The 135,000-nt window shown below is 41.3% G+C and overlaps 6 protein-coding genes, 3 long non-coding RNA genes and 1 pseudogene across 15 annotated transcripts; 2 read left to right on the forward strand and 8 right to left on the reverse strand.

Annotated features, from left to right (window-relative positions):
* The first annotated feature begins 9,831 nt into the window (after nt 1–9,831).
* LOC117463498 (uncharacterized) lies at nt 9,832–11,406 on the forward strand. The gene is made up of 3 exons (XR_011644972.1): nt 9,832–9,874; nt 10,259–10,427; nt 10,616–11,406. It is a non-coding gene; the product is annotated as an uncharacterized lncRNA (long non-coding RNA).
* Nucleotides 11,407–13,631: 2,225 nt separating this feature from the next.
* LOC117463496 (complement C1q tumor necrosis factor-related protein 6-like) lies at nt 13,632–15,190 on the reverse strand. Its single transcript, XM_034105756.2, has 3 exons — nt 14,812–15,190; nt 14,542–14,673; nt 13,632–14,380 (listed from the first exon to the last, which is right to left on the reverse strand). Exons 1-3 carry the CDS (start codon nt 15,134–15,136, stop codon nt 14,100–14,102), a joined length of 738 nt encoding a protein of 245 aa, XP_033961647.1. The 5' UTR covers nt 15,137–15,190; the 3' UTR covers nt 13,632–14,099.
* Nucleotides 15,191–23,134: 7,944 nt separating this feature from the next.
* On the reverse strand, nt 23,135–26,093 carry LOC117463500 (uncharacterized). Of its 3 annotated transcripts, none has more exons than XR_004553934.1 (4): nt 26,004–26,093; nt 25,525–25,599; nt 24,054–24,225; nt 23,135–23,868 (listed from the first exon to the last, which is right to left on the reverse strand). It is a non-coding gene; the product is annotated as an uncharacterized lncRNA (long non-coding RNA). The 3 variants fall into 3 exon arrangements; XR_004553933.1 differs by having other exon boundaries at nt 25,525–25,602; nt 26,004–26,091; XR_004553932.2 differs by lacking the exon at nt 26,004–26,093 and having other exon boundaries at nt 25,525–25,755.
* An 11,508-nt stretch (nt 26,094–37,601) lies between these two features.
* LOC117463497 (complement C1q tumor necrosis factor-related protein 3-like) lies at nt 37,602–53,180 on the forward strand (annotated as a pseudogene).
* LOC117463501 (uncharacterized) lies at nt 50,167–51,910 on the reverse strand. The gene is made up of 3 exons (XR_004553935.1): nt 51,821–51,910; nt 51,174–51,345; nt 50,167–50,988 (listed from the first exon to the last, which is right to left on the reverse strand). It is a non-coding gene; the product is annotated as an uncharacterized lncRNA (long non-coding RNA).
* Nucleotides 53,181–61,332: 8,152 nt separating the features above from the next.
* Nucleotides 61,333–75,093, reverse strand: LOC117463495 (E3 ubiquitin-protein ligase TRIM21-like). Of its 3 annotated transcripts, none has more exons than XR_011644973.1 (11): nt 75,031–75,093; nt 73,997–74,191; nt 73,460–73,741; nt 73,145–73,279; nt 67,957–68,052; nt 67,776–67,879; nt 67,564–67,672; nt 67,276–67,420; nt 67,038–67,064; nt 64,906–66,449; nt 61,333–61,974 (listed from the first exon to the last, which is right to left on the reverse strand). XR_011644973.1 is itself a non-coding variant. In XM_034105755.2 (10 exons), the coding sequence occupies exons 2-10, from the start codon at nt 74,189–74,191 to the stop codon at nt 65,902–65,904; spliced, it is 1,641 nt and encodes a 546-aa protein (XP_033961646.1). In that variant the 5' UTR covers nt 75,031–75,093; the 3' UTR covers nt 61,333–65,901. The 3 variants fall into 3 exon arrangements, 1 of the variants encoding a protein (XP_033961646.1); XR_011644974.1 differs by having other exon boundaries at nt 61,333–61,658; nt 61,733–66,449; XM_034105755.2 differs by having other exon boundaries at nt 61,333–66,449.
* A 10,345-nt stretch (nt 75,094–85,438) lies between these two features.
* On the reverse strand, nt 85,439–99,098 carry LOC117463494 (uncharacterized). 2 transcript variants are annotated; one of them, XM_034105751.1, is made up of 24 exons: nt 99,014–99,098; nt 97,300–97,516; nt 96,060–96,148; nt 95,455–95,638; nt 95,237–95,328; nt 95,074–95,155; nt 94,902–94,987; nt 94,730–94,796; nt 94,532–94,617; nt 94,342–94,426; nt 94,171–94,250; nt 94,005–94,065; nt 93,807–93,892; nt 93,628–93,694; nt 93,037–93,122; nt 92,855–92,942; nt 92,669–92,757; nt 92,442–92,567; nt 89,384–89,479; nt 89,204–89,307; nt 88,992–89,100; nt 88,702–88,846; nt 88,484–88,510; nt 85,439–87,119 (listed from the first exon to the last, which is right to left on the reverse strand). In XM_034105751.1, the coding sequence occupies exons 2-24, from the start codon at nt 97,514–97,516 to the stop codon at nt 86,572–86,574; spliced, it is 2,700 nt and encodes an 899-aa protein (XP_033961642.1). In that variant the 5' UTR covers nt 99,014–99,098; the 3' UTR covers nt 85,439–86,571. The 2 variants fall into 2 exon arrangements, with proteins under 2 accessions (XP_033961642.1, XP_033961641.1); XM_034105750.1 differs by having other exon boundaries at nt 94,517–94,617.
* A 2,955-nt stretch (nt 99,099–102,053) lies between these two features.
* On the reverse strand, nt 102,054–106,187 carry LOC117463948 (E3 ubiquitin-protein ligase TRIM21-like). Of its 2 annotated transcripts, XM_034106473.2 has the most exons (7): nt 106,067–106,187; nt 104,428–104,999; nt 104,205–104,300; nt 103,815–104,048; nt 103,530–103,674; nt 103,421–103,447; nt 102,054–103,326 (listed from the first exon to the last, which is right to left on the reverse strand). In XM_034106473.2, exons 2-7 carry the CDS (start codon nt 104,995–104,997, stop codon nt 102,746–102,748), a joined length of 1,653 nt encoding a protein of 550 aa, XP_033962364.1. In that variant the 5' UTR covers nt 104,998–104,999; nt 106,067–106,187; the 3' UTR covers nt 102,054–102,745. The 2 variants fall into 2 exon arrangements, with proteins under 2 accessions (XP_033962364.1, XP_033962363.1); XM_034106472.2 differs by lacking the exon at nt 106,067–106,187 and having other exon boundaries at nt 104,428–106,053.
* Nucleotides 106,188–106,572: 385 nt separating this feature from the next.
* Nucleotides 106,573–109,797, reverse strand: LOC117463904 (E3 ubiquitin-protein ligase TRIM47-like). The gene is made up of 4 exons (XM_034106405.1): nt 109,688–109,797; nt 108,271–108,906; nt 107,718–107,945; nt 106,573–107,604 (listed from the first exon to the last, which is right to left on the reverse strand). The coding sequence occupies exons 2-4, from the start codon at nt 108,826–108,828 to the stop codon at nt 107,578–107,580; spliced, it is 813 nt and encodes a 270-aa protein (XP_033962296.1). The 5' UTR covers nt 108,829–108,906; nt 109,688–109,797; the 3' UTR covers nt 106,573–107,577.
* Nucleotides 109,798–111,485: 1,688 nt separating this feature from the next.
* On the reverse strand, nt 111,486–130,304 carry LOC117464026 (uncharacterized). Its single transcript, XM_071206637.1, has 15 exons — nt 130,221–130,304; nt 126,954–127,438; nt 126,433–126,624; nt 126,180–126,275; nt 123,723–123,956; nt 121,699–121,846; nt 120,836–120,862; nt 119,235–119,758; nt 117,468–117,618; nt 115,485–116,353; nt 114,236–114,331; nt 113,898–114,128; nt 113,287–113,434; nt 113,140–113,166; nt 111,486–113,048 (listed from the first exon to the last, which is right to left on the reverse strand). Exons 1-15 carry the CDS (start codon nt 130,225–130,227, stop codon nt 112,495–112,497), a joined length of 3,789 nt encoding a protein of 1,262 aa, XP_071062738.1. The 5' UTR covers nt 130,228–130,304; the 3' UTR covers nt 111,486–112,494.
* Between the last annotated feature and the right edge of the window lie 4,696 nt (nt 130,305–135,000).

Below are 135,000 nucleotides of genomic sequence, written 5' to 3' on the forward strand. Positions count from 1 at the left end.
TGCTGATAACCATAAACACACTGGAAAGGAGTAAGTCTAGTAGCTGCGGTGGGCAGTGTGTTGTGAGCATACTCGACCCACACCAGGTGCTTGCTCCACGATGCCTGGTTCTGGGAAACGAGACACCGCAAACAGGTCTCCAGCTCCTGGTTGATCCGCTCTGATTGGCCATTGGACTGCGGGTGGTAACCCGAAGACAAGCTGACGGTGGCACCCAGGAGATGGCAGAACTCCTTCCAAAAACCTGAGATGAACTGGGGGCCTCGGTCCGATACGATATCCCTGGGAAAACCATGAATGCGGAAAACTTCACGTAACATGACCTCTGCCATTTCTTTGGCAGAGGGGAGCTTGGGTAATGCAATGAAATGTGCCATCTTACTGAATCTGTCCACCACCGTCAGGACGGTGGTGTTTCCCTCGGAAACGGGTAATCCAGTGACGAAGTCCATGGAGAGGTGTGACCATGGACGATGTGGAACAGGAAGAGGCTGCAGCAGACCCATCTGAGCTTGTTTGGAGGTCTTGTTTCTGGCACAAACGGTGCAGGCTGCCACATACTCTGCCACCTGTTTCTCCATAGCCGGCCACCAGAAACGTTGCTTTATCATAAAGATTGTGCGTTTAACCCCCGGATGACAGGTGAGCAAAGACGTGTGAGCCCAGTGAATTACCTGTGAGCGAACAGAAACAGGTACAAACAACCTATTTTGCGTGCAACCACTAGGAGCCGGGCTCTCACCATGTGCTTGCTTCACCACAGATTCTATTGGCCATGAAACTGCCCCAACCACACAATGAAGTGGAAGGATGCTTTCAGGTTTTTTGGCAGCAGGTTCAGGCTCGTACATGCGTGACAAAGCATCTGGTTTCACATTTTGAGAGCCTGGTCTGTATGACAAGGTGAAGTTAAAGCGACTAAAAAACAATGACCATCTAGCCTGGCGTGGGTTTAGTCTTTTGGATTTTCTAATGAATTCCAGGTTCTTGTGATCAGTCCATACTATAAATGGTTGTTCCGCCCCCTCTAACCAATGACGCCAGTCTTCTAAGGCTATCTTTACTGCCAAAAGTTCCTTGTTCCCCACATCGTAATTCCTCTCTGCGTCTGTCAACTTCCGTGACAAGAAAGCACAAGGATGGAGCTTGTTGTCCTGAGCAGACCTTTGGGAGAGCACCGCTCCGACGCCTTCGTTCGAGGCATCCACCTCCACAATGAATTGTCTCTGCGGGTCAGGCACTGTGAGGATTGGAGCGGTTGTGAACAACGTCTTAAGTCTTTGAAAGGCTTTCTCCGCCTCAGTGTTCCACTTAAAAACAACATGAGAAGAGGTTAGTGCATGTTATGGCGCCGCAATGGTGCTAAAGTTTCTTATGAACCTTCTGTAGAAATTGGCAAAGCCTAAGAATTGTTGGATCTGTTTCCTATTTGTGGGAGTTGGCCAATCTTCCACAGCACTAACCTTTACTGGATCCATCTGAACATGGTTAGCGGTGACGATATAACCCAGGAAGGAGACCGTCTTGACATGAAACTCACATTTCTCAGCTTTGCAGTACAGTTGATTCTCCAACAGTTTCTGGAGTACTTGGCGGACATGTTGAATGTGAGTTTCCTCATCCGGTGAGAAAATTAAGATGTCGTCAAGGTAGACGAAGACAAACTTGTTGAGAAAGTTCCTCAACACATCATTGATCATACCCTGAAAAACACCTGGAGCATTGCATAAACCAAAAGGCATAACAAGATATTCGTAGTGGCCACTCGGAGTGTTGAACCCTGTTTTCCACTCATCCCCCTCCCGAATTCTGACGAGATGATAGGCGTTTCTGAGGTCCAGTTTGGTGAATACTTGGGCATCCTGCAACAGTTCAAACGCTGTAGACATTAGTGGAAGGGGGTATTTATTCTTGACAGTTATTCCATTGAGTGGACTATAGTCTATGCATGGACGGAGGGAACCATCTTTCTTGCCCACAAAGAAAAAGCCTGCAGCCGCAGGTGATGACGACGGTCTAATGAGTCCAGACTTAAGGGAAGAGTCAATATACGTCTTCATGGCCCCTCTTTCTGGTGCAGAGATGGAGTAAAGCCGACCTCTAGGGATCGGAGCTCCAGGCAAAAGGTCAATAGGGCAGTCATAAGGTCGATGAGGTGGTAGCGAAGTAGCCTTAGTCTTGTCAAAAACCTCTTTTAAGTCCAGATAACATGCAGGCACTCTGGACAGGTCAGTATACTCTGACTTGATGTCAGTGGTAACTCTATTGGGGATGTCTGTCTGATTAACAGACTGTCTGGAGTTCCCAGGGGAGGCTAAGCAGGTTACTTTACAATCAGAGCCCCAGTTCATAATGTTTCCCGACCGCCAGTCAATATTCGGATTGTGCCTGAGGAGCCATGGAAGTCCCAAAACTATAGGGTGAAGTGCAGAGTCAAATAAGTGGAATCTTAATGTTTCTGTGTGAATGTCATCTATGGTTACTTGAACGGGTTCAGTTATATGGGTTACTCTGAATAACAGCTTGCCATCTAAGGCACTGGCATCTACAGGAGAAGTCAAAGGAACAGTAGTAATACCCAGTCTTTTAACAAGACCCCAGTCCATCAGACTTTCGTCTGCCCCTGAATCCACTAGTACCCCCTGAGTCATGGTGTGGTCACGTAACTGTAATTTTACCTTGGTCAATGAACGTGGAGGAAAGTCAGCTGCAGAAAATCGGCTCACCAGCGCCCTCCGTCGCGCCGATGAGCCTGTCCTTTTAACGGGCAGGAAGATGCAGCATGGCCATGTTGTCCACAGTAGAAGCAGCATCCTTCACGGAAACGGCGCTGTCGCTCCTCTGCCGTGATCCTGGCTCCGCCCAGCTGCATTGGTTCCTCGGATGATGTTGTCAGAGGTGTATTGTTTATCCATGGGCGTTGTGGGGCAGATGGGCGCACGCTGGTCCTTAACCTTTCACTGTTCCTTTCATTAAGTCTAATATCAATGCGGGTAGACATTGCAATGATAGAGTTAAGATCTGTTGGTAGCTCCAGGGGTGCTAATTGATCCTTAATAGAATCCTTTAATCCATTCATAAAGGCATCAATAAGGGCTGGGGTGTTCCACCCGCTATCTGCTGCTAAAGTGCGAAATTGTATCGCATAATCTGCCACTCTTCTGGGTCCCTGTTTAATCTGCATTAACACTCGGCTGGCCTCTCTGGCTGGTGAAGAGTGATCAAAAACATGCCTTAGAGTCTCTGAGAACATGTTCACTGACTGGCTCACTGGAGAATTAGAGGACCATTCGGCCGTAGCCCAGGCAGCAGCTCGCCCGGTTAAATGGGACAGCATAAAGGCTACTCTAGCTTGGTCTGAGATAAAGGCTGAGGGGTTATGGGTGAAATGCAGTTCACACTGTACCAGAAAGGGGCGACAGTCCCCAGAGTCCCCGGAAAACTTTTCTGGAGATGCAAGGCGAAGCGACGTTCCAGAAGAGGGAATGTGGTCTGCAGCAGCACCAGCGGATGCAACGGATGGGCTTGGCATAGTAGGAGACCGTGTAGATGATCCAGCCTCGAGCTGGGCAAGAGCTCTGTGCACTTGAACCGCCAGGTGATTAACTTGATTCGTTACAGCCTCCTGGAATTCTGCTTGGCGACAAGTGAGGTTACCAACTCCTCTGTTAATGGAGACCAGCTGTGCAGCATGGTGAGCAAGCTCTGCTCTCGTTCTTCGACATCCACTTTAATTTTTTCTGAGTCGGCTGAGTCCATGTTGGCCAGTTCGTTCTGTTAAAACGGGGTACAAAAATACTGGACTCAAATGCGACGGCTCAGATTTTAATGAAAAAATAAAACAAAGTTTTAACAAAAAATCACTCAAGCGAGGACAAAACAAAACTTCTCGATTTTAAACAAAACTCTTCTCTCTGGTTTTAACGCTGGGTCTCTGGACATGGAAGCACACTGAAACAAGACGAACTGGCACAAGACAAAGGGAGACAAGGACTATTTATACATGAGGGAATAGGGACCAGGTGGGAACAATCAGGGGCGGGGCAGACACTGACGAGGACGGAAAATCACCCAAAGTGAGGAATTAAAAGGACCTGAAAGGAAAGACAAGAGGTAAGTACAAAATAAAACAGGAAATGGGAAAACGAGACATGACATGAAATAGACAGACAAGACATGAAGTAACAAGAAAACGTGACTCTACATAGAAACCTTACTAGACTTGGAATTACATACCTGACTAAACATGAAGTGACAGACATAAAACAAACACGACTAACACAATTGACGAGACACCACAAGTTCTTTCAGGAAGACTGGGTATGTACACATTCACTCCGCAGCTGCATATAATCAGCTCATCACGGCGTTGTCTATAACCCATTACATTCACCTCATTCTCCAGCAGCCAATCACTGAGCTGCAGCCACACTTTAAAATGGTTCTCCTCTCTCCTGCAGTCAGCTGTGATTTCAGGTGTTCATTCGCCGCCCGCCTCCTCCCCATCCACCTCCTCCCATCCACCTCCTTTCATCACATCCAGTGCCAGGAGAGTTAATCCAAAGACCTCATCACACCTCCTCTTCATCCCATCTCCTCATCAAATCCAGATCGTCAGCATCATGACCAGTGTCTAGACCCCGGGGGGTTCCCTATATGCTCACGGCTGCATTTCCCCCTTTAGATATACCATTTCAGGATCGGGGTCTAATCGCCAAAGACTTAACATTTATCATATGACATGTGTCAATAAATGTTCTTTAAACAAAATGAAGTGTCTCCTGATTGACCTGCAGTTTGATGCAGGACTGTTTCATTTAGGTACCACACTACTGATTCACTCATAAGTGTTGTCTTTATCAATGCCATTACTTTGCAGTGAAACAATGATCTTGTTCAAACAGGTACATATGGAATATAACCTCTGCGACAGACCTACTCATTCCTTCATGTCGAGGCTCAACTTCCGAAGAAGCAATTCTGTCAACTCGATATATGTGAAGGGAACTTATGTACAGTGTCCCACTCGTGTATTGAAAAGCCAGTTGATAAGATATAAGGAAATTCTAATGGGACTTTATTTTTTATTATCATTATATGGGGGTCAAAGATTGAAAATGTCTCAGTTTTACAATGATCTTAAAACAACAGGTTTATCTGTATTGCAACTTTTCAACAACATGGCAATCCAAAGGGCTTTGTGTTAGGCTTTAAAGACAATATTAGAAAAAAGAAACAAAAGGCGACTCAAAAGAAAAATATATCACCAATATCATATAACATTATTATCCTAATAATCAAAATGGATACTAAATGTGACAGAACAGGGCCAATATGCTTCGATAAGTGGCTTTATTATTCTACTGTAAAGCAGTTGATAAGAGACTGAGGAAAATAATAATGGAAAATCATTTTTATTATCAATAGTGTTGGGGTCAAAGATTAAAACGTCTCAGTTTTACAATGTTCTTACAAGACAGATTTATTTGAATTGTACCTTTTCAACAAAAACAGGGCAATTCAAAAGACTGAAAGGGTATAGACATTTAAGAAAGTATTGCAAACAAGTAGCACAAGGCGGCTGAGAAGAAAGAATACATAAACAAAATCATATAACATTAAACTCCATCCATCCATCCATCCATCTTTTCTCGCTTCTCTTCGTGGTCGGGTCGCGGGGGTAGCAGTTCCAGCAGAGAGCCCCAAACCTTCCTTTTCCCTGGCCATATAACCAGCTCTGACTGGGGGATCCCAAGGTGCTCCCAGGTCAGCGAAGAGATATAATCCCTTCACCTGGTCCTAGGTCTACCCCTTGGTCTCTTCCCAGCTGGACGCCTGGAACACCTCCCTAGGAAGGCGCCCAGGTGGCATCCTAACTAGGTGCCCGAACCACCTCAACTGGCTCCTTTCGACGCGAAGGAGGAGCGGCTCAACTCCGAGTCCCTCCGGATGACCGAACTTCTCACCTTATCCCTAAGGGAGGACACAGCCACCCGGCGGAGAAAACCCATCTCGGCCGCTTGTATCCGCGATCTCGTCATTAAACTCCCATTAATCAAAATGTGTCAATATGATTCTAATCAAAGATGTCTAAGCTGTCTCGACTGTGAAAGCTCAAAGGACTTCGATTTAGTTCTGACTACACAAAGAAAAAACCTGTCACCCCAAGCATAATGTGAGTGTTACTGCTCATGTAGGCCTTAGTTAACAGTTTTTAACCACAACAGACAGAAACCATATTCCAGCAAAGGAAGAAGAGAACCCTTAGTGACCCCCCTTAGTGTTAGGAGCAGTGGGCTGCCTTATGTACGGCGCCCGGGGAGCAGTGTAGGGACGGTGCCTTGCTCAAGGACACCTCTGTAGCACTTGATCTTTCAGGGACTTGAATCGGTGAACCTTTCTTATCCCAAAACACGGACTTCTCCATCACCGCCCCAAGATAAAGTTGATGCAAGGACACAGGGTTCATCTTCTTGTGAAAGCTGACGATTACTGCCTCAGAGAAACTTGTTCGAGAACATTGTTGAGTAAGAGTGTTGTTTTGGAGCTGTTCACTGTCCCTTTAGACCAAATATGGTATTCTTAGTCAGTTGTCTGGACCCCCTCAACCCCAATGCTGACTTCTGAGAGGGGAAGTTGATGGTTTTATCAATAATAAAGATCAACCATGTCAGGATGATAGGCAGATTGTGGTCCAATGAAAGGCTGCAAAACAGCAACATGACCAAAAACAAGCCAAGATTCTGCAATGTGGGGTTGCCAACGATGAGTGTTGTTTGTCCGTCTAGACCAAATATTGTCTTCTTAGTCAAGTCGTCTGGACCCCCCTCAACCCCAATGCTGATTCTGACAGGGAAGTTGATGGTATTATTAATAAGGAAAATCACTCTTGTGAGCATAGCAGGCAGATTGTGGGCCAATTACAGACTGACCATAAACAAGTCAAGATGTATCTTTAAGATCTCTCCTACGAGCTCAACGGTTAATCTGTAACATCAACTGCTCTCCAGACAACTTCTGCAAAAGCTGACGGTTTATGATAGCGAAACACGTTACGAACCCCACTTTACAGCTGTCATTCTGCAAGATGGGGTTGCAAAAACAAAAATGCAGATATAACTTAGCACATGTATAAAAAGTAGTAATTCCTGCTGGGTATTTTTTTGCTAACAGATCCAACAAAAAATATATATATTATTTTACAAGACCGTCTTTGGGTTGTTCCCCATTATTGTGACCGACTGGGAGCAATTACCTCCCCAAATCATGGAGTTTTGAATATCCTGGGGTCATGATGAGGGTAGTTGGAGGGCGAAATCGACAGGTGAATTGGTTTGGCTTCTGTCGTGGTGGGAGCGTTGCACTCAACAGCTTTGGGGAATAGAACGCTAGCTGAGCCAGAAGGCAAAGATTTTTAACTTTCCCATTGATCAACGTTCCAATCCCAACCCGGACCCCAACCCTAACCCTTCCAACCATTAACAACGGTCATGGTCTTTTGGTCGTGACGGGCTCACCTCAAAGGGGCTTAGACCTCAGGAAGGAGCTCAGAGAAGAAGCCCTTTTTTTTTCTTTTTAATGTTTTCAAATATTATTTCTTAGAATATCTTAGGCCCTCACAGAGGGCCTAGAGGGCAATGACGGCTCGCCACTGCAAAAGGAAGGTCTTAAGCGCACTCTTAAAAACGGATAGGGTGTCTGCCGCCCGAACACAAACTGGAAGCTGATTCCACAAATTGTGGAGCTTGATAAGAAAAGGCTCTGGCTCCCATTGTACTTTTAGAGACTCTAGGAACAACCAACAACCCTGCATTCTTGGAACGCAATGCCCTAGTAGGACAGTAGGGTATAATGAGTTCTTTAAGGTAAGATGGCGCCTGCCCATTAAGGGCTTTGTAGGCGAGAGAAGAAGAATTTTAAATTCTATCCTGTGTTCTATAGGGAGCCAGTGTAAGGCAGCCAGAACAGGAGTAATGTGGTCCCTTTTCCTAACTCTGGTTAGTACACGAGCCGCAGCATTTTGAATCAGCTGAAGCGACTTGGACTGACTTCTTGGTACTCCCTGAAAATAAAGAGTTACAATAATCCAGCCTTGAAGTAACAAATGCATGGACTAGTTTCTCTGCATCGTTTTGAGGCAAGATATGCCTGATTTTTTGCAATGTTACACAGATGGAAGTAGGCGGTCCTTGAAATTGATTCTATGTGGGCGTTAAAGGATAAATCCTGATCAAATATAACACCAAGATTCCTTACAGTCTCACTGGAGGTCAAATTAATGCCATCCATAGTTAGTATATCTTTAGATAATTGTTTTCGTAGATTCTTCGGGCCAAGTACAATAACTTCAGTTTTGGTCGTGTTTTAACATCAAAAAGTGTAAGGTCATCCACGTTTTTAAGTCCTTGAGGCAGTCTTGAATTGTATTTAGATGATTCATTTCATCAGGCTTGATTGATAAATATAGTTGAGTATCATCCGCATAACAATGAAAGTTTACAGAATGATTCCTTATAATATTGCCTAACGGAAGCATATATAATGTGAACAAAATAGGTCCGAGCACTGAGCCCTGTGGCACTCCATGGCTAACTTTGGTTTGCGTGGAAGATTCATCGTTAACACGTACAAACTGAGAGCGTTCAGATAGATAGGACCTAAACCAGCCTAAAGCAGTTCCCTGTATGCCAACTAAGTGCTCTAGTCTTTGCAATAAGATATCCTGGTCGATAGTATCAAATGCAGCACTTATTCCTCCTTCACTGGATTCCTCAAAACCACCTGCAGAGAGAAGTCATTTCAAATACTTGCGGCCTGTCCTATGTGGAATCTTTTTATGTATTAACCTGGGTCCTGCTGGTTTTAATCACACTTCATTTATGACAATCATTCCTTATTATTGTGTTTATTTATTTATCTATCTCTTTATTTATTTACTTATTTATTCACTATCAATTTGATTTGTTGTGTGAATTCTTTACAAAACACTTTTTACCTTAAGCACTTTTCTATTAATTGTATCATTGACCTGCATGCTTTTTTAAGATATTGTCTTATGAATGTTTTTACAGGCCTTTTGAAGGATTCCCTTAGGACGGGTCCTCGTCAGCCACATCCTTTAGGGGTCCCCGGAAGGTTAGGGGATCTCTAGGTCCCGCTGCTCTGCCTCTTCTGTGATCTGGTCCCCTCATGCTTTTTTAATTGATTTTTCTTATTTTTAACAGGGCTTTTAGAAACATTGTATATATTTCCCTTGGAGTTTTTTCGAAGGTTTTTTAACCACGATATTATCCCCGAGAGCCAGTGCCCCACGCAGCTCTGGTGGAGCCCTGCCCTTTCCCCTAACCTAACCCTAACCCTTCCAACCATTAACAACGGTCATGGTCTTTTGGTTGTGACGGGCTCACCTCAAAGGGGCTTAGACCTCAGGAAGGAGCTCAGAGAAGAAGCTCTGGCACGTCCTATCCAAGCTCAGACTACAAAAATGTAATATCTCAATGAGCTTGGGAACGCCTCGGTATTCCTCTGTACATCTTGCTGGGGAAAGGGCCTGTTTTTCTTACCATTTTAACTACGTGACAAGGCGAGGGATAAGAGGAACCCAGTATCTGTGTGTCTTTAGAACAAAGTTACTCAGCTTGTTTGAGAAGATGAAGATCAAGGTTACTTCCTCTTTAGAAACTACTAAAGCAGCTCCATCCAGCTGAGGATTCAATCGTCCAGCTGACTGATCGAAGTGGAACAGATCTCTGCTCGCTCGCCTACAAACACGTAAGTAATACAAACATATTCGAGCATAGGACTCACCATTTGTGTTGTCTTTTACTGTAACTGTAATACTTCTTGTATTTTTAGTAAACAACGAGACAATAAGGTGAAAATAAACGTTTTTTACTTATTGTTCACCTTTCTCCATCAATGTTAGTTCAGTTAATGATACGATGAGTTGTTATAAACATTTCTCCATGTTAGTACATCTGCTGCTGTTGGGTCTTTATCTTTAAATGCAAAACAAGGAAGTACAGCTTCAAAGGCCATGACTGGGTCCTTTTAAAATCTTCAACACTTCTTATAATGAACCTATTCCTTATATTTAATTTGGATGGTTATTTGACATAATATATCATTTATTATAAAGTGGATTTCAACTTACACCTGGTATTTGATTTCAGTTTTGAGGAAGACTAAACTAATTGAGTTTTGTTTCTTAAACAAACAATAACCTTGTTACTTAAATATTCTCCTTCTCCCGCTCTAGAAAGCATGACCACCACTCCCCTGATCCTTCTCACGATTGCTTTTGTCTTTGTTAATGCGAACAATCCACCTTGCCGGACGAGAAGTAATAACAATGCGTACAACAGCTTTTCTAGAAAACACATCGTTCGGGACCGATTTGACAGAAAGAACTACAATGACTGGGAAAGGTGAGTTAGGTCTTGTGACATATGTGAGTTCAAGTCAGTGTGTTAATTTAATATGGTTTTTAATAAGATCAAGATTCATATTGATATCATGTAAAGTGAGTGAATTGTTTTATAACACAACTGTTTTGAACATGACTTATGTTGTACTTTGTCAACGGCATGTACTTTGCAATGATCTCGTTGTGCAGATACATCAGGAACAATGGACTCATCAACAGACCTCTGCAGTCCTTCTTCAGCAGCAGAGATGAGGAAAGAGTCACGGACATCTGTAATGGTGCAGGACAACCGTTACAAATAAGTAGATACCAAGCTAACTTATGCATCAGTCACAGAAAACTACTGGTATTTCATGTCAAATTGAATCAAAATAACAGGGTTACAAATGTACGTATTGCCAAACAATATGTGGTTTTGGCTTGTGATATCGTGGTAAACCAATGCCTTCCCGTTCATTATCAGAAGTACACCAGACAATTGCCAAACCGGTCAGCTGCACCCTGTCAACCTCGGTAGAGTAGAAACGTTTTTTGCTTACATGAAAACATGTTATTTTGGATATCTGTTACATATTAGAGCCTGGTTATTATAACAAGTTGTTACATTAAGGAGATGACTTGTGATAACAGTATCATATTAAACATATTACTGATATTTACATTGAGTTATTCTCAAGTCAGAAACGTTACACTTGTGGTTTGTTGAAACTAAATTGTCACATTATGTCAAAGTGAATTGGTTTCTCTCTTTATTGAACTGTTGGTTATACTTTTCTGTGATGCTTTAAATTCATAGTATTGTTATTGTGTAAAAAACTCTTAAACTCGTGTTTTTTGTTAAATTTTACTACAACATCTTTGTGAAAATGTAATCAAATCCTGAAGTGTTGCTTTGTATATGTGTTGAATTAATTAATTGGACCTGCATTAATCAATATTTGTATGTGCTTTTGTGCTATTAAAAGATATCTCCCACCCTTGCAAGTCTTTAGAGTTTCTATTGTATTTGTTTGGTCATTTCTATGGTAGAGATAAAACAATTTTCATTTCTAAAACTCCAACTGTGGATGATAACAGGTAATGATTTCCTTCTCTGATGCTGTTAAGCTGCAGAGTACCTGTTTCTAAAGCTTTGTAAATACGGTTGCTATTGGAATATTCAAATGAGCTATGGGTGATACACTACAAGTGAGCAATATTTGCAAAGTGTCAGTGTGAAACTTAACTACAGCTTATTTCTCTAATACAAAATAAGTACTGCTTGGGTTTCCATCTGTGGCACCTGTGGCATCTCTGGTCAACACTTGAGGGCAGACTTTCTTCATTTACTGTCTATCATTACTACAGAAGCCTATGTCAAAAAGGTATTTACAATTAGGAACATTATTAACATACTGTAAGCTGCACTTATAAATGGATATACATTTACAATACACAGACGCTACTTCTTTCTTTGGGCCTTATGTTTAACGTTGTACAAAGATTGTTTTAGGATCAAGGTTTAATGGATATTGTCCATCTATGCAAATGCAGCAGCAAGGCTTTTAACTGGCACACGGAAATATGAGCACATTTCCCCCATTTTGGCTTCGCTCCATTGGCTGCCAATACATTTTAGGATTCATTTCAAAATCCTTTTATTTACTTTTAAATCCCTAAATGGCATGACCCCACCATATGTTCCTGAGCTGCTACACTCCTACACGCCCAGCCGCCCTCTCAGGTCCGCTGATCAACTGCTCCTGAATGTGAACCAGGTCTAAGCTCTTTTAGATTGTTGCTTTTATTGCTTTTAAATTGTCTATTGTTTTTACTTGTACTTGTTTTATGGTGTGTGAGTTGTGCTGTGCGACTTTTTGTATGTTTGTGCTTGTTTATTTGACTGTACAGCACTTTGGTCTGGAGGTTTTAAAGTGCTTTATAAATAAAGCTGTATTGTATTGTATCTATCTTTTGTTACAAGCAACACTGGTCCCCTAAATAATGATTATATGCGAATGATATGCTTATATGGCTGGCCACTGCTTCATTAATGTATAGGTTATTTAAAATCTGCATATTAAGCTTCAGTAAAAACACCAGGAGAGACCATGAGAGAAGAAAGATACACATATATATTTATCTATGTATCCTTAACAATGTGTTAATGTATTTTCCTCCAAAAGTAAATGTAGCAGGTTTCATTTCACCACATATCTATATTTCATGTAACATAAACCTTTAGTTTTCACTGTTTTCACTTCTCGTCTGTTAAATCATTTTATCATCATGAGTCTCTTAAATGTTTCTGTCTACTGATGATCAAGTTAAGTATTTCATTCCCTTATTCAACATGTCTTGAGGTATAAAGAGAGATGACATACACTGTAGGGTTAGGGATCATTTATTATTATTAAGGGTTATAGGGCTATTTTCTAGATATTTTCAGAGGTTTGTTAAAAAATACATGAATAAAACATGATTGATGTTGTCATGGCGTAATTTCCACTGGGGACAGGGGGGACATGTCCCCCCCACTTTTCAAATGTGATGTGAGACAGAGAGAGAGACAGAGAGAGACAGAGAGAGTTACGGGGGTTGTTGTTAGCATCTGGTGCTAGCTCGGAGCTAACGGAGATTAGAAGCCCCCCCCCCAGAGGATGTGAGGTCATCACAAATAAAACAGGCTCACATGGAGAGGATACTAGATAAGCTTGCACACTCATTACACTACACATTTTTCTTGGATTAGTTAACACCACAGTCCCTAATATATTTGTAGAAAGGCAGGAAATGGAATTAAATCGAGAACAATGTTTCATTGCGGAGGACCCCCTGTTTTGTGTCCCCCCCACTTCTCAAACCAAAGTTACACCCTTGGATGTTGTTGTTCTTTATGTGCCAAGATCCTTTAAGGGACAGAGTCCAGTGAATCTCTATCTGATACAACTCGAGCCACCTTTGCCAGTTTGAGATGAAGCAGGAGAGTTTTGAATACGGTAATGCAAATGGGTTCGCTAGTATCAAAGTAGCACTTCTTGACATTTGAATAAATGGGAGCTTCTCCACGTCTTTGTTTCTCGCTCCATGTGTCTTCCACTGATGCATTATCAGGGAGGTTAGACATCTACATTGAGAGGTTGCTGCAATGCGATGGAGCTTTGAATTGAAGCACAACACTCAATATATTAAGATATTCAGGAAACAGAAAACAAGAAACTCACTGTCAACTTTGCAGCATAATGAATTTAATAAAGCAGTGATTGAAGAAGACATTTTTAGACTTGATTTTATGATTTAATGAGCAACAGCTTTGTGTTTCATTACATTTGCAGATAGCTTACAGACCTTCCGGCGCAGACTGAAAACTCATCTCTTTCGACTCCACTTCGAGCGATAGAACTATTAACAAAGCACTTATATACTAATAAAGGGCTGGTTTATCTAAAGCCAGTTGAGTAGCACTTGAAATGTTTTTGCTCTATGAAGCCTGATGTACTTTATGATTCTGTTTTCTTCAAGTCTTTACTTTGTTGGTCGAACGCACTTATTGTACGTCGCTTTGGATAAAAGCGTCAGCTCAATGTAATGTAATGTAATTTGAACATGTCATGGTGATAGATATTCAGTTTATAGAGAGCTCATATCTTTGTCAGCCACCCTCAAGCAGGAATGAAAACAGAGATACAGATTTTCACATTTCAGTGACCAGAAAACCACTGAAGGTTGTAGGATAGTCGCTTCCCCAAACGTGTGTGTTGACACCCAGGCGCACGTACACCTGGTCTCCTTGAACAAGCTGCAGGAACACTGCGTTTCCTCCATTATCAGCACCGTCAGAGGTACACCTGTGGTCATAGGTCACGACCACTAACTCATTGTTCTTGTAGAGTCGTAATAGAGCTGCATGTTTCCCTCCAGCATGAAAGAAGATGGTAAAGTAATAAACACCTGCAACCGGGGCAACGAAGACACCTGTGGAAACAACAGGGTGTTGGTCAGATTTATTTTGATTAAAAAGTATTATCACAAACCATCGGTATTCTTAAGTATCATACAGGATGGAAGTACTGTAGTTTCTTGATTCTTGTTAGAGCGTAGGTGTTATTTAACTGAATGCAGGTGACTGAGTTTACCTGTGGATGGACTGTAGGCACCACCAATGTTTGTAATCACAGTCCTGTAGATTAAAGTTGTGTCAGTGTTGAAGGGTCCAATGGCTGTATGTCCGCCTCCTGTTGCTGCACTGAATACGACCGTCTTCTTTTCTGTACAAAAGTGTAACCAAAAACAGTGTAACCATTTTATTATTATTTTAATTATTATTTTGTGAAGTATTTACTTATTTTTTAATCACCCGACATTATTTTACACTGATACCTTTTAATCGTAAAGTTTTACTTTACCTTTATTCAGTTCCAGAATCTGGGTTTCACTCTCCGTCAGTCTCGTTTCGGTGTCCTTCAGTCTCGTTTCGGTGTCCTTCAGTCTCGTTTCGGTGTCCTTCAGCTGGGTTTCGATGTACATAAGCCTTGTTTCACTATCTTCCATCCTGGTCTCCATAACTCTTAATTTCTCCCTTACTGCACCAAACTCTCTCAGGAGGTCGCACATGTCAGGAGAGCATCCCTCTATTTGAAGATGACTTGCAAATATAGTAGTATTGCCATCATCCTGGGCTGAAATCAAGCCGCAAAACAGCGACACAATCAGTAAAATGGTCCAACTCATCTTCAAGTTGATACAAAGTCGCTCAGTCCCGAACTTGAATGATGTGATCCCTCTGGCTGCTTTTATATGGTTTATAAACCTGTTAATGTTTAAAATCAGCTTTGAAACAACGTTTTTTTCAATAAGAAAACATTAACAGCATGTTCTAGCAATCAGTTAATTACTGACATCCAAGAGAAAGATTAACAGAATTATGTTTCAAATATTTACTGTTTTCAAAGTAACCCTGCAAGGACTCATGTGTTTCAAAGGCAGACGCAGAGCACCAAGAAATAAAGTGAATCCCTTTGAATGCTTGACTAGTGATAGCTGAAATCATTTACAATAGAAGCAACTGCCTATGTTGATTTTTAAAGTGAAGCACTAAATAATACATTATTATATATTTTTTACCGAATATATGTATATGTGTAGATTCTCTATCCCAACAAGGTCGTTTATTACGTTTCAGTCAAAGTAAGATGTTAATGTATGAAAATACAATAATTTATTAATTGTATTACAGTTTTTCTCGATTTCTAACACACTAAAATTATACATAAAGAACAATTATTTTAACTGACACTCAAAGAGCAAAACAGCGGCTCAAATCTCCAAAACTCTAAACCCGTTTTCAGCTTTTCACACAATTTTCAAATAAACATGGCATTTTTTGCAAATCACTGCACACGTTTCTCCACACATGACACAGGAATCTGACATGAAGTCACGTGTTAGCAGGTTTAAAACACTGATATTCAAAATGCCTCACACATGGACCAATGATCAAGACACACGTTCCACCTGACCAAACACCTGATGGCATAATTGCTGGCTCATCAATCAGGATGTTAGCACTATAAAAAGACCACAGGTGAGTACTTTCTTACAGCAACAATGGAAGCCAACGTGGAAACATGAGGAAGAGGAAGAGCTGGGCTGAGAGTGAGAGGAGGAGGAAGAGTACTCTCTCATGAAATGAAATGTTAACAAGCATGGTTTGACGATGAGAGGCGGACAGAGGCTTCAGCCTAATCTAAGCCGATTTACTGTTGCCTCTGTAATCCAGACACTTAGACTTGGATTTAAACTCCACCCAGTACAATAATGCATGTTTTCTGCCATCTTTGATGAGAGATAAAATTATGTGTTGTACTCATGGGTGGAGTTTGACAAAGGATTACACAAAAAGTAGCCTACACAGTAAAAGTACTTGATTGTACTTGTGGTAGTAGTCCAAGTAGTACAGAGTCCAACAGTGTCACTTTTATTGAGAACTTGTGGTAACAAATATTTGTATCGATCATCAAATATAGCAAGGGAAAAAAGAGCTGATGATTTGAAAAAAAATCTCCTAACAATGTTGTCCATTTTAGACACAGGCTTATTATATTTAAAAACATTCATTTTCTGTGCTCAATGTGTGTCTTGGCCGTTTTCGTCGCTAAATTCACCTTGTTTCCCCTTGTTTATAATATTATCAACGTTCCAAGCAAACGAGTGCTTTTTGTTTTGAAATCACTTCCGCAAGTTTCGTGGCTCCCCTCCCCCCTCGCTACAATGACCATTATTAGACCATTTAGTAAGGTAAAAAGCAAAAACGCCTCGCAGACGCCCTTCCGTTTACTTTTTTAATAAAGAAAAACAAATGGTCCGTAGATACACCAAGCCCCCAGGAAGTGCGCCGGACTCAGATGAAAATATTCGTGCTGGCCAAACGGCGGTACTACACTTTCGTTTGGTTGCCAGGCCCGGAAACACTTTTTCCCTTTGAGTTACATTGGGAAAGAGTGGTCTGTAAATCGTTGGATAATTTTTTTTAAACTAAATAAACTACCCAGTATGAACACTTGTATAGCCCTTATTAAAAACATTCGTTCCTCAAGTTGTAAAAATGTGCTAATAACGTTATTCTGAGAGTTATTTCCCTCTGCATTATGAACGCACATCTAACCCACGGGACCGCGCCGCCCGGCACGTTCATGTTATGTGTCCCGACCAATCAGAGCACACTGTGCTCACAGGGTGGGTGTGGGCTGGAGCTATTGGAGCTACAACGAGCCGTTAAAGGCAGAGAGTGAAATTCAGTGAATACACGTAGTTTACAGAGATGCTGTTTGAAAAACCAATGTGAGTTGCGTTTATCTTTACCCATGGATGCACAATAAGAACGGAGCCATATCGTCTTACTGCCACCCCACGGAATGGGCCAACAAGTGCACGTTACTGACGCAATATGGTTGAGACCATTCGGGCTTATGCTAGAGGGGTGAAAGGAATAGTCTAAGTAGTGGGGGAGTTTTATACACAAAAGGTGTGGACATTCTCTGGCGTTATAATATCAGCGCGGCCGCGGTCAGATCAAAATGCCTAGAGAGATAAGGGCTCTTGCAATTTGAATAGACCTACAGCCAATCAGAGCAACGAAACGTTGGGTCTGCTGCGTCATGCATTACTGATATGTCGATACGTCACGTTCACAGTGAAAAGTCCCCAAACTCGCGCCGAGTAAATTGCAGACAGACAGCAGAACTTCTAGGATTAATTGTATATTTCGGATGGATAATAATAAATAATAATAATAATTTCAATTTATATAGCGCCTTTCACGAAACCCAAGGACGCTTTACAATGGGAAGTAACAAAACAAAAGGTAATAATAATCATACAGAGCAATAGCAGGAAATAAGTGACTGTATATTAGTTGAGGCCAAAGGCCTGAGTGAACAGATGGTGTTTGAGGTGTTTTTTGAAGGTGTCCAGAGTGTCTGCATTCCTGATTGCAGAGGGCAGAGAATTCCAGAGGGTGGGGGCTGCGACACTGAAGGCTCTGTTGCCAAATGTTTTCAGCTTGGAGCGCTGGATGGAGAGCAGCCCTTTGTCAGAGGACCGCAGGTGACGAGAGGGGGTGTAGGGCTGAAGGAGGTCAGAGATGTATGGAGGGGCTAGGGAGTGGAGAGATTTGTAGGTTAGCAGGAGGAGTTTGTACTGGATGCGTGACTTGACCGGGAGCCAGTGAAGGTAGATGAGGGTAGGGGTGATGTGTTGCCAGGGCTTAGTGTGGGTGAGGAGCCTGGCTGCAGAGTTCTGGACGTACTGGAGCCTGTCCAGGGCTTTGCTGGTGACCCCGAACAGAACTCCATTGCAGTAGTCCAGACGAGAGGAGATGAAGGTATGAATTAATGTTTCTGCAACGGGGTCGGGGAGAGAGGGCCGGAGTCTGGAGATGTTTCGTAGGTGAAAGAAAGCAGTTTTGACAGTAGACCTGATGTGGGAGTTGAAGGTGAGGCTAGAGTCCAGAGTGACGCCCAGGCTGCGAACCTCAGGGGAAGGGTGGATGGAGCCGCCATCGATGGTGAGGAGCAGATCTCCAACCTTCCGGAGCAGTGTTTTTGGGGCCACAACCATGAGCTCTGTTTTGTTATTGTTGAGTTTAAGTAGATTTTTTGACATCCAGGCTTGGATGTCGCTGAGGCAGTTGACAAGTGACAGTGGGGGTAGCTGGGATGATGGATTGGTACTGATGTAGAGTTGGGTGTCGTCGGCATAGGAGTGAAAGTTGAGACCATGTCGGCGGATGATTTCACCGAGGGGGAGCATGTAGATGTTGAATAGAAGGGGGCCGAGCACTGAACCTTGCGGCACACCTTGGTTCACAGGGGCTGGGGGAGAGCTGGATTTTCCGATGGTCACAAACTGTTGCCTGTTGGAGAGGTAGGAATGGAACCAGGAGAGGGCTGTACCAGAGAGGCCAAGGTAGACGGATAGGCGGTTGAGTAGGATAGTGTGGGAGACTGTGTCGAATGCGGCGGAGATGTCCAGGAGGATGAGGATGCTGACGAGGCCTGAATCGGCGGCTATGAGGAGGTCATTGGTTATTTTAATAAGGGCCGTCTCTGTGCTGTGGTTGGATCTGAAGCCTGATTGGAAGGGTTCATAGAGCTCATGGTCGGACATATGATGGTGTAGCTGGGCAGCAACTGCTCTTTCCATGATCTTGCTAAGAAAAGGAAGGTTGGAGATCGGCCGGAAGTTGCTGGGGTCCTCGGGGTCCAGACCAGGTTTTTTGATGATGGGGGTGACAGCTGCTATCTTGAGGACGGCGGGAACCTTGCCTGATTCCAGGGAGGAGTTGATGATTATAGAGGATAGATTTGTTCTTAAACGCCCTCGCATTGAGGTACAAGTCGAACAGGTGCCAGAGTCACACGACCCACCTGAAGAGTGAATAGTGAGTTTTGAATATATTTTGTAATAATGGGTCATTTGAAAAAGTGTTTTGTATGACAATAGAGATAAAGGCTACCTGATGTGTGCTGTGTCTGTCTCTCTCTGTTTACCTGTGTCTCTCTCCCTCACTCTCCCTCTGTCTCCCCCTCTCTCTCTCCCTCTCCGTGTCAATTCTATATGCCAACTTTTCTTGTTTCTGCCGCTGCGTAGCATGTTGTAACAACGTGGAATTAGCAGAATAAGCTATTGTATTGTTTAACTCACACCTGTTGCTCTCGATGTAATTTAGCTGATAAAAGGAGACTAATAAAAGCTAATAAAAGCCTCACGCGTGGCGTTTCACTGTCAAGGGGTGCGATATAGCATGTATGTAATTACATTACAAATACTGACTTGAGCCCCACCACTGTATGGGTTAGCCCTACCATAGATTACCCAACAAAAATACTCTGGCGCCGCCACTGTATATATCACTCGTACATAAGAGAGCCACAGGTCTCCAGTTCTTCAGCAGGGTTAGATCTCCTTTCTTAGGCAACAGTGAAATCACTGCACGCCTACAGGAAGCTGGAAGAGTCCCTTTCCCAAAGGACTCCATCAATACTTCTAGCAAGTCATGTCCCAGAATACTCCAGAAATGTTTAAAAAAGTCTGCAGGTAAACCGTCTATGCCGGGAGCCTTGCCGGAGGCCATCTGTGTCACCGCAGAGGTCAGTTCCTCCAGCATAATGTCAGAGCCCAGGGTGTCACTTTCGGCTGGACTCAGCTGTGGAAGACCCTGAAGAAGTTCATCAGCAGCTTCCACGTCACAAACTTCGTCTTTGAACAGGTCCGTGTAGAAGGACACTGCATGCCTCCTCATCTCAGCAGGCTCAGAGGTGACCTGTCCATCAGGGAGACGCAGACATACCATCTGCTTCCTTTGGCCCACAGACCTCTCCAGGTTGAAGAAGAAGGTGGTTGGTGCATCAATGTCTCTCATGGAAGTGAAACGGGCTCTGATCAGAGCTCCCTTGGCCTTCTCTTGAAGAAAACAGTTAAGCTGTTGTTGTTTTAGGAGGGACTGCTCTATATTTCGAGCAGACACACTCTCTAACTCCCTGATCTCCCTCTCTAACTGCTCTATAGCTCTCCTAATGTTTGCAGTGGAGTAGGCTGTATACTGTTGGCAGAACACTCTAATCTGAGCCTTTCCTACCTCCCACCACTGACTCAGGGAGGGAAAAGACTCTTTCTTTGATTTCCAGTTGATCCAAAATAATTTAAAATTCTCACAAAAAAGCAAATCTTGTACAATTTTAACATTAAACTGCCAGAACGATCTCGGCTTCTCTGTGTTGGATAAAACTAAATCTAAAGAAACTAGCTGATGGTCTGTGAAACCAACCGGTTGGATGTGACAGTTCACTGCACGAGTAATAGAAGAAGCAGACATGTAAAATCTGTCTAGCCTGGCTGCACTGACGCCCCCATCTAGCATTCTCATCCAGGTGTATTGTTTAACAGAGGGGTGTTTCATCCTCCACACATCCACTAAGTCAGCCTCTCTTATCACCTGTGACAGTAAAAGGGACGACTGAGGATGCGGCTCCCGTCCTATTCTGTCTAAAGTGACATTAGTGCAAGCGTTCCAGTCCCCCCCCAGTATCACACACTCCCCCTGTACACTAGTGTCCAACTCATCTTTTAATAACTGAAACACAGATACACGTGCAGGGCCCTGATTGGGTGCATACACATTAATAAAAGTGAAAAAGAACTCTAACAGTTCCACCTTCACCATCAAGGCTCTACCTGCCACTATCTCTGTGCTGGATACAATCTTAACATTTAGAGAGGAGGAGAAAAAAACAGCTACTCCAGCACTGAGGTTTGAGCCATGACTGAGTACATACTGACCCCCCCACCACATCCCCCAGTCCGTCTCATTCAGGCTATCACTGTGCGTTTCCTGCAGAAATATCACATCTAATTTTTTCTGATTAAAGACCTCCAACACTAAAGCTCTTTTCTGTGCACTTCTACCCCCGTTAATAATAATAATAATAATTCCTTACATTTATTATAGCGCTTTTCCAGATGCTCAAAGCGCTTTACAAATACACATTACACATATCATACATGCAATGGTCACCAGCAACCCTTAAAGCCTGCATTAGAGGAAGGAGATAGAGAAAAATAACAGACAGGTACACACAGCAGAGAGGAGACACCCAGTGTTGCATGATCATTTTGAAATTATTTAGACCTTTTCAGTTTCCCCCCTTTTTTGCTTCATTTCGTAACTTTTCTCATATTAGTTACATGCTTCCTGAGACGATAGCGTCTCTTTTCATCCAGCAGGTCTAACCCTACAACTTTCTGAAGAGTGCTCACTGTATGAAGAAACTTGTTAGTGTCAGGGAAAAAGTCTCTCACTTCCACTGCCTTGCCAAAGGACTCATCTAAAAAGACATTAATTTCTTCCAAAGAATATATCTCTGCGTTATGAGAGAGACTATCTGCAACTGAAACACAGTCAGAATCCCCCTCACCGTCTGTGTCCATCTCTGTCACCTCATTATTGTCTGCAGCCTGTTGAAGCTCTTGTTGCCTCCCAGAACCAGACGGCAGCTCCTGCTGTGTGCCAACGGCCTCCACCTGTCCCACAGCCCCGGTCCTCACCTGTCCCGCTACATCATCTCCCACCCGTTTACCTGTTTCCACATGTTCTCCTCTCACACTCACCACATTCTCAACAATCCCTGTTTCATCTCTCACGATATTCATCCCTACTTCATCATTATTTTCATTTCCTCGCTCCTCGCTCCTCGGTATCACCGGAAGTTGATTTGTCTACTCCATCTTGAGTATATAAAATATATATATTTTTTAATATATTTAATGACAATCAAACATGTGGGAAGAGGGGGGCGGCACCCCTAGCGCCTCTATGGGCTGGCCGCCACTGCTTCCTATGTCCACCCTTCCCCCCTCCTTTACCTGGGGTCCTTGCATTAAACCTCATCTGCTGGAATGTGGTTTGTGCCTGTTGAGGTAAAAACTGTGAACCAAAACGTCCATGAGCGATAACATGTACCCGGTGCTTTGGAGGCCAACTTCATCTTCTTCATCTTCAGCCTTTCTCTCTGCAGCCGGTTGAGAAATATACCGTCCATGTCATCTTTGATTAATATTCACACTTCTGTCACCTTTGGCATCCATTTTGATGATCAGGAGAATAATGTTATATGATTTTGGGTATACATTCTTCTTTTGAGTCATCCTTAGTTACTTGTTGTCTTTAATTTCTTACACCCTGTCAGTCTTTTGAATTGCCATGTTGTTGAAAGGAGCAATACATATACATCTGTTTAGTGAGGTCATTGTAATACTAAAACATGTTCAATCTTTGACCCCATATTAATGATAACAACAAGATTTCCTTATTTTCTATTACCTGGATAATCAAGCTGATTGGTTACCTGGCAGAATATGAAGTAAATACTATTTCCTCATTGCAACATGAGACTTGTTTCAAAGGGGAGGTAAATAAATAACAAGTCATCATTTAAAAACATATAAAAGCAGCCAGACGAATCATATTATAGAAAAACGTGTCCCCATTAATCTTTAGTTCATTTTTTGAGCAATAAACCACGGTAAAGGCTTGAGAGTGTTCATCAAATAGTTTCTACTTTCTCTGTTGTACTTACATTTTCCTTAACACTAAAACAATGAGCTGAAAGTCGGAAAACTACAAATTTCAGAGGTGGAAATGTTACATAGTACATATTACTCATGAGAATATTGATGGATGCTTCAAGCCATTTATTTTACAACATTTAAAGCAACACAAACAGGATTTGAATACAGCCTCACAAACACTTTCAGTAACAGAGAAAGTACACACGTCACAAAAGATAGCCAACAGTTTAATATAGACAAGCAACCAATTAACTCTGAGGTAAGGGGCCGATACAGTTTCAACAAACATGTGTGTGCACTGTTGTTGGTTAAATTGAAAATAAACTTTAGCTGTACACGTAGGTGTAAATCCCATGTAGCCACAAGTTATAATGTAAATAAGTAATATATGTTATAATGTAGCATTAGAAAAAAATAACATGTTTTCACAAAAAGGCCTAATTAAGCTAAGCTTGACAGAGGTTTCAACTGGAATCCAATGTCTTCTAACCCCTCTAAAAACAATTTCACTCTCCTAAGAACGACAGGGTTGAGCTGTCCAGTCTCGCTTTTTTATGTCGTACCTCTCAAAATGGACAGGACGGCATTTGTTATCCACTTTCTTACAAGACACAACCACAAAGTATGGATTATCATATAGATTTGTAACTCTGCAATTGGAATTGAGATTGATATGGTAAAGGCGAATGCGGGAGTTACTGGTACAGAAGTTCTCTTCGTTACTACATGTATAGGACACTGGCTTGCCATAGCCTTCACAGATCTTATCGGCAGCTTGCTGATTCACCATGAAGGACTGAGTAGGTCTGTTGCAGAGGCCATACTTCGTTATGTACCTGAATAAACAAGATCATTGTTTCACTGCAAAGTATTTGGCATTGATAAAGTACAACACTTATGACTGAATCAGTAGTGTGGTACCTAAATGAAACAGTCCTGCCTTTAAGTGCAGTTAATATGAATCTCCATCTTATGCAAATGCATTTCTATATAAACGTATTGACTTAACCATTTAACTCACTTTTCCCAGGCAGCCCTATCTGTTTTGTCTCCAATGCTCTCCTGAATGACGTGTCTGCAAAGAAATCTGTCGTGGTCATTTAGGTTTGTGTCTGTCAGACAAGGTGGTTTTGTTCCATCAACAAGGGCAAGAGTGGTCATGACGATGATAAAGACAGTGATGGTCATCTTGTCTAGAGTGGGAGAAAGATAAATATATAAGTAAGAAAGGTTTTATTTGTTGATGTTTGAACATACAATAATGTATTAATGTGTAAAAAAAAAAGCATATTTTTTACCTCCGAATGTTCGTGCGTTAACCTGTAATTTACTGTAACCCTTAAGTGTTACAATTAAAACATTCTTCAATATGTTTTCAAATGTACCTATATAACATGTCTATAACCCTAAAACAACACGTGTTATACACAAGTGCATTTCCACAGTGCCTGTTATCTATGTGACACAAGTCACAATATTAGCAAGTCTAATATTAACTCTACTTTTAGCTTATTTTGGTTTTATACCACTAATCTTGCACCATACCACAACACATGTTCAGCCTCTTAGACGCAAGAAGGCGAAGAAAGTATTTCAATAGTCCCAGCAACATTATTTAGGAAACCTGCAACAAGAAGAACACGAGATCGACGCTAAGCTCCTGGAACAGAATACGTATATTAACCAAACCCATAAACATATGCATTTATTCAGACAGCCTCGAAAGTTTTAACATCATAGTTTGTCATTGTAGTATCAAAGATTAAAATCAATGATTGTGAGTTACATGATAAACGACATCCTCCTTCCTTGTTGACTGGCTAGAAAAAAATAATAGATCATTCATTATATCCTCCTTCCTTGTTGGTTGTCTGGAAATCCCCGCGGAAGTCCAATGAATTACTAAAACGCAAACAAAGTGTGATGCCAAGATAAATTAGATTGTGGATTGTTTAAAGGAACAAATGCAAAAGCAATCATGAGGAGGATCAGAGGAGCGGTGGTCATGCTTTGGAGCGGGAAAAGGAGAATATTTAAGTAAGGAAGTTATTGTTTGTTAAAAAAACAAAACTCAATTTGTTTAGTCTCCCTCAAAACTGAAATCAAATACCAGGTGTAAGTTGAAATCCACTTTATAATAAATGATATATTATGTCAAATAACCATCCAAATTAAATATAAGGAATAGGTTCATTATAAGAAGGGTTGAAGATTTTAAAAGGACCCAGTCATGGCCTTTGAAGCTGTACTTCCTTGTTTTGCATTTAAAGATAAAGACCCAACAGCAGCAGATGTACTAACATGGAGAAATGTTTATAACAACTCATCGTATCATTAACTGAACTAACATTGATGGAGAAAGGTGAACAATAAGTAAAAATCGTTTCTCTTCACCTTATTGCCTTGTTGTTTACAACAAATATATGAAGTATTACAGTTAAGAGACAACACAAACAGTGAGTCCTATGCTCGAATATCTTCTTACTACTTACGTGTTTGTAGGCGAGCGAGCAGAGTGTCCCACTTCGATCAGTCAGCTGGACGATTGAATCCTCGGCTGGATGGAGCTGCTTAAATAGTTTCACAAGAGGAAGTAGCCTCACTGTTTATCTTCATCAGGCTCAAGCGTGCTTAGCTACGTCATTCAGTGTGAAAGTAACACATAGTAATGCGGTCGGATCACTAAACATGTAAGGATTTGCAGTACTCCATTCCTTCTGCTTCCCTTTTTGTTTGTTGTCTGTCGGTCTGTGTTTGTCTCCCGGGCTGGGCGTGGTTGACCTACTTCTGGTTCCTGCCAATTCATCTCCGCAGCTGCTTCTCATTCATCCTGATCATCTACTCATCCACACCTGCTTATTAACCCGGTCTCCTCATCCAGTCTCCACCAGTTCGTCGTCAAGATTACACTGGTAAACGTATTGCTTTCTAGCTTAGCCTGACACAACTCTGGAATAAGTTTTTGTCTTACCTGTTTGTCTCTCTATCCAGAAACCCATCATCACCTCCTCCGCTAGCCACGTCCAGCCACTTCCTCGTCGGATTCATCCGCTCTCCACGCTACCCGCTCCAGCCTACTCGCTCCCCTCGCTCTGAAACCCCTGCTCGCCACACTCCTGTCTGGTAGGACAAACACTAACCCTTACTCCAACCTACTCGCTCTCGGGAGCGTACAGACTCAGGCTCAAGCCACCTCTCATCTGCCTGGCGATATCCCCAGCTCACTCCGGAGCCTCGGCTGAGGATCTCCATTCCCTAGTTTTTGAATCCCCTTTCCTGGACTATATTACTCAGTTAATATCCCCTGTCACGATACAAGAATAAACCTTTTGCTACAAACTCCTGTTTTTCTGTCCGTGTTTGTATTGTGGGTTCAGTCCTGAAAAGCGATCACGGAGCTTAACAAAACACAATGAGCCCAGGAGTTTAAAAGAGTTCAAACAAGGTTTCACAGCTGCTGGTTGTTTGTGTTGAGTTGTATTCGCACTATATACTCCAGATGTACCTATATAACATGTCTATAACCCTAAAACAACACGTGTCATACACATGTGCATCTCCACAGCGCCTGTTATCTATGTGACACAAATCACAATCAGAATCAGAAACAGGTTTATTGCCAGGGTTAGGGTTCGCACATAATAGGAATTTGACTTGATGTCATGGTGCATACATAAAATATAAAAAACAAGAAATCTAAAATAAAACAAAAATATTTTACACCGTAATGAAATATAGTTAAATAGCAATAAAAATAAAGGAGTAATTTACATGGAAATAGAATGCTATGAATGAATTTTAGAATATAAACTATGACATTTGAAATAAGAATATGTGCAGAAAGGAGTATGAACATTGTGTGCATTAATGTAATGCATATAGTCTATGATGTGGCAGAGGTAAAGTGTCAGTGGGGGGGGCGGGCCTTGTTTAAGTGGCCGGTAGCGCAGGTGAAGAAACTGTTCAGGTGGCGAGAGGTTTTGGTCCCGATGGAGTGCAGCCTCCTGCCAGAGGGGAGGGGGGTGAACAGTTTGCGTTCAGGGTGGGAGGGGTTGGCCACTATCTTCCCTCCCCGCCTCAGGATCCTGGAGGCATGCAGGTCGTGGAGGGATGGCAGATTACAGCCGATCACCTTCTCTGCAGAGCGGATTACACACTGCAGCCTACCCTTATCCGTGGCTGTGGCATATACCAGATGGTGATGGAGGAGGTGAGGATGGACTCGATGATGGAGGTGTAGAAGTTCACCATCATCGTCTTTGGCAGGTTGAATTTCTTCAGCTGCCTCAGGAAGAACATCCTCTGCTGTACTTTTTTGATGAGGGAGCAGAATAACTTTAATATGAGCTTCTTTTGGTCTTGTACCACTAATCCATACCACAATACATTTCAATAATCCCAGCAACATTATTCAGGAAACCTGCAACAAGACTCTAAGCTCCGGGGTGGTGGGTCGCATTTGCCATTCGATCAGTAAGAGGAGAAAAATGCAACAAAAATTGTCAAAATCCGTTATCTGTATCTAATCAGCCCTAACTATAAGCTTTATCAAAAAGGAAGGTCTTAAGCGCACTCTTAAAAACGGATAGGGTGTCTGCCGCCCGAACACAAACTGGAAGCTGATTCCACAAATGTGGAGCTTGATAAGAAAAGGCTCTGGCTCCCATTGTACTTTTAGAGACTCTAGGAACAACCAACAACCCTGCATTCTTGGAATGCAATGCCCTAGTAGGCCAGTAGGGTATAATGAGTTATTTAAGGTGCCTGCCCATTAAGGGCTTTGTAGGCGAGAAGAAGAATGTTAAATTCTATCCTGTGTTCTATAGGGAGCCAGTGTAAGGCAGCCAGAACAGGAGTAATGTGGTCCCTTTTCCTAACTCTGGTTAGTACACGAGCTGCAGCATTTTGAATCAGCTGAAGCGACTTGACTGACTTCTTGGTACTCCCTGATAATAAGGAGTTACAATAATCCAGCCTTGAAGTAACAAATGCATGGACTAGTTTCTCTGCATCGTTTTGAGGCAAGATATGCCTGATCTTTGCAATGTTACGCAGATGGAAGTAGGCGGTCCTTGAAATTGATTTTATGTGGGCGTTAAAGGATAAATCCTGATCAAATATAACACCAAGATTCCTTACAGTCTCACTGGAGGCCAAATTAATGCCATCCATAGTTAATATATCTTTAGATAATTTGTTTCGTAGATTCTTCGGGCCAAGTACAATAACTTCAGTTTTGGTCGTGTTTAACATCAAAAAGTTGAAGGTCATCCACGTTTTTAAGTCCTTGAGGCAGTCGTGAATTTTATTTCGATGATTAATTTCATCAGGCTTGATTGATAAATATAGTTGAGTATCATCCGCATAACAATGAACGTTTACAGAAGGATTCCTTATAATATTGCCTAACGGAAGCATATATAATGTGAACAAAATAGGTCCGAGCATTGAGCCCTGTGGCACTCCATGGCTAACTTTGGTTTGCGTGGAAGATTCATCGTTAACACGTACAAACTGAGAGCGTTCAGATAGATAGGACCTACACCAGCCTAAAGCAGTTCCCTGTATGCCAACTAAGTGCTCTAGTCTTTGCAATAGGATATCCTGGTCGATAGTATCAAATGCAGCACTGAGATCGAGCAAAACAAGAATAGAGACAAGTCCCGTGTCTGAGGCTATTAGAATGTCATTTGTGACTTTAACCAGAGCTGTCTCTGTGCTATGATGTGTTCTAAAGCCAGACTGAAAATCTTCAAATAAATCATTGTTTTTTAAGTAATCACACAGCTGTTTTGCGACCGCTTTCTCAAGAATCTTTGAGAGGAACGGAAGATTAAAAATAGGTCTACGGTTGGCTAAAACCTCTGGATCGAGGTTATGCTTTTTAAGAAGAGGTTTTATCACTGCTACTTTGAATGATTGTGGAACATAGCCTGATAATAAAGACATATTCATAATATTTAATAAAGAAGTGCTAATTAATGGAAAAACTTCCTTCAACAGCTTCGTTGGAATTGGGTCTAACATGCACGTTGATGGTTTAGAAGAGAGAATCATTGAATTTAACTGTTCAAGGTTAATGGCTGAAAAGCATTCTAGTTTACTATCTAGTGTAATATTAGAACTTACGTTTCCGGGAGCTGTTGATAACACTATACTGGTCAAAGGCAAGAGGTCATTAATTTTGTTTCTAAGAGTAACAATTTTATCGTTAAAAAAGCACATAAAATCATTGCTACTGAGTGCTATGGGAATAGAAGGCTCAATCGAGCTGTGGCTCTCTGTCAGCCTGGCTACAGTGCTGAAAAGAAATCTTGCATTATTCTTATTCTCATCTATTAATGAAGAGTAATAGGCTGCTCTCGCTTTACGCAGTGCTTTCTCATATTCATTGAGAGTAATATGCCAAATTAAACGAGATTCTTCAAGTTTAGTGGAACGCCACATCCTTTCAAGTTGTCTCGACTTTTGCTTTATTTTGCGGGTTTCGGCATTATGCCATGGAGCTAATCTATGTTGTTTTATTTTTTTCTTTTTCAAAGGAGCAACAGAGTTTAATTTTATTCGCAGCGCATCTGTAGCACTATCAACAACATGATCAATTTGGGGTGGTGTACATTTTGTATAAATTTCCTCCCTTACAGGCAGACATGCTATCGAGTTAAGTATTGGTGGAATCTCTTCCTTAAATGTGGCTATAGCACTAACAGGTTTCTGCTGCAGGAGCTTTTGACTAATGCTTTGTAGTCTCGTAATAGTACTTCAAAAGTTACTAAGAAATGGTCGGATAAAGCAGGATTATGCGGTTCGACTAATAGTTGCTCAATTTCAATACCATAAGTCAGAACAAGGTCGAGAGTGTGATTATAGCAGTGGGTTGGTTTATTTACACTCTGACAGAAACCAACAGAATCTAATATAGAGTTAAATGCAACAGTAAGGCTATTTTTATCATCGTCAACATGAATATTAAAGTCACCTACGATAATTACTTTTATGTTACTGTTTTAAGTACTCAGTACTCAGTACTCAGAGAATTCTGATAAGAATTCTGAATAAGGACCTGGTGCACGATACACTGTAACAAATAAGATTGGCTGCAAAGTTTTCCAGGTCGGATGCGTAAGACTAAAAACGAGGCTTTCAAAGGAGGTATAATTTAATTTTGGTTTAGTATTGATAAGTAAACTTGAGTCAAAAGCCGCGTTCACACCGCAGGACTTTCCCTGGTACTTTAGTTCCGTTAGTACCAATAATGTCGCGTTCACACCGTCGGGACTACTCAGTGCCGGGAACTCTTTTGGAACTCTTTTGGTACTTTTTAGTCCCTGCTAGAGAGGTGGTACGAACCTGGTGACAAAAGAGTGCCAATTTATATTCTATTTCTATTGGCTGGGCGAATTGCAAACCACGCCCCGTTAGACTCTGAATTTGTTTTGTTAGGCAGCCATTTTTTCCCTCGCTACAAAACCACATCCACACCTGAGCGAGTAGGTTGTTTGTACTTGAAAGCAGTTATGACAACACGTACAGCACCGGAGCGGTGGAATGATGAGGAAGTGTCGGCGCTTCTGTCAATTTACTCAGATGCAGGGATGCAGCAGCTTCTACAAAAAGCAGTTCCCAACTCTAAATGTTTTGAGCGATGTTCGCAAAAGCTATTTGAAATGACCATCGACTCGGGCACGCTGCTGTGGGAGCTCGCTGAAACGGCGGATTCAGTCGGCTGTGAAGTGAGCAACAACGACGAAGGTAAAATAAACTACTTGTACTGGGGTTTTTAATATGCACATTACTGGTCTCAGATGTACTTTTATTTGCTCAGTAGATCGAGGTAGCCATGAGCAGGCTGAACCCGGCCCTGAGCTGGCTAATAAGATAACATCTAACTAGCTATTCTCGGCCGCCATGAAAACGTTTTGACTTGTGAATAAGTGGGCAGTGTTTTCTGTAATGTGCTTCACTAACTCATGGCACTACATTTGTTTGTTTCAGGCGAGGCAGGACAACTCGCTGGATTGGAAACGAGTGGACTGTCCTTTCCCGATCGCAACAGCAGCCGTTGCTCGTCTCCCTTTCCATCAACCAAACGCAAAAGTACGTTCACACGCACTGTAGCTTCACAATCACGTTTACTTCCTTCATGGTACAATTATGAATTATGAAACACCGTGGAAAACGTGTTTGCCTAGGCAGGCGTTTACACTTTTCGTGCCCATTTTACGCTCACAAAATTGTAAACATCCGGGCTAGGTCACATGACTTCCGGTAAGAAAACGTAACGTGTGTGTGTGTGTGTGTGTGTGTGTGTGTGTGTGTGTGTGTGTGTGTGTGTGTGTGTGTGTGTGTGTGTGTGTTTGTCTTTGTGTGTGTCTGTGAGTGTGTGTCTGTGCCTAACCCTATCAGTCGGAATAGCCCTAACAGCCTGACCGTGTCCCTTCTGCCTGTAAAACTACATGGTGATTAAATAATGTTTCCTCTTAGGAAAGCGCGCACAGGACACACATGATGAGAACTTCTTTGCCACCATCGAGACTATGGAGGACAGGCGTGCCATGGCCAGCAAGGCGATATATTGCCACTGTTTTTTAATACTGACACCTAACTTGCACTAAGGTGTGTCTGTTACATTGTTTTGAACTTCATCTTGGTGAAGTTGATGCTGAATTCACTATTTAGTAGATAATCATGTGACACTTTAACTTTGCGCTACGGTCTGTCTGCTGAGCCGACCTATTGTATTTGCCAGTGTTATGTTTTGATACTGACACTTATTGATCTGCTGCTGATAAATAAAAGATAACCTCCATGGCGATTTAACAGATAATGTATCTTGCTTATTTATCCTCTGACACTATCTTTACAGTGACCTGTGTAGCATCCTATAAATCACATGTAAGTGATTATTCTGATACCATCATGTTTCATCGGTTATAAACTGGCGAAGCTTTAGTTGTGTCCCACCCACAATGTGGCTTTGAAATAGATAATTTCATTGTATTTCAAAATGCCGTCCATCAACACAAGCACTATTTATTTATTGAAAGAGAAATGGTTAAGTTTGTAATTACCAGTGTTGTGAGTTCAATATTTTAATTAATTATAGTAAGGGAACATCTTCGGAGTTAGTGTACTGAGTTCCTCTCAGGAAGATATATAATAAAGGTGTGTTAACTGCTGAGCCTATTTAATGTGCATATGACACCTGGCAGTTTGTTATTATATTGCCACACTGTTTTGATACTGACATATTTTCTTTGCACAAAGGTGTGTCTGCACTATTGTAATTGTGCCTGTCTTGAATGTGGTAAATAAAAGAGAGAACCAAATGCACTGTACAAAGCCTTCCATTGTCCTGGAAAGGTTTCATCAGCCATCTTTGCAGGGGGTAGGCTGAGTCACCAAGAATATAGTAACCCACATCATGTCTCCCAATATTCCTTGTTACATGAGGAAGTAGACCACCCCTATCCACAAAACTAACCAGTGAGGACATGCTGAACACTCTGCTATCATGCATGCTACCTGGTAAGCCAACAAAAACACTCCAAAAGAGGCCCCTAGCATCCACAACACCCTGCAGGACGAGCGAGTGCCAGCCTTTGCGGTTGAAATACTCGTTATGGTACGCCTTCGATTCCGAACCAGCATTGCACTTACAGCATCCGACGCGTGGGTCAAATCCCTAGTTGGCTGCAATAACCCAGTTACAAAGCTGTATAACATGAGCACAAAGACAACAAGCTCATTGAACTCCATCATGTCTGAGGTCTGAAAGTAAACAAACGCCTCATACAGCGGGTGGGCTTTATACCCCCTCCCACGTGTAGTTCTTCTTCTCTCGTTTTTTTGTTGTACTCGCCGTAAAGTGGTTTTGCGGCATGCCAGTAAACCCAGAGAAGAAGAAGAAGACGAAGTGACGTCAGCGTAATCGTGCCTCAGGGAAAGTACTGCGGTGTGAATGCGATTGGCACTAGCCCCCTGGCGGATTTAGTGCCGTGGTACTTTAGTGGTACTTTAGTGCCGGCACTAAAGTACCGCAAGTCCTGCGGTGTGAAAGCGGCTAATGATTGCTGCAACTCCACCTCCTCGGCCCGTGCCTCGAGCAATATGAGTGTTGACATGGCTGGGTGGAGTGGCCTCATTTATGCTGACATATTCTTCATGTCTCAACCAAGTTTCAGTGAGACAACATATATCAATATTATAATCTGATATTAAATCATTTACCAATATTGCTTTAGATGCTAGAGATCTTGTGTTTAAGAGACCACATTTAATCTTCCTGTTTTGTTGCACTGTCGTAGTTGTTACATTTACTTTTATTAGGTTATTATGTATGACACCTCTTTTAGGTTTTACCTTAAATTGTCCTTGGGCAGACACACACACCGCTAATATTGGGTATTTTATTGGGTTCGGGATTCCTATGGATGACTGCCTAGGAGAGAGCGCAGAGAAGCGTGTAAGACTGCGACTCCGCCTCCTGGTCTCAACTCCAGTTTGTCATGGATTAAGTCCACAAAGCCCTGAAATGTTAGCCGAAATGAGATCTGCACCTTTAAAAGTAGGGTGAGTGCCGTCTCTCTTAATCAGACCAGGTTTTCCCCAGAAGGCTGTCCAATTATTTACGAAGCCCACATTGTTTGCTGGGCACCACCAAGACAACCAGCGCTGAAATGATGACATGCGGCTATACATGTCATCATTGATCAGATTGGGGAGGGGACCAGAGAAGATTACGGTGTCCGACATTGTTTTAGCATAACTACACACCGACTCTACATTAAGTTTGGTGCATTCTGATTGGCGTAAACGAACATCATTACCACCGACGTGAATAACAATCCTACTGTATTTACGTTTATCTTTAGCCAGCAGTTTAAGATGCGCCTCAACGTCGCCCGCTCTGGCCCCCGGAATGCATGTGACTGTGGAGGCTTCGGTCTCTAAATTCACGTGTCTCATAATAGAGCTACCAATAACCAGAGTTGGCTTCTCAGCGGGTGTCTCGCTGAGTGGGGAATATCTGTTAGATACGTGAACGGGTTGGTGGGGACCTGCGGGTTTCGCGTTATGCCCCTTCTGAACAGTCACCCAGCCTCCCTGCTGCTCGGGAGTTGCCGGGGGACGGCTAACCCCCTAAACCCACCAGGAGCGTCTGCGCCGCGTTACGGCCGCGTTACGGCCACATCGCGGCGGTCGTAAGGATCGCGGCCACTCTAGTCAATGGGTGCTATTCCACCACACGCGCCGCGTTACGGCTCAGACGCGTCCCAGAAGCGGCTCGGCGCAGCGCTTCTCTAAAATTAGGATGAATCCTATTTTTGACGCGGCGCAGCCGTAAGGTAAGGTCGGGCAGGCAGCCCCCCCCTCGCAGGAAGTGGAAAGGTGAGCATCCGGGCCAGGCCCATCCCGCATATATACTAATTTAGCAGATCCCCCTCCTTCATCACAACACCTCCACTACGATACGCACAATGGACGACGAGGTGTTCATAATGGAAGTGGAGAAACACACCATGTTATACGATGTAACCAATGCTTTTTACAAGGACAACATCAGAAAGGACAAGGCCTGGTTTTTAGTCGCTGCAGTTTGTGGAGTGGAAGGTAACAACTACATATTAATGTTTTAAAGTTAATTAAGAACTGCGAGGCTGCACACACGACGCTCCGCTTCCGCAACGTTTTGAAACGCGCCTGGTGTGTTAGGTCGCAGGAGGAGGTCGCAGCGTGGCGCAGCCGCAACGTAACGCGGCGCAGACGCTCCTGGTGCGTTTAGGGGGTAAGAGGAGCTACCTTTTGCTGGTGTTGTGCCGTAGATTGAAGCCTTGCCGTAGATTGAAGCCCTGTTCGCGGGGATGCGCAAACGTGATGTCATCGCCTGTATTGAGCGTTCGTCTAGTTTAATAAGCTTTTCTCTCTCTTTTGAATGATATATTTACCATCAGATTAAAAAGCAAACAGCTGAATAAATAATGTGCATACAATTGCGAGGAGGCTCGTTTTAAGGACACTTTTCAGATAGTCACAATCTTCGTATTGGACCAAATTTCGGTATTTAAGTGCAGTCCCACTCTGTTATATTCCTCCTTCCTACAGAACAGACAATGACAGGATAATATGTCATTTGTCTATAGTCCTATTTCTTAAAACCTTCTCTGTTGTTTAAGTGTCTGATAACCACGAATAGTAAGCAATTATATGACAGTAATGATATAACATATCAGACACTGTGTTATTTTCAAGCAAACCTAAGAGATAATGTGTTCAAACTGGCTTCACTCGCTTTAATTGCTCCTTTGAATGTAATTTTCCTCTGTGGTTTTCTACTCAACACATGTTTGTATTGTAATGCCACTCATATTTTATTTTGTATTGTATTTTAAGGTGACATTGAATGCTTTGAAAGGTGCCCTAAAATAAAGTGTATTATTGATCTTATATCTGTGCCTATATCACACTATTAATGTTCCTTATTTTTGATCTGCACTGTTATAACATGTTGCAGAGCAGGTATTTCTCCTGCCAGATATAGCACCCCCCCCCCTACAACTTTGTCCAGGACAGTCACAACTTCACCACAATCACACTGGTGTTGCATGTTCCCCTCTAGTTTATGCCATAGAGACTGTATATATAAAGGTTCGCCAAGCGGCAAACTCTGGGGAAGAGCCGGGACGCCAATACGGAAGTGCCACACACTGCAGTTCATCTAGTGGCCAGTAGGAGCAGGCGATTTCCATAGACCCCCATGTTAAAATGCCCAACTTTACAGCAGAAATAAACATGTTTACATCGTGGTTCAAAAAACCATATTCTCTGTATAGTTAGATTCCCCCTTCATGACTACTGTGTGGGGGGTGAATTTTTTCTCAACTCATCTGTTTAATTAATATTAAGCCTTAAATCTTTTGCTTAAATTAGGGCGTGGTCACTTTGATGGACATGTACATGCCTCATATATAACTCATATTTCTCGCATCAAATGACATCAAAACGCATTTTAATGGCCAAACTAACCTTAAAATAGGCATTTTCCACCGAGAATAAAACGAATGTCGGCCATGTTTTTTTTTTCTGCAGGGAGAAATGTGAAGATCACGTGACATAGACGCCAGCCATTGGAATGAATGGTGAAAAAAACGTAGAGATCCTACAATTTCAGAGGCGTTTTTGTAGAAATACTACGTCCTACGTTGTGGACCAACGTAGTTATTACACGTTTTTTTAAGAGACTGGGTTGAAAACTCACCTGCCTCATCTCAAACTTGCAGAGGTGGTTTGGAGTTGTATCAGGTAGAGATTCACTGGACTCTGTCCTTTAAAGGATCTTGGCACATAAAGTAATACAACATCAATCATGTTTTTTTTTTCTTTTTTCAAAACCTGTTGAAATATCTAGAAAATAACTTTATAACCCGAAATAAATAATCCCTAACCCTATTTTATCACCGTATACCGTAAAACATGTTGAATTAGGGTTAGGGTTATTTTAAAAGCATGTTTATTGGACTACATTTTTAATTTTGTAGCACTTTGAGTTTTGTTTACGCAAATGAAAAGTGCGCTTATAAATAAAATATATTATTATTATTATTATTAAATTCAAAATGGAAGAATTGCCAAAAGTACACAAATAGATCAAAGTTCAGTCAGACAACTCACTTGTTCCTTTAACATGTTTATTAGAAGCAGCATATAGTTGAGTTTGGCGACTAGGCTCGGGCCTCATCACTCCACAGATATACATAGCACGATGAGTGATGATTAAATAACTAACCCCCGGGCCTACAGGTGGGGGTGGTGGTGGGGCAGCGAGCAGCAGCGACGTGGAAGTAGCTGCACAATAGCAGCAGCAAGCAAAGCATGGAGAGAGATCTGGCAGGTTAAATAGAGCGGCAAATTAAGGAGAGTCTGTTTGGTTGGTTGTAGAGTGGTAAGGGGCGTTGTGTATGAACGCAGCATAAGTGCTTGAGTTGACTGCCTGAACTAGCTCGCAGGCTTCGCCCCATTACTGGTTTTCTTTTTTTTTGTCACTCTGAAATTACTTCAATTAATAAATCAAATGTACACGGGCCCACTCATCCCATCAGGAAAACAGACACTGACTGAAAAAGAGAATTGGACAGGTTTTGTGTTTGTGTAGTTAGAACTAAATCAAAAGTTCTTTGTGCTACCTCAGTTGAGACAGCTTAGAAATCTTTAATTATAAACATATTGTCACATTTGGTATACATTTTGATGATTGGAAGAATAATGTTATATGATTTTGGTGATTTGGTCGCCTTTTGTTTCTTTTTTCCAATATTGTCTTTAAATCCTAACACAAAGCCCTTTGAATTGCCATGTGGTTGAAAGGGGAAATACAGATAAACCTGTTTTGTAAGATCATTGTAAAACTGAGAAATGTTTGATCTTTGACCCCCATTTTAATGATAATGAAAATGATTTTACATTATTATTTCCTCGTCTCTTATCAACTGCTTTACAATAGGATAATAAAGCAACTTGTAGAATCGGATGTTACAATTTAACAGGTAACCTTTACACAACATGAAAAGGGATGGCATCAGTCAGAGTTTGTGACAGAGCGGTCGTGAATCAACAACATGAGTTTGACCAATCTATTGTTTGTGTTGCTGTTGAGCGGCTTCAGGCCCAGGATGATGGTAATGCCAATGAAACACTGTCACGCGATCCTGACATGGGGGATCTCCTGAGAGAGTTTGGTGCCGTGAGAGAAACATTAGGAGCTATGGAAACCAGGCTGAAGGAGAGTGAAACCCAGATTGTTGAACTGCAGAACAAAGGTAAAGCATCCATTAAAAAGTATCTGGAATATAGAAACAAATGACTCTTTGACTAGTTTTTCGTAAGAACCCGCAAATATGTGTGATCAGCATGTTTTGTATTTACAGAAAAAACCAGCCATCATACAACCTTCAGTGGTTTTCTGGTCACTGAAATGTGAGAATATGCATCTCTGTTGCACTTCCTGCTTGAGGGTGGCTGAACAATTCTAATCTCACTAAATATCTAACACCATGACATGTTCAAATGTAATGAAACACAAAGCTGTTGCTCATTAAATCATTAAATCAAGTCTAAAAATGTCTTCTTCAATCATTGCTTTATTAAATTCATTATGCTGCAAAGTTGACAGGGAGTTTCTTGTTTTCTGTTTCCTGAATATCTTAATATATTGAGTGTTGTGCTTTCAATTCAAAGCTCCATCTCATTGCAGCAACCTCTCAACTTAGATGTCTAACCTCCCTGATAATGCATCAGTGGAAGACACATGGAGCGAGAAACAAAGACGTGGAGAAGCTCCCACTTATTCAAATGTCAAGAAGTGCTACTTTGATACTAGCGAACCCATTTGCATTACCGTATTCAAAACTCTCCTGCTTCATCTCAAACTGGCAAAGGTGGCTCGAGTTGTATCAGATAGAGATTCACTGGACTCTGTCCCTTAAAGGATCTTGGCACATAAAGAACAACAACATCAGTCATATAACCCTTAATAATAATAAATGATCCCTAACCCTACAGTGTATGTCATCTCTCTTTATACCTTAAGACATGTTGAATAAGGGAATTAAATACTTAACTTGATCATCAGCAGACAGAAACATTTAGAGACTCATGATGATAAAATTATTTAACCCTCTGAGACCCACGGGGCCGTATACGATCCCAAAGATCACGTTGTGTTCAAAGCGTCATAACTTCTCAGCTGTTTCAGCCAGAGACATGCCGTGTTTTTCCTCTTCAACTACAAAAACGGCACTAAACAACTCTATTCAGTTTTTCATTGAGAGGCGTTTACTTATTTCGGTGAAATGAATGCATAAAGTTGTATATGCTGCGGATGGTCTCACCTTGATTCTGGCGCATCGCTCATCATTTATAGATCTATTCTCATCCACCATCTTTGTTTCTGACGTAAAGAGTGAAAGAGTCACGTTTCTGAATCGGACACTCTGAGTGGATGCAGTCACAGCCAATCGGAGTCTGATTCAGAGGGTTGCCTGTCTGTTCTGATGTTATGTTTACTGAAATGAGAGCCGGTATAATTCCACGCGCGAAATAAATAAATAAAAGTTGGAATACGTTCTTTTAGTGTTTTGAAAGTAAACAAGGACGGCACAGACGTTTACTACAGCTGAGGCTTTGGAGCAGATTTTTCAAGGGGACAATGTTGATGAAAATTCAGACGAATCTGCTCAGCATGCCATGTGTGATTGAGGACATGATATATCATGTGTACTCTTCAAAATTGGCAGGACAGAAAATGACAATTCTTCGCAAAAAAACGCCCATGGACACTGCCCAAAAGAATGGGCATAACTATTGAACAGAATACGTTAGAATCTTCTAATCAGTTATGATACAATGATAATAAATGTGTGCAATTTTCTGTGTTGAATGTTTCTTTCAATGTTATGGTTAGCAGTTCTTTTTAATGAAATAAGTAAAACATTCAAGCTCCGTTTTTTATTTATTTTTTATTTATGGGCAAATATCCCCTATTATAGTGTATATAAGTCTCTAATGAGTGACACATATCATTAGCTGAGGTTGTGTTGATTTCTGGGATGTGTAAAACTTGATTTTACTGCAAAGAAATGACAATTTATTAGGCAAAACACAAAAATATACAAAAACAGAAATGTCCTATGTGGGTCTCAGAGGGTTCAGTTCAGACGAGAAGTAAAAACAGTGAAAACTAAATGTTTATGTTACATGAAATATAGATATGTGGTGAAATGAAACCTGCTACATTTACTTTTAGAGGAAAATACATTAACACATTGATAAGGATACCTAGAGAAAGAAATATGTGTCTCTTTCTTTTCTCATGGTCTCTCCTGGTGTTTTTACTGAAGCTTAATGTGCAGATTTTAAATAACCTCTACATTAATGAAGCAGTGGCCAGTCATATACTGTGAGCATAGCACCTGTGATTATTGTAATAAGATCTGGATGGACAATATCTGATTATAAGTGCAATTTTGTGAGAAATGTCCAATTGGGCATTATGTTAATAAAAAGGCCTAATAGCACAGGACTTATACACAATGGGTTCTGTAGTAATGATAGACAGTAAATGAAGAAAGTCTGCCATCAAGTGTTGACCAAAGATGTCACAGGTGCCACAGATGGAAACCCAAGCAGTACTTACTCTGTGTGAGGAAATACGAGGTGTGTATGTCACATGGTGAAGTATTTTAATATATTGCTTGGTTTTCGTGTGTTTCATACTTTTTATTATGATTTTATTGTGTGCTTTTATTCTGAAGTGTTTGCACTGTTGAAGTTTATCTGGTTTTACTTTTAAGCATGCTTTTATTTGAAATGTTTTAACCTACTTCCACCATGATGACTGGGACGATTAGCAGCACCTGGGGCCAATCATGGCCGACCTAAAAGTGGAGAGAGAACCCAGGAGAGCAGGAGCTCAAAGGAAGAGGACAGGAGGAGACGCAGCCGAGCAGACAGAACATATCGAGAGACAAACGGCAGTCCAGAGCGTGAAGCCAAGGACAGAAGAGGGCAGAGTTTAGAGCCCTTATTTCGTACTACTGTCCAACGAAAGACCTGATTTGTCCTTAAAAGACAAGTGACTGCCGTTTGTCTGTTTTTAGAGTGGGAGCCGAGCTGGAGCAGCGGGCGGAGTGCAGAAGTGTTCCCCCCTCATGAGCCTTGATGTTAAAGAAAATACTTTTTAAGCCCTTTTAGCTTGTGACATTGTTTTGATTGTGTAGTTTTAGTTTTTACTAAAGTTTTTATGTCCAATAATACATTATTTTTTAACCTTTTAAACTTGAGTAGTTTGGCTCTTGATTGCCCATCACGCTCTCTCCCCGATTTAGAAGAACCCTTTCTCTCTTCCTACATGTCCACCCCTCCTTTACATATATACAGTGTATGTCACATGCTGACACTTTTCTTCTTCTTTTTCCAAATATTTCTCACTCACTTCTCGTATTGTAGAAGTGTAAATTCCAATACCAATGTTATTTATCTTGCTTATGAAAGAGTGCCTCTGCAACTTCACAGCAACAGAGCAGGAAACCATAATCTGTGAAAATATTCAAGAACAAGTTCCTCTCATGTTAGAGGCAGAGCTGGAGTATGACGGGGGATCAACACCAATCTTCCGGTGGGAGGTCACTGAGGTCGTTAAACAACTCCACAGTGGCAAAGCCCCGGGGGTGGATGAGATCCGCCCGGAAATGCTGAAGGCTCTGGGTGTTGAGGGACTGTCATGGTTGACACGTCTCATCAACGTTGCGTGGAAGTCGGAAACAGTGCCGAAGGAGTGGCAGACCGGGGTGGTGGTCCCCCTTTTCAAAAAGGGGGATCAGAGGGTGTGTGCCAATTACAGAGGCATCACACTACTCAGCCTCCCCGGGAAAGTTTACTCCAAGGTACTTGAAAGGAGGGTCAGGCCGATTGTCGAACCTCAGATTGAGGAGGAACAATGCGGATTCCGTCCTGGTCGTGGAACGACGGATCAGCTTTTTACTCTCGCAAGGATCCTGGAGGGGGCCTGGGAGTACGCTTATCCGGTCTACATGTGTTTTGTAGACTTGGAGAAGGCGTATGACCGGGTTCCCAGGGAGTTACTGTGGGAGGTGCTGCGGGAGTATGGGGTGAGGGGGTCTCTACTCAGGGCCATCCAATCTCTGTACTCCCAAAGCGAGAGCTGTGTCCGGGTCCTCGGCAGTAAGTCGGACCCATTTCCGGTGAGGGTTGGCCTCCGCCAGGGCTGCGCTTTGTCACCAATCCTGTTTGTAATATACATGGATCGGATTTCGAGGCGTAGTCGTGGGGGAGGGGGTCTGCAGTTCGGTGGAGTAAGGATTGCACCACTGCTTTTTGCAGATGATGTGGTTCTGATGGCTTCATCGGTCTGCGACCGTCAGCACTCACTGGATCGGTTCGCAACCGAGTGTGAAGCGGCTGGGATGAGGATCAGCACCTCCAAATCTGAGGCCATGGTTCTCAGCAGGAAACCGATGGACTGTCCACTCCAAGTAGGGAATGAGTCCTTACCCCAAGTGAAGGAGTTCAAGTATCTCGGGGTCTTGTTCTCGAGTGAGGGAACAATGGAGCGTGAGATGGGCCGGAGAATCGGAGCAGCGGGAGCGGTATTGCAGTCGCTTTACCGCACCGTTGTGACGAAAAGGGAGCTGAGTCAGAAGGCAAAGCTCTCTGTCTACCGGGCCATTTTCGTTCCTACCCTCACCTATGGTCATGAAGGATGGGTCATGACCGAAAGAACGAGATCGCGGATACAAGCGGCCGAGATGGGTTTCCTCCGCCGGGTGGCTGGTGTCTCCCTTAGAGATAAGGTGAGAAGTTCGGTCATCAGGGAGGGACTCGGAGTTGAGCCGCTCCTCCTTCGCGTCGAAAGAAGCCAGTTGAGGTGGTTCGGGCACCTAGTTAGGATGCCACCTGGGCGCCTCCCTAGGGAGGTGTTCCAGGCACGTCCAGCTGGGAAGAGACCAAGGGGTAGACCTAGGACCAGGTGGAGGGATTATATCTCTTCGCTGGCCTGGGAGCGCCTTGGGATCCCCCAGTCAGAGCTGGTTGATGTCGCCAGGGAAAAGAAAGTTTGGGGCTCTCTGCTGGAACTGCTACCCCCGCGACCCGACCACGGATAAGCGGGAGAAGATGGATGGATGGATGGATGAAGTTCCTCTCAAGCAGAAAGCGTCAGTTCCTCACAAGAAGTTGAACCTGGGGTCCTTGCATTAAACCTCATCTGCTGGAATGTGGTTTGTGCCTGTTGAGGTAAAAACTGTGAACCAAAACGTCCATGAGCGATAACGTGTACCCGGTGCTTTGGGGGCCAACTTCATCTTCTTCATCTTCAGCCTTTCTCTCTGCAGCCGGTTGAGAAATATACCGTCCATGTCATCTTTGATTAATATTCACACTTCTGTCACCTTTGGCATCCATTTTGATGATCAGGAGAATAATGTTAAATGATTTTGGGTATACATTCTTCTTTTGAGTCGTCCTTAGTTACTTGTTGTCTTTAATTTCTTACACCCTGTCAGTCTTTTGAATTGCCATGTTGTTGAAAGGTGCAATACATATACATCTGTTTAGTGAGGTCATTGTAATACTAAAACATGGTCAATCTTTGACTCCATATTAATGATAACAACATACATTTTCCAGAACATATATTAGTTTTTCCTTATTTTCTATTACCTGGATAATAACGCTGATTGGTTACCTGGCAGATATGAAGTGAATACTTTTTCCTCATTGCAACATGAGCCTTGTTTCAAAGGGGATGTAAATAAATAACAAGTCATCATTTAAAAACATATAAAAGCAGCCAAACGATTCATATTATAGAAAAACGTGTCACCATTAATCTTTAGTTCATTTTTGAGCAAATACACCACGGTAAAGGCTTGAGAGTGTTCATCAAATAGTTTCTACTTTCTCTGTTGTACTTACATTTGCCTTAACACTAAAACAATAAGCTGAAAGTCAGAAAACTACTAAATGAAGAGGTGGAAATGTTTCCGTATCGCACAGAAGTACATATTACTCGTGAGAATATTGATTGATGCTTCAAGCCATTTATTTGACAATATTTAGAGCAACACAAACAGGATTTGAATACAGCTTCACACACACTTTCAGTAACAGAGAAAGTACACACAGTTGTGGGGAATATAAACTCTGAGAAAGGGAAACTTGTTATGGTGCTTTGGTAGATCCTTTGATGTGAGACCTTTTTGGGTCAAATAACGCTTAGTCTAGTTTGACAGTTTTTCACAGACTGACAATTATCTGAATTGACACGTTATAAAAGATGATAACCAACAGTTTACTATAGACAATCAACCAATTAACTTCGAGGTAAGATGACGACAAACTTTCAACAAACAGGTGTGTGTACAGTTTTCTGATTACATTGAAAATAGCCGAGAATCCACGCGTTAATCCATGTAGCCACCAGTTATAATGACCGAGGTCAACAAGTAGCAGGTGTTATAATGCAGCATAAGAACAAAATAACATGTTTTCATGGAAGCAAAAAAGGCCTAATTCAGCTAAGCTTGACAGAGGTTTAGATCTGGACTCCAATGTCTACTAACGCCTCTAACAACGTTTTAATCTTCTAATAAGGACAGTGTGGACCAGTCCAGGTTGGCTTACTGGCGCTAGGGTTTTACATAATGGACAGGATAGAATTTATCACCATCTTTCTTACAATTCACTGTCACAGAGTGGTTTTCTGGCTCTACTCTTGTAACCTTGCAGCTGGTATTGACATGGACAGTGTTAAGCTTAATTTTTGACTGAGTGGTACATGCGTTCTCGTTACATATCTTGCAATCGAAAATTGATTGATAGTCGATCTGCGTCATGAAGGTCTGTTTGGGTCTGTGTTCGTCACAGAGGCCAAAATGTGTTATGTACCTGAATAAACAAGATCATCGTTTCACTGCAAAGTAAATGGCATTGATAAAGTGCAACACTTAAGACTGAATCAGTAGTGTGGTAGCTAAATGAAACAGTCCTGCCTTTAAGTGCAGTTAATATGAATCTCCATCTCATGTAAATGTATTTCTGAATAAACATATTGACTTAACCATTTAACTCACTTTTCCCAAGTAACCAAATCTTCTGGAATGGCACTATCCTGAAAGACGTGTCTGCAAAGAAATCTCTTGTTATCTTTGACGTTTTTGACAGCTTGACATTCTTCAGCAGTTAAACCATCAACAAGGGCGAGAGTGGCCATAAAGATGATAACGACAGTGATGGTCATCTTGTCTAGAGCGGGAGAACGAGAAATATAAAAGTAAGATGTTAATGTATGAACATACAATAATGTATTAATTGTATAGAGAGGTGCAGTGACGCGTCCTAAAACCCGGAAGAAAGCTGCGCATGGGTTCCCTCGACAAAAAAGCAATGAGATTTCTCAATAGGATTTTGGACATTTATAATTTTCGATTCATAAATCTATCGATCATAAATATATCGATTATATTTATGATTATAAAAGTAGGTTAGACATATGGATATTATCCGGCTGAACAAAATATGCATTCATCTAACAGGTTCGTTTTCCACAGACCTTATTTCCAGCTATTTTCCAAAATCCTATGGAGAAATCCCATTGCTTTTTTTTTTAGGTAAACCGAGTGCAGCTTACTTCCGGGTTTTAGGACGCGTCACAGCACCAGTCTATTAAAATATCAATTAAAACACAACATATATTCTTCAATATGTTTGTATTACTTACGTGTTTGTAGGCGAGCGAGCAGAGATCTGTTCCACTTCGATCAGTCAGCTGGACGATTGAATCCTCAGCTGGATGGAGCTGCTTTAGTAGTTTCTAAAGAGATAAAGATAGAGTGCGTCATGTTGGGCGTCCCCACCTCAGAGGGGCTGTGGCCACGGAGCAGGCGCTCGCGAAAGAAAAAACCTGCATAACGTAGTGAATACGTTTCAGACTACGCCCTCTTGATAAATGATATGGAAAGCAGCTGCAATGGCTCATGGATCCACCAGGTAGAGCTTTGATGGAAGCTGCCACACTGGAACCCCGACTCCAAATCATTTGAATAAAGCTCCCATTCATTCAAATGTCAAGAAGTGCTACTTTGATACTAGCGAACCCATTTGCATTACAGTATTCAAAACTCACCTTCTTTATCTCAAACTGGCAAAGGTTGGCCATAGTTGTATCAGATAGAGATTCACTGGACTGTGTCCCTTAAAGTATCATGCCACATAAAGAAAATACAAAGTCAATCATGTTTTATTCTTTTTAAACGGGTGGAAATATCTAGAAAATGACCTTAAATAAATAATCCCTAACCCTTTCTCACCGTATTCCATAAGACATGTTGAATTAGTGTTAGGTTTACCTTAAAAGTAGGATGCTGAAAACAGCTCTATGATGACTAAACATGGACGGTGTCTTTATAGAACATGATGGGCATCAATTACAAAGTCTCTGTTATATAGAAACAAATGTAGGCCCGCAAATACAGTATGTGTGATCAGCATGTGTTGTATTATGGAAAACCCCAGCGTGACATTCAGTGCAGCAACAGGAGGAGCAGGACATGACATTGGACCCTCCAACAGACATCACTTTAATCTACAGAACCGTGATTCACAAACATTGGTGGAGCCTACAGTCCATCCACAGGTAAAGCTCAGGTACTAGTTACTTAAATAGATAAACTGACTTCCTGTCTCATAATATATATTTTCACTGAGGCAATAAAGCAATGGAATAAATATAAGTATGTTAATGGTGATTTGACTTCTTAAGCATAGTGTGACCAACACCCCCCTGTAGCTACACAGGTGTCTTCTTTTGCCCCTGGTGGCAGGTGTTTATTACTTTACCCTCTTCTTTCATGCTGGATTGACTCATGGCACCAACTACTTCTTACAGAAAACAATCAACTAATGATCGCGACCCGGATCACGTGTCGACCTCAGACACAGCTGATAATGGAGGAAACGCAGTGTTCCTGCAGCTGAAGAAGGAGGACCAGGTGTACGTGCTCACGACTGACAACTCCTATGTTTTGGGGGACCGGCATCATACAACCTTCAGTGGTTTTTGGTCACTGAATGTGAGAATATGCATCTCTGTTGCACTTCCTTGCTTGAGGGTGGCTGAACAATTCTAATCTCACTAAATATCTAACACCCAGGACATGTTTCAATGTAATGAAACACAAAGCTGTTGCCTCATTAAATCATAAAATCAAGTCTCTAACAAATGTCTTCTTCAATCATTGCTTATTAAATTCATTATGCTGCAAAGTTGACAGGGAGTTTCTTGTTTTCTGTTTCCTGAATATCTTAATATATTGAGTGTTGTGCTTTCAATTCAAAGCTCCATCTCATTGCAGCAACCTCTCAACTTAGATGTCTAACCTCCCTGATAATGCATCAGGGAAGACACATGGAGCGAGAAACAAAGACGTGGAAGAAGCTCCCACTTATTTCAAATGTCAAGAAGTGCTACTTTGATACTAGCGAACCCATTTGCATTACCGTATTCAAAACTATCCTGCTCATCCAAACTGGCAAAGGTGGCTCGAGTTGTATCAGATAGAGATTCACTGGACTCTGTCCCTTAAAGGATCTTGGCACATAAAGAACAACAACATCCAAGGGTTGTAACTTTGGTTTGAGAAGTGGGGGGGGACACAAAACAGGGGGTCCTCCGCAATGAAACATTGTTCTCGATTTAATTCCATTTCCTGCCTTTCTACAAATATATTAGGGACTGTGGTGTTAACTAATCCAAGAAAAATGTGTAGTTGTAATGAGTGCGCAAGCTTATCTAGAATTCCTCTCCATGTGAGCCTGTTTTATTTGTGATGACCTCAACATCCTCTGGGGGGGGGCTTCTAATCTCCGTTAGCTCCGAGCTAGCACCAGATGCTAACAACAACCCCCGTAACTCTCTCTGTCTCTCTCTGTCTCTCTCTCTGTCTCACATCACATTTTGAAAAGTGGGGGGACATGTCCCCCCTGTCCCCCAGTGGAAATTACGCCATGACAACATCAATCATGTTTTATTCATGTATTTTTTAACAAAACCTCTGAAAATATCTAGAAAATAGCCCTATAACCCCTTAATAATAATACATGATCCCTAACCCTACAGTGTATGTCATCTCTCTTTATACCTTAAGACATGTTGAATAAGGGAATTAAATACTTAACTTGATCATCAGCAGACAGAAACATTTAGAGACTCATGATGATAAAATGATTTAACAGATGAGAATTAAACAGTGAAAACTAAATGTTTATGTTACATGAACTATAGATATGTGGTGAAATGAACCTGCTACATTTACTTTTAGAGGAAAATACATTAACACATTGATAAGGATACCTAGAGAAAGAAATATGTGTCTCTTTCTTTTCTCATGGTCTCTCCTGGTGTTTTTACTGAAGCTCATGTGCAGATTTTAAATAACCTCTACATTATGAAGCAGTGGCCAGTTCATTATACTGTGAGCATAGCCCGGTGATGATTGTAATAACATCTGGATGGACAATATCTGATTATAAGTGCAATTTTGTGAGGAATGTCCAATTGGGCATTATGTTAATAAAAAGGCCTAATAGCACAGGACTTATACACAATGGGTTCTGTAGTAATGACAGACAGTTAATGAAGAAAGTCTGCCATCAAGTGTTGACCAGAGATGTCACAGGTGCCACAGATGGAAACCCAAGCAGTACTTACTCTGTGTGAGGAAATACCAGGTGTGTATGTCACATGGTGAAGTATTTTAATATATTGCTTGGTTTTTGTGTGTTTCATACTTTTTATTATGATTTTATTGTGTGCTTTTATTCTGAAGTGTTTGCACTGTTGAAGTTTATCTGGTTTTACTTTTAAGCATGCTTTTATTTGAAATGTTTTAACCTACTTCCACCATGATGACTGGGACGATTAGCAGCACCTGGGGCCAATCATGGCCGACCTAAAAGTGGAGAGAGAACCCAGGAGAGCAGGAGCTCAAAGGAAGAGGACAGGAGGAGACGCAGCCGAGCAGACAGAACATATCGAGAGACAAACGGCAGTCCAGAGCGTGAAGCCAAGGACAGAAGAGGGCAGAGTTTAGAGCCCTTATTTCGTACTACTGTCCAACGAAAGACCTGATTTGTCCTTAAAAGACAAGTGACTGCCGTTTGTCTGTTTTTAGAGTGGGAGCCGAGCTGGAGCAGCGGGCGGAGTGCAGAAGTGTTCCCCCCTCATGAGCCTTGATGTTAAAGAAAATACTTTTTAAGCCCTTTTAGCTTGTGACATTGTTTTGATTGTGTAGTTTTAGTTTTTACTAAAGTTTTTATGTCCGATAATACATTATTTTAACCTTTTAAACTTGAGTAGTTTGGCTCTTGATTGCCCATCACGCTCTCTCCCCGATTTAGAAGAACCCTTTCTCTCTTCCTACATGTCCACCCCTCCTTTACATATATACAGTGTATGTCACATGCTGACACTTTTCTTCTTCTTTTTCCAAATATTTCTCACTCACTTCTCGTATTGTAGAAGTGTAAATTCCAATAACAAATGTATTTATCTTGCTTATGAAAGAGTGCCTCTGCAACTTCACAGCAACAGAGCAGGAAACCATAATCTGTGAAAAATATTCAAGAACAAGTTCCTCTCAAGCAGAAAGCGTCAGTTCCTCACAAGAAGTTGAACCTGGGGTCCTTGCATTAAACCTCATCTGCTGGAATGTGGTTTGTGCCTGTTGAGGTAAAAACTGTGAACCAAAATGTCCATGAGCGATAACGTGTACCCAGTGCTTTGGGGGCCAACTTCATCTTCTTCATCTTCAGCCTTTCTCTCTGCAGCCGGTTGAGAAATATACCGTCCATGTCATCTTTGATTAATATTCACACTTCTGTCACCTTTGGCATCCATTTTGATGATCAGGAGAATAATGTTAAATGATTTTGGGTATACATTCTTCTTTTGAGTCGTCCTTAGTTACTTGTTGTCTTTAATTTCTTACACCCTGTCAGTCTTTTGAATTTCCATGTTGTTGAAAGGTGCAATACATATACATCTGTTTAGTGAGGTCATTGTAATACTAAAACATGGTCAATCTTTGACTCCATATTAATGATAACAACATACATTTTCCAGAACATATATTAGTTTTTCCTTATTTTCTATTACCTGGATAATAACGCTGATTGGTTACCTGGCAGATATGAAGTGAATACTTTTTCCTCATTGCAACATGAGCCTTGTTTCAAAGGGGATGTAAATAAATAACAAGTCATCATTTAAAAACATATAAAAGCAGCCAAACGATTCATATTATAGAAAAACGTGTCACCATTAATCTTTAGTTCATTTTTTGAGCAATACACCACGGTAAAGGCTTGAGAGTGTTCATCAAATAGTTTCTACTTTCTCTGTTGTACTTACATTTGCCTTAACACTAAAACAATAAGCTGAAAGTCAGAAAACTACTAAATGAAGAGGTGGAAATGTTTCCGTATCGCACAGAAGTACATATTACTCGTGAGAATATTGATTGATGCTTCAAGCCATTTATTTGACAATATTTAGAGCAACACAAACAGGATTTGAATACAGCTTCACACACACTTTCAGTAACAGAGAAAGTACACACAGTTGTGGGGAATATTAAACTCTGAGAAAGGAAACTTGTTATGGTGCTTTGGTAGATCCTTTGATGTGAGACCTTTTTGGGTCAAATAACGCTTAGTCTAGTTTGACAGTTTTTCACAGACTGACAATTATCTGAATTGACACGTTATAAAAGATGATAACCAACAGTTTACTATAGACAATCAACCAATTAACTTCGAGGTAAGATGACGACAAACTTTCAACAAACAGGTGTGTGTACAGTTTTCTGATTACATTGAAAATAGCCGAGAATCCACGCGTTAATCCCATGTAGCCACCAGTTATAATGACCGAGGTCAACAAGTAGCAGGTGTTATAATGCAGCATAAGAACAAAATAACATGTTTTCATGGAAGCAAAAAAGGCCTAATTCAGCTAAGCTTGACAGAGGTTTAGATCTGGACTCCAATGTCTACTAACGCCTCTAACAACGTTTTAATCTTCTAATAAGGACAGTGTGGACCAGTCCAGGTTGGCTTACTGGCGCTAGGGTTTTACATAATGGACAGGATAGAATTTATCACCATCTTTCTTACAATTCACTGTCACAGAGTGGTTTTCTGGCTCTACACTTGTAACCTTGCAGCTGGTATTGACATGGACAGTGTTAAGCTTCATTTTTGACTGAGTGGTACATGCTTTCTCGTTACATATCTTGCAATCGAAAATTGATTGATAGTCGATCTGCGTCATGAAGGTCTGTTTGGGTCTGTGTTCGTCACAGAGGCCAAAATGTGTTATGTACCTGAATAAACAAGATCATCGTTTCACTGCAAAGTAAATGGCATTGATAAAGTGCAACACTTAAGACTGAATCAGTAGTGTGGTAGCTAAATGAAACAGTCCTGCCTTTAAATGCAGTTAATATGAATCTCCATCTTATGCAAATGCTTTTCTAAATAAGCGTATTGACTTAACCATTTAACTCACGTTGTCCAGGCAGCCTCATCTGCTGGAAAGGCACTATCCTGAAAGACGTGTCTGCAAAGAAATCTCTTGTTATCTTTGACGTTTTTGACAGCTTGACATTCTTCAGCAGTTAAACCATCAACAAGGGCGAGAGTGGCCATAAAGATGATAACGACAGTGATGGTCATCTTGTCTAGAGCGGGAGAACGAGAAATATAAAAGTAAGAGGTTAATGTATGAACATACAATAATGTATTAATTGTATAGAGAGGTGCAGTGACGCGTCCTAAAACCCGGAAGAAAGCTGCGCATGGGTTCCCTCGACAAAAAAGCAATGAGATTTCTCAATAGGATTTTGGACATTTATAATTTTCGAATCATAAATCTATCGATCATAAATATATCGATTATATTTATGATTATAAAAGTAGGTTAGACATATGGATATTATCCGGCTGAACAAAATATGCATTCATCTAACAGGTTCGTTTTCCACAGACCTTATTTCCAGCTATTTTCCAAAATCCTATGGAGAAATCCCATTGCTTTTTTTTTTAGGTAAACCGAGTGCAGCTTACTTCCGGGTTTTAGGACGCGTCACAGCACCAGTCTATTAAAATATCAATTAAAACACAACATATATTCTTCAATATGTTTGTATTACTTACGTGTTTGGAGGCGAGCGAGCAGAGATCTGTTCCACTTCGATCAGTCAGCTGGACGATTGAATCCTCAGCTGGATGGAGCTGCTTTAGTAGTTTCTAAAGAGATAAAGATAGAGTGCGTCATGTTGGGCGTCCCCACCTCAGAGGGGCTGTGGCCACGGAGCAGGCGCTCGCGAAAGAAAAAACCTGCATAACGTAGTGAATACGTTTCAGACTTGTTACGCCCTCTTGATAAATGATATGGAAAGCAGCTGCAATGGCTCATGGATCCACCAGGTAGAGCTTTGATGGAAGCTGCCACACTGGAACCCCGACCCCAAATCATTTGAATAAAGCTCCCATTCATTCAAATGTCAAGAAGTGCTACTTTGATACTAGCGAACCCATTTGCATTACAGTATTCAAAACTCACCTTCTTTATCTCAAACTGGCAAAGGTTGGCCATAGTTGTATCAGATAGAGATTCACTGGACTGTGTCCCTTAAAGTATCATGCCACATAAAGAAATACAAAGTCAATCATGTTTTATTCTTTTTAAATGGGTGGAAATATCTAGAAAATGACCTTAAATAAATAATCCCTAACCCTTTCTCACCGTATTCCATAAGACATGTTGAATTAGTGTTAGGTTTACCTTAAAAGTAGGATGCTGAAAACAGCTCTATTGATGACTAAACATGGAGGTGTCTTTATAGAACATGATAGGCATCAATTACAAAGTCTCTGTTATATAGAAACAAATGTAGGCCCGCAAATACAGTATGTGTGATCAGCATGTTTTGTATTATGGAAAACCCCAGCGTGATATTCAGTGCAGCAACAGGAGGAGCAGGACATGACATTGGACCCTCCAACAGACATCACTTTAATCTACAGAACCGTGATCACAAACATTGGTGGAGCCTACAGTCCATCCACAGGTAAAGCTCAGGTACTTAGTTACTTTAAATAGATAAACTGACTTCCTGTCTCATAATATATATTTTCACTGAGGCAATAAAAGCAATAGAATAAAATAAAGTAGTTAATGGTGATTTGACTTCTTAAGACATACATGTGACCAACACCCTGTAGCTTCCACAGGTGTCTTCTTTGCCCCGGTGGCAGGTGTTTATTACTTTACCCTCTTCTTTCATGCTGGATTGACTCATGGCACCAACTTACTTCTTTACAGAAACAATCAACTAATGCTCGCGACCAGTGATCACGGGTCGACCTCAGACACAGCTGATAATGGAGGAACGCAGTGTTCCTGCAGCTGAAGCAAGGAGACCAGGTGTACGTGCTCACGACTGACAACTCCTATGTTTGGGGGACCGGCCATCATACAACCTTCAGTGGTTTTCTGGTCACTGAAATGTGAGAATATGCATCTCTGTTGCACTTCCTGCTTGAGGGTGGCTGAACAATTCTAATCTCACTAAATATCTAACACCATGACATGTTCAAATGTAATGAAACACAAAGCTGTTGCTCATTAAATCATTAAATCAAGTCTAAAAATGTCTTCTTCAATCATTGCTTTATTAAATTCATTATGCTGCAAAGTTGACAGTGAGTTTCTTGTTTTCTGTTTCCTGAATATCTTAATATATTGAGTGTTGTGCTTTCAATTCAAAGCTCCATCTCATTGCAGCAACCTCTCAACTTAGATGTCTAACCTCCCTGATAATGCATCAGTGGAAGACACATGGAGCGAGAAACAAAGACGTGGAGAAGCTCCCATTTATTCAAATGTCAAGAAGTGCTACTTTGATACTAGCGAACCCATTTGCATTACCGTATTCAAAACTCTCCTGCTTCATCTCAAACTGGCAAAGGTGGCTCGAGTTGTATCAGATAGAGATTCACTGGACTCTGTCCCTTAAAGGATCTTGGCACATAAAGAAATACAACATCAGTCATATAACCCTTAATAATAATAAATGATCCCTAACCCTACAGTGTATGTCATCTCTCTTTATACCTCAAGACATGTTGAATAAGGGAATTAAATACTTAACTTGATCATCAGCAGACAGAAACATTTAAGAGACTCATGATGATAAAATGATTTAACAGATGAGAAGTAAAAACAGTGAAAACTAAATGTTTATGTTACATGAAATATAGATATGTGGTGAAATGAAACCTGCTACATTTACTTTTAGAGGAAAATACATTAACACATTGATAAGGATACCTAGAGACAGAAATATGTGTCTCTTTCTTTTCTCATGGTCTCTCCTGGTGTTTTTACTGAAGCTTAATGTGCAGATTTTAAATAACCTCTACATTAATGAAGCAGTGGCCAGTCATATACTGTGAGCATAGCACCTGTGATTATTGTAATAAGATCTGGATGGACAATATCTGATTATAAGTGCAATTTTGTGAGAAATGTCCAATTGGGCATTATGTTAATAAAAAGGCCTAATAGCACAGGACTTATACACAATGGGTTCTGTAGTAATGATAGACAGTAAATGAAGAAAGTCTGCCATCAAGTGTTGACCATAGATGTCACAGGTGCCACAGATGGAAACCCAAGCAGTACTTATTGTGTGTGAGGAAATACCAGGTGTGTATGTCACATGGTGAAGTATTTTAATATATTGCTTGGTTTTCGTGTGTTTCATACTTTTTATTATGATTTTATTGTGTGCTTTTATTCTGAAGTGTTTGCACTGTTGACGTTTATCTGGTTTTACTTTTAAGCATGCTTTAAAAAAAAAAAGTTTTAACCTACTTCCACCATGATGACTGGGACCAGGGACGTGCACGTACGGGCTAATGTTGCCCGGGCACCGGCCCATTTTCCCTCTTTGGCTGACCTGCCCCTCTGGAGAGAGCGAACGTCTTTTTTTCTCTGTTGTGGCCGAATCAACATATTAAGCCCACAATTAGTATTGTAGCGTCTCCCTGAAATAAAACACACCTTGTCAGCGCTGTCATCTGCCACCAGTCACGTGACTTTGTTTACAATCTGACAGCTGGAAGCAAAGGAAAGCCCTCCGGCAGCCGGCCTCATATCGCTATGGTGATCATACCAAATGCCTGCCTGGCTTTGGTGGCCAATCCCCGGCTCAATCTGTCCCCAGAAATGTCACCGTTTTTAAATATGCTTTATAAACACATAGCAAGGTGAAATAAAATTGTAACAAAGTTGATGTTTCAATGGCCTGGTGCACAGACATTTGGAGGGGCTATATTATTATCAGTATGTCTGCACAGCAGTTACAATGGTCAAACTACATTGAAACAGAATTGTCCCCATATTTTCTTTAATAGTTATAACATTACATATTTTAATGATAAAAAACTAAAAATTTCCCTTATTTTCATTTTAAAAATCAAGTCACTGAATGCAAGTAGTCGCCTTAGCTTATTTTGTTATGAGACGATGATGTGAATTACTGTTCAAATTAGTTAACTCACAATCATTGATTTTAATCTTTGATACTACAATGACAAACTATGATGTTAAAACTTTCGAGGCTGTCTGAATGAATGCATATGTTTATGGGTTTGGTTAATATCAATCAATCAATCAATCAATCAATGTTTATTTATATAGCCCAATATCACAAATGTTACATTTGTCTCAGTGGTCTTCACAGTGTGTACAGAATATCAGTATGACAATACGACACCCTCTGTCCTTAGACCCTCACATCGTACAAGGAAAAACTTCCAAAGAAAACCCAGTTTAAAGGGAAAAATGGGAGAAACCTCAGGGAGAGCAACAGAGGAGGGATCCCTCTCCCAGGACGGACAGACGTGCAATAGATGCCGTGTGTAAATTGAAAAGATAATACATTTGCAACATAGGTAGTCCAAATGTTTGGAAATGCATGTGTGTATAATAGGAAGATGAATCCACGAGGATATCCATCCAGGACCTATGATCCAGGACCACAGCCACGACTCAAGATCCAGCGCTCGCGATCCAGGACACAGGACCGCAGGATCATCCATGACTCCGGATCCCAGCGTATATAGACACCAAAAAGAAAAGACATTTGGGGAAGCTGGGTTAATCGGAACATGAGTGTACACGGGTATAGACAGAGAGAAGGAAGAAGTAAGATGTCCCCCGACAAACTAAGCCTATATCAGCAAAACTAGGGGCTGAATCTAATCAGCCCTAACTATAAGCTTTATCAAAAAGGAAGGTCTTAAGCGCACTCTTAAAAACGGATAGGGTGTCTGCCGCCCGAACACAAACTGGAAGCTGATTCCACAAATGTGGAGCTTGATAAGAAAAGGCTCTGGCTCCCATTGTACTTTTAAAGATTCTAGGAACAACCAACAACCCTGCATTCTTGGAACGCAATGCCCTAGTAGGACAGTAGGGTATAATGAGTTCTTTAAGGTAAGATGGCGCCTGCCCATTAAGGGCTTTGTAGGCGAGAAGAAGAATTTTAAATTCTATCCTGTGTTCTATAGGGAGCCAGTGTAAGGCAGCCAGAACAGGAGTAATGTGGTCCCTTTTCCTAACTCTGGTTAGTACACGAGCCGCAGCATTTTGAATCAGCTGAAGCGACTTGATTGACTTCTTGGTACTCCCTGATAATAAAGAGTTACAATAATCCAGCCTAGAAGTAACAAATGCATGGACTAGTTTCTCTGCATCGTTTTGAGGCAAGATATGCCTGATTTTTGCAATGTTACGTAGATGGAAGTAGGCGGTCCTTGAAATTGATTTTATGTGGGCGTTAAAGGATAAATCCTGATCAAATATAACACCAAGATTCCTTACAGTCTCACTGGAGGCCAAATTAATGCCATCCATAGTTAGTATGTCTTTAGATAATTTGTTTCGTAGATTCTTCGGGCCAAGTACAATAACTTCAGTTTTGGTCGTGTTTAACATCAAAAAGTTTAAGGTCATCCACGTTTTTAAGTCCTTAAGGCAGTCTTGAATTTTATTTAGATGATTCATTTCATCAGGCTTGATTGATAAATATAGTTGAGTATCATCCGCATAACAATGAAAGTTTACAGAATGATTCCTTATAATATTGCCTAACGGAAGCATATATAATGTGAACAAAATAGGTCCGAGCACTGAGCCCTGTGGCACTCCATGGCTAACTTTGGTTTGCGTGGAAGATTCATCGTTAACACGTACAAACTGAGAGCGTTCAGATAGATACGACCTAAACCAGCCTAAAGCAGTTCCCTGTATGCCAACTAAGTGCTCTAGTCTTTTCAATAGGATATCATGGTCGATAGTATCAAATGCAGCACTAAGATCGAGCAAAACAAGAATAGAGACAAGTCCCTTGTCTGAGGCTATTAGAATATCATTTGTGACTTTAACCAGAGCTGTCTCTGTGCTATGATGTGTTCTAAAGCCAGACTGAAAATCTTCAAATAAATCATTGTTTTTTAAGTAATCACACAACTGTTTTGCGACCGCTTTCTCAAGAATTTTTGAGAGGAACGGAAGATTAGAAATAGGTCTATAGTTGGCTAAAACCTCTGGATCGAGGTTGTGCTTTTTAAGAAGCGGTTTTATCACTGCTACTTTGAATGATTGTGGAACATAGCCTGATAATAAAGACATATTCATAATATTTAATAAAGAAGTGCTAATTAATGGAAAAACTTCCTTCAACAGCTTAGTTGGAATTGGGTCTAACATACACGTTGATGGTTTAGAAGAGAGAATCATTGAATGTAATTGTTCAAGGTTAATGGCTGAAAAGCATTCTAGTTTACTATCTAGTGTAATATTAGAACTTACGATTCCGGGAGCTGTTGATAACACTATACTGGTCGAAGGCAAGAGGTCATTAATTTTGTTTCTAAGAGTAACAATTTTATCGTTAAAAAAGCACATAAAATCATTACTACTGAGTGCTAAGGGAATAGAAGGCTCAATCGAGCTGTGGCTCTCTGTCAGCCTGGCTACAGTGCTGAAAAGAAATCTTGCATTATTCTTATTCTCATCTATTAATGAAGAGTAGTAGGCTGCTCTCGCTTTACGCAGTGCTTTCTTATATTCATTGAGAGTAATATGCCAAATTAAACGAGATTCTTCAAGTTTAGTGGAACGCCATATCCTTTCAAGTTGTCTAGACTTTTGCTTTATTTTGCGGGTTTCGGCATTATGCCATGGAGCTAATCTATGTTGTTTTATTTTCTTCTTTTTCAAAGGAGCAACATAATCTAATTTTATTCGCAGCGCATCTATAGCACTATCAACAACATGATCAATTTGGGGTGGTGTACATTTTGTATAAGTTTCCTCCCCTACATGCAGACATGCTATCAAGTTAAGTATTGGTTGAATCTCTTCCTTAAATGTGGCTATAGCACTAACAGATAGGTTTCTGCTGCAAGAGCTTTTGACTAATGCTTTGTAGTCTAGTAACAGTACTTCAAAAGTTACTAAGAAATGGTCGGATAAAGCAGGATTATGCGGTTCGACTAATAGTTGCTCAATTTCAATACCATAAGTCAGAACAAGGTCGAGAGTGTGATTATAACAGTGGGTTGGTTTATTTACACTCTGACAGAAACCAACAGAATCTAATATAGAGTTAAATGCAACAGTAAGGCTATTTTTATCATCGTCAACATGAATATTAAAGTCACCTACGATAATTACTTTGTCTGTTTTAAGAACCAAAGTTGATAAAAACTCAGAGAATTCTGATAAGAATTCTGAATAAGGACCTGGTGCACGATACACTGTAACAAATAAGATTGGCTGCAAAGTTTTCCAGGTCGGATGCGTAAGACTAAAAACGAGGCTTTCAAAAGAGGTATAATTACATTTTGGTTTAGTATTGATAAGTAAACTTGAGTCAAAGATTGCTGCAACTCCACCTCCTCGGCCCGTGCCTCGAGCAATATGAGTGTTGACATGGCTGGGTGGAGTGGCCTCATTTATGCTGACATATTCTTCATGTCTCAACCAAGTTTCAGTGAGACAGCATATATCAATATTATAATCTGATATTAAATCATTTACCAATATTGCTTTAGATGCTAGAGATCTTATGTTTAAGAGACCACATTTAATCTTCCTGTTTTGTTGCACTGTAGTAGTTGTTACATTTACTTTTATTAGGTTATTATGTATGACACCTCTATTAGGTTTTACATTAAATTGTCCTTGGGCAGACACACACACCGCTAATATTGGGTATTTTATTGGGTTCGGGATTCCTATGGGTGACTGCCTAGGAGAGAGCGCAGAGAAGCGTGTAAGACTGCGACTCTGCCTCCTGGTCTCAACTCCAGTTTGTCATGGATTACGTCCACAAAGCCCTGAAATGTTTGCCGAAATGAGATCTGCACCTTTCAAAGTAGGGTGAGTGCCGTCTCTCTTAATCAGACCAGGTTTTCCCCAGAAGGCTGTCCAATTATTTACGAAGCCCACATTGTTTGCTGGGCACCACCAAGACAACCAGCGCTGAAATGATGACATGCGGCTATACATGTCATCATTGATCAGATTGGGGAGGGGACCAGAGAAGATTACGGTGTCCGACATTGTTTTAGCATAACTACACACCGACTCCACATTAAGTTTGGTGCATTCTGATTGGCGTAAACGAACATCATTACCACCGACGTGAATAACAATCCTACTGTATTTACGTTTATCTTTAGCCAGCAGTTTAAGATGCGCCTCAACGTCGCCCGCTCTGGCCCCCGGAATGCATGTGACTGTGGAGGCTTCGGTCTCTAAATTCACGTGTCTCATAATAGAGCTACCAATAACCAGAGTTGGCTTCTCAGCGGGTGTCTCGCTGAGTGGGGAATATCTGTTAGATACGTGAACGGGTTGGTGGGGACCTGCGGGTTTCGCGTTATGCCCCTTCTGAACAGTCACCCAGCCTCCCTGCTGCTCGGGAGTTGCCGGGGGACGGCTAAGAGGAGCTACATTTTGCCGGTCCGCACATGCTAACATGGGCTTTACTTTAACTGAGTTACTTTCTAAGATGCGGAGCCGGGCTTCTATGGCTATGATTCCCGCCTCCAACCTAACAACTATACTACATTTAACACATGTATCCTTACCAGTAAGGGAGGCCGGGAAGTAACCAAACATGAGACAGGAAGAGCAGGAAATAGCACCAGAAGGTGGGGAAAGAGCCATGGCTAGCTATCAAGCTAAAGTAGCTACCGTTAGCAAACCCGAAAAGAGTGTAGGCAACTGTGGAGTTACAGTCGCTAAGAGAAGGAGAGTTGTGAGTGCTTAAGCTGTAGTAACGTGTGATTACAACGTCAGGCAGTTGCCGTGATCAAGAGTTTTAAAACGATCGATTAAGTTTAAGTTAATAAGCTATCAGCAACAGAACAGGCACACGGGATACCCGGAGATGAAAACAACAACAACCGGAAGTTACAACGTGCAACGTGCTCACTGCAATAGGTTCCTCCTTCCGCTCACTCCAAAGAATAAAGACAAAGGAAAATATACGTATTCTGTTCCTGGAGCTTAGCGTCGATCTCGTGTTCTTCTTGTTGCAGGTTTCCTAAATAATGTTGCTGGGATTATTGAAATGTATTGTGGTATGGTGAAAGATTAGTGGTATAAGACCAAAATAAGCTAATAGTAGAGTTAATATTAGACTTGCTATTACTGTGATTTGTGTCACATAGATAACAGGCGCTGTGGAGATGCACTTGTGTACGACACGTGTTGTTTTAGGGTTATAGACATGTTATATAGGTACATCTGGAGTATATAGTGCGAATACAACTCAACACAAACAACCAGCAGTTGTGAAACCTTGTTTGAACTCTTTTAAACTCATGGGCTCATTGTGTTTAGTGATCCGACCGCATTACTATGTGTTACTTTCACACTGAATGACGTAGCTAAGCACGCTTGAGCCTGATGAAGATAAACAGTGAGGATACTTCCTCTTTAGAAACTATTTAAGCAGCCGAGGATTCAATCGTCCAGCTGACTGATCGAAGTGGGACACTCTGCTCGCTCGCCTGCAAACACGTAAGTACACTGTAAAATATTTGACTGTAAAATTACAGTAAATTACTGGCTACTAGTTGCATGGATTTCACAGTAATTGACTGTAAATATTTCACAGTAATTGACTGTAGATATTTTACAGTAAATTACAATAAAAGTACAACTACATACTGTGACTTTGCAGTTGCCATGCCCATGGAATTACTGTGATATAGCAGTACAGAGCTGTAGTATTATGGTACCTTGATGTACATCAATTACAGTAATTACCTCTATTTTCACACTATTACTGTAGAAGTAATGCAACACAGTAGCCAGTAATTTACTGTAAATATAAAAATGTAAATAATACGATAATATATTGTAAATCTGACTAGTTAACTGGGATAACTACACAATTCAATCAGCTCAATCAACAAAGAAAAACAAAGAAAATGCCCCTTTTAACTTTGTATTACTCCATTGAAGTGCAAAGTGCATTTCACAGTGTCTTGGACATGTTGTTACGGCCCCAACCTCTACTCCGCGGTAGTGGCTCGTGCTGAGACCCGCAACATGAAAGAATACACACAATAACCGGTACTTGGTAACGAGCATTTATTGATAATCACCCGTTTGCTCACACAAGCGAAACGGGAAACAAAAAGAGGTCTGGAGGACTGGCCAAAAGGAACAAACAGCCAGAAATCAATTATAAACCCTATGGGAAACAAAATAAAGCTGCGAAAACTGGACTACCAGGTCCTCCAGGCTAAACATAAACACACCTGCAAAAATATGGCCTACAGCTCAAAATGGCAAAGAGGTATTCTAAGGAGAGTGTCTCCCGGCGTTAGGACAGGCGAGACATCCTTCTCCTCCAGCTTCTCTTTATATATACACACGGCTAAGTGGAATTTGGAACACCTGGGCAGAGGCGGAGCCAGGGGCAGACCAGGTGCACCTGGGCAGAGGCGGAGCCAGGGGCAGACCAGGTGCACCTGGGCAGAGGCGGAGCTAGGGGCAGACCAGGTGCACCTGGGCAGAGGCGGAGCTAGGGGCAGACCAGGTGCACCTGCAGCAGGGAGACCGAAAGAAAACAAGGAGGGGAGCACTTAACATGTCTACAGACATCCACTCGAAGTCAACAAGTTTTCTGAAGAATGTGCTGACATGGGGGTTTAAATTGCCATGCCTCTTTTTGGCTTTCGAGCCCGTCTCAGGGTTAATGCCCAGGAAGCACCTGAAAACAATAAGCCAAGACAACCATTTCAATTTTACATAGATTTATATGTTGCATCGTTTATTTTAAGGCACATGCAGCGGTGCCCCTTTCAATTTAAGTAAAACCTGCACCAAAGAAAGAAATTCGTATTTAAAGCCAAGCAAGAGCGATGAAAGCAAGAAAATCACTTAATTTGTTGTGTTATCACAGAGGATGGTCTGAATACAGTATTTTACTGTGAAATAATACAGTAACATGTTGTGAAATCCTGGTAATCATTTATCCTGTACATTCACAGTAATTAACTGTGCCTGCATTGATATCACTGTGAAATTCAAAATGACAGTATTATATTGTGAACATTACAGGTAAAGACTGTAAAGTGGTAAAATAGTAATTTATTGTAAAATATTACTGCTAAATATTGTGAAATCATGGTAATATGTTACAGTGTGTGATTGACCAGAGTCTTATTGATAAAGGCATCTGCGAGGATGAATGGAGGATCCGACACGCTTCGGAGGCTTTTCTGCACAATCTCAAAAACTGCAGACGCCTCAAGGAGAGACTTGAAAATATCCTTACCGTGTCAAAAACAGCATACACATGAATATTTTGACTGAAGTGAAAAAACTCCATCATGATATTTCCAGTAATCTGGGGAATTCTAAGCTGGAGACGGTCCTGGGGATGTTACAATCAGTATAACTATTGATTTTGGGGTGTGAAAAAAAAAAAAATGTAAATAGGAAATAAAAAAGATTATTTAAAAAAGTGTTTTTTACATTTAAAAACTGTTGTCTTCATTATAGCAAGGGGAGCGTGTCTGATATATGTGTATTACAGTCCTTCACATGCACTGTTGTCTAACAGAGATGTATAATGAAGAGAGTAAACAAATGACTGTGTATGCAGTTAAAGATTTAAGACACAGTAATTTATCCACAGTAATTTATCCTATGCATTTTTACAGTTGAACTCCTACCCCCCTTATAAACCAAAATAACAATAGCTCTTAAAGAACTTTTTAGAAAGAGTCACACAGCGAGGGACATTATACTGGTGAAACTTTTTAGAAAGAGTCACACAGCGAGGGACATTATACTGGTGAAACTTTTTAGAAAGAGTCAAACAGCGAGGGACATTATACTGGTGAAACTTTTTAGAAAGAGTCACACAGCGAGGGACATTATACTGGTGAAACTTTTTAGAAAGAGTCACACAGCGAGGGACATTATACTGGTGAAACTTTTTAGAAAGAGTCACACAGCGAGGGACATTATACTGGTGAAACTTTTTAGAAAGAGTCACACAGGGAGGGACATTATACTGGTGAAACTTTTTAGAAAGAGTCAAACAGCGAGGGACATTATACTGGTGAAACTTTTTAGAAAGAGTCACACAGCGAGGGACATTATACTGGTGAAACTTTTTAGAAAGAGTCACACAGCGAGGGACATTATACTGGTGAAACTTTTTAGAAAGAGTCACACAGCGAGGGACATTATACTGGTGAAACTTTTTAGAAAGAGTCACACAGCGAGGGACATTATACTGGTGAAACTTTTTAGAAAGAGTCACACAGCGAGGGACATTATACTGGTGAAACTTTTTAGAAAGAGTCAAACAGCGAGGGACATTATACTGGTGAAACTTTTTAGAAAGAGTCATACAGCGAGGGACATTATACTGGTGAAACTTTTTAGAAAGAGTCACACAGCGAGGGACATTATACTGATGAAAGAAACTCTCAATTCTACAGATAACTCCCCCCACTCAACGCAATAAGTCCCACCCCACTCAGCAAATCATCCAAAACTAAGGACCCCACTAAGACGACCATTGAAAACTAGCCATGGATCTGAGAAAAACCAAGTCTGATGTAGCCTACCCTTATTATCAGCAGGATAACGGATATGGGCTTAATGACTGGATGTTACAAAGTAGGGGAGAGGATGTTCCCGAAGAAGAGCTCTCCTCTATATCATATCCATGTAAGGTCTTTAGGACAAAAGAGGACTATGATAACATGACATATGAATTTCCTGACATGTGCAACCTCCTGAGAGAGTTTGGTGCAGTAAGTGAGAAATTAAGAGTTATGGAGACCAGGATGGAAGATAGTGAAACGAGGCTGAAGGACACTGAAACGAGACTGATGGACACTGAAAACCAGACTCTTGGACTGATGAACAAAGGTAAAGTGAAACTGTTGTTCTGATTCATTTAAAGACCTCTCGGTAGAATTATGTTCGGATTATCCAATGGAAAATTGTTGAAATGCTACGCTAAATGTAAATGATAATGAGATTATAATGTGTCTTTGTACAGTCAATAGTTATATGTAGAGAGAGCTATGCATGGCGGTGTAACAGATAATCTGGAACTAGAAAAAAGGATCTGTAAAATGCAATTTAAAAAATAAAGAAAATACAGTGTGCAAGAGTTAGGGTTAGAGGTCATATCAAGTAAAGATAAGTGGTAGAATGTAAACAAGTACATTTTCTATTGCATAGTACTTAATTTAACCTTTTGAGGAATGTTATGCTTTTTAGTCGAAGCAGTTGACAGCTAAAGCTACTTCCAAAATGTGGATTTTGCATACAACACATGAAATTCATCTGTGTGGTTGCAAGCTTATTATGTTTGTCTGATAATTATAAGATCCTGTTCAGGAGGATTTAAAAGCGAGTGAACTGGTCTGTATAGGATCTCCTACTCTAAACAACAAACAGTGCTTGTTATAATGACCGATGGAAACACAGATTAAAGTAGTTTGAAGTTAAAAAATGGGTTTTTTCGGATGCTATTCTGCTCTTGCTAATGTTAGCTTAGTTAGTGTGTCTGTTAGCTTAAGATACACATGCCTGAAAACAGAAATTCTCCATTCAGTTAAAATGTATAGTTAGAAACGAACGAGATATAAAAAGTGTAATTTCAAAAATGTACCTGAAAACTGGAAGAGAGTCCATTTATGACAGCTTGCAGGAGCGACCATGCTGACTCATACCGAAAGGGGATAGCCTACAACCCGTTAGAAGAGACCGAAGTGAACAAACTGTTACTGATTATTCAAGGCTTAGGAAATTATTAAAATATCATTAAGGATAATGTAGGTACACACACTAATCATTTTAAAAGTTTAAATTCTAACTATTTAACACGTAAAACTGATCGTAGACTATCTCAGATGCCCAGGCCAAAACCCTAGATTTAAACCCTTTGGTAGTGTCGTTAAATATCATGTACACCTGAACTGATATTTACAGTGAGTGGTGCAAGTGGACCTATTATGCTATATTGGAAAATATATTGTAGGGCCATACCTATACAAAACATGTCTGTGAAGTGTTTTGCTTAAAATACCAAACAGTTCACCCATTGTAGCCATGCCTCATACTGCTCATACCCCTCTTTTGCAGCCTTGTTAGAGAAACACGGATTTTGGGTCCTTAGCTTAAAAAAAGAAAAGAAAGAGGAGGCGGAGCTAATGTCTGATCAGAATTCTACCGGAGATAAAGTTAAAGTCTGCTGTGATAAAACGCCATCCTGTTCTAAACCACATCAAGGATTATTTCGGAAACAGTATGGAGCTCAAATGCGTTTTCTCTTGGCGTTTTTCACAAGGTGAGTTCCTTTTTTTATTTCCTGCTTTTTAAACACAGTACAGGTTAGCTCTGAGTGTTAGCGAGGCTTGCTAATGTAAACAAAGACGAGATTACGTCCAAAACACGTCAGGCATTGTTTCTGATGGCAACTTTCTGTGGGTCCGCCGCCGATTTGACGTCATATCAGCAGCGAATCTGTATCCGCTCGTTGTACCACCGTTTTTCAAAGATTTTCGAACTTTACAAATATTTATGTATAAAATACATAAAAAAGTTAACTTTGCATGATAGGTCCCCTTTAACTTTTAGTGCACCGGTAACTATTCACTTCATATAACTACAACTGCTTCTTCACAGGAGAGATAATCAGAGGATGGGAGTTTTTCTCATTTTGTTTAGGATGTGGACTGAAATATGGAAGAATCACATCGCTGAACATGCACTCGGTAAACGTGTAGATGTGAGATTGAGCCATCACATCGTAGAAGGACACGAGACGTTCCTCGTAATCCACAAACACTCCGACCTTTTCAGGTTTCTCTTTCAGGGGGAGGCTGACTGGTGGTACTGTCAGGGCTGCGTACTTTTTGTCTTCGTAATGCATGACTACCCAGTAACCGTTATCCGAGTTCACCAAGAGTTTCCCCTTGCGATTTGCATTGCGTCGTGCCACACCCAGGTCCCACCCCGACTTGTTGGTGACCTCCACCTCCCAGTATGACTTCCCAGAAGTCAACCTGTTCAGCCCCAGGATGCTGCCCAACACGTCAAACCTCTGCGGAGCATCGGGTACTTTTTGGTCATTTCCTCCATCTCTAACTGTCTTTCCATCGGGGGAAAGCACAAGGCACTGGTGGGCTGTGGTTGGGTCCAGCTTTACATCCACTGTGGTTGAGGAGATAAATAGAAATATGGTCATCATGCACTTCATATGGATGACACAATCTACATGCTGATGCTTTTAACTTTAACTTGTTAAATTCAAGTATAACTACTTCATAAAGAAAGCAACTATGAAGAAGTCTTGAGAGGTTTTAAAGCTTTAAAATGTATAAATTCCACAATATTGCTCTACAAGTAGGACCAAATCATTGTTTAAGGTCCCAGCTTGTCCATACAGTAGCACAAGGTGGAGATTGTCCTCCCAAGAAAAAACACTCAGTTTTTTAAGAAAATGCATCTAGTGACTAAGTGGAGAGTTATGTGTTCAAAAAGTCTAACTTTAAGACTGCAAAGAGTTTGCTTGTTGAAAATGTTTTACCAAAAAAGGAGGGGTATGCTCCGTGGGTCAGACATGAAATGCTCTCAACAAACAAATGCTGATGAAACTGAATTCAACCATTCAACAGATCTGCTTAGTATCTAGGATATTATCACTCCTCTTGTGAGTGACTGGAGCTGTTTTCTTTCAAACCATGACCAGGTTTAATGTTTAATTTCTGGCATTTTCTCTTAATATTCTGGGTCACACACCTGCATATCTGGGAATCCTCTTGAGTTCTGTGGGAAGAGAAATCTTGTTACTATGATTTAAAAACATTACATTATATGCAATATGCAATGAATAGGTCTTTGCTTTAAATGTAACGCCTGTAGAATAAGAAAAACATCTTCATTCAGATTCGTTCCCTACGATTCCTGTTTTATTATTTGCGAAACTCAAAGAACGCAATGGTGCTTGAGTTTTCACATTTTAACGTCAAGAACATACCAACAGAAGAGAGTTTTTCCAGTTGCTGGTGAATTTGTTCCATCATGCTCGATGTGGTAGCTCTCAGTGACCCAAAGGAGAAGGAAGTGTCAATAGTTAAATGTTTCCAATCTCGAGATTCATCCAGGCCTGTTTTAGGAAGACCCTGTGGGATAAACGTCACATTCTCAGTAAACCTTTTAGTGTCCCCTGGATCTGGATATTGTCCGTGCATACTGACATCTAGCATTATGGAGGCCAGATGACTTGTTTAATGATAGAAAAATGCCAAAGGTTTGGATGTCTTACCTGCAAGTCGGCATTTTTGTCCAACTCATCAATAGTCTTCCTGATTTTGTCAATTTCATTCTGCAGCTTCTTGACCTGATCTTTTCCTTCTCTACTCACTCTCTGTCTCCTAAAATTACATATAGTAACAATAGGCAGTTCCATTTATTGATGACCTTAACATTGGTGCAGTTAATGTCATAAATCACTGCGATATTTACTGAGCCACCCACCTCTCCTCCAGAGGTTGAAGGGCCTCCTGCCGAGAGTCCTCCACGACTCTCATCACTTCTGAGAAAACGCTGTTGATCTCCAGACATTCGGCATCCAAGCCGCCCTGAAAAGAGTAACGGATGATGAGTTGAAAAAAACCTTATTTAAAGGAGAAAATGTAAATAATCTGCTCCGGCTCACCTTGCAGGCTTTTACAGATGATGTGACTTCAGAAATCTTCTGTTCTCTTGTCTGAATTTTCTGCTGTAAATCAGCCCTTATCATGTCCTGCCTCATCTGGAGTAAAGACACAAAGTACTTTTATTAGAATGCCATATAAGGCCAATACAAGCTGAGGGGAGCATAACTTCCATTTAAACCCATCCAAAGCTCATGGGACAATAACTTAAAACAACAAATATGCACCTCGTTAGCCTAATAGCATAATAGCATAAGTCATTTTTTGGCCAAATTGTGATATCTGCCTAACTTTACTCTCCTTCCACTGCTGCATCACCCTGCCTTATTGCCTATGTCCTCAGCCTATCAGAATGCATTTTAGAGTCCAAAATCACTATCTGCCTAAGTCATCTCTTTGACTTAGGCATTTTTGACGCGACATACAAAGATGGCGGACCGCATGAGACAGAGGGCTCTGCTGACCACAAGTGAAGCATTAGCTCTTCTTTTTGATTCATCTGGTGAGCTAGTTCATATTTCTTCAACTTTCTAGACACTAAATGTACTTTCAGTCAATCAAAGGGATTAGGAACTGTGTGTTTAAACTTTTAATCACATTTCTGCGACAAGGTATGGATGCTTCAGGGTCAGGAAATGAACTTGATACAAATTTAGAGAAGGACTCAGAGAAGGATTTAGATGACAGTAGATGTGAGAAAGAAGGAAATGACAGACACCGGGCAACGGATTGAAGAAGAAACAGCCGATGATGCCTCCAGAGCTGATTCTGATCCTGATTCATGGTCAGAAAGTGAACACGATGACTCTGTCTTGGATGAGGCCTATAGACCTAAGCAGTGTTGGGACTAACGCGTTACTGTATTTTTGGCAGTAACTAGTACTCTAACGCATTACTTTTTAAATTCAGTAACTCAGTTACCGTTACTTCATGCAGGGGCGCCGCCAGGGATTTTGGGCCCCATGAAAGGATATCACATTGGGCCCCACCACCAGGCACAGGCCACGCAAACCAAGCACAATTGCTGTAACCACACCTCCAGAACCCAACCGACTCATTTATGCTTTAAATAACTCTACCTGTAGGCTTGCATCTATCTTGTAGTTCAATACTAACTGCACACTATTTACTGACACTGAGCTGTGAAAATATAACACTGTGCAGACTGCAAATTCTGCTGCAGTAGAATTCATTCTTTGATATAACACTAACATTCCTGACAATAGTGTATATGCCTTTTTAATAACATTTTTGAATGGAACATTCATAAATCAAAATAAGTATAACTTAAATATACATGACCTCTTAAATTAAAATAAAGTGAACATTAACACCAATATTATCATTTATAACATATAACATAAGCAGCAGATTTTCTATTTAAATATACATACCAACTACAAAATAAGCAGGTATTAAAGTGTAAACGGACAACAAAACGGGAATGGAAATGAAAAGGCCTGATGGTGCTAAATCAGAGCAAAACTCTCTTGTCTTTCTCTCCTTTCTTTTCTTTTTTGAAAGCCTGACTTTGTTAGTGGTTGAGACATTATACACACGTAAGTACTCGCATCCCTGCCTCCCATGCTCTCACTCTGCTAGAAAATGCGGTGCCGCACAGCGTTTGGAGACAGGACCAAACCATTACATGTAAATAGAGGGGGGGTAATTGGATAATTAACTAATTAAAAAAAAGTGAAATGAATCGTAAGTTTAGTGAGTACATTATCAATAATGTTATATTAATGTTAATTATTGATGATTGATGAAAGGTTACTTAAACATTTTTTCTTAATGTTCTACAATTTTTGGGGCCCCTGTCAGTCACGGGCCCTTAGAATCATCCTAACTTTTCACCCCCTTATGGCGCCCCTGACTACATGGTGCGTTACTCCGTTACTGCGTTAGTTTTTTTATATAGTCAACAGCCAGGCGAACAGAGATGAGAACTGTACTTAAGTACAGTACTTGAGTAAATGTACTTAGATACTTCCTGTGTCACATGCGGAGACGGGCTGTGGGCGTGTTTGTGTTGGATTTTAACCAAGGGACTGCCAGGGGAAAGTCGATAAAGCCATTGCACGGTATGTTGTAGAACACATGCAGGCTATTGCTACAGTGGAGTCACCCGCTGTCAGGGAGCTAGTTAGCATGATAGCATGTCCGGGCGGCACACGGCATATGGAACGGAAAACTGTTTCCAACTACCTGGAGAAAGAATATACAAAAATGTAAAGCCAGCTAATATCGATGCAATCCAGATTGCATATAATGCATGTCAAGTTGATCAACAGATTGTACTATTCTCCAATGCAATAACAGTACTGAAATTAAGGCTATAAGGGCATTAATGGGAGCCCTTTTTTAAAGTAACTAAAACGTTACTTTTCACAGTAACGCATTACTTTTTGGTGTAAGTAATCAGTAAAGTAACTGAGTTACTTTTGAAATGAAGTAACTAGTAATGGTAACTAGTTACTGGTTTTCAGTAACTAGCACAACACTGGACCTAAGAAAGATGACCGCCCAGATGATGATAGTGATGCAGACACGGCTCAACATAGTGAAGAAGAGGCTGCACTTGAAGCTCCCGCTGTTAAACGTCATAAGCGTCCAAGGTCACATATGTGGTAGCGACAGGTGATAAAAGAGAAGCGCCTTAAGGGGGAGAGTTACAAGAACGCAACGGGACAGGAGAGACAGCCAAAGACCATGGGCCCACCCTGCACATCACAGCACTGCTTAAGGTTGGAGAAACGAAGTTGTGAACTGCTGAGTGAAGAAGAGAGAACGGATATCTTCAACAATTTCTGGTCCAAGCCCTCCTGGGAGACACGCAAGCTGTATATCCAGACTTTAGTGGAAAATGTGCCTATAAAGCAGAAGAAAGGTGGTGTTGCATCAAGGAGAAACACGTCCCTATCATACCACCTGCAACTGGCAGATAGATGTAAACTACCTGTGTGTAAGATTATTTTCTGTTCAACCCTTGGCATTGCCCCCAGAACCATCGGATCATGGTTAACTGTGGACATGAAAACCAAAACTGATCTGCCCAAACCCAAGATCAATAAGACTGGTCCACATATGCCCATATCAGATGCTGACCAGACCTTCCTGAAAGAATGGCAGTCTGGGCTGCCTACTGTTCCATCCCATTACTGCCGTCAGGCTCCCTCCTATCAGGAACAGACGCTTGTGGAGCCGGGAACAGTTCTAAGTGACCTTCACAAGGAATACCAGAAAGCTGCTGGTAAAAGTGGAGCACGTGTTGTGAGTGAGACATATTTCCGAAAAGTGTTCAGTGAGCAGAAATACTCTGTGTTCGTACCAAAAAAAGACCAGTGTGATGTATGTATCGGCGCCAAGGTGGGAAATATAGATCAGGATACCCTTAATACTCACATGAAATTAAAGGCTCAAGCTGAAAAAGCTAAGCATAAACAGGAATCCAGTGACAAGCTCTCAGTGTGGACAATGGACCTTCAGAGCGTTCTTCTGTGTCCCAAGACAAAAGCTAGCAAGATGTATTACAAAACTAAATTACAGATGCACAACTTTACTTGCTTCAACCTGGGTAACAAAGATGGGTATTGTTACGCCTGGGAGGAGCATGAGGGCTCCCTCAGCAGTGAGGTTTTTGCCCATCTGCAGTGCAAGCACTTTGAGTCAGTCCTACACGCCAACCGAAACATCGAAAAGATCATAGTCTGGTGTGATGGCTGCGGCTCTCAAAATCGATGTTGTACCATCACAACCTAGATGCGTACCTAGATCTGGCCATGAAGCATGGTGTCATAGAACAAGCATGGTGTCGTAGAACAAAAGTCTCTGGTTGCAGGGCACACACAAATGGAGTGCGACTCCATGCATAGCCTCATTGAACGGCGTTCCATCAAAGATACTCACACTCCACGTGATTACATTGTCATCTTTGAGACTGCACGTTTGCACCCATCCCCATACAAGGTGACCCAGCTAGTGACTTCATGAAGTTATCTGGGGCCGATGTCACCAACATTCGACCGGGCAGAAAAGTTGGCGACCCCACAGTCCATGACCTTCGGGCTCTCCAGTACTTGGCAGATGGTCGAATCCGGCACAAGTTGGATTTTGAGTCTGACTGGGAGGACCTACCTCAGTGACTCAGCATCCCCGAAGAACCGGTCCACTGGGTCCCACTCTTTCCGGCCCAATTGCCAATTACTCTCAGGAAATACAATGACGTGCAGGCAATGAAACCAGTACTACCAAGAGTGGCCCACCAGTACTACGACAACCTCCCTCATCAATAGAAAACGAGTTCACACAACACCTGAGTAGGATTTGATTAAGGTTAGACAGGTAACACAACTTGGTTATATTTGGGAAAGTAAAACTACTTTTCTATGTTATGTTTGTATTCATGTGTAAAAAAGTTGTGTAAGAAAAGTTGCTTAAGTCATGGCACATTCTGCCTAAGTCATTTTTATTTGTTATGCAATTGATGTTGTGTCTTTTTTTTGTGTGCAAATGTGTTCACACATCTGGTTGAACTTACTGTTACAAAATCAATAAAAAATACCAATGTGCTTGCTAAAAATTGTGTTTTTTCTTGTTTTCCAAAAACATTCAAATATGACTTGGGCAATTATGCTATTGGTGGCACTAGAAGATGGGAACTGGGAAACACCCATGGCCCAAGGATATAACATCTATTGACCAGAAATGTCTTCAATAGCAATTTGGCCAATGTATCTTGTCGATGTTTAAAAACTGGACCAGTAATCCTTGATATCATGGTATGAAAAGTGATGACTATGCTAAATTCTTTAAACAGGTATTCTTTGAAATGGCCAGTAGGGGGTGACAACAAAAGTTGGAAGCCTATGAGTTTGAAACAATTGAGCAACTGAGCAGCTCTCATATGAATACACGGCTCCAACACTGACTACTTTCACTTCTTATATACCAGATATGGATAGCATTACATCAAAAGTCAAAACTCTACCAAAGGATGTAGGATTCTTCCTATGGGCACCGTGGATATCAGTACCACATTTCACAGAGCTTCATTTGAGAGTAGTCGAAATATTTAAGACCAGACCATAGTGTTGAACCAACAGACCTAACAATAGGCAAACATGTCATACATAGAGCCACACTGCTAGTTTTGTCTAATTAAACATTGTATAATTTAAAGTTAAGTACCTTTTGTAGTTTTTGAGCCTCCCTCTCTTTCTCCATCTCCTTCTCCCTCTCCCTCTCTCTCCCTCTCTCTCTCTCTCTCTCCTTTAATTGGAAGGCAATTGAAGTTGTTGGAAGTTCCCTGTACAACTGCTCCACCTAAAGGAAAAAGGCACTTAGTACAAGCTAGACCCACATATAGTATACATTTCAGGCTGCAATGGATCTATTACAGAAGGTACATTTAAAAGCGTTACAACAAGGAATTCTCTAAAATCCATCAATCAGGTAGGATTGACTCTGCAGCGGGACATTAAAATAAAATGAGACTTGTTGTACCTGCTGTGCACCGAAATCGAGCGCTCTACGAACATTGTTGGTGTTTTGATGAGTTTTGCTGTGATGGGGGGGAGTCAAAGTTTTGTCTATTTTGATTGAAGGTCCACTGTCAGCATTTGTATACTTGTAACCTGTAAATCTAAATTGTTCACTCTCAGGGATACCCATTCCCTTCGGTGTGCATCCCATCTTCCCCTGGTGAATCCTCAGACCCTGGTAGGTGGTGACGTTGGACCATCCACAGTGGCATATCTGCATGCTCTTGTCTGATGTGCTGGTTATCTTTAGAGGTCACACACATAAACAAAGCACTTACTCCACATTTATAGAAGCAACAATTGCTTCTCAACATCTTCTGGAACAATGTAAAGCTAAGGTGACATGATAATTATTCTCACGGTCCATAATACAGTCATTCTTAATTGTGGTTTGAACAAAGACATCATGTTTGTCATTATTTGAACTAAAAGACTACGTTTATTTATTTGTTTTTATAATGTATAGGAACTCATAATCTATACATTTGTTAGAATGTACCTCCTTCCGGACTGGAGTAATCCAGCTATTGGATCCAATGTTGGAAGATGTAATGTAATTTGGAAATCTGATTTGTTCCCTCTCAGGGATACCCATTCCCCTCGGTGTGCATCCCATCTTCCCCTGGTGAATCCTCAGTCCCTGGTAGGTGGTGACTTTGGACCATCCGCAGTAGCAAACCTGCATGCTGGACATCTGTAGAGGTCACACACAGACATTAAAGGACGTGCTCCACATAGAAGCAACACATGCCACCCAAGATGTTCAGAGTTCACAGGAGGTCTCTGCTTTGTATTTATTCAAACTTATTTGCATTTTAGGCAAATCACCTTTTTCCTTAGATTGAAAGTAAATAAAGATTTCTGAATTGTTATGGAGACATTTGAAGAAGAAATTAAAACCCAATTTTAATACCTTAATTGTCACCAGATGAGTCCCCAAAAGTCATTGATGTGGTTAAAGATGTGTAGGACTGAGATTAGATAGTGATTAATCGCCCTCTAGAGGTACTCTACAGTACTTCGTGTTCAATTGACTAATACATGTAAAAAAAACATGTAAAAGTAATCTAAAATAGCGTAGATACAGCATATAAGGGATAATTATCTATTAGTATGGAGAGAGAGAGAGAGAGAGAGAGAGAGAGAGAGAGAGAGAGTCTGCAATGTATTATATGAATTAAAATGAATCTGTATTCTTGTAAAATAAATACAAATAAAAAGTTGTAAAAGTTATAACATCGTTTCAGATGTTGTGTTCGAGTTTCCTTTAGCTTTTTGTGTCTGCGTACACCCAAACATACACATCTCTGATGGAAATGTAAAGTATTCCAAAAGTATTCTAAAAGTAATCTGAATAGGCCTACGTTTCTGTTTTAAGACACGCAACTATTCGGAGTAGGCCGGTTAGTTTGTTTGCACGAATGTTATACAACCTCGACAGCGACTGTATGACTGTTTTGTTACGTTCTATTAAAATCCATTGCATTTTAAAATAATACAATTAATCAGATTAGCCGTCAAGCTGCATTTTACCTTGTCTCTCTCCTCGCGATTCTCTCAACGATCGGTCTTTCTGTCTCTCCTCCTATGTGTTCATTCTGAACAGTTTCAGTTTCGTTTCTGACCAAATAAAACTGACAGTTCTTTAAAATCTGCACACGATATCCTATTGAGTAACACCTATCGAAAAATCTCTTTTTCATTCCCTGTGAATCTAATACAATAAATCATTTGCTGTAGCAAAGAGCTAACACAAAAGTAATACATCTATAATGTTTTTCGGAATTTAAATATATATAATGTTCATTAGTAGCTACCCAGAGGTGGAAGAAGTATTCAGATTATTGAGTATTGACATAAGTAAAAGTTAAAGTCCTCTATTCAAAATGATACTTAAAGGGGACCTATCATGCACAATGCACTTGTGTATGTCTTTTATACATAAATATGTTTCCCCGGTGTGTCAGGGAACTCACGCAGCGTCAGAAGATAAAACCCTCTCTCTTTTCCTCCGTACCCACATCCAGTGGCGTCGCTTGGCCTGGACAATTCTCCCTCAATAATATAATACATTAACCGTGCTTTGCCTGAACCTCGTCTAGACACTAGAGAGGACGGCAGGTAGTGATGGGAATTATGGCTCTTTGAAGGGAGCCGGATCTTATGGCTCCGTTGTCGTTCCTTCCAAAGTGCCGTTCAAAAGAGACGTTTTTTTATAGGGGGCGGGGCTAATAGGTTTATCTGCGAAATAATCACCAGGATAATGATTGACTGTATTGCCAGACCTAATGTCAATAATCTGCATCGTAAACATTACATTACATTGCATTTAGCTGACGCTTTTATCCTAAGCGACTTACAATAAGTACATTCGACCAGGAAGACACAACCTTGAAGAAAACAGAATCATATAAGTACTTCAGGTTTCATAGAGCCAAGCATTTCAAGTGCTACTCAACTGGCTGTAGATAAGCCAGTCCTTTATTAGTATATAAGTGCTCTGTTAGCAGTTATTTGTTAGTAATTCTATCGCTCGAGGTGGAGCCGAAAGAGATGAGTTTTCAGTCTGCGCCGGAAGGTGTGTAAGCTTTCTGCCGTCCTGATTTCAATGGGGAGCTCATTCCACCATTTTGGAGCCAGGATAGCAAACCCACGTGTTTTTGCTGATGGGAACTTGGGTCCCCTTCGCAGCGAGGGTGCAGCGAGCCGTTTGGTTGATGCAGAGCGGAGTGCACGTGCTGGGGTGTACGGTTTAACCATGTCCTGGATGTAGGAAGGGCCAGATCCATTCGCAGCATGGTACGCAAGTACCAGTGTCTTGAAATGAATTCTAGCAGTTATCGGAAGCCACAGAAGGGAGCGGAGGAGCGGCGTGGTGTGGGAAAACTTTGGAAGGTTGAAGACCAGACGAGCCGCTGCATTCTGGATGAGCTGCAGAGGTCGGGTGGCACATGCAGGTAGACCAGCCAGGAGGGAGTTGCAGTAGTCTAGGCGTGAGGTGACGAGAGCCTGGACCAGAAGCTGCGTCGCTTTCTGGGTCAGCTGGGGACGTATCTTCCTGATGTTGTAAAGCGTGTATCTGCAGCAACGGGTTGTAGCAGCGATGTTTGCAGTGAAGGACAGGTTGTTATCTAGGATCACACCCAGATTCCTTGCAGCCTGAGTCGGGGAAACAACAGAGGTGCCGATGTTGATAGTCAGGTCAAGAATGGGACAATCTTTTCCCGGAAGGAAAAGCAGTTCAGTCTTGTCAAGGTTGAGCTTGAGGTGATGAGCGGACATCCACTGAGAGATGTCAGCTAGACAAGCAGAGATGCGTGCTACGACCTGGGTCTCTGAGCGGGGAAAGGACAGAATTAATTGGGTGTCGTCAGCGTAGCAGTGGTATGAAAAACCATGCGGCTAATGACAGATCCGAGCGAGTTTGTCTACAAGGAGAAGAGGAGGGGACCAAGAACAGAGCCCTGAGGGACCCCTGTAGTTAATTGACAGGGGTCGGACTCATGACACAAGGTGGCGCCATATCCATGTCATTCATGTCATTGAATGTATATACTTTGAATTTACCCTCTGTATGTGTTAAGTAAATACAGTTGCCTTGCCTTGAATGAAATTCACGCAACTCTTAATATTAGAACACTTTTTATTGACAATATAAAAATACAGGTATAATAAACTTTTGTGCAAAACAGATTTTAGTGCAAATCGAACAACAACACCAAAAACATTTAGGAATAAATAGGAAAACTAGTTCTGAACAATATTTAAAGTATTATAAAAACAGAGTTAAAAAAAATAGAGAAGACTGTGAGCCGCTTTGTCAAACACAGGAGATGAGCTGCTCCTGTATGGAGTCAGATTTGGGTCAATATTCTAGCGCGCAAAACAAGCTATGGAAAATGTGCTTTTACACAAGCATAAAATGACCCTCGGAGCGCAGATGTTTGATGCGCAGTTTGATATTCTCATAAACGAGTCATGTTTATCATAGAACTTGGTTTAATAACCTTAATAGTGACGGAGTTATCACAACACTACTCGAATCCCGCCTGTAGATCCCTACCTCCGGTACGGTGCCTGCAGAAGGACAAAAGAGACCAAATGCGAATACTCTACATCCCCTTTCTTTAGCTCTTCCTACAGTAGTGAACACAACTGTTATCCTGAGCACATATGACAGAACATACAAAATGCTGCAAATGTACACATTATCAAACTCTGTGTGCATTTAGTAACTGATGAACACAGAGGCTATCTCAAAGAAGGAGTGCAGCATTTAACTCAGTAATTACTACAGTAACAAAGTAGATTACTAAAATAGAATACATTTGCACTGTGAAACCAAACCTTAAGTCTCAATATGGCATAACTGTGTGAATTAACAGTTTAGAGTCATTGTTCTCAGAGTGGTATGCTTATGCATACATGACAAAGCTTCAGTCTCTGTATTTGGGATTAGGCTTGATAGCACGGCCTGAGCGTGTCCTGTAGACACTCTCATGAGTGTCTGACAGCAGTTTAGCTGTGGGAACATCAGCCCTCATGTGTTCACTGTTCAGTGATCTCTGTGTGTGCGTGTTACAATCTGTAAACTCAAGTCCTGTGTCCTGATGATCAGTGTCACTTGTGGAGGTGTGCGACGGGACAGGCTCCGCTACAGGCAGCATGTGCCTACGATTCCTTCTGTTCAGCTTCCCCTCTGAGTGGACGACGTACAGTATGACCGGGGTTCCTTGCAAATCTGTTGAATCATTCCAGTCCTGTTGTAACCTTGTGGGGTCTGCATCCTAACAACCTGTCCTTCCATCAATCAATCAATCAATCAATCAATCAATCAATCAATCAATCAATCAATCAATCAATGTTTATTTATATAGCCCAATATCACAAATGTTACATTTGTCTCAGTGGTCTTCACAGTGTGTACAGAATATCAGTATGACAATAGGACACCCTCTGTCCGTAGACCCTCACATCGTTCAAGGAAACACTTCCGGAGAAAACCCACAGTTTAAAGGGAACATGGGAGAAACCTCAGGGAGAGCAACAGAGGTTGTAGTGGTCGGCTTGACTTATCATAGCACTGTTTTTGATAAGGCCTCTTGTTTAGAAGCTGGGCTTTTACCTCTTGTGGATGACGCATGTGTGGCTCAAGCAGCTTCACCGAGACTGGGAGTGTTGTACGTGTTTGTTTCGACATCAGTCTCTGTGCAGGAGATCCTAATTGTGCGTCACGTGGTACATTCCTGATGTTTAATAGGTTAAGAAAAACATCAGTTCCATCTCTATGAGATTTCTCCATGAGCTGCTTAGCACTGCGCACAGCCCGTTCAGCTAGCCCGTTGGACTGGGGATACTCAGGGCTGCTGGTAATATGAGTGAAGTCCCACTGTGAAGCAAAGTCTTTAAAGCGCTGGCTAGTAAACTGCCTCCCATTGTCTGACATGAGGGTGTGAGGTGTTCCATGAACTGAGACATTTCTTTTCAGCTTTGCAATGACTGTTGCTGCAGTGATGTCACGAAGCATGTCTATCTCATACCAGCCTGAATATGAGTCCACTAGCACTAAGTATTGCTGATTGTGCCCCTCAAAGATGTCAGTTGCTACAGTTGACCACGGCAGGTCTGGAACTGGATGCAGATGGAGTGGTTCTTTCTGCTGGTGTGGTTTTGTGCTGTTGCACACAGAGCATGACTGTATTTCTGTGTGAATGTTGTCTGTCATAGTTGGCCAGAAAACAATGCCACGTGCTCTCCGCTTTGTAGCTTCTTCACCAGGATGTCCTCTGTGCATGATGCTGATGTATTCTTTCTGTAGTGACAGAGGAATCGCTTTGTGACCCTTCATTATGACTCAATTTTCAACAATCAGTTCGTCTCTGAAAGGAAAATACGGTCTCATGGCATGTGGAAGATGATGCTGTTTAGCGGGCCACCCGTGTCTGATAGTGGTGTTGAGTGTTTGCAGTCATGTCTTCAGCGGTGTGCCTCTCTAACTCTTATAATCGAGAAGAAGATATGTAGTTAACAGTCATCACGTCGAAGTTGTCCTCTTCTTCAGCTCGCTGAACTGTGGAGCTGCGGGGAGCTCGCGACAAAGTGTCAGCCAGGAACATTTGCTTTCCACATTTGTACACAAGAGTGATGTCGTACTTTTGTAGTCGTAGCATCATTCTTTGTGGTCTTGCAGGTGCTGTGTGTATGGGCTTTTTTAGTATGGTGACGAGGGGCTGGTGGTCTGTTTCAATAGTGACTGGTTTACCATAGATATAGTCATTGCATTTTGAACATGCAAAGACCACTGCCAACAACTCTTTTTTTATTTGAGCATATCTGGTTTCTGTTTCAGTTAGCGTACGCGACGCATACGCTACAGGTTTTCCTTCCTGCAAACACGCTGCACCGAGTCCGTACTGTGAAGCGTCACAGGTAAGTGTCACTGGCTTGTCAACGTCATAGTATAGCAACACCGGTGGGCAAGACATGCGTTTCTTTAAATCTTCAAAAGCTTTCTGCTGCTGTTCGTGCCATGTCCATTCTGTGTCTTTATGTGTGAGCTGCCGTAGTGGAGCTGACAGCTGGCTGAAGTTTGGTATGAACTTTCCAAGGTAGTTGACCATCCCCAGAAATCTTTGTAAGGCTGGGACGTCTGCTGGCACTAGCATCTCACTAATGGCACTTGTTTTGGAAGGATCTGCTTTGAGTCCCTCACTGGTGAAAACATGGCCGACATAGCCGACTTGGCTGAGCCTGAACTTGCACTTGAGGGGGTTAAGCCTTAAATGAACCTCCCTGACCCTGTTAAGCACTTTTCTCAGGTTGGCGTCGTGCTCTGCAACATCTTTACCCGCAATAATGATATCATCGACGATGATTTCACAGGGGTATCCAGCGAAAATCTGTTCCATGGAGCGCTGGAACACCTCGCTGGCAGAATTGATTCCAAATGGCATTCTTAGAAATCTGTAACGACCAAAAGGGGAGCTGAAAGTGGTTAACATGGAAGACTTATGGTCGAGTGGAATCTTCACACATTTGCAGCACATTTGCAGCTCTTTGCATTGATCCTTAAAACACTGACATACGATTCAATTGACTCACCAACTTTTTGATTCCTTGTATTGACCTTGTGTCTTTCCATAGTGACATTTGTTTGAGGGTTGCACATCTCCCTACATTTTCTTTTCAGACACTCCGGGTCTTCTTTAGACTCGGCATGAGTGATGATGGGCGCATCCTCGCCAGGACCCCTCACTTCAGCCGCATAGACGAAAGACCTCTCGCGCTCGATGGCCTCTGGTCCCGCTATAGTGAGGAGAATGTATGCTCGTGTGCGTGCTGGCTTGGCATAGTGTGCCGCCGCAAAGAAGATGTCATATTCCTGTTCGAATACTCGCCAGTTCTCTGCGATGTTACCGTAAAAGACGAGTGGGTCGGGTCTCCGGAATCCATCCACCATGTTAGCTTAGCTGCATGCGTCTTGGTGGAGCAGGCTTAGTTGTCTTCGCAAACGTCACCCAGACGTGAACAATCTGCCGGAAAAAAACTCCGGAGACTTGATTCTGACACCATGTTTGATGTTCTCATAAACGAGTCATGTTTATCATAGAATTTGGTTTAATAACCTTAATAGTGACGGAGCAACATTACATCCACATGGCAGTTATCACAACACTACTCGAATCCCGCCTGTAGATCCCTACCTCCGGTACGGTGCCTGCAGAAGGACAAAAGAGACCAAATGCGAATACTCTACACCCCGCGAGCGGCTAACCGCTCGCTCGCGAGAGAGACAGCCCTCTTGCTCGCTCGCGGGAGTGTCAGCCTCACTCGCTCGCGGAGTATGTCTGTGCGCGTGTGAAAAGTTTCTGACACTTTAGGGCGGAGCCACTGGACTTTGATTGACAGCTGCCAGGAAACCTGGAGTTGCCAGGTTTGATAAATGCCTGAACTACCAAGAGCCGAGGAGTGACAGCAGGAATTCACTCCTCCTTATAAGATCAGTTGGACGAGATTGAATGGTAAAGTTGTCCATAAAAAACCATTATATTCGTAAAGTGTACAGCTAATATATATATGTTTGTGTACCCTCTATGAAACGTCAAGCTACCCCCAAAAGAAAATCTCTGGCACCGCCACTGTTATCAATGTAGCCTTTTTTCTAACCCAAACATCGACAGTAATCTGTAGGATGTTTATATATTTTTGTAAAATTTAAGCTCAGCAGTCTTTGCTTTTATTTAAATGATCAGGCATTTGCTAACATGTTCAGACATAGTGCTGTAATGGTGATCTGTGTGAAGGTTATAAAGCTACGCCTGAGGTGATAACACAAGTATTTATTCTCCTATTTAGTTCCAAGTAACGCAATTGTCTTTATCTAAACTCGGTTTTTGTAGGACTATCTTTTATAAAGTTTGGATTTGAGACTGTAATAATCATAACATATCGCTGATCCAACAATCTGTAAGCTACGTGCTACGCCGATGCTAATGGCACTGATATGATTCACAAGTATTTAGTATCCTTTAAAATCATATTGAGTAAATTATAATAACAAACGTAATCTGGCAAGTGCCGGTTTTTGCTGCCATATATGTAAAAGCTTTTGTGATTTCAGTCTGCAATAATAATAAAATATTGCCGGTCCAACGATCTGTAAGCTACGTGCTACCATACTTGCCAACCCTCCCGATTTTTCGCGGGAGACTCCCGATTTCATTGCCCTCTCCCGGTTTCCTCCCGGGGTCATATTTCTCCCGCATTTCTCCAGATTTCTGACAAAATCAGATTTACTCACGACTGTTTCCACTCGGACTTTAACACAGCTACACCATTGTTTGGTTTCCATGGCAGCCTGAAATTCTGAGAGGGTGTTCAGCATGGTGAGAAAGATAGAATCGACAACTCTACCCTCTGCTCACTCCTTTCGAGCCCACACATATGCTCCATGGTGCCACAGGCCGCAATTGCAACTACTATAAGCAGTGGCGTTTCTATATGTACAAAAGTGGTGGGGCACAAAAAACTTAGATGTCTATATAAGCTTCTGCAGTGAGGTTCATGGCTGCTGAGGCACTGGCACTGACTCTTCAAGGCAAGGCAAGGCAAGGCAAGTTTATTTATAGAGCACTTTACAAAAAAAAAAAAAAAAATGAAAGACATTAAGCATTAAGAAAAGCTAATGGTGGTTCATAGTTTAGCAGGAGGTCAGAAATGTATTTTGGGCCTAAACCATTCAGTGCTTTATAAACCAGCGCTTTATAAACCAGCAGCAGTATTTTGAAATCTATTCTTTGACACACAGGAAGCCAGTGTAAAGACTTCAGAACAGGAGTGATGTGATCCACTTTCTTAGTGTTAGTGAGGACTCGAGCAGCGGCGTTCTGAATCAGCTGCAGCTTTCTAATAGATTTTTTAGTGAGACCTGTGAAGACACCATTGCAGTAGTCGAGTCTACTGAAGATAAAGGCATGGACAAGTTTTTCCAAATCCTGCTGTGACATTAGTCTTTTAATCCTAGATATGTTCTTTAGGTGATAGTAGGCTGATTTAGTAACTGTTTTAATGTGACTGTTGAAACTCAGGTCAGAGTCCATGACTACACCTAGATTTCTGGCTTTATCTGTTGGTTTGAACATTGCACACTGAAGCTCAGCGCTAACTTTTAAACGTTCTGCCTTGGCTCCAAAAACCATTACCTCAGTTTTATCTTTGTTTAATTGGAGAAAGTTCTGACACATCCAGTCATTGATTTGTTCAATGCACTTACTCAGTGTTTGAATTGGAGCATAGTCTCCTGGTGAAATTGTTACGTAAATTTGTGTGTCATCTGCATAGCTATGGTAACTTATTTTGTTGTTCTTCATTATCTGAGCCAGTGGTAGCATGTAGATGTTAAAGAGAAGAGGCCCCAAGATGGAGCCTTGAGGAACCCCACATGTCATATTTGTCAACTCAGATGTGTATTTACCGATAGAAACAAAGTTGTTTCTGTCCTTTAAGTAGGATTTAAACCAATTTAGAACTGTTTCCGAAAGTCCCACCCAGTTTTCCAGTCGGTCCAGTAATATGCTGTGGTCAACAGTGTCAAACGCAGCACTGAGATCTAATAATACTAACACTGAAGTTCTGCCACTGTCTGTGTTTAAGTGGATGTCGTTAAAGACCTTTACAAGAGCAGTCTCAGTGCTGTGGTTTGGACGAAAGCCTGACTGGAACACATCGAAACAACCATTTAAATGCAAGAAATTACTCAACTGTTGAAAAACAACTTTTTCAATGATCTTACCTAGAAATGGCAGGTTTGATATGGGCCTGTAATTGTTCATTACTGAAGCATCTAGATTATTCTTTTTTAAGAGCGGTTTAATGACTGCAGTTTTCAGGGCCTGTGGAAAAATACCTGAGTGAAGAGATTTGTTTACTATATGAAGTAGTTCTGAGGCCATGCAAGGCAAAACATCTTTGAAAAATCCTGTTGGAATAATATCAAGGCAGCAGGAGGAGGATTTCAGAAGTTGTATAATGTCCTCCAGGTTTTTATCATTAATCTGATGGAATTGTGTCATGATGTCTGAATTGACACAAGGTTTTACAAATATTATATTTTGACCTAAATCAAAATATAATATTATTTTCAAAAGCCTCTTTAGTCTGATGCTTCAATTAATTTTAAACGGACAGTTCAACAGAAGGATACCCACAAATTTTAATTTTATCATTTAAATATTGAATTGTTCTCTCTTAGTAAGATCCCATTTTCAATAGAATTGCGGTCTTACCTTGACTTGAAGATGAAGTCCATTCGCCTATCCTTCTGGACAAAAATCTCTATTACTTTTTTGTAAAAGTCCTCCTTATCTTCTTGTAGTTTCAAAAGTCTATAATAAATCTAAATGATGGATTTATGTTTCGAAAATTATAAAAGTAGGGTAGACATGTGAATATTATCCGGCTGAACAAAACATGCATTTATCTAACAGCTACGTTTCCCACAGATCTTATTTTGAGCTATTTTCTAAAATCCTATGGAGAAATCTCATTGCTTTTTTGTGGAGGGAAGCCATGCGCAGCTTAGTTCCGGGTTTTAGGAGGCGTCTCTCTCCTCCTCTTCACCTGCTCTTCACACACCACACTTTTCGCGGCACACGTACTTACAGCCAATCAGCTCTGAATTATGTGAGATGACGTATGGTGGGGATGGCAGCTCTATGCCCCTATGGTCATTATTTTTTTGCCACACACATTAAATAGGAAAATACTCTGAGCATGCGCAGTGTAGTTTTTACAGTCACCGTTCACTTAGTCAGAGGGAGGGGCAGGATCGGGTTTTGTCCCACATGGCTCTAAACAGCTCAATAGGCACACACTGTAGACACTAATTAGAAGAACACAGACTAAAACAGCAATGTACAGACGAATCAGATGATTAAACATGATCTTAAAATATATTTTATATATATTTTAATTTATTTTTTGCATTTTGTTGTAATCATTATTTTAATACTTTCTGCTGACACTAGGTGGGGCTGTGCACCTAATGACCAGTCGCCACTGACTATAAGTATGTTAATGTTAATCTAACAGCTCCGGCGATCCACTAGCTACGCCGATGCTAATGACACTGATATGATTCACAAGTATTTAGTATCCTATTAAAATCATATTGACTAAGTTATAATAACAAACGTAATCTTCTATAGGTAAGTGCCGGGGGTTTTCTCAATGCAATTACAAGACATAAAACACATTTAAAAATGTATATATCCATCACCATGACATTCTCGATGTAATGAAACACAAGACTGTTCCTAGTAAAATAAAATAAAGAGTCTTAAAATGCCTTCCTTAAAATGACTTCATTTGGTAGTAATGTCAGCTCGAAGTCGACCGGACAGAGACCACCTCTCTTTAAAGGACCTTGGTAAATCAACAAATACAACGTCAATCATGTTTTATTGCTTTAGTTTTTACAAGACCCCTGAAGAAAAGTATAAAAAGTTTCCCAAATATAACTTGTAATAATGTCTTCTCGCTTAATAGCATAAAACATTTTGTTATAACCGTCAATAGTTATATGTAGAGAGAGTCATGCATGGCGGTGTAACAGATAATCTGGAACTAGAAAAAAGGATCTGTAAAATGCAATTTAAAAAATAAAGAAAATACAGTGTGCAAGAGTTAGGGGTTATATATCAAGTAAAGATAAGTGGTAGAATGTAAACAAGTACATTTTCTATTGCATAGTACTTAATTTAACCTTTTGAGGAATGTAATGCCACGTCGAAGCAGTTGACAGCTAAAGCTACTTCCAAAATGTGGATTTTGCATACAACACATGAAATCCATCTGTGTGGTTGCAAGCTAACCGCTAACATTAGCTTATTATGTTTGTCTGATAATTATAAGATCCTGTTCAGGAGGATTTAAAAGCGAGTGAACTGGTCTGTATATGGTCCCCTACTCCAAACAATAAACAGTGCTTGTTATAATGACCGATGGAAACACAGATTAAAGTAGTTTGAAGTTAAAAAATGTTTTTTTTGGATGCTATTCTGCTCTTGCTAATGTTAGCTTAGCTAGTGTGTCTGTTAGCTTAAGATACACATGCCTGAACACAGAAATTCTCCATTCAGTTAAAATGTATAGTTAGAAACGAACGAGATATAAAAAGTGTAACTTCAAAAATGTACCTGAAAACTGTAAGAGAGTCAATTTATGACAGCTAGCAGGAGACGACCACAATGCTCGATCATGGACCTTCTGCCTAAGGTAATTTGGTACCACGTACACTTATGAGCATCCTTATGTTCAAACATACTCATACCGAAATGGGATAGCCTACAACCCATTTTAAAGGTCCCCTATTATACTGTTTTTCATCAATGTATTATAAATCTCAGATATTTGCAAAACATATCTCTGAAGTGTTTGGCTCCAAACACCAAACAGATCATTGCAGCATTACCCATAATCCCCTCTGTTTCAGCCCTGTCAGTGCTGATTCTCTGTCTGTTACTTTAGATGAAAATAAGGAGCCCCTCCCCACCGGTAACTATTCACTTCATATAACTACAACTGCTTCTTCACAGGAGAGATAATCAGAGGATGGGAGTTTTTCTCATTTTGTTTAGGATGTGGACTGAAATATGGAAGAATCACATCGCTGAACATGCACTCGGTAAACGTGTAGATGTGAGATTGAGCCATCACATCGTAGAAGGACACGAGACGTTCCTCGTAATCCACAAACACTCCGACCTTTTCAGGTTTCTCTTTCAGGGGGAGGCTGACTGGTGGTACTGTCAGGGCTGCGTACTTTTTGTCTTTGTAATGCACGACTACCCAGTAACCGTTATCCGAGTTCACCGAGAGTTTCCCCTTGCGATTTGCATTGCGTCGTGCCACACCCAGGTCCCACCCCGACTTCTTGGTGACCTCCACCTCCCAGTATGACTTCCCAGAAGTCAACCTGTTGAGCCCCAGGATGCTGCCGAACATGTCGAACCTCTGCGGAGCATCGGGTACTTTTTGGTAATTCCCTCCATCTCTAACTGTCTTTCCATCGGGGGAAAGCACAAGGCACTGGTGGGCTGTGGTTGGGTTCAGCTTTACATCCACTGTGGTTGAGGAGATAAATAGAAATAGGGTCATTATGCACTTCATATGGATGACACAAACTACATGCTGATGCTTTTAACTTTAACTTGTTAAATTCAAGTATAACTACTTCATAAAGAAAGCAACTATGAAGAAGTCTTGAGAGATTTGAGAAGAATAGAGCTTTAACATGTATAACTTCCACAATATTGCTCTACAAGTAGGACCAAATCTTTTTTTAAGGTCCCAGCTTGTTCATTGTCCTACCAACAAAACACACAGGTTACATTTTTTAAGAAAATGCCTCTAGTGACTAAGTGGAGAGTTATGTGATCAAAAAGTCCAACTTCAAGACTGCAAAGAGTTTGTTGTGGGTATGCTCCGTGGGTCAGACATGAAATGCACTCAACGAACAAATGCTGATGAAACTGAATTCAACCATTCAACAGATCTGCTGCAAGGTGCCAATGGAGGCAACGCCTGAGCCTGATCCTTTTATGCAATGTCCTGATTGGAAATTGGGTCAACAGGTGGGAGATAACCAGAGATATGCTGAGAGAACCTTCTTAAGATTTCACAAACAAAAAACGAATCCAATAAAAACATAAACCTGGTCACTCAATAAAATACATATAAAAATATCTATGTTTAAATATATATTTAACGATACATTTCTTAATTTAGGCCAGGATAATCTGTTTATTCCATTCAGTTTTAAAGTCAAAAAAGCTTTTCTCTGGAGGTTTGTTCACAAATGGGTCATTGTTTTATCCATGCAATATCCTCAATAAACATCTGTACACATTTCATTATACATTTGTGTGGAGAAAGTCCGTCCTTGTTGTGCATCAAGACAATATAATGTACAGTATAGTGGTCAAAGGTGGGGTAAGTTGACAGTTGCAAATGTCCTATTCATTTTGAAATTAACAAATATTTTTGTCTTGAAGGAATTTCAATCACTTAAAGTAGGTTGAGGACATGTTTCTGCCACATAGAGTACATTTCCTCATAGTATTTTATTGTGAGACATCATTTTTTCTTTGCAAATAACAATGTGTATCCTTATTTGATTTGTTTCTTGTAGTTTCATTTATTTCGGTTGGTAAAATCTTTGAAGAGCTCCCCCTGAATGACGCTGATTATCTCCCACCAGTTGACCATATTACCCAACGAGGAAGCAGCCCTGAATGATTGCATAAAAGGATCAGGTCTCTTTATTTGCTAATCTGAAGGAGACCTGACCATTTACTTTGTTTATTGCCATGCACAAGCCATGTAACCTTTTTCTTTCTGTGAGTGCCTGGAGCTGTTTTCTTTCAAACCATGGCCAGGTTTAATGTTTAATTACTGACATGTTCTCTTAATATTCTGGGTCACACACCTGCAAAGGTGGGAATCCTCTTGAGTTCTGTGGATAGAGAAATCGTGTTACTATCATTTAAAAACATTACGTGATATGCAATAGGAAATTCTACGCCCGTAGAATAAGAAAAACATCTTCATTCAGATTCGTTCCCTATGGGGCCTGTTTTATTATTTTACGAAACACAGAGAAAGCAATGGTGCTTGAGTTTTCACGTTTTAACGTCAAGAACATACCAACAGAAGAGAGTTTTTCCAGTTGCTGGTGAATTTGTTCCATCATGCTCGATGTGGTAGCTCTCAGTGACCCAAAGGAGAAGGAAGTGTCAACAGTTAAATGTTTCCAATCTCGAGATTCATCCAGGCCTGTTTTAGGAAGACCCTGTGGGATAAATGTCACATTCTCAGTATGAACCTTTTAGTGTCCCCTGGATCTGGATATTGTCCGTGCATACTGACATCTAGCATTATGGAGGCCAAAGGACTTGTTTACTGATAGAAAAATGCCAAAAGCTTGGATGTCTTACCTGCAAGTCGGCATTTTTGTCCAACTCATCAATGGTCTTCCTGATTTTGTCAATTTCATTCTGCAGCTTCTTGACCTGATCTTTTCCTGCTCTACTCACTCTCTGTCTCCTAAAATTACATATAGTAACAATAGGCAGTTCCATTTATTGATGACCTTAACATTGGTGCAGTTAATGTCATAAATCATTGCGATATTTACTGAGCCACCCACCTCTCCTCCAGAGGTTGAAGGGCTTTCTTCCGAGAGTCCTCCACGACTTTCATCACCTCTGAGAAAACGCTGTTGATCTCCAGCCATTCGGCATCCAAGCCGCCCTGAAAAGAGTAACGGATGATGAGTTGAAAAAACCTTAATGAGAGGAGAACATTTAAATAATCTGCTCCGGCTCACCTTGCAGGCTTTTACAGATGATGTGACTTCAGAAATCTTCTGTTCTCTTGTCTGAATTTTCTGATGTAAATCAGCCCTTATCATGTCCTGCCTCATCTGGAGTAAAGACACAAAGTACTTTTATTAGATTGCCAATACAGTAAGGTCCAATGAAAGCTGAGGGGAGTATAACTTTAATTTAAATCCAACCGAAGCTCATAGGACAATACCTTAAAACAACAAATATGCACCTGCTGGTGGCACTAGAGGATGGGAACTGGGAAACACCCATGGCCCAAGGATATAACATCTAGTGACCAGAAATGTCTTCAATAGCAATTTGGCCTATGTATCTTGTAGATGTTTAAAAACAGGACGAGTAATCCTTGATGTCATGGTACGAAAAGTGATGACTATGCTAAATTCTTTAAACAGGTATTCTTTCAAATGGCCAGTAGGGGGTGACAACAAAAGTTGCAAAAACAAATGTGTTGTATGGAAGCCTATGAGTTTGAAACAATTGAATAATTACTGGTGTAAACATTTAGCTAACGCGTTTACGGTGTCAGTGTTAGTCTTCTGTGCTACTGACCAGCTTTCATATGAATACAAGGCTCCAACACTGACTACTTTCACTTCTTATTAGTGCTGTCAAAATTATCGCGTTAACTGCGGTAATTAATTTTTTGAATTAATTGCGTTAAAATATTTAACGCATTTAACGCATGTGCAGAATGGCCCGCCCCATACGTGCCACCAGTGGCAGCGCCAGGGTATGGCTGGGGTAGGCTACACCCATACCAAGAAATGGCTTAGCCCCACCATGAAAAATGATGTTAAAGTAAGCAAAATAAAGTCTGCCAACTCGCGGAGTAAATTGCACAGACAGCAGTTAGTAAGATTGATTTCAGTAGCCACGGTTTTGAAAACTTTTGTCACGTAGAGATCGTCTTCTCAATAGAACATCTTTGATAACGGCGTGGTGTTGTTGCAGGAAGTCCCGACGGAGAATACTCTTGCTGTAGTACAGAGCAGAGCCATATAATAGTAATAATATGGCTCTGGTACAGGGGTGCACATAACTGGTACGCAGGTTATGTGCCTAATCTGAAATGCGTACCGTCACTTGTGTCACAAAGCGCATTTGCGTACCGACGTACTTGTGAAGCTTTTCCAGAAGGCGGTTAGATCACCAGACGACAGAGTCGGTCTCCGTGTGCACAGACAGGGCTGCTTAACGTCGGTCTGTATAACGGACTTGTGCCAAAACTACGCCAACCGGCTGCGGAGGGAGACTCCCCCCCCCCCTTCACTGGAGAACTGCGCTAAAACAGCTGATCACAACGTTCACACTCTGTGGTCACGAAGTACTCCACTAGCCCCCCCCCCCTCTCTGTCGACTTTCCTGAAGTACTCCCCCGCTGATAGAAATCAACACGTAATGAATTAAGACCCCACGGTTTGATGATTGATAGGTGTGTGGGTTGTCTTTCATTTTGACACGCAGAAAAATGTTATAATAAACATAGATACTGTATGTGAAATGGATATATCCGCCTTCTTTCATTTATCTTTCCATTCCCACAACAATATACATAAATAAATGACATATTTTGGACATAGTTCGAATGGTGATTAATCATGATTAATTAATTTTTAAACTGTGATTAATCTGATTAAACATTGTAATCATTTGACAGCCCTACTTCTTATATACCAGATATGGTTAGCATTACATCAAAAGTCAAAGTTCGACCAAAGGCTGTAGGATTCTTCCTGTGGGCAGTACCACATTTCATGAAGCTTCATTTGAGACTAGTTGAAATATTTAAAGGTCCCCTATTATACTGTTTTTTATCAATATATTAAAAGTCTCAGGTTTTTTATTAGGGCTGTCAAATGATTAAAATGTTTAATCAGATTAATCACAGTTTAAAAATTAATTAATCATGATTAATCACCATTCGAACTATGTCCAAAATATGTCATTTATTTATGTATATTGTTGTGGGAATGGAAAGATAAATGAAAGAAGGCGGATATATCCATTTCACATACAGTATCTATGTTTATTATAACATTTTCTGCGTGTCAAAATGAAAGACAACCCACACACCTATCAATCATCAAACCGTGGGGTCTTAATTCATTACGTGTTGATTTCTATCAACAGGGGAGCACTTCAGGAAAGTCGACAGAGGGGGGGGGGGGGGCGCTAGTGGAGTACTTCGTGACCACAGAGCGTGAACGTTGTGATCAGCTGTTTTAGCGCAGTTCTCCAGTGAAGGGGGGAGTCTCCCTCCGCAGCCGGTTGGCGTAGTTTTGGCACAAGTCCGTTGTACAGACCGACGTTAACAGCAGCCCTGTCTGTGCACACGGAGACCGACTCTGTCGTCCGGTGATCTAACCGCCTTCTGGAAAAGCTTCACAACTACGTCGATACGCAAATGCGCTTTGTGACACAAGTGACGGTACGCATTTCAGATTAGGCACATACCCTGCGTACCAGTTATGTGCACCCCTGTGTACTACAGCAAAAGTATTCTCCGTCGGGACTTCCTGCAACAACACCACGCCGTTATCAAAGATGTTCTATTGAGAAGACGATCACTACGTGACAAAAGTTTTCAAAACCGTGGCTACTGAAATCAATCTTACTAACTGCTGTCTGTGCAATTTACTCCGCGCGAGTTGGCAGGCGATTTTGCTTACTTTAACATCATTTTTAACGGTGGGGCTAAGCCATTTCTTGGTATGGGTGTAGCCTACCCCAGCCATACCCTGGCGCTGCCACTGGTGGCACGTATGGGGCGGGCCATTCTGCACATGCGTTAAATGCGTTAAATATTTTAACGCAATTAATTCAAAAAATTAATTACCGCCTTTAACGCGATAATTTTGACAGCACTAGTTTTTATATAAATGGGTGTTTATGTATAAACGACAAGAAGAGGTGGATTTTGCACAATACGTGACCTTTGAGACTAGATAGTGGTGAATCTACAGACCTAACAATAGGCAAACATTTCATACTGCTAGTTGTGTCTAATTAAACATTGTATACTTTAAAGTTAAGTACCTTTTGTAGTTGTTGAGCCTCCCTCTCTTTCTCCATCTCCCTCTCCCTCTCCCTCTCTCTCTCCTTTAATTGGATGGCTGTTTCCTGAGCTGTGGTTGTTGGAAGTTCCCAGTCCAACTGCCCCACCTAAAGGAGGAAGGCACTTAGTGCAAGCTAGACCGTATACATTTCAGGCTGCAATGGATCTCTAAAAGAAGTCACATTTAAAGTCATGAGACCTGTTGTACCTGCTGTGCACCGGTGGAGAAATCAAGCGCTCTACGAACGTTGTTGGTGTTTTGATGAGTTGTACTGAGATGGGGGGGAGTTTCAAACACTGTGTAGAAAAAAAAGTTGATAAGGATCAAACAAGCTGCTTTTAATCTATCTATATATATAGTTACATTTCAAAAGGAATCAGTTAAAAACAGTACTTGATTTGTTTGTGTGCGTCACTGTGACATCTTTAACTGTAGGAAACGTTGGGCTTCCAAATATCTGTGACATTGGCATCAGCGAAGCCTATTGGAGAAAAATGGAAGATGAGACTTTAAGGGTTAAACTTAACAAAGCTTTGCTAACATCTCGTGCCTGTTTGTACAGAAATCTGTTGTACCTGTGCACCACTGGAGGGATTGAATGCTTGATGAGTTTGGTCAGAGTTTGTGGCGTTTTGAAGAGAGCTTTGCTGAGTTTTCATAACTGTAGAAATTGTGGAAAGAGGATGGGTTAGAGTTAAACACTCCTGCATTTTGTTAATCCAGTTAGAAATATACTATAACGATGATGCATTATGATTTGTTTGTGGCTGTGACAAAGGGAACTATGGGTAATAGGGCACTTTATTAGCGTGATTGCACAGTATATGTTGTCTGTGGCTGATGACGGTGTGCACCTGGTGTCCTGTGTGGTCTCCTCCCCCCTCACCTGTGTCTTGTTGTGCTGATTAGAGTGTGTGTATTTAGGCTCTGTTTCTCTGTCTGTTGAGAGGGCTGGGTGTGTGTGTGTGTGTGTGTGTGTGTGTGTGTGTGTGTGTGTGAGTGAGATCCTTGTGGCTGCAGGATGTGTGAAAGGAGAACCGCAGGATTGAGGCGGTGAACTTTGTGCCCATGATTTTAATAAATGCCCACGCCGGGTTATATTTTTGGACGTTCTGCCTCCTTGCTTGGTCTGGGCCGCTCAACGGTCAGCGTCACAGTGGCCTTACCTGGGACTTCTGCTGCTGCAGGAATGGTTGGGGTACCAAACATCTGTGGCATTGGGAGCAGTGAAGGCTGTCAGACGAAAGTGGGAAATACGATTATATCTATATAGCTTTTCTAACTTTTTCCGTAAAAAAAATAATGTTTTTGACACTTGAACCTGTTTAACGGGAATGTACTGTACCTGTGCACCACTGGAGAAAGTGAAAGCTTGATGAGTTTGGTCAGAGTTTGTGGCGTTTTGAAGAGAGCTTTGCTGAGTTTTCATAACTGTAGAAATTGTGGAAAGAGGATGGGTTAGAGTTAAACACTCCTGCATTGTGTTAATCCAGTTAGAAATATACTATAACGATGATGCATTTTGATTTGTTTGTGGCCTTACCTGGGACTTCTGCAGGAATGGTTGGGGTACCAAACATCTGTGGCATTGGGAGCAGTGAAGGCTGTCAGACGAAAGTGGGAAATACGATTATAGTTTTTCTAACTTTTTCCGTAAAAAAAAATAATGTTTTTGACACTTGAACCTGTTTAACGGGAATGTACTGTACCTGTGCACCACTGGAGAAAGGGAAAGCTTGACGATTTATGTTTGTGGCTGTTTGCTGGAAGTTCTGCTGAGTTGCAACAACTGTAGGAAAAGAGGATGGGTCACTGTTGAATAGAATACGGCTGCATTTTGTCAAATAAAATTACAGATATACAAACTTGATAATGCATACATGATTTGTTTGTGTCATTGACTGTGATTCCTGCAGCTGCAGGAGTGGTTCGGGTACCAAACATCTGTGACACGGAGTGCATTGGCTGTCGGAGAAAAATGAAAAATAAGATTTTATGATTTGAACTGAAGCTTTTCCAAACAATTATAACTTAAAACACTTTAAACTGTTTTACAGGAATGTATTGGACCTGTGCACCACTGGAGAAATTGAAAGCTTGATGAGTTTGGTCAGAGTTTGTGGTGTTTTGAAGAGAGCTTTGCTGAGTTTTCATAACTGTAGAAATTGTGGAAAGAGGATGGGTTAGAGTTAAACACTCCTGCATTGTGTTAATCCAGTTAGAAATATACTATAACGATGATGCATTATGATTTGTTTGTGGCCTTACCTGGGACTTCTGCTGCTGCAGGAATGGTTGGGGTACCAAACATCTGTGGCATTGGGAGCAGTGAAGGCTGTCAGACGAAAGTGGGAAATACGATTATAGTTTTTCTAACTTTTTCCGTAAAAAAAAATAATGTTTTTGACACTTGAACCTGTTTAACGGGAATGTACTGTACCTGTGCACCACTGGAGAAATTGCGCCCTTGATGAGTTGTGTCAGAGTTTGTGGCCGTCTGCTGAGAGTTCTGTTGAGCTGTAGCAACTGTAGGAAAGGAGGATGGTTTACTGTTAGAACCAGCTGCATAGCCTAACTCCCAGCTATGATAAATTAATAAGATGAATGCATACATAATTGATTTATGTCGTTCAGTGTGGCTTCTGCAGCTGGAGCGGCCGTCAGGGTGGTGAAGTTTGAAGCAACAGGTACATTCTGTCATTTCATAATGGGTTAGGGTTTCTTCCTTCAGGGATATATTTAATACATGTTATCTATATATTTTCACTTGAATACCTTTCCCCTTGCTGAAGCAATGAAGTTATTTGGTCCGTCATCCTGTTGAGGAGATTCTTTCAGGGGACTTCTCCAAGTAATCTGTTTACTCTCTGGGAATAGATTTATTTCGTAAATTCAGTTTTAAGAGCTTGAAAGTACCCTCATGCATCATTTGCAGACATTGAATGAGTAAAAACATACTATTTGAAAAATGTAATCAGCTGTTTATCACTCACCAAACTTCAGAGGCTCGAAGGTGAAAGGTCCAACGTTAGCGGCTCCATGAAGGGAACTTGTTAATCTTAACTGGTCACTCTGAGGGATACTATATCCCCTCTGTGTGCGTCCCATCATCCCCTGGTGAGTCCTCAGACCCTGGTAGGTCGTAAGCAGGAGGTTCTCATCGGATGTTTGGGGTATCTGTAGAAGTCACACACACATTTAGAAAGCACTAACACATTTGTAAAAGCTGTGAAACTATTGCCATGAAAATTCCTCAATTCAGTAAGACCAAGTAATTGTCTTCGTTTTATTTGTTTGATTATTTTTTTGATATCGGTCTGTGCGGTTTGATGCATTGATTTGTAGAATGTAGGCAGGGAGTAGTCGCCCTCTAGGGGTACTCTAGAGTATTTTGTGTGGGGTCTTGACTACTTCCTGCTGTAAATGATACGCCACCAGGACATCAAGATTGAAATATGTTTTGACGGTAGAAAGTTAGTTGTCAATGTAGGGCAAATCAAGGGGCCAGTGTTGTGGAAGAATTCACAACAATAAAAACTAACATTTAAAACAGATATTTGTGTGTACATGTAAGTAGTGTATATTTGCTTGAATATACCTCCCAGACTGGAGTAATCCCGTTATTTCGTCCGCTGTCGTTTTGAAGGGTTTCTTCCAAGGCATTTCTCCAGGCGAACTGTTGATGATCTGAAAAACATAATAAGAAAACCAATATTTTTCTAGAATATACAGTTATTTCTGAAGAAGACAACCATCCATGTTCGGGAGAGAGCTCTTAACCGTTACGGCCCGTCTACACTACAGCGTCGAAAGCTCCAAGCTGCTCCAAGCTGCCCATTCACTTTCAATGGGGTGACGTCACGTAGCCGCGCTTTTTCGCCGAACTGAATTGTGGGTAGCAGAGCGAGGCGTCCCAGGCGACCAGAACGGAGCGTCCACACTACAGCTCCAAAAATAGCTTGGAGCTGGGCGTGTCTGGAGCTTGGGGATTTTATTCAAGCAACACGGCCAACAACCAATCACATGAATCTCCCGCCCCCGACATACAAAGCAAAAACCCCCGGGGATTTTATGCGAGCAATATATATATAAACTCCCCAAACAGGCGAAAACCTACCAGTTTCCCCCACTGTTTCTGCCACCTCCCTCCATGCCTGGTTCCTCCGGTTTGTATCCCGGTAGGTGAAGAGGTTCTGGTCATACAAAACCGGGTGATTTGCTACGGCGATAGTTAGTTTCTCCTCCGACTTTTTTTGAAATATAGAAATGAATGGCGGGATATCTCTCCCAGCTTAGACGCGGTTTGATTGGCTAGCGCTTCAGCTGTCAGATTTTGGGAAACGGGATTTGATTGGCTGGCGCTGGCTACTCCGGCGCCCAGGCGACCAGAAGTTGAACAATGTTCAACTTATGGTCGCCTGGGTCGCCTGAGACGCCTCGCTCTGCTACCCACAATTCAGTTCGGCGAAAAAGCGCGGCTACGTGACGTCACCCCATTGAAAGTGAATGGGCAGCTTGGAGCAGCTTGAAGCTTTCGACGCTGTAGTGTAGACGGGCCGGAAGTTGAACATTGTTCAACTTCTGGTCGCCTGGACGCCGGAGTAGCCAGCGCCAGCCAATGCTTTGTATGTCGGGGGCGGGAGATTCATGTGATTGGTTGTTGGCCGTGTTGCTTGAATAAAATCTCCAAGCTCCAGACACGCCCAGCTCCAAGCTATTTTTGGAGCTGTAGTGTGGACGCTCCGTTACTGTCACTCTTCATATGTTCTACATTCGACCCTTATCTGCAGCAATTTAACGAAAGACATCAGTTATAACTAAGAAGATTTAGCACTCACCGATCTCTAGATAAGGGCCGAAGATATCTTTCAGAGGTTCTTCTATTTGGATTGACGGTCCAATGTTAGCAAAGGTGCATCTTGTGAATCTGAATTGGTCACTCTCAGGGATACTCATTCCCCTCGGTGTGCATCCCATCTTCCCCTGGTGAGTCCTCAGTCCCTGGTAGGTGGTGACTTTGGACCATCCGCAGTAGCAAACCTGCATGCTGGACATCTGTAGAGGTCACACACAGACATTAGGAGAAGACGTGCTCCACATAGAAGCAACACATGCCACCCAAGATGTTCAGAGTACTGGAGGCTCAGAGGTGCATGATTGTATTCATTTTTTAATATGTATTTAAATGTCTTGGAAAATAACATTTATTGAAAGTCTCCCCCTCCCACCTCTCCCCTCTCTCCCCTCTATCTCACCACTCCACCCGGCCCCCACTGGACCGGGAATTTAACACCCCCCCACATCCAGCACCAGTCACTTTTTACGATGCTATTTATGCAAATAAGTTGGGGTATACATATTTTATATATATTGTATATCCTTTATTTCATTGTATACCTCGGGACTGTGGGAAACAGTATTTCGATCTTTCTGTGTGTACAAACATATTTTGAGATTGACAATAAAGTTGACTTTGACTTTGAAGTAAGTACAGATTTCAACTTTTGTTTTGTGTCAATGCTTAATTTTTATGTGGACATTTGGAGAATAAATAAAAACCCAATTTTAAGATCTTAATGGTCACCTGATGAGTCCCCAAAAGTCATTATTGATGTGATTAAAGACTCTGCTGTTTGCAAGCTGGATGTGTATGACTGGGGTAAAACAGGTATCAGTCGCCCTCTAATGGTACTCTGCAGTACTTCGTGTTGAATTGCCTACTTCATCCGGCTACTTAAATAGAAAAAAAACATGTAAAAGTAAACTAAAATATCGTAGATACAGCCTATAAGGGATAATTATCTACTAGTATGTATAATAAACGTAACCGAGCATTATGTTAAACCAGTACACAATTTAAAATAGGGATAGATCAATTAGTGAGTAAGTAAATAAATACAAATATGAATAAATAATGCAACACTTCAAGATGGAAGACATATCAAAGACAGGATAATGAGAAAGACATTTGTTATTAATCATCAATTATTATTATTACACACCCCACTGCGTTTATTGCAGTGTTTGCACACGCCCTGAAACTTGTCCACGGCATATTTTGCATTGCTGCCCTGTCTCATTCAAAGTCTGTTATTAGTTTGTCTACACGGTATTCATAGAGTGTAATACAACCTAAACAGCTGTAGATGCTATGGTTCACACTGCAAAGATCAATATGTTTACATTAAAAAAGATCAGTGGTGGAAGTAACTAAGAATTCACTTAAGTAAGATTTTGAGGATGTACTTGAGTTTTTAAATTGTACTTCTACTCCTCTAATATTTTTGTTTCCACTAAATTGTTTTAAAACCTTTAGCTACTTTACAGATTTGGATTAATGATGTGAAATATAATCAACTCTTAAATCAGACTTTAGTTCCAACTGGAGTAAATTCATACCCTGCAGTATACAAGTCATTAAAACTAGCTGCACCTTTATAACACTTAAATGCATCAATAATTATAATCAAAACATATCATATATATTATTCTGAAAGGAAATCTGCATTACGAGTACTTTTACTTCAGATTGGCTATCAACCTGCATCTTACCTTGTCTCTCTCTCCTCGCGATCCTCTGAGTGATCTGTCTCTCGGTCTCTCCTCATATTTTTTTCATTCTGAACTGTTTCAGTTTCGTTTCTGACAAAAAACAACTACCGACGTGTTGCCTAAAATCACCTCACCTGCACACGATATCCTGTGTAACAACAACCACTTAAAAAAAAGAAAGAAGAGGAAACGAATCTCTTTTTCATTTCCTGTGCTTCTAATAAAATAAGTGGCCTTGTTTCGCCGTAGCAAAGAGCTAACACACAATTAATACATCTGATGTTTTTCTGAAGATATTTAAACATGTATAATACATTAGTACCCAGAGGTGGAAGAAGAACTTAGATTATTGACATAAGTAAAAGTTAAAGTCCTCCATTCAAAATGATACTCAAGTAAATAACTATTAGCACTGAAAACTACTTTAAGTTCCAAAAGTAAAATGACTAGTTATGCAAAATGGCCATTATAAAGCACCAGATATTTAAAAATCCTTTTATTAAAATTATTAATGCATTAATGTGTTCATCACCGGGGCCGGCCCTAGACTTTTGGGAGCCCTAAGCGAGCTTTGGCTTGGGGGCCCCCCTCATTCTAGCACGTTCTCACTACACACAACACGGAACTAATTTTTGTCTTATGATGTTAGCATAAGCACACATATTGTATAAATAAGCATGTAAACACCGTGGACCTAACCTCCTATAGGGGGGGGGGGTCCTAACCTCCTCTAGGGGGGGGGGGGTCCTAACCTCCTCTAGGGGGGGTCCTCACCTCCTCTAGGGGGGTCCGGGGGCATGCTCCCTCGGGATTTTTTTTTTAAATATTGAAGTTAAAAGCATCAATCTGGTGCACTTTGAGAGCAAAATTAAGATATCTATGGATACATCTCTCAACACCCATATGAAACAGAACTTTTGATTGAACTGTAAACAGATTTTTCTTTATGGATATTTTACAAATCACTTAAACTATATTCTTGTTTTGTCATATAGTATTTCATAACTATTTTTTATTTATTCTCTCTGGCTGTCCATCTCATAATGTTCACATTGAAACTAGCTGTCAATAGGAATACCATTCAGAAGAATTATAATTTCTTGCAAAAATCTGTCACAAAAAGAGGTTGCACATTTAAATTCAGGTGTTGTTATGGCAACGGTAGTGGCCGAACAGCCACATGCTAACTTGCTAACGGTTTAGCTTACCCCCGCGATTCAAGTAATGTCAACGTAGCTGTAATTTATGCTTTGCTTACATGTTCGCATAACTTGCAAGTTTACTGACATTTACATACCTTGTTCACCTTGCTCAAGTGGTGGTTCTGGGGTTGTTGTGTGAGCCACCACTTGAGAATTGTCGTCTTTTTTAAGAAATGTTTTTGTTATGTCCATCTTCAAAAACTCTGAGTCCGACTGACTGTTTATTTTAAACATTGTCACAGCTCACAGGATAGGTACCTGGCTGTCAGCCAATAAGACAGATGTTTATTTCCATTCAACTCTCTGGTTGGTCTGGTGTCTTGCCTCTGTTGCATTCACTGAACACGGGAAATTACAATCCTACCGTCCTCTCTTGTGTCATGATGAGGTTCAGGTAAAGCACGGTTAATGTATTATATTGACTCAATAATATAATACATGACTTTGAGAGTAGGCAATCTAGGCATATTAACACAATTAATTAAACATACTAATCACGGCGACGGTTTACTGAGATTTTTTTTAAATAGCCACTAAGGGGGTCCCTTGGTGGCTGCGGGGCCCTAAGCGGCCGCTTATGGGTCGGGCCGGCTCTGTTCATCACTTCAGTGTTGCAATTGGTAAAGGTGTATATGAATTACTTGTCACATTACTGGGTAGCTATTATAAGATATTCCGATGTGTGCCGGCCCGTTTTACATATTGTATTAATAACCTCAATCTGCAATGGTAATAGTAACTAAATATGTAAAATAAATGTAGTGGAGTAAAAAGTTAAAACTGGCCTATAAGTGTAGTGGATTGAAAATAGCATAACATGTAAATAATCAAGTTGTGTAAAGGCAACTACATGTTTTAAAGGTAGGGTAGGTAAGAATGTAAAAATGGAGAAACCAGCTCGAGTGCGCTAGAATTTGAAAATACACAACCGGAACAAATCTGCCTTCAGACTTCCTTACAGAGTCCCTCCTCCAACACACACCAACGCGCACATGACCAATGAGGGCACGACATAAGTTTGTGCACAGATGGAAGGCTGACAGGCAGGTAGGCCATCCAGTTACTTTAGCCGGGCCGGCTCAGATGATTGGTCGTGCTTTTTACAGCGCCACGGCTTCCACAGATGACAATTTTTTCATGTATTTATTGTCAAAGCATTTAATATATTCATTGCTATCGGGATCTTAAGAGCATTCCATGGAATATAACAAAAAGGGTTTCTGAAGTTAATTACATACCCCATCTTTAAGTACAGTACTTGCATTGCAAATGTGACTTAAAGGTGGGGTAGGTAAGTTTCAGAAACCGGCTCAAGATACACTTTTTGTTATATTCCATGGAATGCTCTTAACATCCCGATAGCAATGCATATCTGAAGTGCTTTGACAATAAATCCATAAAAAAATGTCATCTGTGGAAGCCGTAATACTGTAAAAAGTACAACTTTTTTTGGTTGTACTTTTTACTTGCCGCCCTGTCTGTCAGCCTTCCATCTCGTGCATGCACAAATGTATCTCGTGCCCTCATTGGGCGTGCCCTCATTGGGCGTGCATTGCAGCACTTCAATGACTCAGTCTGCTGACGTCATGTGCGCGTTCATGTGTGTTGGAGGAGGTGCTCTGTAAGGAAGTCTGAAGGAAGGGGCGGATTCTTTTCGGCTGTGTACTTTCAAATTTTAGTGCAAACGAGCCGGTTTCTGTAACTTACCTACCGCACCTTTAAAGTACAACAATGGAAAGGCTAATTCGAAAAATGAATCAGGAGATTTTCTGTCTTACAACATTGTTTCCTTTTTTGTGAAACAGGAAATCTCACACAAAAAGAAAAGAGAAACTTGATTTGTCATCAATAGTTGATTTTTTATTTATGTAATCATTCAAAAATATGTTATTACAGTATATGTTGTAAATGTTCAGGGTACATTGTATGAAGACACACACTTGATATTTCCTGCCCAGTAAAATAATCCCCTCTCCACCCAATTAAAGAAGTAAATACAAAAAAATATATCATTGTTTGTAATTAAGTTCAATCAATCTTATACTATCATTTATACCAATTTGTTCATAAAACAGTGTTAAACCTTTGAATGCATTTAGCCTGTATAATGGCTGTATATGAAAATGTCCCCATTCAGTAGCTCATAAAGCCAAGCTACTGGTATTAAGCTACAGCTTTGTTGAAGGTTGTATACAGTATGATAAAGTATGAAAAACATGAATATAATACATAAAGACACTCAGTATTTTGTGGTCTTTTCAATGACACCGCCACCTACTACGCTACCCTAATGCTAATGGGAAATGTAGCTGAACTAGCATCCCCTAATATTATTCCCAAAGGCTTGTTTTCAGCACACCGTGTTGCCGACTCATCATTTATAGTTCCACCTACAATTTCACAAAACATTTTATACATTTGAATCCTGCAGATTCCTCACAACTCTGCTATTGATTAATTCTTGCAAAATCATCAAGCTTCGATGGGGAAGGATTTACCAAACTCCCAGAAAAAGACAACATTGTAACTGCTAGTCTTGCACTTTCTTCACTTCATTGACATCCTTCTCACAATGTTTCACAGGAGAAATGGTCAAAGGACCAGAGTTTTTCTCGTCGTGTTTTACATGAGGACTGAAATATGGGAAGAGCTCGTCACCGAACGAACACTCAGTAAATGAGTGGATGTGAGATTGGGCTTTGATATCGTAGAAGGACACGAGTCCTTCCTCGTAGTCAACGAACACCCCAACTTTCTTAGGTTTCTCTTCCAGCGAAAGACGAACTGGCGGCGCTGTCAGGGCAGCGTACTTATCGTCCTCGTAATGTACCGTGACCCAGTAGCCGTTTTCTGGGTTCAGCAGGAGTTCTCCCTTGCGGTTTGCATCGCCCCTTGCCACACCGAGGTCCCACCCCGACTTGTTGGTGACCTCGACCTCCCAGAAAGACTTCCCAGAGGTCAACCTGTTGAGCCCCAGGATGCTGCCGAAAATATCAAACCTCTCTGGAGCATCATCTACTTCCTGTTCGTCCCCATCATCTTTCACTTCCTTCCCATCATCAGAAAGAACAAGGCGTCGGTGCGCTGTGGCTGGATCCAGCTTTACATCCACTGTTAACAACAAATTGGAGTTCATTAAAAGATCTGGTCACAAAGTGTATTATTGTAAAGGTATTGTCAGGAAGAAGCTGATCAAATCCCTTACCTGTAAACTTTGGAACTCTTTCAAGTTCTGTGAAGTAAAGAAATCGTTTTAGATCAATTTTGTCAACATTTTAGATCTTAACATTCATTATCATGATTTTAACTTTTACCAATGGAGGTCAGCTTGTCCAGTTGCTGTTGAACTTGTTCCAACATGGCTGTTGTGGTCTTTCTCATGGTGCCAAAAGACACTGATGTGTCAAGCTCTACCTTCGTTGAGTCTTTTAAGTCCAACTCTTGAAGAGATGGGTACCTCTGAGACGAAGAAAGAGGAATAGCATTGGGATTTACCAACAGACATACAGAGAATAAGATCAAATCATACAAGCCACAGTAGCTGGACTGTAGTTGTTGCTCTTCATAAGACATACTCAAACAAGGTCCATTCCTCTCACCTGAAGGAAAAGGATGTGATCTTCAAGCGCAGATATATCGTCCAGCTCAGAGACCGTTTTCTCAAGTTCTCTAATCTTTCTTTCCAAATTTTCTTTGATGTATTTTGCATCTTTCTCCACAACCTCCCTTCTGTCCTTTAGTGGCTTAAGAGCCGCAGCTTGGGCTCCCTTCACAATGACAATCACAGCTCTGAACACATTGTCAATATCCCACCACTCTTTGTCCATTTGGTCCTGAAATGATTCAGGGTTAGGGTTAGAATTTATTATGTTTCTGATTAAATGTCATACTGTTTGGGAACTTGCTCAGCCAGTTTTGAAGACTGGTCTGATTGGTTTTCAATCCAAGTTAACCCAAGGAAGCTAACATGTGTCTCTCTTGCAGCTTACCTCGCAGCTCTTTAGAGATGTATTAATCTCATCCACCCGTGCTTTTCTCTTCTTAATCTTCTCTTGCAAGTCTGCTTTTGTGTTTTCAAGCTTGACCTGTAAACACAGAAAAGCAAGTCAATACCTCAGAAAAACCCTGCCTTTGTGTACCTTCTTAAAGTGTGTTTGCATATTGATTTGCACATCAAGCTAAAACACAGCACTGTGAAGACTTTAAATTCACCTTCTTCTTGTCCCATTCGTGTTCAGTAGACACAACCTCCCCCTGATCTTCTTCCAAACAGCGTGCACAAATGCATTTCTCCCTCTTTCTGCTGTACAGCTCCAAGGGCCGTCCATGCTTCAGACAGGCCCTCTCATCCAGGTTCTCGACAGGATGCACCAACTTGTGGCCCTTCAACCTTTGAGTTGAAGAATGATTCTCAAGGTGGGTCAAACAATACGACGCAAGGCACACAAGGCAGGACTTCGTAGCCTTGAGCTTTCGTTCTGTGCAAATGTCACAGGCCACTTCGCCGGGCGCCCCGGTGTACTTCTCAACGTCTTCCTTCGGGATCTTTTTCACCTGCTCGACAATGCTTCTCAGGACGATGTTCGACTCTGGGGTTTTCATCAGATGCTGCTTGCATAGTGGGCACGCTTGAACACTGACGCTAAAGTTACGTTGCAAACATTGCTTACAAAAAGAGTGGCCACACGCTGTAGTGACGGGATCCTCAAATAGATCTAGGCAGATGGAGCATTGCAATTGCTTCTCCAGTGAGAGGGTGGGTGATGCTGCAGCGGAGGCCATATCTGCTTAAAGACAAGTATAATAAATCCCACTTCATAATTTTGTTGTTGGAATTTTAGTTTTGCTTCGTCCTCATACCTTGAATACTTAATAACTTACGGCAAAGAGACGTGTGTACATTTTGTCCAACATTGGGTATTGTTGCCAGATGACAGGATAATCATAAATGCAAAAACATAGCATACATGGAGATAAGTGAAAGAGTAACTTCATAGTGCATCTCATTTCCCAGCCACATCAGGCCTATATAGCTTGCAGCAACCACACCCTTACATGTTAGCGCTAGAGTGAATGTAAAAGGAACATTTTCTATTTTCTCTATGTTTAACATGTTTGTTCTTGATTTATTCTATAAGTCTTTTTAATAAAAGCTCAGAATGAACTCAAAGAGATTTAACACACATATGATTCTCAATACGATCATTACTCTACCATTTACCTACTTTTTAATCTTTACTTCTAGTATTGGTATGTATAGTTTCCTACTGATCCGTTGAGATTTTGAAATATTATAGTTGCATGGTTCTGAAAAGATTGGCATTATTTATTCATTTATTTTCCAGTTGCTGAGATTTTATTACTCCTTTCCTCCCAGGACTGTGTGTTGTTATTGAGCAAAAGATCTACAAAACAACAGCCACTATAGCTTTTGATTAATTCCAATATCGACACCACTGCAGTTTAACTCTGTTGCATGTATCTTTGTAACTAATTATTGTAAGCATCATTCCTTTTCTGAACAGCAAGAACACATACAAAAACACTCTAATTGTACCTCAAAGGTATTACAGGCGACACCCTATAAAAGCCTCATGTGTGGGTGTGTGAGCGGGTTGGATCACAAAAGCAAAAAGCATCCGAACTTAGGAACAAACTATTGCAGTAAGATAATACTAAAACACAGCAGGTGAACACACTGGAATTAAATGTTGCAAGTGCTTGACATTGTATAGTAGTATCAGTAAAAAGGTTAACAGAACCTTAACATGATAATCTAACATGTTCTGGTACTACCTTCAAAACTAACCATGAATAGAAAGTAATTTGATGTAGTAGAGTGTGATATTACCTTTCAGCTATTGAAATGCTGTGTAACTCGTAGGTGTCTGTCTCTTTCTCTCTCCACTCGCACCTGGTGTGTGTGTGTGTGTGTGTGTGTGTGTGTGTGTGTGTGTGTGTGTGTGTGTGTGTGTGTGTGTGTGTGTGTGTGTGTGTGTGTGTGTGTGTGTGTGTGTGTGTGTGTGTGTGTGTGTGTGTGTGTGTGTGTGTCCTTCCTCTTGAAAACTCAACTGCTAAGTTTCGTTTCTGTTTAAAGGTTCTGCCAGCTACTTCCTTCTCTAAAAGAGGCATGTGGGTGTGAAAATGAGCAACCAAATCATCTGTTTGTCTGCTGAAGACTGAGTTCCCTGTTTGGCAAGTGCAAATAACAGATACAATATTGGACTTGCCTTTGAAAAAGTAAAAGGTTTTAGTCTCTGAGGCTCAAGATTGACTGGTAGACTCAAAGTTATTTAATTCCATAAGGTTCATAATCAATGTCAATCAATGTTTTGAGGGAAAAGAGTAACAAAAGAAAAGCATAAATAGAGTGTTTTATTAATTTGTCCAAAGGAATATAAAAAAGGAAAAACCTTAAACATTTTAACACTGAACGATTGCACTGCATTATCCACAAATCACATCATTCACCCAGACATACATTACATTCAAACAATACAAGCTGTTGTGTACACCCTGGATCAAGTTCAGTTCTTTTTTAATGTTGTTTCGAGGTTTCCTGCTCTGTAGAAATAATTATTCATATTTTATTTGCTCAATATTCTTGTTTCAAAGAAAAGTGAGCTTAACATTTCAACAGGGAATACATTTCAATTACTCTGTTTAAACAAAATGTTGACATCTTGGGAAATATGCGTATTAGCTTTCTGGTGGAGCGTTAGGTAAGGAGATCAATACCATTGTCTCACATGTCTGTTAATTATGTCCATCAGCCAGTTAGCCTAGCTTAGCACAATGACTGTAAACCCTGAATAACAGCTAGCATGAGGGTGGGGGCATTAGCAAAACATGTTAAATATTAAGCTGAAGAGAATAGGTAGATTTTGTTACATGTTGCTAGTGTTTATGCTAAGCTAACAGACATTAGCCCTGTAGTTCACTTTATTGATTGAAAGGTAGTGAGAAGCTCCATACGACTGTCACATGTGTTTGTAAATTAGCAGTAAATTAGCCTAGCGTAGCACAAAGAATGGCAACCACTAGGAAGCAGCTAGCATCAGGCTCGGCATGTGAAATATTGAGCATTCAAAATGATGATATGTAGATTATTTGTACAGTTTGATAGTCTTTATGCTAAACTACGCTAACAGACTTTAGCCTTATTTTGTATGGTCAAATGTGGGGGTGGTATTGATCCTCTAATCTAACCCTCAACCAGAGAGTGAAAACAATCCTATTAAGCAAACACATGGTGCCACAATATATGCTGCTGTAGATAATCAATAAATTATAGAAAATAAATAAAAAATAACTTTGTTCATGTCCTCTTTAAGGTGAATCGTCCACATGTTCGTCCATTCATCAAGACCAGGCAGTGAGTAGAAATGACTGTAAAGAAGAGAGACAACAACAAATAATCAGTGGTTGTTGACTATTGTTTGACATCACAGATATTGCTAATGAAAGAGAATATTGAGATGGTTTTTCATAGTGGTGCAGACCTGCAGGAAGTGGAGGTCGTCTTCAATCTGTGAGAGCTGCTCTATCTCCGTGTGTCTGCTCTGCAGCTCCGAGATTTCTTCCTCTAGTTGTTTGATTAGCTGTTTATTTTGTGCCCATGCCTCTTTTGGATTTCCTCCACCGAGGTCTAACGCTTGAACCTCCTCAACTTTACTCAGTGTCTCTTGAATCGCTTGCTGAAGTTTCATCCTTCTCCACTTTAGTTTGACCTGTCAAAAACAAAACCATTATGTTACGGGTATGCAAGACAGACCTGCGTTTATCAGTGAGAACATGTCAAGGATTTAATTTGGAGCTCAATGAGTAATTGACGTTAATATCCTTTTCAAAGATGCTTTTGTGTTTGTTGTGTATGAACTTTGTGACGAAATTATGTTTGAATTAATTGTCGTGCCAGGGTACTTTTTTGCATTTGTTTCACACATTCAAGACAAGAATTTTTTTTTTTTTAAAGTATTGCGTCATAGAAGTGGTCAAACACCGGTGGCATTACGGGAAAAATGTTTGCTTAGCTGCCGTTTTTTAAGACTCTACCTTCTTCTTTGTAGCTTCCTTGTTAATAGAAAGGATGTGATGGCCCCTGTGTTCTGTGTGGGCGCACATGGAGCAGATGCATGTTCGATCACTCCTACAGAACCTGTTCAACTGCTTCCCATGCAGCCTGCAGACAGAGTCCTCCAGGTTCTTCGCCACACTGATCAGAAGATGGCGCCCAAGCTCTTCACTCCGGTAGTGCGGCTCCAGGTGAGCGGCACAGTACGAGGCCAGGCACTTCACGCAGGACTTGACTGCTCTGTGTTTCACTGGGCAGAAATCACACAGAACCTCTCCAGCTTTTAATGGCACATCTCCCTCTTTATTCAGGGCACCAGCATGCAGTGTTTGGTCTGTTTTGAGCTGTGGCCTGCTGGGGAAAAAGGCCTTGCAGAGGGGACACTGACAGGCCTTGCTGATCCTCCAGTATTCCCCTATACAGCCCAGGCAGAAGCAGTGTCCACAGGGGAGGGAGGCGGGTCTGCTGAACTCATCCAGACAGATGCAGCACTGAGGAGGCTCGGACATCACACTCTGCATGTGTGTGTTCGTAAGCATGCAATAGGAAGTCTGATGTGATGGTGTATCAGCAGGCACAGATGATGGTGTATTCCATCAGTTGTTGATTTACGGTATCTGTACCATGAACAAATGTGTGTTAGAATATACATGAGAAGGCTTCTTTTATAAACACTTTTGCAATTTACTTTTCATTTTGGTAGAATTTATTTTCTATTTGGTAATGTTACCTGCTCCTCTAATCGTTTTGAGGTTCACACGTGTTTGAACTCATGTAATGCTTGACTTCAACACTGCTGCTGGAACAAAATGATTTCCCAATATGAGAGGAATAGAGTATCTATCTACAGCAGATAATGTTGATTACCTGACGTTGTACAGTAGATGCTTAAAGAGGTTATTTTCACTCTTATCGAGGCCAGAAGTCACACACTAGTGTTGGAGGACACATTATATAGAAATACATACGTACTGTAAGAGGAAATAAATAAATGATATATGCGTTAGTGTTGTTTTTGTATTGTTGGTAGATAAAATAGTCTTTTAACATGGACATGCCATGAGTATGGATGATACACTGGCATCCATTCAGAAGAGTTGTGAGGAAACTATGTCAAAGTATTGCACACCCCCTGGCCAAATTAAAATCAAGATACAGATTAAGATTAGTTCAAGAGAGCAATTTGATTGTTCCATATACAGTCAAAGTATTTACAGTACAAATACATTTCTGGTTGTTTATGTATCATTTGACATGTCAGTGTAAAAGTGAAACTGACTCTTAGTGTAAATGTAGTATAAACAATGTAGTAAAGTAATAGATAGTTGATCAGCCCACATTGTCACTTCAGCGTACTTATAGATACAGCATTTCAATTCAATTTTAAAGCTCACATACCTTTCTTGAGCAGTTAGCAGCTTGTGTCCCCTGAGGCTCTGACAGTGTTGTGTTGCACTCGTATCAGCTGGTTCCTCCTCTGTAGGTAGACACACCTATCAGTGCTGGGAAGGAGGGCTGTCCTGTTGGACTCTGTCATTTCCTGAACACTCATAAACTCAGGTACACCTGATAAAGCAGGTGATGTTTACTCATCAAAATGTAGCCGCAACTCCAAAAAAGGGCAACGAAAAAACAAGAGAATCTTAGTAATAATGCAACGACACACTATAGTCAAACATTTTTGCAGAATGACGTCATAATGAAAGAAAACTACTTTTGACATGCTTGTGCTGTTGTGAAATCAGTTATGATATACTGTGATTACACATACATCCAAGCTGTGTTGGTGCACATCTTTCACGTGAATTAACTATTCGCTATAACCTTTCTCTCACTAGAAGTAGTTGTACTAGAAGTTATTGTCAACATTTGAAGAGTCCGATGGGGTTTTATTAGCCCACGAATCAGTCTTGTCCAAGTGATGAGTGATGATGTTCAGAAATATCGGATAATCCTCCGGCATTGATGCCATTGCGTGATGACATTGTGGGTTCTCTGAAGGGGGAAATGTGATCAATGCTAAAACATATATTTATTGTGATAAGAATAGCAATCATGAAACAAATTACAAGGAATTGGTTAAAAGATATTAACTTAAAGGTGGGGTAGGTAAGTTTCAGAAACCGGCTCGAGATACACTTGTTGTTATATTCCATGGAATGCTCTTAACATCCCGATAGCAATGAATATCTGAAGTGCTTTGACAAAAAATCCATTAAAAAATGTCATCTGTAGAAGCCGTAATACTGTAAAAAGTACAACCAATCGGATGGATGGCCTACCTGCCTGTCAGCCTTCCAACGGGGCACACATTTATCGGTCATGTGCGCGTTCGTGTGTGTTGGAGGAGGGGCTCTGTAAGGAAGTGGCAGGTTTTCTCCGGTTGTGTATTTTCAAATTCTAGCGATCTCGAGCCGGTTTCTCAAATTTACCTACCCCACCTTTAATAAACTCACAATGGATTAACCTAGCAATTGAAATATATGGAATGGAGAAAACAACTATGAGAATTAGAAACCAAATGCATAACTTTGAGGAAAGATGGGAACATGGGTAAAGTGTAGAACACTATAATGAAGACTTATAAGGAACATACAAATTGACATACTGTATACCTGAGTGTTAATATTGTTTCCATTCTTTTATTTGTATTATTAATGCTATTATTATTATCTCATTTCGGATTTGTCAACTGTTATGTAGTTAATTCATATATCTATATGTGTTTATTTGGTCATGTATGCTTTGTGAATAATTTCTTAAAATTCAAATAAATAAATAAATGCTAGAACATAACATTAGTAGGTGGAAAAGAGCCCAAAAGTTACATCTTGAGAATCAGGTCAATATTTATGGCTGTTTAGAATACAATGAGTCCGTTGCGCATGAATGAACTTGCAGATTTTTTTCCCGCATCACATTACTACATTTCTGTATTTCAAAATCAAAACAAAAAGAAAAAACAGCTAAATTATTTGAAAGAATGACACACCAGATTTTCCATGGTTCTTCAGTGTTTTCCAAAGGACTGAACGACCTCTCACAGAAACATGGTAGGCCTACGCTGTCATTTATCGCACCACAAACAATGCAATAATCATCATGACGAGAAGAGCCCTGAAGGCGCTGTGGTTACTGGAAGTGGTCAAGAGACATTTTACTGAAATGAAACCGTTTTTTCAAGAAAGACAAATACTGACATTTCTTCAAGGAACATTTATTGTTATAAATCATGAACTCACGTAGCAACCTTAGCCGCATCAATCACACTTGATTACAAATCAACATGCAATCTGGAAACTACACTTTCTTTAGATTTTATGAAATGTCATGCGGTTAGAAGCGGTAATTATAGAAACTACGCGTCATGTTCTTGCTAAGAGTTACATGAAAGACCAACTGTTTCAAAACTTTTTTTACTTTTATGTCTGAATGGTAAATATTGTAAGCTTAGCATAAGTACTGGAAACAGCTAGCCTGCGTCTGTACATGTTCACTTCTTATAAATCATATTAGTTGTGCAAAACAAAGAAGAAATATTCTTGAACATACTGTAAAACCCCCATTTATGCTAAGCTAACTAACGGCTCTATCCTGTGTCTCAATTTTGGTTACTTTCATGTTGTAGGCTACACTGTTAACATGCTAGTAGCCTATATGTACATTTCAAGCTAGCTAGCATTGGCGTTATCGTTTGCTGTACCAAATAATTACAGACTGCTTAATTAACCAAATAAACATACTGATGGCTTCCCTGATAACAGAATTGGGGTATCTAGAGAACAAATCAAATACATGTATGTGTTGCTTAACAACTGCCATCATTACTTGTTTCTCCCCTTTTGCTAAGTAGACGATATGGCGACCATTAAGGGATGAGATGTGTGATTGCAGCTTCCCGCTACGCATAACGCAACAGTTTTCAAGTAAGAGAAAATTAAAATCAACATTAGGCTCAGATTTAGTGATGAAAGTTGTATTTTATGATGTATTTTTCCCAAAATGTCAAACTATCCCTTTAAGGCTTCATATAACTTGAACAGATATAATACATAAGTTGTTGAATCAATATGTTGTAGGGCTACACTGTACATGAAATACATATACAGGATTTGATCAGAGCAAGTATGGCGGCTGCAACATAACACAGTCAGTTTTCACTCTCGTACATATCTTCAGTGCTGTTTTTACTGTCAAACGTGTCCTTAGCTTTGCTTGATCGGGCTCTTCTCAATCACAGGAGATATCACAATGGTATCAGAGGCTTTGTCGCAGCAGTATAGGTAGAAGAAGGGCAAGATCTTCTCTGTGAACGTATCTTTGAATGTGTAAATGTGGGTCAAAGCCTTCACATCATAAAAGGACACTTGCCCCTCCTCGTAGTCCACGTACACGCCCACTCGCTTGAGCTTGGGGTCGATGGCAAGCGGTAATGGCGGGGATGTTGACACACGATACCCCTGGCCTTTCTTCATGGCCAGAGCCCAGTAGCCTTGGGAAGTACTTATAACAATTTTGCCCTTCCTGTTGACCGAAGACCTGGCCACACCCATGTACCAGTCGTCCTTGTCCCCCACCTGGACCTCCCAGTAATGTCTTCCTGAGGTGAAGCCCTCGCGGCCCAGGACGACGACCACGGTGTCGAAGCGTTGAGGATGATCTGGGAGGTCCTGCCACGCGCCCAGGTGTCTCACCTGATGCCTGTCCTGAGAAAGCTGCAACCAGGGGTTGGCGGACTCAGGGTCCAGGGTTACGTCCACTATAGAAACACGAGACATAATGAAAGATTTATTTAGTTTGACAGTTTCAAGATGAGGAAAAGAAAACCACACCGAGTGCCAAACAAATACCTGTATATTTCAGAATCTTCTTGATCTCTGTGGAAAAACAGAAGTAAACTATAAGATAAAGTGTCCATCTTATCCTGGCGATGCTCTCAATTCACTCTCAAACAAAAACAGATCAAATCTGTATTTCAATGTTAAAGGAAATCGTACCACTTTCCGCCAGTTTGCGGATCATTTCCTTTAATGCTACCTCCAGTTTGGACAAAGATCTCCTGATCATGCCGACACACATGGCAGTGGGAACACTGGTCTCAGACCAGTCTTTGACAGAAGGAGGAGTGCTAAGGGCTGGGAAGCTCTACGGAGAGATAAAGCATAAGAAATGAAATAGAATTAGGTTAGTCAATACACAAATATATCCAGAATTTCTATTCAAATTAGAACATGTTGCAAGCCTGCACATATGTATTTACAAAACCTTCAGTAATAATTTCTATTTTGGAGTACTCTTTAAAGCAGCCTGCAGTACATTTTTTATGATTTGCCTTTGGTTTGCACTGCATTTTAGAACAGGGCACTGTTGTTTGAGCACAAATCAAATGGTGTAAGAAAAGTAAAGGGTTTATTTTACCAGCATATACTCCTAAACTATTTCTCCTTGCAATCGAAAGCTACTGTGGTAACTGTAGCTCTCGTTCAATTTCTGAAAATTAGCATGAAACATAGATGCCAAACATCCCGACATTAGATGATTTGGATCTTAAAGATCTTAAACCGTTAGGTGGTCGCCAACTTCTCTTTACACAACAATGCTCTTCCACCTTTAAGAAGTGAATGTGGTCTGTCCGAGCCACGTTCTCCAGGTCTGTGTTCCTCCTCTTCAGCTCAGCGACTTCCTGCTCCAGTCCGGCGACGAGGCCGTCAGCCCACCTCTCCGTCTGCCTCTGCTTCTCCTCTATGCCCAACACCAGCTCGCCCTGAGTCTTATGGATGGAGCGAACCAGCTCTGAGACGACCTGCATGCTCTCCTCGACCTCCCTCTGAGCGCTGGCCTGGAAAATACACAATACACCGCTCAACGTTGGATAATAACCTTTGTTTAAATGCATCACACTGGAGTTTAACGGGCCATTCTGTGTTTGAGCTCAGCAGGACTCACTTTGTTTTCTTCCACGCAGAGTTTGATATCATGCAACTTTTTCTCTCTCTCCTGGATCATCTGCTGGATGTCTATTTCTGTCATCTTCAGCTGCGCCTGCACACACAAACAAAGCCGGTGACAGGCAAACACACGACACCACAAACATATCCGTCTTTACTTTTATTGTTGTAGTTTCGGTTTTGGGGGCATGGAGCATTGCCCGTGCTGATATGAATACTTCGTCGTGTTTTAAATGATCTTCAACATAAACACTTTTAGGTAATATAATGTGGTTGATCAGTAAGAGGTCAGAGTAGATCAATTCCAAGATTGATGAAAGTGTTATATTATGGTTAGTTAAAATGTATTTTGTACAAGTAATAGGGGCAAAGTCAAGTGATGGTTCCCGTATGACAACAATCCCCAATCGTCTAATCAGGAAATCATTTTCGTTTTGACGGTTGAAAGATCACATTTTCTTTGGCTTTCTCAATCAAACACACACCACCAAGGTGTCTACCTTGAAAGCCCCTCTACTAACTGATATAAGAAAACATGGATTAGCCGCGTTCACACTGCGGTACTTTTCCCACAAAGGTTCATGCGAACTTAGTTCATGATCGCGTTCACACCAAAAAGAGCCGGTACTAAAAGTAGTTCATGCAAACCTTTTTACCCGCTCGAAAGTCCCTGCTAGAGAGCAGGGACTTTCGAGCGGCTCTTTTTTGAGAAAAGAGCTATATTCCTGATTGGCTGGGCGAATTGCAAACCACGCCCCGTAAAACTCCCAAAAAGTTTTGTGAAGCCGCCATTTTATTATCCTCGCATTAGCATTATTAGCATTAGCATTAGCCCAGCGCAGAAACACAGAGAGACTAACTTATGGAAACACAAAATAAAACATGGGAGCGGTGAAGATGAGGAGGTGTCGGCGTTCTGGCGATTTACTCGGAAGGCTTCAGTAGAAGCTGCTGGGACTCCCAGCAGCTTCTACTGAAGCCAGTCCCCAACTCCGGGGACTTCCGGCCGGGGACTTTGGGCGGCAGTATACGCCGTGAAGTGGTTTGCGGCCTGCCAGTAAACCCAAAGCAGAAGAAGAAGAAGTGACATCAGCGGCTTCATTTGCCTAATCCACCCCCAGGGACTTTTTCCGGTGTGAACGCGATCTGTACTTAGTTCATGCGAACTAAAGAGTTTGCATGAACTAAGTTCGCATGAACCTTTGTGGGAAAAGTACCGCAGTGTGAACGCGGCTTAAGATTTGTACCTTTTTCTCCATCCATTCCCTCTCCACGGGGACGGTGTAGTGCGCCCGGTGGTCGGTCTCGGTGCAGAGGACGCACACACAGGTCTGGTCCTTCTTACAGAAGAGCTCCAGGAGCCTCTCGTGCTTCGGACACATCCGGTCCTCCATGTTGGCGACGGGCTCCATCAGCTTGTGCTTGGTGAACCGGGCCGAATGAGCCTTCAGGTGCTCCTCGCAGTAGGAGGTGAGACACACGAGGCAGGATTTGATGGCGTTTGGTCTGCCGTCGCCCAGGCAAACATCACAGAATACCTCCTCCCAAGCAGGGAGTGGGAGTGAAGAGGAGGGAGGTGAAGGAGTAGGGATTTGAGGTGAAGGTGGGGGGGATATTTGGAGCAGTGGAGGTGGTTCCTGATCTGGTGAGGCTGGAGCAGATCTTCTGGGTGCTGGCACAGGGGGGATAAGCGGTGGTAAATCCTCTGGGAGAAGCATTTTCTCTTCCTTACTTCTCACCTCCTCCCGAACATCTTGCTTCTGCTCCTCCTCCAAAAGCCTCTCCTCATCCTCCTTTTTCTTTCTTTCCATCGTCCACTTCTTCTCGCTCACGCCTTCCACCTCCTCGCTCACCTTTTCTTCCGCACTTCTAACCCTGATCTCCTTGAACTGCTCTGCGATTTCCCTCAGCACCGTGTTGATGCTAATGTCCGGCCTCTTGCAGAAAGACTTCTTACACATCGGGCACTGGTACAAAGTGCTGGTTTTCCAGTATCCCATGATGCAGCTCTGGCAGAAGTTGTGTCCGCAGGGGATGGACACGGGGTTGGTGAAGACGTCCAGACAGATGGAGCAGTGCACCTGCTCTTCAGAGAGGTTCCCGGTGGAGGCCATTCCTGCACAGCAGATTGGCAGGGTCATTTTCAGCGCAAGCAACCAGGCTCTGAACCGGGCATCAAACCTGCTGTGATATTAAGGGGCGCTCGGGTTAGATGGCATGACTTTAGGTGAGGTCATTTCATGCAGAATTATGAAGCAAAGCATGACATTTATTATCTCAAACTCAAGCCAGATATCGGAAATATCTCGGTTTGCAATAAATGAGCCCTTGCAAGATTTGGGGAGTGTTGTTTATATTATTCCTTTTCGTTTTTTAAAGGAGACATATCATTGTCGTTTTCAGGTTCATACTTGCATTTTAGGTTTACATATTTATTGATCAAAAAATACTTTATTTTTCTCATACCGTCTAAATAAAAAAACCTTTCTAAGGCCTCGGTTTAAAACGCTCCATTTTGACGCCTCAATGAAACTGCTCTGATTGGCTTGCAAGACAAAAATGGAGCAGCTTTGCACAGATAATTAATTGGTATTTAATTTAAACACATTACAAAAGCATTTTTAGAATATATTGAGTGGAATATATAAGAGGCGGAAAAAAAACGTTTCAGCATTCTCTGGTGGACGAAAAACATTATGGCAACACTGTTTTAACGTGACCTCAAACATATTTTTGGCCATTTTGACAAACACATATCTATATATTTGTGATAGTCTTATACCTGCATGTAATATTTAAATAAGATCTGCTCATGCTCAAGTCATGTGTCTCTTTACTTAAGCTGCGGCTAAATATATCACGCTTGTTGATTTATTTTGAGTGTGTATGAAGCCGTAAGTGAGTTTGACTTTTCCTCGAGACGAGGCCAGAGCACTTATTCACAGCAGGCCGGATTAACAACTTTCCAAACATATTAATCTAGCCAGTGACCTGTTTTGCTGTGCTCTAAACATGGAAACAGAAAAACAAAACTTGATAGAAGGGTTTATTCTGTTTAACTACAGAGAAAAGGCCTTAGCACAGATCATAGACACTTACTGCCAATCAGTGATACAAATTATACAAACAACACTCCCCAAATAGATGTACTGGTGCACAGAGATGTGATGGTAAGGAAATGAAAATGCAGTGGAGGACAAGAAGACGATAGAAAAAGCAGAAGCACTCACCAGAGAGCAGCTGCGTCAGAGCTCCGCTGTACACTGACACATGAGACAGGCTATAACCACTGCCACCTCCACTGCCCCCTCCAAAAGACCCAAAATATATCCCCCCTCCTCCCCTCTTTTTACCCCAGATACAAATGTGTACCCTCTGGCCCTTGCAGGAGGAATGGCTTCAAACTCTTCTGCAGGGGAGTTATGGTTGATCGTTTCAGGCCATATTTGTAGTTTTTTAAGGCATCATGTGATACATTTTTGTAATGTAAGATGACAATACAACTATTTGGATTTAACTACTTTTGTATTTCCTGGCTGCTTTCAATTTAGTTCATGGGTTTTTTGCTACTTTGTTTACCACTTGTAGGTGGTAGCTGAATGCTAGTTAGCAGCTACTTAGCTTAGCTTAGCATTTTTATATATTATGTTTATGAGTGCAGAATCAAGGAAGACAATTCTGCATTATTTGTGATTGATAATCTTTATTAGAATGTTAGGATAAAGGGTACAAAAGCAGACATTTGATATCAAAATACAGAACATGGTTTCAATGTCGGAACATGTTTAAAAACAGCCATTGTTAACATGTCATACAGAGTTTCAGTATGTACAAAGAAAATCTGCAAACAAGCAGATCCAGCATCTTGGCTCCTATTACGTCATTGGCGACATCCGGCACACGTGACATGTCCCAACCTATCGTCTCCGTATACAGTCATCTAGCTGAATCCCCTCTCGCAGCTGTGTGTCTGTGTATTTAGCAGGATGTCTGCAGGAGGCACTTAAAGTTGTTATATATAATTTATATAATAGCCCTGTTCTAGCGGTAAACACTAAGAAAGAACATGTCAAGCTTTGTGCTGTATCAGAAACAATGTGTGGCGTGTTTTGGGACTAATATCTTCTGTCCAAATTAGCAAGCATGCTAACGCAAAGCTAACGCTGTAGGCTACTGGAGAGAATATGTGTAACGTAATGTCCTTGCGGTAAACCCTGCAAAGAGAAACGTTTGAGCTCCATACTGTTTCAGAAATAATGCTTCAAGTGGTTGGGAGCATAATATTAATCACTGCAGCGTTTAGCTGAGTTTCTCCCGGTAGAAAACTCTTAGCAGGGGAAAGCTGCGTGACGCTACAAAGGGGCGTGGCTAGCAGCAGCCGTTCCATTTAAAGCAGAATCAGCCTTTTTGGAACAGGGCTGGAATAGAGGGATATGAGCCATGGCTACAATGGGTGATCTATTTGGTATTTTAAGCAAAAAACTTCACAGACATGGTTTGTATAGGTATGGCCCTACAATATATGTTTCAAATATAGCATAATAGGTCCACTTTAAGATAAGGGTATACAGGATGAGGCAACAATTTGTAACTATTAAATAACCAAATTGTAAATACATCTCTTACATTTTGGTTTCCCGGGATCCAAACACACCGAACATTCACAATGCTTTGGTTGTATTACTTTGAAACAGTCACTCTGTTAGTCATTGTCCCTTAAAATATCTGTATTGAGCCTGATTTAGCTTAAACTAATGCAATAACGTGCCCGTACTATGAGAACATGTTGTACTGGGTAGTTTTGACTTTGTCTTTGTTATTAAGATGATCGAGATAAAGTGCTATGCAAACAAGTAAAACTGTTTTAGGATAGGCTCGTTAAGAAGACAACAAATTATGTTTAAAGACCAAATAAATGGCAAAATGATCTGATTGGATTAGATTAGATAAAAAGTATGGGCACTTAACCTGTTGAATTGATCTCAGGTGTGTTTAACAGAGCTTATCATGAGAGGCGCAGAGTTCTTCCCCTCCTGGGTGAGGCAGGGGCTGAAGATTGGGTACAGACTCTCGTTGAAGGTATCCACGAACGTGTAGAGATGCAGATGCGCCTTCACGTCGTAGAAGCAAATCTGGCCCCCTTCGTAATCCAGGAAGATTCCCACCTTACTGGGCTGGGACGGCAGCAGCAGAGGGAGGCGGGACGAAGCCAAAGCCTTCACCTCCCCGTTCTTCAGCCACAGGCACCAGAACCCCCCCTCGGGACTCAGCTTGATCTCCCCCTTGCGTCGGGCCGAGGTGCCAGCCATGCCGAGCGTCCAGGCCGTCTTGTGCCCCATGTCCACCTCCCAGTAGTGGCGCCCGGAGGTGAGGCCTTCTCGACCCAGGACGAAGAGGGCGGGGCTGAAGCGTTTGGGACCCTCGCTGTGGGAGGTCTTACGCTCTTCGTATCTCACCTGGCGGCCGTCTTCGGACACAACCAGGTTCCTCTGGGCCGTGGCAGGGTCTAAAATCACCTCACCTGGAAATCGAACGATAATAAAACATTATATAAAAAAATGTACATTTTCATAATAATGGATTGTCTGCTTGATGCAACAGTAAACATGTATAAAGACTGTCAAAAATGTCCCTGTTACAGTTGTTATGGCACTCTTAATTTAATGATAGACCATTGTTATCAGTTAATTAAATGGCCATTATTATTGGGTGCTTAGATTTAAGGTGGTATGGCTCTATTGCTCCTAATTGACTCAGTAGTCTGATTTCCACAGCAGAGGTTTAAACATGTAATGAACTAAACTAACACTTAAGTTACGTAAAAAATGTCTTCATTCAACCTTAACCTTGATGTTTTCCTAAGGCTAACCGTGTACAATTGGTGTCTAAATCAAACCAAGTACTGTTATTCCAATTCACAACCTTAACCCCGTGTTAATAACCCCAACAGTTTTACAACGTGAGGGTAGGTGCAGTATGTCCTGTATGTAGCATTATAACCGTAGTGGTAATAACTGATAACGGTCATATCATGAACTGATAACATTCAAAATGGGTGGAGCAGAAGTTCCAGATCCTTAACTCCAGTAAAACACACAATGTTGCATTACAAGTCAAAGTCGTGGTAAATGTTTGCTGAAGCTTTGCGCAATTCTAACTTCCCAGTGAAACGACCTGTGTTGGATTGCAAGACATTTAACTGGAATTATTATATTTTCTAAATAATGTATTTAATGATTTTATGTTAAATCAAGGTATCTAGATTCCAGATTCAAAGGCTTTATTGTCATATGCACAGCAGCTACAGAGTATGGCAATGACAATCTTAAGTCTATATTTAAAATATCTGTAGAAATGCATTTACTGGAATAAAAAGTACAATATCTCCATTTTAAATTATATCGTCCAATGATTACAGTCAATTTGACACTGGCGACATGCCTCTGGATCGCGTTTGGATCTGAAGAACTAGGGCCATCTTGTGGGCAATTTAGAGAACTGAACTTCAAGAACTTTAAAAAATCCTTTATAAGAACAAACCAGCCTTGAAAAAAAACTAGAAACAGAAGACGAACAAATACAAAATGAATGTACTCACTTGAATAGTTCTGTACCCTCCGGAGCTCTGCGAGAGGGAAAGAGATAGAGACCGTGTCAGCGAGTCATTCGTCTAAAGTAATGGTGTCAAAGTGGAAGCAGATGGCACGTGTGGGTGGTTAACACGTATCTGATCCAGAGCTATACACGCTGAGAGACATGTGCTGCTGTCACTCATCTCTCGCTGATTCCAAGTGGCTGAACTGCGGCATCAACTATCTCCATCTGTCCCACCATCTTGTTTGTGTGTGAGCGTGTGGCGCAGTGATGAGTCACGTTTCTATTTCAAAGTGCTCGTACGTACACTGACCTATATGTCGCTGTTTGGGGATTTTGTGCTGGATATGTGGTGAATATCAGACGAGGAAGGGTGGATGTTGTTTTCACTTTGCATTTACAATATAAAAAAGGGGCCTGCCGAATGCTTTTATTTTGAAATTACAACTTTTGAAAGGCTTTTATTTTCTAAATCAAAGTTTTAAAATGGCACATTAAACTACATTTTCATCCATTTATGTTTTTTTTTTAAATACGAGTGTTGGTATAAAATCAGCCATGTGGAGTTTTGTTAAATAGGGGGTGGACAACATAACAAGATAACTTACAATACAATCCAGTACAACAGCTGTTCAATATGCTTATGAGCTTTTTACAGCCATATTTTGTAGGATAGTTGAATTACAAAAAGGTGTTCCTTTTATTGTGTACAATCCTATCAGTTTGTAATGGGAACTTGCACATTGTCATTAGGTTTGTGACACATTCCTGTTTATTTCCCGACTTTATCTCCTCACACATTGACGCAATTTTCAAAAATGACAGCAATTTATCGTGAAATAGGGAAACATTTATTTTCGCCCTCACCTTTCCCGTACAGTCTCTTGAGCTCCTCGTGGAATTTATCCACGAGGCCGCTGACGGAGGAGCGGATGGTTCCCAGGTAGAGGTCAGTGTTGATGCTGACTGCCGACCAATCGGTGGGCTCGGGTGGGGGTGTCAGCGTCGCCAGGTTCTGCAGGAAATGATTAAGTGATGCAATACTCAATGAACATGTAAATATCCATCCGCGGAAATAAAAAAATGTCAGTGAAAAGAACACCAAATAGGATTTCTACAGCTTTATGGGGCAAACATCTTGACACTATGCTGATTTTTACACCAGGCTGTCAGGAGGCTGAACTCTCCCCTCTCCCTCCCCTCCCTATCCTGCCTCCCCTCTCTCTCCCCTGCCCCCACTGGACTATAACTCCCCGCACACACTCAGACACTCAAATTCAGCACAAGACACTTTTTTGGACAATCTGCAATAAATACGCATTTTATGGACAATCTTGCACCAAACATATTGATATTGAAGTAACAATAATAATAAGTATAAGTCATTTATTTTATATAGGCTCCTTTCAAGGCTCTCAAGGTCACAAAAAACACAAAAAATAAGATACACAATAGATAACACCAGCATAAGAAACATAAACAAGACAATGCAGTATTTAAATCAATCAAATAAGTGACTGTTATTTTGTATATTGATTGTTGTGTGTTTTTTTATCTTATTGTGTGTACATGTGTCTGGTTATTGTGTATATAGGATATATATATGTTATACATATTGTTATACATATCTGTATAATGTATAATTTTACACTCGGCATTGTTGGAAACGTCATTTCGACCTCTCACAAACACAAACCGAGTAAGATTGACATTAAAGTTGACTTTGACTGCGATGTATCTCTTAAAATCAAAGTAAAGAAGTGTTTAACAGATTACAGATCTGTCTGCAATCGTTATGTGTAGCTGTATGCCTTATCATGCTTCCTCTCATACTATCTGGAATAGCTTCAAAGACGTCTTTCATGAAAGCAAATCCACTTTATATTTACATAAACAGTCCAGGGTAAATGCACAAGGGGGGACTTCCATAACAGCTGGCTCTGTTCCTGGAGGCGTTTCATGTCGTGTTACACATCTCCTAGCAACTGCGGCTAACGCAACCATGGAGGTCTGCGAGACACTTGGTTATTATGTGAGAATAATAGATCATTTTGAATATATATACAGTCCCAGCTTGGTGAGAAACATTATCAATGATCATAAAGTGTGTTGAGGTGGATGTCTTGGCATTACTGTAAGTGGAGCAGCAGCATCTGAGTCTCCAGGATTTAAACTTAATTAGCTCCCTCGCTGTCCTAAATGCATAATACATGCTGTGTATGTAGGCTACACGCTGGAAAACTGACTGAAGTATTGCTCAGTGTGCCAGCATGCATTTTTAAAATGTCAGTTGCAGCGTGGTCCTGATTTAAAATATTGATCATCATTAGCAGTGAAAGGAATGGAAGAGCTACACCAAAAGACGAAGACGAGGTGAACATTTGAGCATTCTGCCTTACAGTACTTCCTGTGTTTAAAAACCACAACGAAAATGTGACCGACAAATGTTTCAGAAATGTTTTAACATTTGAAATGAGTTCATCTGAATATGAAAATAACAACAACGGGAATGGGTATTTTTCTTTCCTTTAACAGACTGTACTTTATATAATGTACTGAAAGTGCTATGTCTGCAAAAAAAAAAGCATCTTAAGATAAGATGGACTTTTATTAATCCCCCGTGGGGAAATTGTTTCTCTGCATTTCACCCATCCTAGTGTTAGCAGCAGTGGGCTGCCATTTTGAACGGCGCCCGGGGCAGTGTGGGGAACGGTGCCTTGCTCCGGGACACCTCCGTAGCACTTGGTCTTGCCGGGACTTGAACCGGTGACCTTCCAGTTGCCAAGCCAACTCCCTATCGACTTCGCCACCACCGCCCAATCTTCAGGTCTTTTGTTTCTAACGAGCTTTACCAACATGGCTGCCGCGTGTCACCTGAGAGCGTCACCCACCTGCAGAAAGAGCACTTTGTCCTGGGTGCGAGCGTACGCCTCCAGCTCGTTGCTGCGGCTCCTCAGCTGGCTCAGCTCGTTCTCCAGACCTCGGGCGAGCTCCTGCGCGTGGCGCTCGCCCTCGCGCTGCCTCTTGGCGATCAGCTCCACCAACTCCGCCTGACTCTGCTCCACCAGGCGCTGCAGCTCAGCGTACACCTGCCAGCTCTCCTCCAGCTCCTTCTGAGAGCTGGCCTGCAAAGGAGGGGACATGAAGGAGAGGAATGTGGACAGATTAAGTCTCCTCAAAAGACTGTACTTTCTTCTGTGGCTCTGAATGAGATTTCTGAAGGCTTAGAAAAGAATCCCAATGACGTCAATGTTTTTGTTTAGATTTCACTTGAATATCTACGAGAAAGTGTGCATTGCAAACTTTAGGTCAACCAGAAAGGGTTTAATGTAAAAAAAAAGAAGGGTTGCATTGTGGGAAACATAGGATGGAGCACTTTCTGGAGTACAATCTGTTCGGTAGACTTAAAGGGGCCCATTATGCTCATTTCCATGTTCATATTTGTATTGTGTCCGTCTAATCCTACCTCGCCTTAAAGCTTTTGTCGTCTACATTCCTCCCATATCTGCAAATGACAGGGTTAGCCTGAAACAAACCATTACAACCAATGACAGTTCAACCCCGTTGAACCTGCAGTGTCAGTAATCACAGCTCCTTTATCGTGCGGCCTTTCCTGAGTGTCTGCCTGCCGCCTCTAAAACTGGATCAACAGGTTATGTTTTCCCCCGCCAGACGAAGGACACTGCCAAGCATTGTGTCTCAATCTTACCCTGCAAAGGTTTGAATTGTATTCTCCATTTCCTGCTTTTTATTTCCTAAACAATACACACTACTACTGTCATCAAAGTGTATGAAGAGGAGCATGTAAGCGTAAGCATGTAAGGGCCTTTTTGCTCACTTACTGTAGCTATGATTCCTCTCCAATATTTCTTTAAAGAATCCAGTGAGTATAATTGTTTTAATCTGAAAGTCTATACAACACACCCACACCCCCACACACACACACACACACACACACACACACACACACACACACACACACACACACACACACACACACACACACACACACACACACACACACACACACACACACACACACACACACACACACACACACACACACACACACACACACACGCACACACACACACACCCTGTGGTAACATGAGCCTCATTGTATTTCTAAAAGTATATTCGAATGTCACCAAGCAGGAAACCAGGAACAACACTCAACATGTGCGTCGATGCTAATTAAAATCTCCTTCAACTCGTTTCACTTGAACAAAGCACTTGATTATGTAATGCTTTCATGTCTCCCTATTGAGGCGAGTTGTGCTTGAATCAGGCAGCAGGTACGTACAGGGGGTGGGAAACTAGAAGGTTCTGTTTGCTCTGGAAGCACCGGTTGGACGGCCTGAGACATGGATGCCGCCAGAGGAAAACAAAAGGCATGCTCCTGTTGTCTCTACAGAGCACGAGAAGACATCGATCTGCGGTATCTTTAACGGAAACATTAGCCCTTCAACAGCTGAGTTTCCTCACATCCTCTATGCTTTTCTGGATCAGACTGTTCTTGAAGTGCAAATGAAGCTTTACCTCGCTACCTGGTTAATATTTAACATGCAGGGCGAGACGGGAAGAGTTAGAACACACGACGTGCAGCTTTAAAACGGCTCAAAACGGTCACACAATGGTTGTTACCTATTTTGGATTAGCTGTTATAGTGAATCCTATAAGTCCAATGTTTTACTTGTAATGCTACTAAATGCCCTCCTTTGAAATGTCCATTTTCATATACTGTATACCCATCATGGTAATATGTCTGTGGCTCTAAATGTGCTGTCTCCAAAGGATTCGGTTTTCCCTACATTTGCAAAAAAACATTTTAATGCTGCCTTTTACTCGGATCATGTACAGTTGATTCAGGGTCCATACACTTTTTCACCAATGACTTCTCCAGGACCTTTACCTAGTTTTCAATGACTTCTCCAGGACCTTTACCTAGTTTTCAATGACTTCTCCGGGACCTTTACCTAGTTTTCAATGACTTCTCCATGACCTTTACCTAGTTTTCAATGACTTCTCCAGGACCTTTACCTAGTTTTCAATGACTTCTCCATGACCTTTACCTAGTTTTCAATGACTTGTCCATGACCTTTACCTAGTTTTCCATGACTTCTCCAGGACCTTTACATCGTTTTCAATGACTTCTCCGGGACCTTTACCTAGTTTTCAATGACTTCTCCATGACCTTTACCTAGTTTTCAATGACTTCTCCAGGACCTTTACCTAGTTTTCAATGACTTCTCCATGACCTTTACCTAGTTTTCAATGACTTCTCCATGACCTTTACCTAGTTTTCAATGACCTCTCCAGTCATCGTTGTTATCCCTCAGCCGACTCACCTTGATGACCTTGATGGATTGTTTGATTTCGTCCAGTTTCTTGGTTCTCTCCTTGATCAAATGTTTGAGCTCCGACCTCTTCTTTCCCAGATTACTCTGCAGGAAGAGAATTGTGGAGAAGTGGAATTAATATCAACGCATGGCAGGAGAATCTAAACCCGTAGACATAAAGCCATTCAATCAATCAAAAAGTACACTAGTTATTGATTGTTTGTCCCGTATCGTTACTTCCGAATCTTTAGCTACAGCTCACCATCTTCTTCTTCCACTCGTGCTCAGCGGAGACGAGGTCGTGGGATTTGTGCGAGGCCTCTGCGCAGGCCGTGCAGATGCAGGTGTGGTCGCTGCGGCAGTAGATCTCCAGGAGACGCTCGTGTTTCTTGCAGATCTTCTCCTCCAGGTGGAAAGTGGGTTCGATCAGACGGTGAGACGTCAGAGTCTTCACCTAGGAATTAGTGCAAAGAGAAGGAGAGTCGTGAACACAACATAAATACAAACAAATAGTATTGCGCGCACACATTTTTGCAAAACATACGTAACCCTAAAATGCATTTTCCTTTTACTATTTAAAATATATACATGTAGAATAAGTAATGGGTGATTTAGAAGCTCCAACAAAAGACATTGAATGGGATTGCTGTTAACTTTTAGGTTCAAGCACATGAATAAAGTGGGAAACTGAATAATCAGATAACAACAACAAAAGAAACAAAGAAGCATCGCTAATGAAAACCAAGAGAAATGCCATAATCCTAACGAATCAAAAAAACAGACCTTTTTATGATGTCTGAGGTGGACTTCGCAGAACGATCCAGGACAGTTCAAACACGATTTCAGAGCCTTCACCTTCCTCCCGATGCAGGCGTCGCAGGGAACCTCCCCCGCGCGGGCAAACTCCCCGTTGTCGGTGCCGCCGGGGCTGCTGTGGCTCGTATCTGAGTTCAGATTCAGGGTGGATCCCCGCGAAGATCCCCCTGATCCTCCAGCTCCTCCAGATCCTCCGGCCAGCATCAGCCCCTGGAACTGGGAGGAGATTTCGGCCAGGACCCTGTTGACGCTCATCTCGGGTCGTCTGCTGTAGCTCTTCTTGCACATGGGGCACGTGAACTTCTTGCTGTGCGTCCAGTAGCCCAGCAGGCAGGCCTTGCAGAAGCTGTGGCCGCATGGCGTGGTGACGGGCTCCACGAACACCTCCAGACAGATGGAGCAGCTGAACTGGTCCTCAGAGAGCGCCCGGCCGAGGCTTGGGGACTGAGGGCCTGCAGGGAGGAGGACCAATGGGAGGAGGGACGTGATTAGATGCACAAAGCTTGGGTACAATCAGAATCAGAATACCTTTGTTAGTCCCACAGAGGGGACATGCACGTTGTTACACAGCTTAATGTTAATGTTATAATGCCAGAGATGAACAAGTCCTGAGTCCAGTCCCAGATCCTAAACTTTGAGTTTCCAGTCCTAAAGTAGGAGAAAGTGGTCCTAACCAAGTCTTCACCCTAAAATTAATGATGTCCCTTATGGGGACCTCCAATTTGTCCCCATAAGGGAGGCGAGTCCCCACACGTGACTGTGTAAACAGATTTAGGTCCCCACAAGTATAGTAATGCTAGACCACACACACACACACACACACACACACACACACACACACACACACACACACACACACACACACACACACACACACACACACACACACACACACACACACACACACACACACACACAGACTATAACATAATATATATAGATGCCGTTAATAACTGTGCAATATATACCTGGCTGCTAAATCCTAAGAACTGTTACAGGATGTGTATTTTGTAGATTGTATAACTTCTTTATTATTTTTATTTCAATACTTTTTTATGCATGCTTCTATGTAACATTAATAATAATAGATTTATTTTATAAGCGCTTTTACAGGTGCTCAAAGTCGTTTTACAGAGATAGTGAAAATAAAAGAAGTCAAATTAAAATCAAGCAATATAAAAACACATTAAAAGCCAGATTGAAGCGGTGAGTTTTTGTGAGACAACATTAAGCTGCCTTTGGCTCTGCTTCTGCTGTAGCAACGTGCGTGTGCCCTCTGTGGGACTCATAAAGGTATTCTGATTCAAGTTAAATGCCCTCTTCCCCAATTTCAAACCAGCCTGCTTTGATTCAAAGACTCAAAGGTGTTATTGTCACAAAGCTACGGTGTAGAAATGGCAATGCAAATCTTCTGACCTGAGCTCCTCCAACAACGCAACATATATAATCAAATACAAAAACACAAAATAAAAAGTAGTGGAAAAAGTCTATGTACAGAATATGATATGTAGAAGAACAGAATATGAAACACAATAATGTAAGGCAATCAAAAATGAGTACACTAACTATTTTGTTGACACATAGTTTTGTAAGTGAGCTCAGTTCTAATTGGTCTAATTATTTGGTGCCTTATTGAGTGTTTTTATAACAAGATGGATACCGTTTGGATTCGGGCAAATAAAGTGGTTCTTGGAAATGAATGTTGACTTGTGGGTTACATTTTTAAATTATTGGGATTGTAGAAATGTATTTAGGTCAAAATACACACGTCATGTCTTTTAAAGTCCAAGTATGGTTACAATATTTAGTACGGAAGAGGATTAGGGCCACATGAATATTTTTTGTGGGAGGATTTGAACAAAAAATGTTTTTTTTTGTTCTGGGAAAAAAGTCAGAATTCTGACTTTAATCTCAGAATTCTGACTTTTTTCTCAGAACAAAACAAATAAAAATTCTTTGGGAGAAAAAAGTCAGAAATACCGGTAACTGTAGAACCAGCTTCAGTGAGAGATTTACACATTGCAGTAGGCAACAATGGAGGACGTGAGTGAATATCTGCACGCCAGAGGGGTCCAAGGTTTAGGATGTTGTTAATTTGGGTAAAGTAATTTGACCAGAGTCCATGCATCTGCTAAAATCCTTATAACTGTGTGGAGGGTTTTTCCAGGGTGAAATTCCACCACTTTCCAAGGAGAATTTCCAATGCCATACAGCTGTTATAGACTACATATAAAGTACACTAACATATAGTTATTGTGCTATTCAAATCCAAAATGGTGTGTCTTTACAGAGTCCTACACAAGGTGAACAAAAGGAAAACACAACAAGGTTTCACGCTACAAAATGAACCTCCTTTCCAACCGGTGTATGCTAAGATTTCCAGCACTCTTACAAACAATATATGTAGAAATACTACATTTGGATCTTGTTGTGCTTTTTCGCCACCAACAAGAGGGTCGTTCACGCCTTTCAAGTCATGTACGACTCACCTTAGTGTCATGACTGGGTTTAATATTTGACTAAAACCAGGGTATCGGTGGGGTTGTGTGCACTATCCTGATACTGGATGGGCCACAGAGGAGCCGAGAAAACCGTTTGTATTCAGCACCGGTGAACACAAGGCTGTTCGACTCGAGCAGGAAGTGTACTTAAGAGCGTCACTCTGTCCTGAGAGTAGCTATCTGAGGAATGCAGAAACTCAGGACCTGCTGCCTCACAGGTTTAAAAGAAAACACAAATCCAACAACGCCTGATGGCACTTTTAATTAGGTTTTAAAAGGCGTGACTTTATTTAACATCGGTATTCAGTAATGGGAATATTTGTAAGATTTATTTTATAGTACATTTGTCAACCGTAATGTTTATTTTGAGTGTTTTTGCCGCTGATGAAAACTGAAGACGACACATTTGTATGACTAATGTTGCATCACTTCAGGACATTAAGCCAGCTAAAAGTGCTTTCTCAAAGCAAACACATGCGTAGCTTTACAGACGTTTAATAATAATTGTACAAAATAACACAAGTAAACATTTTCTCTGGTTTGTTAATATTTAACAAGTGGTGACTTATTATTGTTGAACATGTCGGTAACAAATCAAACACCGAGATGTATGTCTGTGTGCGACTCTTCTATGGGACAGCCTCTGTATAAACTGGTAATACACGAACACTCGAGACACACCACGTGTAGAGAAGAGGTTACTTAAAAACATGTAATATTAGGTAGAACTTACTCTGCATGTTTCCCTGTGACGTGGAGCAGTGCAGTCCTTCACTCTGCTGTGAGTCCCACTCCGACAGGTGCTGCTCTCTTCCTGGAACTCAGTGTCCCTCCCACTCTCAGTGCCCACACCCAACATGCACACATCCCTCCCTTTGCTGTCACACGCTGATGGCTCTGCGGCCTCTTCTACATCAACATGTGTCCCCTCTTCTTCATGTCTCTTCTACATCAACATGTGTCCCCTCTTCTTCATGTCTCTTCTACATCAACATGTGTCCCCTCTTCTTCATGTCTCTTCTACATCAACATGTGTCCCCTCTTCTTCATGTCTCTTCTACATCAACATGTGTCCCCTCTTCTCCATGTCTCTTCTACATCAACATGTGTCCCCTCTTCTTCATGTCTCTTCTACATCAACATGTGTCCCCTCTTCTTAATGTCTCTTCTACATCAACATGTGTCCCCTCTTCTTCATGTCTCTTCTACATCAACATGTGTCCCCTCTTCTTCATGTCTCTTCTACATCAACATGTGTCCCCTCTTCTTCATGTCTCTTCTACATCAACATGTGTCCCCTCTTCTTCATGTCTCTTCTACATCAACATGTGTCCCCTCTTCTCCATGTCTCTTCTACATCAACATGTGTCCCCTCTTCTTCATGTCTCTTCTACATCAACATGTGTCCCCTCTTCTTAATGTCTCTTCTACATCAACATGTGTCCCCTCTTCTTCATGTCTCTTCTACATCAACATGTGTCCCCTCTTCTTCTTGGCTCTTCTACATCAACACGTGTCCCCTCTTCTTCTTGGCTCTTCTACATCAACATGTGTCCCCTCTTCTTCATGTCTCTTCTACATCAACATGTGTCCCCTCTTCTTCTTGGCTCTTCTACATCAACACGTGTCCCCTCTTCTTCTTGGCTCTTCTACATCAACATGTGTCCCCTCTTCTTCATGTCTCTTCCACATCAACATGTGTCCCCTCTTCTCCATGTCTCTTCTACATCAACATGTGTCCCCTCTTCTTCATGTCTCTTCTACATCAACATGTGTCCCCTCTTCTTCATGTCTCTTCTACATCAACATGTGTCCCCTCTTCTTCATGTCTCTTCTACATCAACATGTGTCCCCTCTTCTTCATGTCTCTTATACATCAACATGTGTCCCCTCTTCTTCACGTCTCTTCTACATCAACATGTGTCCTCTCTTCTTCATGTCTCTTCTACATCAACATGTGTCCCCTCTTCTCCATGTCTCTTCTACATCAGCATGTGTCCCCTCTTCTTCATGTGTCTTCTACATAAGCATGTGTCCCCTCTTCTTCATGTCTCTTCTACATCAACATGTGTCCCCTCTTCTTCATGTCTCTTCTACATCAACATGTGTCCCCTCTTCTCCATGTCTCTTCTACATCAGCATGTGTCCCCTCTTCTTCATGTGTCTTCTACATAAGCATGTGTCCCCTCTTCTTCATGTCTCTTCTACATCAACATGTGTCCCCTCTTCTTCATGTCTCTTCTACATCAACATGTGTCCCCTCTTCTTCATGCCTCTTCTACATCAACATGTGTCCCCTCTTCTTCATGTCTCTTCTACATCAACATGTGTCCCCTCTTCTTCATGTCTCTTCTACATCAACATGTGTCCCCTCTTCTCCATGTCTCTTCTACATCAACATGTGTCCCCTCTTCTCCATGTCTCTTCTACATCAACATGTGTCCCCTCTGTGGAAAGAGACTCTGAAAGTTTCAAGAACAAAGATTCTCTCTCTTTTTGATCCATTTCTATAAAAACCTGTCTGAAAATGAATCAGATTTTGGCCACTTTATGATGTCATAACGATGTGTTGGCTTGGTAACCATTAGCCAATCAGCGACCAAGGTAACCCCCCCCCACCTTATCACCTGAATCTCCTCCTAGAGCACCATTGTGTTCTTTTTAACCAAATGTCTCTCAGAGGGGCGTGGGGAGGGGCTCCTTATTTTCATCTACAGTAACAGACAGAGAATCAGCACTTTGGAAACAGGGCTGAAACAGAGAGGATTATGGGTAATGCTGCAATGATCTGTTTGGTGTTTGGAGCCAATCACTTCAGAGACATGTTCTGTATATATCTGAGACCTGTAATGTATTGATGAAAAACAGAATAATAGGGGACCTTTAAAACACACACAGTTTTCTATTTTTAGTACCACATCACTTAATAAATCCACTTTACATTTATATTTTTTATTTCTTTTACTTAAAGGTGGGTAAGTTTCAGAAACCGGATCGAGATACACTTCTTGTTATATTCCATGGAATGCTCTTAACATCCCGATAGCAATGAATATCTGAAGTGCTTTGACAAAAAATTCATAAAAAAATGTCATCTGTGGAAGCTGTAGCACTGTAGAAAGCTCGACCAATCATCTGAGCCGGCCCGGCTAAAGTAACTGGACGGCCTACCTGCCTGTCAGCCTTCCATCGGGGCACAAACTTATCTCGTGCCCTCATTGGTCATGTGCGCGTTCGTGTGTGTTGGAGGAGGGGCTCTGTGAGGAAGTGGCAGATTTCTTCCGGTTGTGTATTTTCAAATTCTGGCGATCTCGAGCCGGTTTCTCCAAAATCACCTACCCCACCTTTAATCGTCATTACACATATATTAGGTGCTTGTTTTAATATCATACATTTTTCGGGATTTTAAATAGACTTTTATAATGTATTATATTATATTTTGCACGTTCTTTCTTTCTTGCACGTTTATTATTCATTTAATTCAAAGGTTTGTATTATGTTATGTTCTCTATCTCACATGTGCTCTCAGGTTCTTAATTGTTGCATGTCATACAGGGGGGGGGTAACTTTTTAAAATGTTACTCTACATGTTGTGCTTAGATACAGTTATACTTATTATTATGATATATAAACTAATATCACCAACTATTCCGCAACAAGGGTTATGTAGCCAGGTTTATGGCGTCATAAATTCCCTTTACTCACCTGATTTATTACTCTGATAAGTATCAATGATATCACTATCTTCATTTACAAAGGACTTCTTATGACCTGTTCCTGATAATCTGGTTAATCGTGTTAACCCCTTTGATTATTTGTACTGATTTTATTTATTAAATTCTCTGACCTTCTTCTGGTGAAATTCATAAAGTGTACAGGAGTTTTTCTGTAATAATGACACATCATGACTAAAAGGTTTACTTAGTTAAGTTTAAAAACTGCACTTTCTTAAGATATGAAGATAGAGCTTAATTAGTTATGTGATAAATGAGGATTTTGAAGTGATAAATGACCAGAGTAGTTACATTAATACAAATAGCTCAATTAATCAAATCACCCCAGAGTTCATCGTCTTTAGTGACGGAATAATTTATCACTTTATTTTTAACGTGCAGCGTTTTCATCCAACAGCCCTTTACTCATCAGACTGTCAATGCCAGATTTCCCAGGGTAACAAACTCCCTAGCATTAATCACAAATGGCCACATATAACCCTAACTTAGTCCAATTCTCATCTGTTGTCCATGTACCACAAAGTCCCCAAAAAGTACAGCATTTACTTAAAGACTCTCCTATACAGTTATTATTATACAGTTATGACATTATTGCCGAACTTCAAGGTAATACTTTGTCTTTGTATGCTTTTCCAATCTAATCAAGCTGAGATACAAGTGTATGGCATGGCAATGTCTAACAATGAATACTATACTATACTAAAAACATTTATTCTTTTAGAAGCGGTGCATTATATAATTTTTTCGGAGCTTGGCCGAGACTTCGAATCAGAAGGTAGCAAGTTCGAGTCCCACTGCAGTCAGCATGTCGTTGTGTCCCTGGGCAAGACACTTCATGTGGGGATTGTCCACAGTACTGAATATGTATGTAAGTCGCTTTGGATAAAAGCGTCTAACAAATGACATGTAATAATTGCTTCGTGTAAAAGAGACTCAGGTGTAGAGAGTGGGACTAATTAAGGCGGATTACTAACAGGTCTGCAGGATTAATAGCAGAGCTAATACATAGGATCTGAAGTTATTCAAACAGAAGTTTTAAGTGTGTTTTCTATGGGGTGGATAGCAATATATTAGCCTAGTATATTCCACAACCCCTAATCTAACTCAAGACGAAGTTGAAGAACCAAACAAAAACTACTCACCTTTAATACATAGACGTATCATGTATTAACTCTTAAATTACTTGAAATTAAGGTACTCTGGAATAGTAATGCTGCTATAGTGATTTCTGTATAATTTAGCCTACCTTAGTTGTAAATAAAGTTTTAGAGAAAAAAAAAGAAGGCTAATGTTTGATGGTGACAGTGACATGGGCAGTTAGCCTACAAACAAATACACACCTATTACATGAAATGAAGGACCACGTGTTATGGTTAGCATCATTTTGGTTTACCTTTGTATGGTTAATCTTCTTTAATTGATCACTGATACTGTATGTTTACCAACTGGCGCTAGCATGCTAATTGACCCAAATGCAGCAACAGGTGTGTGTGTAGCTAAAATGCTAACATGCTAATGGTGGATTTTTCAGGTGACTTAATTCTGCGTGAGGGACTTTACCTTGATATGGCTGAGAAGTTGATCCTGGAGAAGATTGAGGAATAATTCGCGGTGAGGAAGACTTGAAGAGTGGCGTTCAGACGTGAGTACAACAACACAACATGTCTGAACTCTCCTGAAAAAAACGTTGACAACCACTGTGTATCAATGTAGCATCGTGTGTGTGTGTGTGTGTGTGTGTGTGTGTGTGTGTGTGTGTGTGTGTGTGTGTGTGTGTGT

Source organism: Pseudochaenichthys georgianus, chromosome 18 (genome assembly GCF_902827115.2).
Source record: "Pseudochaenichthys georgianus chromosome 18, fPseGeo1.2, whole genome shotgun sequence".
NCBI lineage: Eukaryota > Metazoa > Chordata > Actinopteri > Perciformes > Channichthyidae > Pseudochaenichthys > Pseudochaenichthys georgianus.

Bases quoted from the DNA above. Each gene is read 5' to 3' on its own strand.
- LOC117463948 (XM_034106473.2), bottom strand. From the start codon at position 104,997: ATGGCCTCCGCTGCAGCATCACCCACCCTCTCACTGGAGAAGCAATTG. The intron at 103,675-103,814 runs GTGAGAGGAATG...TCTTCGTCTCAG, and splicing joins ATCACATCCTTTTCCTTCAG to AGGTACCCATCTCTTCAAGA. The intron at 103,448-103,529 runs GTAAAAGTTAAA...TTTACTTCACAG, and splicing joins GGACAAGCTGACCTCCATTG to AACTTGAAAGAGTTCCAAAG.
- LOC117463496 (XM_034105756.2), bottom strand. From the start codon at position 15,136: ATGAGTTGGACCATTTTACTGATTGTGTCGCTGTTTTGCGGCTTGATT. The intron at 14,674-14,811 runs GTAAAGTAAAAC...ACTTTTGTACAG, and splicing joins GATTCTGGAACTGAATAAAG to AAAAGAAGACGGTCGTATTC. The intron at 14,381-14,541 runs GTAAACTCAGTC...TTGTTTCCACAG, and splicing joins TGCCTACAGTCCATCCACAG to GTGTCTTCGTTGCCCCGGTT.
- LOC117463494 (XM_034105750.1), bottom strand. From the start codon at position 97,516: ATGTCCAGCATGCAGGTTTGCTACTGCGGATGGTCCAAAGTCACCACC. The intron at 96,149-97,299 runs GTGAGTGCTAAA...TATGTTTTTCAG, and splicing joins CGGCCCTTATCTAGAGATCG to ATCATCAACAGTTCGCCTGG. The intron at 93,893-94,004 runs GTAAGGCCACAA...CAATTTCTACAG, and splicing joins CATTCCTGCAGAAGTCCCAG to TTATGAAAACTCAGCAAAGC.
- LOC117464026 (XM_071206637.1), bottom strand. The intron at 123,957-126,179 runs GTGAGTCGGCTG...CCTCCTTTGCAG, and splicing joins AATCCATCAAGGTCATCAAG to GCCAGCTCTCAGAAGGAGCT. The intron at 116,354-117,467 runs GTGAGTGCTTCT...TCTGCTGTGCAG, and splicing joins TCTGACGCAGCTGCTCTCTG to GAATGGCCTCCACCGGGAAC.
- LOC117463495 (XM_034105755.2), bottom strand. From the start codon at position 74,191: ATGTCCAGCATGCAGGTTTGCTACTGCGGATGGTCCAAAGTCACCACC. The intron at 68,053-73,144 runs GTACTTAACTTT...TCTTTACTCCAG, and splicing joins AGGCTCAAAAACTACAAAAG to ATGAGGCAGGACATGATAAG. The intron at 67,065-67,275 runs GTATGTTCTTGA...CTCTTCCCACAG, and splicing joins GGAAAAACTCTCTTCTGTTG to AACTCAAGAGGATTCCCAGA.
- LOC117463904 (XM_034106405.1), bottom strand. From the start codon at position 108,828: ATGCTTACGAACACACACATGCAGAGTGTGATGTCCGAGCCTCCTCAG. The intron at 107,946-108,270 runs GTAGAGTCTTAA...TGTTTTTGACAG, and splicing joins AGGAAGCTACAAAGAAGAAG to GTCAAACTAAAGTGGAGAAG. The intron at 107,605-107,717 runs GTCTGCACCACT...TCTTCTTTACAG, and splicing joins ACGACCTCCACTTCCTGCAG to TCATTTCTACTCACTGCCTG.